The sequence below is a fragment of the Photinus pyralis genome, unplaced genomic scaffold, assembly GCF_008802855.1.
Source record: "Photinus pyralis isolate 1611_PpyrPB1 unplaced genomic scaffold, Ppyr1.3 Ppyr1.4_LG4, whole genome shotgun sequence".
NCBI lineage: Eukaryota > Metazoa > Arthropoda > Insecta > Coleoptera > Lampyridae > Photinus > Photinus pyralis.
Window position 1 is genome coordinate 34,776,871 of NW_022170511.1, and position 144,179 is coordinate 34,921,049.

The 144,179-nt window shown below is 34.5% G+C and overlaps 3 protein-coding genes and 2 long non-coding RNA genes across 5 annotated transcripts; 4 read left to right on the forward strand and 1 right to left on the reverse strand.

Moving 5' to 3' along the window:
* Positions 1–51,171: 51,171 nt before the first annotated feature.
* LOC116168844 lies at positions 51,172–119,141 on the forward strand. The gene is made up of 4 exons (XR_004144858.1): positions 51,172–51,351; positions 74,630–74,685; positions 115,951–116,201; positions 119,081–119,141. It is a non-coding gene; the product is annotated as an uncharacterized LOC116168844 (long non-coding RNA).
* On the reverse strand, positions 66,316–67,609 carry LOC116168842 (phenoloxidase-activating factor 1-like). The gene is made up of 4 exons (XM_031484831.1): positions 67,488–67,609; positions 67,219–67,441; positions 66,976–67,169; positions 66,316–66,927 (listed from the first exon to the last, which is right to left on the reverse strand). The coding sequence occupies exons 1-4, from the start codon at positions 67,537–67,539 to the stop codon at positions 66,536–66,538; spliced, it is 861 nt and encodes a 286-aa protein (XP_031340691.1). The 5' UTR covers positions 67,540–67,609; the 3' UTR covers positions 66,316–66,535.
* LOC116168843 lies at positions 110,430–110,930 on the forward strand. Its single transcript, XR_004144857.1, has 2 exons — positions 110,430–110,552; positions 110,600–110,930. It is a non-coding gene; the product is annotated as an uncharacterized LOC116168843 (long non-coding RNA).
* An 8,700-nt stretch (positions 119,142–127,841) lies between the features above and the next one.
* On the forward strand, positions 127,842–129,146 carry LOC116169103. The gene has a single exon (XM_031485131.1). It carries the CDS (start codon positions 127,842–127,844, stop codon positions 129,144–129,146), a length of 1,305 nt encoding a protein of 434 aa, XP_031340991.1.
* A 4,057-nt stretch (positions 129,147–133,203) lies between these two features.
* Positions 133,204–137,826, forward strand: LOC116170009. Its single transcript, XM_031486258.1, has 7 exons — positions 133,204–133,617; positions 133,671–133,838; positions 134,213–136,264; positions 136,860–136,970; positions 137,049–137,215; positions 137,274–137,429; positions 137,596–137,826. Exons 3-6 carry the CDS (start codon positions 134,236–134,238, stop codon positions 137,358–137,360), a joined length of 2,394 nt encoding a protein of 797 aa, XP_031342118.1. The 5' UTR covers positions 133,204–133,617; positions 133,671–133,838; positions 134,213–134,235; the 3' UTR covers positions 137,361–137,429; positions 137,596–137,826.
* Positions 137,827–144,179: the final 6,353 nt, after the last annotated feature.

Sequence of the window (144,179 nt, forward strand, 5' to 3'; positions counted from 1 at the left end):
TATGAAAGACAAAGCATCGTTTTTTTAATGTTTATTTTATTAATCAATGACTATGATACATATACGGTGATCGGGTTTGGCATATTGTTTTGTCATCAAAAGAAATGACCAAATGCGGGTTTTCAAAAATATCGGATGAATTTTACTTATAGTAAAAACAGAATTGTACTATATGAAATATATTTTCAAGAAAACAAGGCTACAGCTCTGTTTGCTGCGTTCCCAACGAAATTGGCCAATAATTGTTGTGTTATTTTGCATCAAGTCAATGCATTTTACAGTTTCCACGACGAAATGATTGAATAAATAAAAATCTTGCTCTACCAAGTTACCCTAAACGAAAGTATGACAGGAAGTGCGGAAAATTTAGTTCCTGTGTGTCTCAAAAAGTGGAAATGCGAAAGGGTTTTTTATCTTTTAGTATCTGTTCAAATATAATCACAAACAAATTCGAAATATTTCGGTTTTTCTGGCATATCTTCGAGAAGTAATCGGAATTTTATGGTTTTCTTTGAACCACGATAATAACTCTTTAATTGAGCATCTTTTCTCTGATTTGACCATCGTCGTATCTTCTGGTTTCGGAGATCCCCATGATAGATCCTTGGACAGTGTATACCGTAAAGGGATCCTAAAAGACTATAATGGAGCAAACATTTCTGTTTGCGGTTGAAAACGTCAAGTTAGCCCATCCTCCACTTTTTAAAAATTTGTCATGGCTTAACCGTGACTGGTTTAGCTTTAATTCAAGTGGTTCAATTAAGCGCACAACCAGATATACCAGATGGCATAGATACCAGCGACCTAATACAGTGAGTGGAGAGGAAGGGGGCAAAAGAACGGACCCGATCGAATACCATCACCTCTCCTCTTAATAATAAATATCTTCAACGTCACCGCATTTCCATTTGGATAACGGTCAGAAAAATAATACATAAACTACAATACATATAAAAGGGTTCCCAAAAACTATAATAAGTAGCGCAAAGATTTTTTTTACATAGTGATGAAATTATCGGACTTTTTTTAACGAAAAATCGTATGGAAAGTGGCACTTTTTTCACGATTTTTACTATGCGTTTCCATGGAGTTTAGTCCGATCTATGAACAATACCATCCATTTTTGAGTGACAGTAAATCGCGAATGTCAATAAAATTATTCAATTGTGGGTTATTATGCATCACTATGTAAAAAATGTCGTGTATAACACGCTTCGCCCTCATTAATCAAACTGCAAATTCATGAAAAAAAGTATCACTTTCAAAACTAGTTGTACAAATAACTAATGTTTACGGCGCATTTTAACGCAAAATGAACGGTATGATGTACTGCAAAAAATATGTTAAAAAGCGTAACTTTTGAAAACGTTAAGTTAGCCCCCATATTTATTAAAAGTGTTTATGGCTTAACCGTGTTGGCGCAAGCTTTAATTCAAGTGGCACAATTGGGCGGTAACCAGATGTATTTTCGGATTGATAAAAATCGATAAGCGCGCATGTGAGCGCATAACGAGCGCATTGCTTAGTACGATCATCAAATCTCTAAGTTGGGGGGCCAGATTAACCGGCCCCTTTTGATCCATGTAGTTGAATCACTCCATAAGTGACTTTTCATGTTCTTCTTTGCCAAGAGTATGATTAACAAACTTGCACTATCGAACTCCTATTGTAGCTGCAAGCAATTCAAGCCTGGGAATAGACAGTTTTAATTGGGGTTATTCGTGACTTTGCTGGTAACAGGTGAACGAAGACGTTATCCTCCTTCTGCATTCTAATAAATTTGACAGCTTCATAAGCATCTTTACTGGCAGCACAAAATACATATTGTAAATTGAACGATTGGCCCTCATCATTATACTAACTAATCCATCGAGGAATTCTGATCTGGAGTAAATAAAATAATTCGCCACGCAATTTAAGAAATTTATATTAGGTGTCTCCAAGGGTTTCCCCTTCTATTTCTTTGTCTCAACCAATATTTTCCTTCCAGATACTCTGAAGTAATCATTTGGGACAAACAGTATTGGGGAGCAAGGGAATCCTATGGGGTAAATAACAGTATGTAAACGTTTACTACTTACAGCACCTGCATCAATTTGCAACAATCTCGGTGTTGTCAAATTTCCTATTCCAATTAAACCCTAAAACTGCTCATGTATATTTGTTTTTAAATTTCCCACCTTTCGTTCTCCACCCGCATTACATTGCCTTGCGCATCTCATGTTCGATTTCAGTTTAAACATAAAAATACGCCTTTATTAATTTAGTTTCATCCACAATGTAATATACTCGTAGTTCTTATGTAAAAATCAGATGTGTTAATCTAAATCTATACCTATATATCTCAATGTAATTATCATAATTACCACTTCACTAATTAAATGTAATCATTGAATTAAAAAATGCGTGGCAAGGGATGCTAGTTTAATCCACACCTAATTAGATTTTTCCAGATGAAAGTCGAATATTTAACCCCACATCAAAGTTTAGTTCACATTCCATACACTGGAGCTTTGATCGAAGGGGAATTACTAAAATGGAAGGACCCTTTTTGAAAAAAAGTGGTTGGGTAATCGATATTAAAGAAAATTTTGAATAACAATCCTATGCTCGTGTTTATTTTGTCCTATACTACGACCTAAGATAATCCCAAAGCAAGATTTTATATTTAGATAAAAGAATGAAAAGCTGCTTATCGTTGTGTGTGACTATATCGCTTCCGAAAAACTTCTTATGGGTACAATTGCATGAAATTGTCGAAAGATAACAAATCGATTGTATTGTATGCACGTTCTATAAGAGTATTTTGCATAATACCCACAAAAGAAATACAGATAGAACGCAAGGTGCTTTACGGAAGCAGGCTTGCGAAAAAAAGTTCTTTGAATATAACGATCTCATTTACCACCTTTGAGATTTCTTGATCCAATCCCTCTTTATGCTTTCGAGATTTAAATTAGATAATAAAATATTCTTCTGTGGTTCAGAGCTCTGATTATTGAACATATTGTAAACAGCGAGGGGCGTGTAAGGTCTATGCAAATTTCTGTTTGTATTTGAAACAGCATTGATTTCGCAACTTTTTCCCTTTTCAATGAGAAATAAGCCATACTTTATACCGTAACGTAGGTAGTTAGTATTCCGCAAATATTAAATTACCACTTTGTTTGTTGTTTTGTAGGAAATCCAATAATTTCTTAAATTACATAGCGCACGTAATTGATAATCTTCATTAATTTCTGTGAGCGGATAAATGAATTTGAAAGTTGGTGTTCTTTGATTACCCAAAAGTTTAGGTTTTTTTTGGCTTGAATTAACGTTCCATTCTACGGCATTTTAACACAATTGTTTGGTATGCCATTTTTTTTAATTTCAGAGAGAACATGCGGAGAAAGTTAGTATAGAACCCTCGCCCTTTCTTAATTCTCTTTTCTTATACTGCAGTTATTGCGTAGAAGGATCAAATCAAAATACGACATACAATTATATTCTTCAGTTGCGTTCTTCTGCTACTCCAACATGTCCATACTCTTCATGTTCCTTATACATCCTTTGAAAAATATCGTGAAAATAACGCTAATGACGAATTTTGAATAAAAGGTCAATGCAAAGGAGAAGATTTTAAGATAATCTTCAAACACGGCATACATTAAAATGTTTGAACATCTTTTAAAAATGTAGTAATAAGATTTGACCAAGACAGGTTCATCGATGCGTTAAATTTATTTACTATATTTTCCTTGACATCCATGAAGCCTTCCTGCCGTGTTTGGTCTGTCTTTATCGTAATTTTACTCAGATTCTTGCATCCTGATGTTTTTAAAGTTGTATTTTTAACATTCCAATCTTGAGAAGCTTTTAGTTTTTTGCCGTTCCATTAAATTAAAACAAATTAAAAAAGTACGTAAACGATTTAGAAAAAGCGCCTTTCTACTTTGTAAAAATCTGGCCACAAATATGCAAATTAACGTTGCACATGTGCAATCCATTTTTGACGTGCTACTTCAATTTCAGTTTATAAGAAGAATACTACCCTAAAATTTTACAAGGACTGGTTCACAAATAACGAATGTGGATCTGAGCATGCAAACTAATTGTTTTACGTGTTTTTAGTCGGATGCGCAAAACAATTTTTTTGATCCGGCATTAGTCTTACCGAGATGCCTACATACAAAATTTCATTTAAGTAGTTTAACAAGTAAAAAAATTGGATTCCGCAAATACAAAAGTTATCGTGCCCTCGGGCAGTCAGACGGACAAACAGACGGATCGATTGACAAACGGGTGGACAGACAGACAGTAATACAATACAATCTCGAGGATTGTTAATGAAAGAGAGTGTTCCGTTGAGCACTCCCTGTGTATTGAATTAAATCAGTTACTATATTTTTGGTCAGTACAGAAAAAATATAAAGTAAGATCTCCTGTACACTGCCAAATGATGCAGTAGCTCCTGAGCGAGCTTTTTTGAAAACGTAATCTCCTGACTAAGTGTAATACGCAGGGTTTCTAGTATATAACTTTTGATTGAGAAGTCTGATCGAAAAAGTACGAATTGTTTTGGATTCTACGCACCAAAATTAATAAGAAAAAGTGTGTTCCCGAGAAATTTTGGTGCAGTCGATTTTTGGTAAAAAAGGAAGGTTTAACACTGCCTATTTTTGAGGCCCTCAAAAAAAATTGTCTCAGATCGACCCGGAAAAATTTTTTCTTATAGAATGTGGCCTGTAGAATCCATAATTTCAAACAGTTCCAAGATTGGGCTACTAGTTCAAAAGTTACAGCCCTTTGAATTTTCTTTCGAAATTGGTTTCTTTTCTAGTCTATAACTTTTTATTGAGGAGTCTGGTGGAAAAAGTACGAATTGTTTTGGATTCTACGCACCAAAATTAATAAGAAAAAGTGTTTTCCCGAGAAATTTTGGTGCAGTCGATTTTTGATAAAAAAGGAAGGTTGTCACTGCCTTTTTTTGAGGCTCTCAAAAAAAATTGTCTCAGATCGACCCGGAAAAAAAATTTTCTTATAGAATGTGGCCTGTAGAATCCATAATTTCAAACAGTTCCGAGATTGGGCTACTAGTTCAAAAGTTACAGCCCTTTGAATTTTCTTTCGAAATTGGTTTCTTTTCTAGTCTATAACTTTTGATTGAGAAGTCTGATCGAAAAAGTACGAATTGTTTTGGATTCTACACACCAAAATTAATATGAAAAAGTGTTTTCCCGAGAAATTTTGGTGTAGTCGATTTTTGGTAAAAAAGTAAGGTTATACACTGCCTTTTTTGAGGTCCTCAAAAAAAATTGTCTCAGATCGACCCGGAAAAAAATTTTTCTTATAGAATGTGGCCTGTAGAATCCATAATTTCAAACAGTTCCAAGATTGGGCTACTAGTTCAAAAGTTACAGCCTTTTGAATTTTCTTTCGAAATTGGTTTCTAGTCTATAACTTTTGATTGAGAAGTCTGATCGAAAAAGTACGAATTGTTTTGGATTCTACGCACCAAAATTAAGAAGAAAAAGTGTTTTCCCGAGAAATTTTGGTGCAGTCGATTTTTGGTAAAAAAGTAAAGTTATACACTGCCTTTTTTTGAGGCCCTCAAAAAAAATTGTCTCAGATCGACCCGGAAAAAAATTTTTCTTATAGAATGTGGCCTGTAGAATCTATAATTTCAAACAGTTCCAAGATTGGGCTACTAGTTCAAAAGTTACAGCCCTTTGAATTTTCTTTCGAAATTGGTTTCTAGTCTATAACTTTTTATTGAGGAGTCTTATCGAAAAAGTACGAATTGTTTTGGATTCTACACACCAAAATTAATAAGAAAAAGTGTTTTCCCGAGAAATTTTGGTGCAGTCGATTTTTGCTAAAAAAGTAAGGTTATACACTGCCTTTTTTTGAGGCCCTCAAAAAAAATTGTCTCAGATCGACCCGGGAAAAAATTTTCCTTATAGAATGTGGCCTGTAGAATCCATAATTTCAAACAGTTCCAAGATTGGGCTACTAGTTCAAAAGTTACAGCCCTTTGAATTTTCTTTAGAAATTGGTTTCTAGCCTGGTAATACATAACCGGACAAGTGGCTAAAGTCGAGTTTTATAAGAAATACCGAAAAATAATGACGGAAAACGTACACCGCAACCTTTAATGACGGAAATATATAATCGTCATTGATCAGGCGAATAGTCAAGTCCTTTTTTTAAAACTCGAGCTATTTTCCGAATGTAACGAAGTAGTAATTAAGTTCCGTTTTAGTAAAAAGAAATGCTTTTCTCGAAATAATCTTGAAACGCGTTCCTTACCGAAAGATTGAGATCCATTTGTAAATCTCTTTTCCGATAAGCAACAGCACTTCAGAAAAACACACATCGATTATTGAACGACACTCACTCAATAGGCGCCTTAACGCTGACTTTATTTCCATATTACGATTTATCGTTCTTAAATGAGTAGATTAAACACAATTGATCACTAAAACTAGAAAATTTAAGTTCTCCTAGTAAATACCGTTGTATTTGCTTTTAATTAACAAATGCCAAATTTCTATGCCTCTAAATCAATCCATCATCTTACCACTTCTATTACAAATTGCGTGTGTGTACAAATAGCGATTTCATCCAATATTGAATTAAGCAGTGTGCTTCCTAGATAAATCTAACTGCTATTTGCGCCTGCCTTATTTAGGCCTTTCGTCTGTGTAAAAACAGTAGGAGAGTATTCCACGCTATCCAACTTTGTTGTGTACCAAATGAAGAACGTGCTGTTCTCCCGAAAGTTTAGCTCAAGTCATTATACCCACCTAAGGACGCATTCGTATTACCGTGTAACCTCAACAATTATTTTCTCGAATCAAGTATAAAATTGCCAAGCGGAAATTTTCCAAATTACCGAAGCGAAAGGGAAATTTGAATATCAATTTCGCTTTAATTTTTGAAGTTTGTTTCACGTTTTAATTTCGCCCTCACGATATAATAGGATTCAGGAATAAATTGGACGAAAACAGAAGGATTTCAGTATGCACGCGCGCGCGGTAATTAATTATGCTCGCCTGCAGGAATGCCCAATAAAACACAAATTATTATACATAAAATGATGTCCGCAATTCTTTTTTGTTCTGTTAGTGGTTTAGCCATTTAATGGGATTAGTCAGGAATTTCTAACACGTTAAACAGAGCTGAAACTCGGTTCGTTTAAATTCATTTTGTTTGCTTCGTGTAGAAGTTTTTCCATTTTCATTAAGCGTGTGCAGTTTTTTACCATTTCTTTTTAGCGCCCGTTTGTTTTGGTAATTGGCAGTGTTGAGGACGAAATTAAGATGTGCATTTAAATGAGCATATTTTATTTCGGTACATTTGTCTATACTCCCGTTCCAATATGCAGTCTCAATTACAAGGGTTTCGAAGAGAAATGTACATCAGAATGCGGTTACGTGACTTACCTTTTGGAATATCGATCTAGTGTTAGGGTTGAGAAACTCATTTTGCCCCCCTTTCTTGAAATGAATTACTTAATCGCGCAATCCTTTCGAATAGAGCTGAATAATTCTTACACCACTGAATTATTCTTATTGGCAACTATCCCAATCGCGGAAGATGGGATAATACCTTGCGACCTGTTTCATGGACAAAACTGTAACGATGTTACAATAGAATCTAATGAAAGAGTTGGTTTTCTAGATCTTAAGGGAATCTAAAGTAAAAAGCAAAAATACAGTTTACATAAATTAGATTTCAAGAGCCAAGATTCGTTAAAAGTGTTTCAATGGTGTCCGACGTAATATTCCATTTCATCCAACGAATGAACTTTCTGTAACAAAAAAATTGAAAACAACTTTAGGATAAGAATAAATACTCATACTTTAGAAATTAATAGCCGTAAAGTCAAAAATTGCTGTAGCAGAAGGAAGTATAATTCAGCTTCCAGTGCTTTGGACATTACTTCTTTTGTTAATTTTGGTTGTCATAACTTAGGTGTATCAATTTTGAATCTCAAATCAAATAGTTTTACCCGTGTAAGGTCAGAAAATAATCACCTTCCCGCAGAGGAGACTGCGTTTCGTAAGAGGCGACTAAAAAACTGCGATATGGGAGGAGAAAATGTGGGATCGTAACGTTTTTGTATTTTTGGCATTTTTGTGTTATTGGTGGTATTTCTGCAAATAATTCGGGTCACTTGAACCGAGGATTTATATCTTTATCGCATTTTAAATGTCCCATATACATCACTTCCCTGTTTGTGATAAGACGACCCTAAAGTTGGAATGACTTTTTGTTGGTTTTTGGCAGTATCTATTGCAACTTTTGTAGTTTGCAGTGTGTTGGATGAATTCCTAGCGATGCAATTAGAAATTGAGTGTTAAATGAAGGATGCAGATTTGGAAAATGAGTATACAGTCCGCAAAAAATTTGAAATCGAGCATGATTCAACAATTTCAAGTAGGAGCCCATGTTAAATTGGATGATTTTCAAATGGATATATCGTGAAAACTAATCCCATGACATTATCACTTAACTTGCATTATTGCATAGAGCACACTTTCAACTTTCATTTAATTTAAATGTGATTGCCAAATGACGGGAAATAGAAATCATCACTTCAAATTTCAGAAAGGCAAAGGGAAATCTCTGCAGTAAGTAAAACCACCACAAAATGTAGAGTTTGGCAAAGAATTGGATAGCCGACGGCAAACAGTAACTCATTCTTATTTTGTACTGTTTTTAGTTCATAAAATCAAAACTTTGTTAAACGCAGGGAAGTTTCAACCCCTGATTACAACCAAGACGTTGCAAGGTATACATGGTTCACAATTCCTAATACTACGTAGTAATCTTGCATATTACACCTACCAGTTATACCTTGTTATTAAATATGTAAATTGAAATAGCAATTAACATCTAACTACACTAAATTAACTAGTAATAGGAATAAACATGGCTCATTAATCTAAAAAATTAGAAATAGCTTCTATAAACTAATACTATGTGCATTCAAAAATGCTGCAACCGACCTTTAGCTCTTATCCTTTCCAAAAACTGCACTTTAAACAGTTTTAGTAAACATCGCAGTCGCACATACGTTTCAATGTAATTTCGAATGCACCAAATAATAAAATTAGAAATTCCCTAGCAAATCGCAAGAGACTTTAAAATTCAGCTATTCCTTTCCAAGAATATGGACATTGAAATAAACATATTTATGACGTCATTATCGCAGGAGTACTTGCCTCAGTGAAGTACACAATGAATTGACAAGACTCCAGCATTGGCCGAATTGTTCCTGGTTTCATCTCGATATTGATCGGAGTATTTAATGAAAATAGAAATGCTGAATGGCAACCACGTATAAAATTCAAAACACAGACATTCAGCCAATGAACATCCTAAAGAGTAAATGGAGCAGCAATTTCAAAGAATCGTCCAGCGCTTATAGTATTTCCACCTATTGTTGGACTTTGTGAAAACTACAATATCTAAGTTTCAATATAATAATTATTATTTTAAAGAAAATAAAATCCGTACCTGTCAAATTGTGTGTAATGCACATTTCTCCTTTTAAATTAATGGAATGGCATAAGCTGCAGCCAATAAGTAACGCAAGTATCTGTGATTCTTTTTTATAAACACCTTTTTCAACAACTGTCAATGGAATGTCAAGCAATCCACATTTTTCCTTTTAGATTAATGAAATGTCTGAAGAAGCATTTCGGAAATTCAACAAACTGATCGAGAATATCTGCGCGTTTTTCTTATTAATGATTATTTCAAAATCTGTCCATTGAGCGTAAAATAATACAAATTTTTCCTCTAGACTAATGGATAAGAATCAGAATTCAGTCAAGTGAACGGAAATATGGTGAATCTTTTTTATTAATGATTTTTTCAAAAAACGTCAATTAGGTTCCTTCTCCTTTTAGAGTAATGATCTATCTGTGGACTTGTATGAATGTTTTTTTTTCAAAAACTGTTAATTGAGTGTACGGGCAGTATCACACATTTCTCCTTTTAGATTAGTGGAGTGGCATTTTGCTATTACGCGCAATGTACTTGAAACAAACGTTATTGGCCACCAGCGTGGTAAAATTAGTATTCGCTCTTTCTACCCGTTATCTGATCGAAAATGTGACCAGTGCTCTTCCCTCTCGGCTGTCTTGCGGTACCTACCTCCAACGTCTTTTTGGAAATTCTCGTCAATCTGTACAGTACGGATATCTTGGATCGCTTTTTAGATGCGAAGTTGTTTGTTAGAAACCGAAATAATATAGACGTCGGTCGTTTATTATTGATCCTTCAATACGATTCAATGGTATGGAACAGGAGTCATTGGATATTTTGATATGGTTAATTCCACCCAATAAATTTCTCTCAAATTTTATTTCTTCTACTTTATCTTTCACTCTACAAATAAACATCTTACGGCCGATTGCAGGAACGCGAATTATAATCAAAATCCTAGATTATTTGCCAAATCTGAGTTTAAACGAGAATTCTGACATTTGATTGGCTGCCTACTGAAATATAAAGCCAATCAAATGTCTTAATACCGGATTAAACAATAATCCTGGATTATTTTTTTTGTGCAACTGGCCGTTAGTGTCATTTACAGCAATTCGTTTTTCGAAATTAATGTGTTTATTGCACTCAGCCAGGAACAAACTTCTGGGTCCTGGGGAGGGGCTATACTCTTATGCGAATTTAAAAGGTGGACTCTGTACACAAAATCAAGTAAAGAGAAATACTCGTGTATCTAACTACAAAAGTCAACCACTCAGACTACACGGATTCGTATGCAAGAGTATTAGTCATTTTTGAAACAAGACTAATGCTAATGCAGAAGGCAGTTTGGTGAAAAGTAGAAAAAAAGTGAAAAGATATTCTATAAATTTCACTGGAGTGAAACCAAGTTTAAGGGTCAGTTATTATATAATTTCATTTGTCACAGTATAATCAACATTCGGTTGTAGGACAATTCGCACCCGGACATTTCGCACCCGGACAATGCGCACCCGGACATTTCGCACCAAGGAAAATTCGCACCAAAGATATTTCGCGCCCGGACGTTTCGCTCCCGGACAATTCGCACCGGAATAATTCGCACCAGAATTTCGCTCCCCTGAGAGGGTATTTTGTGTATGGTTGACTTTTCTTTTAACATAGAAAGTCGGCTGTGAAGTATTAAATTAGCTCAGGGCTTGAAATCTCCAATATTACTCACCAATATCACGTTTTATTACTTTGTGCATGTAATAGACGTATACCTACGTTTAAAATTTGGATACTTTCAATATTAAGGTATAATTTGGAATCGTGACGTCCATTTTGTGTTCAAACTCTAAATGGGATAATTTATTAATATTGAATAAAAGTTCTCTAAACCGTTCCCATATAATTTAATAAAACGAAGTGATACACTACATGTTTCGACCAACGGTCATCTTCAGGTGATCTACAAGATGGTAGACATAATTGAGGAGAGACTATAGCTATAAAACTTACAATAGATGGGAAACAATTAAAAACCCAAAAGGGCAGTAAAACTGGAAAGCCTGACGACCATATCCGTGGTTGGTTCCAGAGTAAAATTGAAATTTGAAGAGGTTGATAAACTAAATTTTTTGCAAGGGAGGGTCGAACCTAAAAACTAACATTAGACGACGGTATAAGCAACGATGAAACTTACGTATAAAAAAGTCAAAAGGTCAAAAGACGATTATCCTAACTAATAAAATACCCAATTAAAAAAATTAAAACCATCTGCACTTCCAAAATCAGTGCTCGGTTTAGCTAATCTTACCTTGCCATCGTTGACCCAGATCCTGGCATTGCATGTTAAACTAAGTGCCGATGGATCCTTCTTTGCTCTTCTCGCTCGACACAGCCATGATGAGCAGTTTTGGAGTTTAAGGTTCTTAGCAAAGAGGTACATGTATCCTTCGTAGATTATGTATCTCTTTCCCCTTTTCGTTGTACCGAACTCCATTGTTACGCGCCCGTATAGTTTGCACCGCCTAAATCTCATATCCATTATCAACTTTTTGTTACAAATCAAATTTCAACTTTTAGCCTCAGGGACAAGTCCATTTTTGATGATGTTTTCCTTGATTTTGGCATTTTAATGTGGCACTTAAATATTTATGTTGGTTAAACAATAGCCATACAATTTGTAGAGGAATAATTTTTTTAAATAGTATTTATGAGGCAAGAATTCATACGTACAATCCTATGGTACCTTTTTAAATGGAATGTACCATATCAAAGCAGTAGAGATATTAGGTCACTTTAATAGCATCCATATCACTCAAAATCTGGAATTTAGTACTTATTTATTGTAATCTCCGTATTAAACATGAGAACACTTGCTAAAGGTACCATGAATGAAAAAAAAAAAAACAAAAAAAAAGGTAAAAAGACACTCATCCGTGATGTAAATTGTCCATGCACTCATGTTCACAAGTAGACGGATGCTGCTAAACGCTGGTATCGGTCTATCTGCAAAACTGCCACCTGACATTTCTTAAACCTATTTACCCAGTTTTATTGGACCAATTCGCAATCAAGGTTTTTTTCATTTGGAAACCTTTTAGCACGTACAAATAATATTGCAATAGGAATATAAAGGTCTAAATAAAATTTTAACAATTATTATTTGTTAATAGCTGCAAGTTAAGTTTCCTAGTTCTCTAGCCCTCGATGTCGTCAATTTAAAGGACACATAACGAAATACGTATGTATTGTCTTAAAAGAATCTCAAGTAAATTATAATCATATTTGAACGTAAAACAAATAGATTCTTGAGTTTCCGTAAAATTAAAGAGATAAGAACTGTAAAGTAACGAAAAAAGCAAAAAATGTTGATAAATATCGTGAAAAAAATTGATCTTGCTATAAATTATATGGCTATTATTCAAATAATATACTGAAATTGTGAAGATCCATGACTCTCAATGGGGTGCTTAAGAAGCTTCGGAGAAATAACACCAAAATCTACCCATTTATTAGTTGAAATAACACCAAAATCTACCCATTTATTATTATAACAATTTTTATGGGGAGATTTTGGTGTTATTTCTCCGAAGCTAAATAATACACGGTGGTGCATTAGAAACCATACATAGCTATTTCTGTAAATTAAAATAATTTTCAAACGCTTTGGCACGTCAAATTGATCATGGAAGGAGTGTCTAAAATAAAACTTGCTCACTAATGTCTTTGTCTCGCATCGCTGACAGTGCAACACTTAAAATCTTAAATGATGCATCGTTGGCAAGGTCGCTCATCTCTGAATTCGGATATGTGATTTTTTTGGTTTAGTTGTTTCATTTCCAGCGCATTCGACGTTGCAGGTACAAGTTTTCTCTTTTTTATACCACTTGCAACTGCATAATTTTGACGCACGATCGCATTAGCTTCTATTACATAGTGATCGGCCCGACATCCTTCCAATGACATAAGCAACAGCGCGCCCTCAACTTACTTTTAAAATATTTCGAACATATCAAATCTAAAAAATTATAGTTTCACCAAATTCAGAGAAGGAAAGCCTTTCCAATGATGTCCTATCTTGCTTGTTGCGCAATTACCAATGCTAAGGGTTTTGCTTTAGTACTAGGTATGCCATACAAAAATTAAAAAGGAAGTATATAGGTACTTAATAATTACAAACATTTAAAAGAAAAAATCATCAATATCGACCTGTTCGTAAAACGTTTCAAGATTTTCAAAACCCTTACTGTTTTGATTATTAACAATCTCTTAAAAAATTGCCAGAATTTTTCCATGTATCTCTTCAAACTATAAAATAAATAACAGTAAGAAAATCAAAAAGAAACTTTTAAGTTCATTCACTACCATAGTTGTAGCAAAGATAACGCAAAAAAATAAGCAGTTAGTGTAATTTTACTCAGTCACCAATAATCAACATATAGCCATATGTGGTCAAAGAAACGTAAAACAGGTTCTAAGAAAACTTACCTTTTCTGAACACCACCACAACACTACCATCAGAAATAAAATTTTTTAAAATTAAAAAAAAAAGTATACACAAATTCAAAACCCGTGCTCAGATAAATTTTAAAATACCACTCTGTCAAACGTTCAAGAATGAAGATACTATACAGGCGTTAAAGTTCTAATTAGTTGTGGTCATACGTACTTAAACCTGATTTTTCGGACCTAATTACTTTTACCTTGTAATAAACCCTATTCATCTTCCAGAAATATAAGAAAGGATGTCATTACGATATTTCTCTTATCGTTTCTTTATGAAGTGCAATTTGTGTTATCGTGGTCTTTTCAAATTTACCTTTAATTATAATATTATCTTAATTACTTATCCACATTTAGTGCCATCTATGAAATGCATTGTTCTATTGTCATTTATACATACTCGTTTTGTCTAAAAGAAATTTAATTAATTTCCTTTGTCACCCTTTTCAACTAAAGAAATAAAGAACAATTTTTTATGTGTCTTCATTAAGAAATCTTTACGTAAGGGAGCGTTAAAATTACTTCCTTTTTCTATTTTCATCTTGATCTTATAATGTAAATATTTTTAACTTTAGACTTATCACTTTGTTTGTGTACGGTATTATATGTTGATTCTGTTTTAATATTAAGAGCGTCTCAAAAGTAGCGAATACTACACATAATATTGTAGATATACTATAACTAGGTATAACTATTTGGTATTTAATTACTCCACAAAAGACGTTTCAGTTACCTATTCTTATTTTCTCAAAACGAAAGCGCAGTAGATAAAAATTGTGTGTTCTTAAATTACAGGATTTAACTATATCAGACTCTTCATACACCTTAAAAAAACCAGCGTGATTATATTTAAGAAATGGAAATACTTAAAGAATCGCGATGTGTTGAAAATGAAAGACCAAATAACTATTATTTGGAACATTTTTCCATGAAGTAGATGCGTTCACCAAGATGTGCACTACTACATACAATCTGTAAAGGCAATGGTCTAGTAGCCTCTTAAAAATATTTTATTTTAAAAAACCAAAGATTTACCGAATTATCCGGGTGTGAATTATTCGAGTGCGAATGGTCCGGGTGCGAATTATCCGGGAGCGAAATGTCCAGGGTGCGAAATATTCTGGGAGCGAAATATCCTGGGAGCGAAATGTCCGGGTGCGAATTATCCGGGTGCGAATTATTCCGGTGCGAATTATCCGAGTGCGAATTGTCCGGCCGCGAATTGTCCGCACACGTCAACATTCAGGTGTTAAGTTAGCGCAATACAATTTCAAAGAATTAAGTTGTTTAGAGGTAGGTAAAGAGATGGTCCTTTCATAGTAGACTATAATCAATTTTGACAGGTAGATTTGTAGAAAATGAAATGTTAATGTAAAAAAGGAGAAGCATTCTTAAACAGCACTTACCATGTTCTGATTTTCGCCAATATACGTTTATATGGCCTTTTGGTGCTATTATTTTGCTGGTCAATGAACAGGAAAGAAACCCATTTGTTTTGACGTGTCCAAAAAATGGTGATCGCAATTGCCACCTAGCTCAAGCTCAATATATTGTTATAATTTCCTACCACTAAAATTAAAATACTTGAACCATGAACATTATTATCAATACATCAATAAATAGACCTATTTCAAAAATATGACGTCATTTACGTAATAAAATAACTTGAAAGGATCTTTTCATCCAATTTCGTGTAAATCCTCCAGACGCCAAGCTAATAAATGTATAGTTTCACATACTCACCAGGTGTCTGTATCATCAAAGTGAAGGGCTAATCCCAACCTGCAAGAGCCATTAGTTTCGGGTCGTTTCTTAACGTAATACACACATTTGAGACGAGACGCGTGTTTCCTTTATAAATATGTAATAAGCAATTAGATCTGTGTCCCATCTATTTGAGGTGAAATGTACCTCCTTTAATAAATGAAAACAGGTGCGTGCAACCGAAGCGTGCAATCTCTGTTTCAATTAAGCAGCTGCGAACGGTGAGTTGGTGACACATTTTGGTTGAGTCAAAAGCTGGGATTACAATTCTAATCTAAGAAAGTACGGGGGGAAAGTCCTTTTGTGTACACTTTTTTTTGCAATTATGAAAGTGAAAAACCGAACAAAAGTTTTTTAAAAACAAAGAGGGCTAGCCTGCCGAATGCTCAGTATTCAACACCCCAACACCTTAGATTCAATTTTTTGATAACCTTGTCCTTAATGAGATACAGAAACGCGAGTAAGGAATGTTAAATTCCCTTCTAACGGCAACTGCCTGCAATTTCTCCATCTTCGCTCTGCTTTAGTAAAAAATCACGTTGTCGGAAATTACATTTCTTGTCTGTTTAAATAATGCAATCTGTTAACGGAGACTTGTGCGACATCAAGGGTGCTAAGATTGAATCAAAATTTAATAACCACCTTGTAAAGCGGTAAAGCCGTTTATGCATACAGACTGCTTCATCTTCGTGATAATCTTATTAAAATTTATAGATTTCAAATTGCGGTCGGTTACAATATTTCTCGTTACCAACACGAAGAAAAAAGTGGAAATAATCACCTATTAAAATGCTTTTGAGGTGGAACACAATTATTAAACTTTATAATGCGTATTCTAAGACATGATTAAATTCGACGCGAAGAGGAAATTTAATTTTCCTTAATTCTCGTACTTATAATCTCAGAAGTTCATTTTCTTGTCCCCATGGGAATCGTGTTATCATTGCGTTAATGAACACCTCTGGCTTATGCTAAAAATCCATTTTAAGTTTTGACTAAGCCATGTAATAATAATTAGTGCGTCTACACTGTTGTTTTAATTACGCAATTCGGGCACCTCCTCAACAACTCGTTTATATGAGTTTCCACGATAGCATGGTTCTGCGCAAATCTGCTACAATCGAACACAAAATGCTGCTGAAGTGTAAGCACAAATTATGTTTAACTTTTTTGAGCATTGATGCCCAATGTTTGAGTTGGAATGGTTATTTCTCAAATAAACATGCCTTCACGTGACATTGATTTTACTAAATTGCCAATGTTTGTACTTTTCGCAGTTATTTTATTAATTGGCATTTCTTGTTCCTAACAAACCTCCAAATTGATTTTTACGTGAATGTAACGATTGTGAATGTGCTCAAAACAAGTTGAACAAGAAAGGCATTTTGTGACTACTAATTTCTTCTCGTTTACCCATTGCAAAAAAAATTGTTTGAAATCGTATATTGTAATGCTCACGATATCTATTTGTGATTTCTAATTGAAAAAAATTGCTAATATTTTAGGAAAGTACCAGGAACAATTTAAGAGTTTGCATTAAAGATATAGAATGTGCCTCTTAAGGGGAATTTAAAAAAAAATTCTTCCTAATTCTACCTTGGAGATTTCCAATTCCTTTGTGGAAGACCAGTAATGCTACCAAGTAGATTCCTAAACAAGAAAACGCCTAATAATATAATTCTATCAGGATATGTAATTCCTGTAGTCAAAGATTACAAATATCTTGGCATTATCCTCGACAGCAAACTTCTGTGGTCAAAACATGTCCAGTATGTAAAAAGCAAATGTGAAAGAGGTATCAATCTTCTCAAATGTATTACAAATAGAAGATGGGGTGCAGACCCCAAAGTCGCCTTGATGTTTTACAGGAGCTACGTACGATCTATATTGGATTACGGTTGCGTGCTTTACGGGGCTGCAAGCAAATGTCATTTACTAGGTGTCGACCGCATACAGTACAAATGCCTAAGGATTTGCCTTGGATCTATGAAATCCACTCCAACATCTGTTTTGCTTGCTGAAACTAAGGAAATTCCTTTGCAAAGTCGAAGAGATTCGTTATCTGCCAAATTTGTAATTAAATTAAGGTCTTACGAATCTAAATTAATCCAGCAACTATATGGGTTATTAATCGAAACTTTAACAAACAAGTATTGGAGAATAAAAACCTCCCCCCCATTAGTAGATGCTTTCCTGGCAACCAACAGTACTCCCAATATCTACCTAAGTAGCAAAAAAATGCCTGCTTACAACATGGATTATAGATCCTTGATATCAATTACCAAAATCATTACTCCCCAATACTCGGATTGCTCTATACTAAACAACATTATATTAAAATCCATATTGAGTGACTACTTGGAGAAAACAATATTATATACGGATGGGTCAAAACAGGAAGATGGCAGCACTGGATGTGCAGTATATATGCCTCACGCTAATCAGTCCTTGAAGATTAAACTTCCTTCAGTCTGTTCTATATTTACTGCAGAAGCTGTGGCAATTGATAGAGCGCTACATTGGTTGGAGGATAATAAAATACAAGAAGCAGTGATTGTATCAGACTCAAAATCAGTTTTAGAGGGTTTAAAAAATATTACGGAAAATCCAAAAAGATGTAGTCTATTATGTGATATAAAAAACAAAGTAGCAAGTAAAGATATCACATTTATTTGGACCAAAAGTCATACAGGTATACGGGGCAATGAGATGGTCGACCGTCTTGCAAAAGATTCCATTAGAACTGGAAAAACTGAAAACATTTCAACAGCATCTGATTTAATTAGGTGGCATCAGGCAAGCATTCAGGACAAGTGGCAACAGAAATGGGTGGAAAATTCCCATAGTTCTTATAACCAATACTTCCTCCTTCATCCTTCCTTACCAAAAGACATCCCACATATATTCACCTTCAACTTCTCCAAAAAGTCAGCTGCTACTATATCACGCTTAAAATGTAACCACGGTAGATTCCCAGTTCACCTCGCGAAGCTGCACATTATTCCATCTGCTGTGTGTTCATGCGATAATGCTTCTATATGCGACATGAATCATATCTTCTTTAAGTGCTCAAAAAATAATGATGAAATTGAACTACTTTACAATGGATTATTACTTAATAACGTTCAATTACCGGTTAATGTTGCTCACTTACTTTCCCTTAACCAAAAAATAATATTTGAGTTACTATGCAACTTCTTGTACAAAGTTGACCAGCTTATCAACTTAAACTTATATAAATAATACTATATATATAATTATATAATAATAATTATATAAACTTATATAATTTTGTGGCAAATGGATAACCTTCCATGCCATTTAAAAAAAAAAAAAAAAAAAGAAAAGAAGGCATCCTTTTGAGTTTTTCCGGTTGACCTCTTTGAAGATTTTTAAATTTTCTGTGTATGAAGGATAATTCATAGCTATCCACTGATGGTAAAAATTATGATTTGCCCATTGTCAGTCTAAGTGAAAGACTTGGATATGTTGGCCGAAGTGTATGTAAGAGACCTTGTAAAACTCATCTTGGAGAATGCAATGAAGAAATGTTTCCTCTCTCTATGTGCGCCTTGCATCTCAGTGCTCTTGGATCCCTAGGTGTGATCACGGATAAATGTGCAGCGATTTTGTATCCGAAGATGTGTTTGTTGCATGGCAGCGTAACCGTTCCTCTGATGGCGTCAATACAAGTGAAAATTATCTAGAAAAACTAGAGGTCACCTCCAATAGTTCAAAAATGATGTTCTTGTGAAAGCACGCTCCTCAGTGAACCATGTTGTAGAGCTTTAACCATATCACTGGAAGAGAGAAAGAAGAAAATCGTTGTTTTACTTCAGGGGATACGGATAAAAGTTCATGGTGAGAGGAAGACAAAAGAAGTTCCAGCATTATTAGATTCTGGATCTCAAATGGTGTTACGTAATGAAGAAACTAGCTACAGAAATCGGAATGTAGGTGGTGTGGCGATCACTGACCTCTGGAACCGAGAATCTCTTGGAATAAAAGATACGGTGGACACGGAAACAAGACAAGATCTATGAAAAACTCATTGTCTGGAAACTATTATTAGGAAAGAAGCCAGTGGAAGATATGAAGTACATTTACCGTGGCTTAATGATCATCTTCCGCTACCCACCAACCCTGCCACCAACAGATGTGCAGCTGAAAAAGGCTTAATATCATGTACTAACGTATTGAACAAATAAAAGTATGATCCTGTATTCAAAGCTTACTTGAATGATGGAATAATTGAAGAAGTACCAGAAGAACTAAACAATTTAGCGGATTATCCTCCTCATACAGCGGTGGTAAAATTGCCTCGGTACGTCCTGTCCTGTTTTCTATGTCAGTTCAAAGGTAAAATGTAATGCATTATTACTAAATGTTTGTTTAGAAAAAGGAACAAATACCAGGTGTTACGACAAGCATGCTGTTGGAGTGGTGTCAGATATTCAGAAGGCGTTCCTACAGATTAGTGTAAAGAATGAGGACCGCGATTACCTTAGATTCTTGTTGTGGAAGACCTTGAACTGCAAGGAAATTATTTACCTTCGTGACTGCTGTGTTGTTTTTTGTGCAACTTTAAATTATCACCCCAAAAACGAAAAATGTATCATATGACGACACAATTGCTCAAGAAATCGCTCTACGTAGATAATTGTGTCGTAAGTCTTCCTTCCATGGAAAGTGCAATTAAGTTTCAATGTGAATCACAGTATCTACGACAGAATGGTCAATTTTGACTTGCCTGGGTGGAAGTTTCAGTTCTCGGATTGTTGTGGAACACGAAATACGATTATTTGCACCTGGACATAAAAAAAGCACAGAAAATAATTCAAGAGGTGGCCATAAGAAAAAGTATTCTCTCACTTGCACACATGATTTACGATCCACTTGGATTTTGCAGCCCTTTTACTATCATCGCCACCATACAAAACACAACACAATACAAAAAACTGAAAACGGAAGAATGGATCGAAAAATCTAGAAAGAGGTTGGAAGAAAGCCTGCGAAAAATAGAATGAAAACATTAAAGCAAACTGAAAAGTATACAAAAATCAAAAAAGGAAGCGGCAGAGTTTATGTCTGTTCGGGACCACAAGAAAAAGCGCACAGACTGGTTCGATGGGGAATGCAGAAGAGCTATTAAAACGAGAACAAAGCCAGGATGGAGATCATGACTAGGACTACCCAATAAAATAAGAGAAGGTATGAAGACAGCAGAACAGAAACAAACAAGATATGCAGAGAAAAAAAGAGGAAGAGAATGGAAGAACATTAGAGGAAAGTTTCATCAATAAGGACATTAGAAATTTTTACCAAAAAGCAAAAGATGGTAAAATGAGCAAAGAGGCTAAACCTCTATACTGCAGAGATAAAGAAGGAAACCTGGTAGCAGACACAGAAGGAAGTCTTACCAGATGGGAGGAACACTTTAGAGAAATCCTATGGGACAACAATAAGGAAAAAGGAATAGCGGACCACGAACGAAAAGGAAGAGCAGATCAGGATGAAGGAAAATGACGCTACAAAACTCGAACAAAGTAAGTATTAAATGGAACTTCGAGTTAGACGGGGGGCTCCGACAGGGAGACCCGTTATAAACTGACATTTAATTTCGTAGGAAGATGCGAGTTCTACACAAACGGAACTCTATACAATCCTAGGCACCAAATAGCTGCTTTCGCCTACGATTTAGAGTTAGTAGCCAGAAGTAAGCACCAAGTAATAGAAATTGGAAAAACTTGCAAAGGGGTATGGTCTAGGAATCAACATGTAGAAGGCAAATGCAACAGGGGAAGAGAACAGATGTGCGTAGAAATTTACGATTTAGATGGGAGGACGTAAACTTTAATGAAATAGAAGGATTGGAGGACTTTACCTATTTAGGAGTGAAGTTATCCAACATGGTGGGATACTGGCCCACATGCTAGGAGAGGAAAGCGCAACAAGACGAGTCATGCAACATGGAGTGAAGAAAAAGAAGAAAAGAGGAAGGTCGAAAGGGAAGTGGATCGACGTGCTTGTAGCAGATTTAAAAGAAGTCGGAATCCGCCATTGGAAACAAGCAGCCATGGACAGGAGGAGGTGGGGGGAGATAACCCACTAAGCCCAGTGCCTTCTAGGCATGTACACCCTCATTGCCAGTTATGCAAATATTCGAGTGTTACAGGGATGTAAATTATTATTTACGAACGTTAAACACTGAAACATACACAGACAACTTGAGTTTGAAAAATCATGAAGAACAATTTGCAAGAAATGTTCCTCTTTCGGCACCCACACATTTCATTTTAGTTTGAGAGCTGTTCGTTTAACCCCTATCTCCTAATTTCACTTTAAATTACTTGATGAATTGGGATTCTTCTGTTTGGCGAGATGGAAGGAACCTATTCATTTTGTTAATTTTTTTATATTTAACGCATTCGTTTTGACCCTCTAATTCGATGATTTTTAGCGCATTTTTGAAAAAAAATCCGATCTTATATTCGTTATGACTGGCTGGCTGTCCGGCTGAAATCTCAGAAATTATAATAGCTGAAGACCTCAAATTTTCACTAAAAACTTTTTGCTCTAGTCTATTTTGATCATCAGAGTATGTAGCACTCTTCACCGTTAAAGCTTAACCTACTTACATGTTAATATAATTTTTTTTAACAGTAGCATTAGAAATGGTTCCAGTGTATTTAGCCAACAAAATCGATTGTGGCAGATAGCCGATTTATTTTAATCACGTTGATTTGGGTGTCAATCGCAAGAGGGAAAGTTGCAAAAGCGACGGTTTCATTAAAAAACAAACTCTTAACCGGAGGGTTGTCGGATTTTAGCATTTCATGAATAAATTTTGACAAATTGACGTTTCTTGGGGATTTTCCTTTCAGATGCAAATGGTATACAAATTGAATAGATTAATCAGGATGTGCTTATCAATGCAGGACGTGTAATTTATTTAGTGGCGTTTCTACCTGCAAAAAAAGAGAGGACGAAATCCGATTTACATGTCGTCCAAAAATAGAACGGGGAAGTATAACAAATGTGTTTATCAAAGTAAACCAGAGCAATTCGATATAGTGATTGCAATCTAACAAATCCCAGAGCTGCCGCACATAACTCTTTTAGTGGAGTTTTTGTTTTTGCTGGTCAATTAGCCAATTCGAATCGGTTGATGGAGTAGTTTTATCTTATTTATGACCCGCACGTTCAATTATTTAGCATGGGAGCTTGAAACAATTTACCCGCGCCAAGCTGTTCGGTGTCTCATTATTTAAACCTACAGAATGTTCTGCAGTAAATGGATTTTTCTTGCAAGCGCAATTTTCGAACGAAACTCATTGTAAGGCACAATAACTCAGTATCAATTGTTCATAGTAAACGTGGCTGGCACCGAAATGGCACTGTGTTGATTGCAATTTATGATTGACTTTTCTTGTACACTGTGGAGCTACGACTATTGCTAAATAATTATTTGTTCCCATAGCATAAAGTTCAAAAATGGTAATGGCCATATGAAGTATACATTCAGGGTAAAGTCCATATAAAATCCGTGTCCGAAAGTGCAAATAAGTCGTTTAACTCTGAAAAGGACTCACAAACCAACCTTGTATTAATATCACGAGCGAATATTAATCTTAAAAAAGCTTCGGTCGTAACCTGGTACCCAATATATAGCACGTATACTCAGATAATAATTTCAATTTTGATGAAAGCCTTTCCCACAAATACGTAAACTGTTAATTAATTGTATCCCGCGTTTTTAATTAAATTTTATAAATGTGGACGCTTTTTCCTTTTAAATGCAATATTAAATTAAAGTTCGTAACTCTGACATATCAGGCGGTTAATTGACGTTTTCGGTGTTTGGTGCAGCACGTTGCACATTTTTATTAACCCGAAATTCAATTAAAATACTGCCATTGGAGGGTTTGTTAAAATCTCGCCAGTGTTGTTTCATCTCGATTCTATAGGTATTTTAATATCCGTGTATGTATAAAATCACAATGTAGGAATATTGCCGCACCTTGGTAGTCTAGTTCGGCATTGATTTAGTGTGGTATTTGCTGAGAGCGGTGGTTGTGGTTTATTTATTTCAATTCCAGTAACCAATAAATTCTTCTTCTTCATTAAAACACAGACTCTTAACTGGAGGGTTGTCAGATTTTAGCATTTCATGAATAAATTGGGGATTTTTCTTTCAGATGGATGCAAAGGGTATACAAATTGATCAATTCCAGTAATCTATAAAATGATTGAAAATACTGAATCGGCTGTATTAATGAAATCTGTGACCATACTAATGAATTTTTATGCTAGGGTTACTTGATACAAAAAATTGTTACAAAAATAATGTCAAGTACATAATGCTTGGAAATAAATAGGTAGTGTTTACTTATACGCTACTCCTAAACGAAAAAAAATTACAAATCTTATTCATTTCGGCAGTTTATTTTTGGTCAATTAGGTACGAATTGACTTCTTTGTTTTTAGTGAAAGCGAGAATGAAGGGAACATAAACAGATAGTTTTCTTTTTGAAAGATTGAATTTTGATGACAATCTCGACCCTCCAGTTTAACCTATACTTAATAGTAGTTGAATCTGAATCATCATTCATTCATTCCCCTAATAGAATAATGAAGCTAGAGTATACCAGATAAAAATGAACGGATTGAGGATTTCGGACAGCGTAAAAGTCTGCCAACATCTATAAAGTTGCAATGAGAAAGTGTCATATTTCTTTGTTCCTGTTGAAGTGACGTAAAAAAATAATAACGAAATCCCAATATGTATTTCATATTTTTTCGAATAACCCGCATATTTTTTTAATCGTTTGAACGTGTTATTGACCCCTTAATTCTGAAACTTTTTGCCATTAAACTGGATTTGTAACTTTTACGGTTTCCGAGATCCGCATGCTGTTCGTTTTCAACTTGGACACAGGTATTCCTGCGAAAGCCGAGTTTCATCCAATAAATTAACTTTTCCCAATGCGAACAAAAACTTTGTCACATGCCTAATATACATAGTGTGCATCTTGATAAAGCCTGACGCCATAAATTAGAAACCCTTTCGATGAAAGCCGCGAATTTATGTGCATGTAGTAGAAATTGTTACAAAGCTCTGAACCCGTTTCACAAGTCTTTACTAATATTTAAGCATACGTTTCCAAGTTCGTGGTTTTATTTAATGCTGAATTTTGTATCAGTAATTAAAGACCATTATTGAGGTCCCAATTGATATAACGCTCCCAATTTTCCATGGTTATCTGAATCGGGGTTGGAAAATTGAGAGTTCAAAGTGTTGGTTCGGGTAGCTCAAGTCGCAGCAGGGTTCGATAGTAAAACCAGCACTTTGAATTCCCAAATTTTCAACCCCGATTCAAAGAGCCGTGGAAAATTGGGAGCGTTATATGGCGCCTGAGCAGGGACTACCGGGAAATGGTATTTGAGATAATCGGAAAGCTAACGAAAATAGTTTTCATCATCAGTACCTAATCATAATTGGATTCCTTACATATCGTCCCTCCTTCGGAAGCCGGAAACTTGGTGTCCTCTGTCCGACTCATTCCCAATGTGGCAGATTCTTTCCTTGTCATCTTGATACATTTTTATCTACGTTCCATTTATTTATTTAGGAAGCACCTTCCCTTAAAATTTCAGAAAAGAGCCACTCATGAATAAGAAAGGTAGACCTGCGCATGCGCAATCTATTTTTTCAATATGCGAACATAATAAATAATGACCCAAAGGATTAACCGTGATTTCCTACGGAGCCAATTTTATTTTTCTCTATGAATGCATTTAACCGTTTCTTCAATCACATTTTGGGTTCCTTTAATCCAAAATGATCGGTAAAGTAGAGCAAGTTTCATGTGTAAGTTTTGCCTAATCAAAACTTAAAATGCAACAAACGTATAAAAATCATTCGTCTTCATATAACAAACAAAATACCAAAAAAAGTAGCTCTTACGATCAAGATCTGAAGGCGATACAATTTTCGCGACCGACGGCCATACCCCCGTACAGGCGCACAAAGTGGCGACAATAGCTCTGCGTAAGCGCCATCCATTTTCTGACATACGTTTTAAATTTCCTTTTATATGAAGCATCATCTGTTAAAATTTCAGAAAAATTGGTGACAAACAAGTTTATTTTGCGCATGCGCATTTTATATACTGCTTAATTTAGTTTTATAGGTACCACCTCTGTTAAAATTTTCGAAAAATCCGTTTACAAAAAAAAAATAAAAAATCAGAGGAAATTTCAGTGTTACACAAATAGGAAGGCTAAATCTGCGCATAAGTAATCAATTTTTTGACATCTGCATTAATTTTCCATTTGTAAGATGCAACTTTTGTAAAAATCCGGCCATGTTAGCACTGCGCATGCACAACCTATTCTTTGACACGTCTTTATCAATTGGTTCTGTAAGAAACATCTTAGCGTTAGAATTTAGAAGCACAATAAATGGCAAAAGTGTAAAACTATGGCACATGAAAAAAATTTGATTTTTTACTAGGTACAACTTTTCCTTGCTTATGGTGCAAGTCTGGACGCCATAACAAACCAAATAGCTAAAAAGTAGAGAAATAGCTCTTAAGATAAAGATCTAGTAGCGACACAGCCGTAGGGACTGACGGACGGACAGACGGGTTGACACATAGCAAGGAGTTCGTATATAAATGCGGTTTTCGGCATAGTGTGCAGAAGAATAAAAAGGAAAAGTTTGTATAGGGTGTCCCATTAATAAATCTCAGCTCATATCCTTGGAACCGTAAATTGCACAGGTTTAGGATAAAGATTTCGTTAACAAAAAGTGCCAAGAGAAATCGCTGGAAATTATTTTCAAGTTTCTAGGTTTGTCGCTAGAGAGCGTACGATTTATGGTTAAGTAGAAAAAAACTTTTTTCCTAGAATATATTTAACAAACATTTCTAAAAAATCTTGTATCAATGTTGCATCATTTTAATGCAGCACGTATTGCTCTGGCTCAGGGGTCAGCAACCCTAATCCGCGGCTCTCCGCATTTATCTAAGAAAATTAGTTCATCTTTTTCGAGCCTACTCCGGTGTATAAATATGTAAGTAATTAATCAGTAGGTCCTTTTGTGAAAAGCATTTAATAACCTTAAAAATACGGAGTTCAACCACAGGCACACCACGTATAAAAATTGAAGAGAACACAAAAGGCAATCGAATAGAAAAATAAAATAATGATAGTTCCATTCGAAAGAGATAGTGGTGGCACTTTGAAGTTTGGAAATTTTACCATTTCTTTGTGAACACCCTGTATTACTAAATCCAACTTTCTCATTTTCAAAGTGCTGCCCTTTACTTGGATTAACGTTATTGATCAAATGTGGTTCTTAATTTCAAAATCAAGGTGGCCACCATTCATCAAAGTGAGGCTTGCTTATGGGCAATTATTCTGAAAATAATTAATGAGATGGCAACAAAAAAACCAAAAAGTGACGTTAACAAATGACATTGAAACAAGTAAAAATATACAGGATGTTCTATTAAAAAAAATTAGGAATTTATTGACACCGTATATTCATAAATAATTCCTGTAGTTGACATTTTGCATTTGCACAAAAGATTTTTTTTTGTATTTTTTCCAGGTATGAGCTAGGAAAGAAAGACGTACTGTTGCAGGACCCTGTATGAAAATGTTTAATAGCTCTTTAAAAACGGGGAATTTTTGTGTCTTTCATTTCAATAGGTTACCGGCCCCTGTGTAAAATGTCCGGGTGCGATCTATACGTATGCGAACTGTTTAAGGGCGAAATGTTGGGATACGAATTATCAGGGAGCAAATTATTTTGGTGCGACTTATTGGGGAGCGAATTGTCTGAGTGAACATTTCTTAGAAGAGGGGGCGAAATATGGGAGCGAAATGTCCGGGTGCGAATTGTTTGGGCGCGAATTATCTTCACACGATGCATTTCGTATTCAATGTACCTACAAAGTCAAGAAAGTGTAGGTATACAGATACGGTGAAAAAATTTTCAATCGTCGTTTTGTTATGTGGTAAAATTAAAGCGAAAAAGAGTCGAGATATATTTATCTTTGTTAGATTTCTCCATTCGAAATCAAATTTGGCCATTTACAAAATTATTGATACGCGTTTATCTGCAACTGACCGGTTTATGCGATAAGCTTGCTGATTTTATACAATTTAGTCAGTATCTCATAAAATGTGGTGCGCGCGGTGTGTAAGTTTATCCTACGTTCCGTATTCTTCGTAGTTCAAAACACCACCCCCAAAGTCAAGGGTAAGTTTTTACTTTAACAATTAACTAAATTGAAACACAACTGTCCACGAAATCGTAAAAGATCGGCTTCAATGCTAATCAATTAGATAGCCATAGCTTTTGAAAAATGTAGGATTTGGGTTTCGCTTTGGGTGTAATTCGACTTTTATACGCAACCCTAGAAGGTTAAAATGAAAAAACAAACACGGTTACTGTATGCCATCCAGAACTTTAAAAATGCTTGTACGACGGTCTTATACGAACACATGTTTGCTATCGTACAATAAATGAAACACCTGATTATAAATGAAGCGCGTGAATCATTACCTTCGGCATTTGTAAATGATAGTGAGCTCACATTTTTGATAAACGCTAGTTACAATACGTTCACTCTTCAAATTTTCAAACTTGTAATTTTTCATAGGTAAAAAGGTGGACTAGCGACTGAAGAGCTCAATCTGCCTAATGTGTTCAATTTTTATAAAAATAATATTTTGGCGTTCTTGTTTTTTTTACTTAAACCAAAGATAATAATATGTAGTATTATTTCTACTTAAACGTATAATGGATAAGAACAACAAAAATTTAAGGGTGGTTATTCTTGAAATATTGTAATTTATTCTAAATATACATATTCTAATCTTTAAATAACACTAGCAAAATTGATTTAGATACGCTTCATTGTTTTTGGAACAAAATTATTAAGGTTGGAGAATTAGCTCCTTGGCAAAACGGAACCGGGGAAGGAGACGGTAAAAATAGCAAAAATAATCTTAGTTAGTGTTTGCCCGATATAAAATAGATCTTTTCACGTTATAGGTAAGCATTCGCGGTTTTTATGATTTCGAATTCAAATTATTTCGCAATACAAAATACAAAATACTGCAACGTGCACATTTATGAACATCACTTCAGGTTATGACTCAAATTACATAGGTACTTACTTGCAAAAGTGTTACTTTTTTTGCTAACTGAAAAGAGTTTAAATAGAAACGCTCAGATCGCCGAAAAAAGGTTTCACTTTGGAAATGATTTCCGGTACTCAATGATTTTATTCTGCATTGGGGTAACTCTTCATTTCCGGCCAAACGGGACCGATTGGAACCAAATTTGATACACATAAAAGTATGAGCTGAATATCGTAGGTATAATCAAAGGTTTGGTTTTTAGAGTAAACGATGACGGTTTGGAAGTAAGCAGTATCTACCCGCGTGAAGTTAGCCCCCCCCCCCCACAACATAAAAATAATGAAACTTCGTTTGTACATTGATTGCACATTTAGGCATACTTCCATTTTTCGTTTGCACAATATTAAATTAATTGAACCCTATATACGTCATTTGTTTGCAATTTGTTTGCACATCTACGCACACCCCGATTTTTTGTTTGCGCATTTCCCTAAAAAAAGATTCTGAAAAAATAAAAATTGGGCTGCTACCTTTACGATTCTAGCTCTCCAATATTAAAATAATGGAGCGCTATATATTTCATTCGTTTTCACTTCGTTTGCCTATGTAAGTACAAGTTTTTCCTTTCCACTTTTTACTAAAAAATTAATTTCAGGGGGGCTAATTCATGATTTTAGACCCTAATTTGTATATTCTACTTTATTCGATTTCACCTCCCTAAAAACGGAATTAAGAAAATAAATCGGGCAGGGTACATTCACCCATTTTTATCAATCGTCACTAAATGAATTTGCACTGATAGATTTTACTTTGTCTATTTCGGAAACGGGGTGTTTGATTTCCGTTAGACGATTTGCAATATCACGTTTATTTCGTTAGCACATCGTCTTAAGTATTATTTTGGAAATTTATGAGGCGATCTTCATGACACTATTTAGCGCCATTTTTAGAGCATTTTTGCAAATATATTTGTAACTTTGGCCCGCTGGCCGGCTGACTGGCTGGGGGTAAATGCGGGCCAGTATAGAAGAACGCTTGTAGAAAGGCGAGTAGTGTACCTACCGGCGTCGTGTAATTAATAACTTTATGGATATGTAACACCCTATACATAAATCTCGCAAATCATAAGTCCAAAAGAATCAATGACTTACTAAATTGCGGAACAAAATAGACTACCCATTGCATCCTATATAATAATTAGATACAATGGGGATTTAAAAGTATGTATATCTGAGTGTCTGGCATGATCTCACAAATGAAACAAAATTCCCGAATTTTACTAACATTATTTTTAGTTATAGTAGGTATAGTTAGGTATTTTCGTTGGCTCGTATAAATCAAATGTTTTTTGCTATTGATCGGTAGAGCAAAAAAGATACTTCCCTGTTGGGTTTCTGAATAATGAAAAAGATGATACCAGACTTTAGTTTAGAATACGAGGCTTATAAGAACATGTGTTGCCGGTTGGGGGTTTATCAAAACCTAGCAAGTCTTTCAAAACGCATTGATTTGCATAAAAATTTGGGATATGTCCAACATTATGCTCCGATTTGTACTTTTAGAACTTTTCGAAAAAAATTATGATTGGATTTTTATTCGAAACTCGTTTATTTTTTATGATAGAAAGTTCATAAACAACCATTTTGTACTATATCTATATCTCATTTAATTTTTATCGTACTGAAAATCTACAATTTGATACATTTACTTATCTCCAGTCTCCAGTTGTTTTTGGAGTTATTTTGCAAAGACACAAAATTACAGAAATTCGTTTTTCACGTTTAGCTCCAATTAATTCAAAATTAAGCATATTCTAAAATGGTCAAACTTATTAACTTACCTATTAAGAATACATGACAAATTTTAGTTAGGGTGGTAAATTGTTTTTGGCAATTTTCTCGGTGAAAAAGTGCGGATCGGCCATATATTTTGAACATGTATACGTAACACGCTTAATTTTTATCTCGATTTTTATGCAAAAGTCTTTTTTACAAAAAAAGAAAGGTTTTTTAAATACTCTAAAAAAGATTCTTTTCGGTTTTCTCCAAAAATGCATAGTTTTCCCGTTATTTAACTTTGAAACTCTCCAATTCAGCGTTTGACGAATAAGAGCCAACCTTAATTAAGCCACAATTTTGTTCTCCGCAGTTTTTTTTAATAAAATGCACACTTTTCGCGCGTTTCGCTAATAGTTAATTAAAAACATTGATATTTTTTGTGAAAAATTGATACTTTCCGTCGCGAAACACTCGAAAAGTATTAACTTTACAAAAAAAATGTAGGTACCAAATTCTTGAGTTTCAAGCTCAAGCCAAATATTTCAAAAATGTTTTTGACAGTCTCCCATCCTTTATGTCCAATGTACCTACACTGCCAAAAGTAATATTAATTTGCTGATAATTGTGTGTGCCGCGTTATTATTAAACACTAAATTGTTCAAATTCCCACATAATTTGTATGTTATATCTTAAACAATATTATTAATTACGGTTTTATTAGTACATAATTGGTTTGTGTTGGATTCCTTCTTTCGTTTTGTGCATCCTTTTCTTAACATAGGACTCGCGCCTTTTCCCTTTGCGATCTTGACTTTCCGTTAAGCATGCAAAAATGGTTTAACGAACTTTTAAAGGAGTGCCCAAAGCCCAAACTCACGGCGCGTGTAAATCCTTTCCGTGTGCTCTTTTTTTTTTAAATAAAATATTCTGCAATTGTTTCCATTAGAACACTACTTTACTTTGTCGACATCGACAGTGCGACGTTGAAAGCACCAATTCTCGCCTATCACCGAATAGTCCAGTCATTTAAGGCAAATGAGAAAGAGAGACAATAAACTTGTATGAACCTTTATTTTAGCATTTTAAATGTTGTCTCAGAAATCCTATAAAATCTTGTCAGCGTCTTAAGGTATTGAAAGTCAAAGATTTTTTTAAATATCTCATTTCCTATAGTTTCAAAAAATTGTAGTAAGTAAATAATGTAATAATTGCATTATTATTTGACAAAAAAAGTTCAATGCTGTTGCTGCGCGCCAAAATCTTTTTTCACGTTATTTTTCGTTTCATTATGCCTAATATACATATCCAACATTGTAACAAAATCCGTCAAGCTGTTACCTCGGAAAATTGCCAGCGTACATACATACAGACGGACAAAATTTTATTCTAGTTGTTTAAAATTATCTAAAACATAGACATTTGATGAAATTTTAACATTTCCAAAAAATTGTGATCGCAATAGCCACCTATAGCGCGAGCTAGGAAGCTAAAAATGCATAGAACACCTATTTTACTTAGAATTAATTCTTCTTTCTACCCTTGTGATAAAATTATAATCAAGAATATTTATCCCCGAGGTTGACAGCGCCCTTTGGCATAATATAGATTTTGTTCCTTAGGCTACCTATTCCCTACCTACTTTCAAAATTGTAAGATAAACGATTCATTTTCGTTCCCTGGACGACGAATAATAGCATTGCACAAGTTTTGACTTTTTTTCCTAAAGCTTAAAAACGTCATTGTAATTTGTTCAATTTTAAAGGAGTTATGTGTGTGAGTTTTAAGATCAATTCAAACATATCGTCAATCGTTTTAAATCGACAACAAGTTTTCCTCAAAAATAAATTGGAAAGGTGACGAAAAACCGCTTTTATCACACTTAAGATTATTTTCGATTTTCGCTAATCTTAAGTAAAACAATGTAACATAATAACCCTCTTAGCGAAAAATTTGAGTGGTGACTTTCTTTCTTCTCTAAATCAGTGAAGTAAAAAAAAGGGTTCTATTTCAAAACTGTGGTTCCTGTTTATATTATTTAGAGCTCCATGGTTCTCTATTTGTAATTTTCTATTCGTTTGGATTCTTCTTTAGGAGCTTTTCGTGGACATCATTTTGGTTCTTTTCCCGACAGAATGCACTTATGGATAGGAACTGGTTAATCTACTTTCTTATGCGGATGTGTATTTTTCCTTATGCGTTAAGTTTTAATCTTTCTCTAAGAATAGATAAAAACTCATACCTACGTAATATTCATGATTGCTATCAATCCATTTTGTTTTTTTTTTTTGCGACAGAAGACTGCAACGATGGTGTAGCCACACAATCTTCATAAAATGATAAAATAACTATCCATCAACTCAAGTCGATTGCTTCAGTAAATTAGGTTCTGAATGCAAAATAATCACCATCCACCTACTGTCTTTAAAAAAAACGGAATTTACACAACTTTTCAAGGATCCAAAACATGTTCTGTGTAAAGTTTGAAGACTACAAATAATACCGTTAAATCTACTTTTTTCAATATATAATGTTGTCTGTGGTTCTATATAGGTATATATTAGCTACTAAAAGACTTGCGGTTTTGCTATACAAAAGTGGCGACTAAGCAGGTACGGCTTTTTTTGTCATTAACATTCCCATTTTGAATACACCTGATATTTTAAATGGATTGCATTATTTGTTTTCGAAATGAGAGAATCGAATATCACATGAATAATAACGTAAAAGTAAAAACACCACGCTCAACGATGTAATTAAGAATGTATAAGGGTGGATATAAATAAATTCGAGGCTAAGTGCCGAGATAAAATTTTTGAACGGTATGTCTCGCACAACAGCGATTTAACTACTAATAAAATTAATATTACTCCTAAATTACATTATACATTGTAATTTAGGTGATCCATAAATTTTAATCCAATTTATTTAGGTAATTTGAATAAAGTATTTGAACGGTAGCAAGTAATTCTATCCCATAATTACATTAAATTTCATATTGTTTAACTTTGTACTTACCTAAATGATTCCTTTCAGCAGTCGATCGCCTGGAAAATAGAAATAATGTAATTTATGCGATTATGAAAATATTACATCTACCATACAAAACTTTGCTCTTCTCATATAATCAGTTTGGTAACGTTAACTTTTATACAAACACAATACAGTGCGACACTAACAAAATAAACTTTCGTTATATATCGAGTTACTAAACTTTTTCTCTCCATAATACATTTAACCTTAAAAATGAAACTTCTTATTGTTGTGCAGAAAAACAATGCTGAGCCCTTAACGGCCTATGATGGCGGAATTTCCAAATAAATATACGCCGATCGTCGAGCTAAAGGACTTTATCTATTTTTTTTTAGTTATTTTACGTAGTTGTTTACGTCATATAGACACGGCCTTAAAGCAGTATGCGGTCCACAATTTTCTCTTTAAATGGCCTTTTGCAAGAGAAAATAGTATCAACATAAACAACATTTCCGTGCTTTACAGGCGTTTATAAAATGTTTTCAATGGAAGAGAAAGAAAATATAAGTTGATGGGGTTGATGGGGTTAACGACGATGTTTGCAAGTTTTTATTTAACTAAGATTATGAAACTGTATTTTGAACTAATTATTACTCTCGACTCGAATGAGCTGAAATTTGACACACACGTCTGGTCTTCGTGAATATAATTTTTGGATTTGTTGAAAAATCTTGGGAATACGTCCCTGCTTCCTTGAGATCTGTCATTTCCTTTACGGACTATTCTGTCAATGGCTCAAATCGACTGCTTCCGTCTTTAATGTTCTAAAATTTTGAAGTCATAGTTTCGTTACAGCAAAAGTTCTCGTAATTATTTATTAAGAAGTGGCTTAGCGGCTGTAACCTTACAAAGGCTGTCACGAATAATGAATTCATTTAAAAAATGAAAAGAATTAATGTTATTTATAACCATTTTAAATCATCCCTTTAACACATGTCGATTATTTATAGATCGACTGGTGTATTATGTTTATAACGTTATAAGAGGGATGAAAACTGAAAGTTCTGAGGAAATTGACACAATTACAACTTTCACCACTACCTTCTGCACAATAACTCTTCGTAAGCCTAAATTTAATGTTTAAACAAGTCAGAACAGATGTCGCAAACTTAACCTAATAAATTACATAACCGTATTGAATTATGTTGCTCTAAATACCATTGGATTCACTTTAAGCGAGGATATACGAAGATAAGCTTTGGTCAAATTACGTTAGATACATGCGGCCAAACCGATTAATCTTTGCTCAGTCAAGCCTGCCTTTACCCGTATTATGTGTTCTAGTCTGGTCTAGTTATGTCTCTTCAGATTCAATTTGACATACTCACAACGGCATTAATATCATACATTTAAACGTAATACATTAAGCCAGTCTTAATTAAGTTGCGTAATTTATTCCTCTCGTTTTTGTTCTGTAGGTAGGTACATTATATATCTGTAGACTTTGGATCAATTGCGAATAATTTAGAATAAGAGATTTTGGATTCGTGTTTATGCAATAAAGTGATCCTTTGTACGAAAAAGAAATCCAAACAAAAAGCCCTCAATCAAACAAAATTTTGATAAAAATCCTAATATTATAATTTGCGATTTATTACGTTGGAGTTGGCCTTTAATAAAATTCAAATGTATTTTTTTGCAACCAACTATAAATTCAAAAGAGCGTTTTTATTGAGTTATATTTTCATCGGATAAATTGTCTATTTTCCTTGCAGATGTCAAATTAGCTTTCGCTTTTAAATAAATTTCGCACGCTTTGAATTAAACGTTTCTAGCACGCGTGTGAATGGAAAATCGGATTAATGCTTTTTCTGCTCCAAATGATCAACGGTCAAAGGACCAAAATAATTAATGATCCTCCGGTGGCGTTAGTTAATAAACCGCGATCAATTTAGTATTATACTGCTTAATAATACTTTTTATGTGTGTGTGGAGCTGTGAATGTTTTTTTATTGCCGCAATTAAAGGTGGTGACATTTATTACCTGCACTTCGCTCTTTGTGATTTCTTGCAATTTCCCGTGGAATGCTACGTTATTTTTATTACGTATCTTTTTCTTTGAGACAACTTTATAGAAAACTTCCGTCTAGCGAAATTACTACCGTTTACTTCCAACCCCATACCTAAGGCTGATGAAATGAAATCATCTGTAAGATTTATATTTAAATTTTGCAACTAGAAATTAGACCGAGAGGTAACGGTAGATTTTCTGCGATTATTTATGTGATACATGCAATTTTCAAATCACAATCTCTACATTACAATTTTACAATTTAAAGCCTCATTCACTGAGTAATTTTCACGACTCAAATTTCCAGTCCAAGCCGAATGACTTTGGCCAAACTTGAAATGACAACCTACAGACAAGAGATCAGCTCTAAACTCCAAATATCGTACCTGGTACTGGGATAAAACTTCAAAGCACTTAAAAATTTATGTACTACACTGAGGTACTGTACAGTACGGTATTTGAAATACGATTTTTTTTTAAGTTTCAAATTTGAATAAATAACTTACATATCTTACATTTTTATTGATGAGTTTCAGTCAGATTTAATTTTCTAGCTCAATATGAAGAGTTTTAGGTTTAAATTTACAAAGTAATTTGAATACAAATTGAAATTTATTAATTTTGTCCCAGGTTATGGCTAACTGAGCACTCTTGCGGCGTAAACTATTTTTCTTTGTATGAAATTTCGCAGATTCAAAAATTCAAAGTGCTGATGTTGAGAAACTATTGAATACAAGTACACTCTGAATCTAAATTTATGCTACAGCTTCATACTTATGACGGTCCTGTGTAGTGTCTGACCTGCAGTTCGGAACTTTAAAAGTTTAAAAAAACTATTAATTCGCCTGTATCCACACATTGAATTTTCAGTTTAAACGTTTTAATGACAAATTCAACTTTTTCGCTTTAAACTTCGAATAGTTCAGAGTTCATAGTACCTACATGATCTGATTGGGAATTTGGACTGTTAGTTTTTGCAATTTTTCTTTGTTTAGGGGTGTTGCAACATAAGTTTGACGCGCAGTTTTCATGAGTATGTATAACGATTTTGGTGGGAATTTGAAACATGTACATTACACTTCTCTGACCGCCAGTGAAAGTTCTTTTTATTTCTAATTAAACTCTGAATAATTAAATCATGAAGTAATTTCGATATATCAAAGAGTAATATAGGAAAAATGTACACCATTAGGATCTCCGTAATTGTGAGAGATACAGGGTAGGTTAAATTTGACCAAAGTTCCTCCTTTTAGTGACTAAAAAATGCCATTGAAATTTTGGAAAATTTTTTGAAAATATCAAGGAAAAACTGAAAATGTCCAATTTCGTTTTCATTTTCCCTAGCTTAAAATGGTCGTTAGCACCTTCTATGAGTACTTTCTTCGGAGAATCTGAATCTATGATATCAGACCGGACGCTGTTGTTGAGAAATGTATGTAAACCATTTGATTTTGAAATTTGTAGTGTAAATTTATGCAGTATGACGAGTGACACGTTATTATTTTTTCTTTTTGTCCATTTCGTAAAAATGGAATATAGTGCCCACAAAAAATAATAGCCTGTTAGTTTCCTTTTCTCCCTGTAATTCTCATTTAGTTTTGGCGTTTTTAAAACCCCTGCAGGAAGTTTTCTTTTGTTTTTAGTTTAGGTTAGCGTTAATATTTGGTTTTATTAGGGATTTTCTTTGGGGTTGTTTTTATACCAGTAGCGTACTATTCGCTAGAATTCTTTTCATTTTTTGTGATTGTAAATTATATTGAAATTCACCTTTATTTTCCGTTTTTACCCTTCGTTTTTGTTTTCTCTCCATTAATCCTTTACTATCCCCTATAATTTTATGCCCTGCTTTCTACGTTTTGTGTCGATTTCTTTGTAGCGGCATCTATCTTTTATTTCCTATACTGATATTCCCGCCTTACGTTGATTTTCCCGCCTAGTGTCCGTTACTTTTTGATTTTTCCCCAAATTTGTCTTTGATTACGTGTTTCTTCGTTTTATTTTCCGGGGGCCATTCAATGACCGTTTCTAGTGCATAGATGAGGTGAGCGAAAGTTTCAATTTTTCCAAGTAAATTGGGATTTGTCCTCGTGTAATTGATATCGATAATAATAATAATATGTTTATTTTGATGCTGAATCTAACGAATGGTACAGGGTTCGCTCAGGAGCGACCTTCCACCCTACCAAATTAACCATTTCGGACATACATAATTATACATACAATTCAACTAAATGTTTATAAATAAGTAAACAAAGTAAAAGTTAAACTAAGTTGTGGCTAACAATAATTCATAATTACATACAATACAGTATTCGGGTTTATAGAGAAAAGAACATTTTGGTGTAAAACAACACATAACCATTAAAAAATTAAATTTGTATGCTTAATATAATGTTTTTAAATTTTTCAACTGGACAATCTAAGTATGGATGAATTATATTTAACATTGGAACTGCATTATATACAAAACTGCCCCTAAATTTGCTCCTGTTGTATTTTGGGATTGTAAATGTATCGATTCATAGATTTACGGCATGGTCCTCGGAACGTCTTATAAAATACTCTACGAGGTAATCAGGTATATTATGCTTCATTAATCTATCTATAAAGCTCGGATAAGTTATTAATTTGAGAGCCGCTCATATTTTGGAGATTTTTGATTTCCAAAAATGTTTCAACAATCTTTCAGTGTGCGTTCCAGTTTTATTCTGTGTAAGTATCCGTTTTGCGTTATTTTCTTCGTAAAGGTTTATGTGTTGTAAGAATCTATTGAAGTTATTAACTAATCGCACACCGATTTGCCTCTTCTTTAATGTTCTTTATGTTTTTGGTGCCCTTTAAGAGCCTTTTGTGTTCGTCCGTCCGGTGACCATCAATCATCTAAATCAATTCTGGACGACCACCACCAGCTTCAAGAAGAAACTAGAACTAGTCGTGTCATCGTGTTCGTTCTCCCTTTTAATTGTTCCTTGTGACACGTGTTACCTATTTCCCTACATTTTTGTTCTCATTTCTTCATCCTCTCAAGCGCTACATATATTTTGTAATGAAATTATCCCATAATATGTATAAAATTAATATTCATCAAATTCCAGTCAATTATTTGCATTTAGTTTCCCACTGTAGCAGTAGCTTTCTAAAGGGTTTGAATTTTTTTTCCGAATTTTCATTAGGAGTTAAATATTGAGAGGTGTACAGGGTAGTTAGATAGTGGTTTTTCGTAATTTGTTATTTGGCTTTCATTTCAATTCAGTAATTTTGCAAAAAAATTAAGCGCATTTTGTTTCTGTACAGAGAAGATAATTAAGATAAAAATTCATGCCAAAGACTTAGGTACGTCTGAAAAAATTTGTCGATTTGCAAATAAAATATAGATGAGAAGGCGTCAGGGAGAAGAAGAGCAAGATTAATTATTAATCGTTGAGCCACCAACCGAAAAAGCTATGTTTTGGTGTTGGACTGTGTAAATTTTCTTTACGTGTATGGTAAAAGATAAAGAATTCTTGACTTTTAGAGCGGATACACGAGACACTGCGGTGACGTTGGACATGCGTCTTTTTTTAGGTTATTATTACTTTTATGATTGTTTTTTTCAACTTTTTTTTAAATGCAAACTTTTACAAAAATGCGTATCCAAAAACCTCACCAGAGTCGTTTCGTTAGTATTTGACGCCTTCTAATGCCACCCAAATTCTGTTGACATACCTAATCGTTACATCCTGTACAGCAGAAATAATCTAAATATTTTATTGCTAGACTCTCTGCAAGATTCAAAAAATGCCATAAAAAATGTTGCGTCACATAAAATATGCCATTCACTAATTAGGTACACGAATATTCCTAAAAGACGTGTTTATTATACGTTACTTCGATCTCAATAAATCCACACTTATGAAAATCTTGTGTTAGTGCTAATAATGTAATTAAACAAGGGCTGTGAAGGTCGGTACAGTTGCCTCTATTTTTATATGAAGTTTTTTTGTTAGAAAACAACTTTCCGAAAACTTTCGAGTAAAATTACGATTTCGACTTTTAGCGTGAAACAGTTTTGAAAGCTGCCTTTTCATCCGCTTGCTATTAACTGTAGGGATTAATTGTAGGGATTTACTTTTTCGATATCTTTTGTATTAAGGCCCATATCTGAAACTTTTCTAAAACAAAAAGCTCGTTTGTAACGTTCAATTATTATTTACTTCAATTGTAGGTCATTTTCCTACTAGGTGCAAAAATGCATCCTAAAAAATGAAACTGAAATATACTTGCAACATTCATTTTTATGTCAATTGTATAGTAACCGATTTAAAATGCAAATTGGAGCAATAGAGTACTCGTATTGCTTAATGTTTCGGTTGTAAATATTACGATCGTGACATGTAAGAATTCATTTGTACAACAAAAGCTGAGAACATTTTGTATGAGCTCAAATTTTCTCTATTTCCCGCACAAAAGGGAAAATAAAAAAGGATTTTCCTTAATATTTGATTTTTCATTTTTAAGAGGTGTACTGCAATTTTGGTTTCGTTAAACAAATTTATAAAAATGTTGGTCATTAATGTCGACTTTGTTCTCTAACCGTAGCTTCATGCCATAAAAAAATAAATAATGTAACACAATAGCGGGCATTGATAGCGTTATAGTGGCATTTATAGCGAGCATTGTTACCCTTCACTAAACAAAACGGGCTCTATTTTTCGGTTTACACAAACGAACCCCCATATTTATAAAATGTTAACTAATCAAAAATGACTTCAATGCGACCTTAACGAATTTTTATGTTGCATACGTTTATTGAATTTCCATTTGCGTTCCCTATCTTTCCGAAATAAACAGTACGTTTAGCGTACCGTTAAATTTATCTGATTTGTATAACGTCACCGCGCAAATGACAATGGGGTTTATTAACAAATTTGCGGAAAGTTGCGCGAAAGTTTTAAATTGGGACCAATTTAATAATACACAGAGATGTATGAAACGTTCGCGTTTTAATTAAAATTGATTTTCCGTATAGTAATTTTCGGCCCTTTATGTAGCGGGAACGGTTTAATTCGGCTTGTTGCAAATTAAATCAAAAGTCGAAAAATTGAACGCGGCGGCGATTTCTTATTCTTTTCAGTATAATTCGAGCTTGGATATCCCACGGGAGACATAGAAAACCCCAACATGCTATTCTACAATTGGATGCACAAGATTTCAATCGGATGTTAGCACCCTCTATACACCTTTAATAAAAAAACCGTATCTTTCGTGCTTAAATAATTTTCAAGTGAGGAAGTTGAGTTTCGCTTTCAGCCATTGTGGCAAAAATGTTAGGTATACTTTTTAAAACAGGCAATACCGCATTAGTAACAGTCCATTCAACACCTAGCAATAAACAACCAACACGACATTAACATGGTTTTGTCGTCTATTTTTATGTGCTAGATTTCCAAAACCAACCGGTTGAAATATTTAAACTCCACATTTCGGACAGTATAATGACCATCCTGTATGTATACCTTGAGAACGGTTATAGTAACGAATGAATACGTAAAGTTATCAATACAAATAAATGCAGACGATGACATTGGTGCTCAAGCTGTGAGAGCGTATTAAAGCACGCAAAGGGAATTTTTAAATTGTATAAATTATAAATTAATATTTACCCTTCAGGGGATTTGTTTAATTAATAGTGTCTCTTCGCAAACGTAAGTTTCAATGAGCCAAATGTAATAATTCTGCACTTATTTGCATTTCAGTAATCAGTTCTACGTCCGCTAAATTTATTTGCAAATTATAGCAGCCGTCATTACCTATTGTAAGTGAGAATTATATATGTATAGTCCAGTCAAATTATCTTTAAAAGTTGTAGTTGAATAGAGGGTTATGGACCGGATAAACAGAATACTTACACGAAACAAAAATATTTGATGCGAGTTACAACCCCGGAAAAACCTGTGATTGTAACGTAGAATCAAGTTTTTTCCTTAAATAATCGAAACTTGACAATCTGAAAGGGTTGCACTTGTGGAATTTTCCATAATAATTACAAACAAACATGTTGAATGAACCACAATTCCAATCCTGACATTATACAGGGTGAACATTTTTTCTGGAACACTGAATATATTTCAAAACAAACTTTTCTTTGAGAGCAGGTTTTTATGTTAGGTATCCAAAATTATAAAAAGCCAATTTACGACTTTAAGATTGTGGTCAATGGCGTACTTCTGCATGATCAAAGGGATCTTATTTTTTTAAATGGCAACCACTAGTTTTCATTACATATTTTTTTGGGTATAGCAGCATAAAAAATATTATATTACATAATCAAATTTAAGAGATAAAATGGCTGTTTTAATTAATTTAATAGTTTCACTAGTTTGCGTTGAAAAAAATTCTTTTGTTGGTTATGTGAATACAATTGATTGTATCAAAGAATTTGAATAAATCTTCATGCTTCAATATGATTTATAGTGGCGTGCGTCAACAGAAGCGTCTACAGAACCAAGACGGTCACTTTTTTTTAATAGAAAAGAAAGTATTATTTTTCGTGGGATATTACTAAATAATGAACTTTTCCTTAATATGATTACATAAAAAAAACTTCCCAAACTAGTAAAATCATTAGATTAATTAACAAAGTATATTTAATATATATTTTTTATTTGAGTTTTTTATGCTGCTATATTCAAAAAGTGTTCTTTTTACGAATATGTAACGAAAACTAGAGTTGAATATGCCCCCTTTGACCTTGGAGAAGTACGCCACTGACCACAAATTTAAACTGCGTTTTGTGGGATGGTAGGTCTTATTACCGAAGTAAGATTAAAAATGCAGTAAAAACTGCCAGTTTTTACGAACCAGTGTTTACTAACTGGATTCAGTGGCGTAGTCAAAAAACTTCGGACCACCGTTTCTGAGATTTGACCCAAAATTGCTATTTTTTAAATGCAACACTCTGTATAATATTAACGTCAATTTTTAGTGCTTTCACTTTTAAAAAATAAAAATGGGCTTTTGCGCTCTTGATGTCTGTCTGTTTGTCTGTCTGAGTCAGAAAGGCTCCAGAACTACATACACCACTTACAGACTTAGTATTGGTGTCATTCGATCAGAAATTAGAAATCATTTCATTTTTGTATTCTCATTAAAATCGAAAAAACAAATTTGAAAGTGCACTCTTCGCCTCTTGCTCACATGCGGCTTAACGAATTCTTTTCATTAATTTTCCTTATTATACATTGATGTTTCACAGGCTATATTTTTAGCGCATTTTTGAAAAAAAATACGTTATTATATTCGTTATGGCTGGCTGGCTGGCTGTCCGGCTGAGATCTCAACAATTACAATAGGTAGAGACTTCAAATTTTCACTAAAAGCTCCTTGTTATAGTGTAGATGTGCAGGTTCTAGTTTATTTTGAGTTAGATGCATTTTTCTTATTTATCAGCGTTTTTTTCAGAAAGTTTAAGAGAATATGCTTGCTAAGAAAGGAATTAAACGTACATAAAAAATAGAATTTCACAAGAACATGTCTATACAGGGTGGGCTATTAGTGTGGGGGTTGAAGATTGTGGGTTTATTAACGCATACATTTAAAATTCATTGTTGGGCATGTTGAAGGACCCTTAAGGCTACAACCTAAAAATATTTTCAACGAAATTTCAATTGTTATACAGGGTGATTTATATGAAAGTAATCTCCCGTTTGTATTAGTGTATATTTCGATTCCTTGGTCAATTTTAGTGTGACTATGTATTACACATGATATCTAAAATGAGTCATTTAGCTGCAATCCGTGAGCTATGGCTATGCTTCGTCGTGTCAAAGAATCCTTTCTAAACTCATTGACAACTGTTTGGTACAGCGCGGAAGATATTTTGAAAATTTATTAAAATAATTGTTGTTTTCCTTTGTACGTTTATTTAAAATTTTTATTTTGGTATTTGGTAGTTTGGTTGGTGTTTTTTGAGTTTATTTTTTGTTTGTTTGGGGTAAATGTTTTAAAATTTGGATTGGTGTTTATAATTTTTCACGGCCTACTAATTACTGAGAGGCTTTGAAAATCGGTAAACACTGTGAATTATTAGAGATTGTTAAATTACAAAAAATATGTGCAAGATAAACACCGACATGCTTTATATCGCTAGAAAGGTAAGAAGGGGCACCTCTAAAAACCATTATGCCCAGAACAAGAGAGGGACAATAAATAAATAAATAAATAGTCAAATCCTGCATTTGATACAATAAAAAAACTTTGTAGTTTCATTTAAAAAAATCAAGTTACCTTTGATTGAAATTTTGAAAATTGAGGGAGTAATTTCTTTTAACACAAAAGAAGTTGAACTTTGAGCGTTCGCCGTATGTCACGTCGTTCTAAGTTTTGATATTCAATTTTTACTGAACCTCTACTTTTTGAAAATATCATTGAAAGTCGCACTAAAGTTGTTCAAGGAATCGAAATATGCAATAATATAAAGGGGGTTCCGTTAAAAAATGCAACTTTGATATAAATCACCTTGTATAACAATTGCAATTTTGTTGAAAATATTTTTAGGTTGTATAGCCTTAAGGGTCCTTCAACATGCCCCGACAATGAATTTTAAACATGTGCGTTCAAAAACCCACAATCTTCCACCCACACACTAATGGCCCACTCTGTATAAGTAATCGCGCGAAATTGGAGACTTTGAAAAAACTTTTTTCTACACACGAGCGCCCTAAATTATCCCTGTAAACTAAACTAAACTTTCAACGGTTGTTATAACTTTACATAATATGATTGGGAATGTAATAGGGGTTGCTAGGATTGTTTTGCATTTTGTACTAATCCCTCTAATCAGTATAAATGCGACGGTATTTACCATAAAGGTATCATAGTGAGGAAAATGTAGTTGAGGTTCACGTAAGCTACAAAGGTAAGATGCCTCGCTAGTCGCTATTATATCTTGTTGGTTTGCTGCGGGGAAAACAAGTGGGTATAGTAGAATCCCCATTTATTGCGAAAAAATGTTGAACTCATCACTATGGAATCAATGAAAATGAGAGAACGGGAGCGATACTGTACAAATACACCCATATCCCCAATACATTCGCATTACGTCTTTTATGAGAGCCACGAAGTCGACATCCACTAACTGGTATTCAAAGCGACTAACATTAGTAAATTGCTAAGCAAATGTGAAAATGTTCACTTTCAGTCTTACTGCTAAAGAACTATAATCTCCAAAAGAGATCTATGTAAATTTGTTCCATCCTATTACTTGGTTGATAGTGTTTCTCTAGTTACATCTTTCCGAGTGTTTCATGGTTTTACTTCGCTGTCGTATTATTCCATTATTTGCGTACTCGGGTCTTTATTTAACAGCCAAAGTTGACGTTTTAAACGCCGAAAGCCTATAACTGTTGTTCCGATTTCGAAATACGCGTCGATTATTGAAAATTCCTCTTTTTATCCTCGCTCGCATTAATTTGATTCTTCCTTTGTTTAAAACTTTTTGAAAGTTGAAGGGGTCGCTTAAGAACAAATAGGGGAAGTTCGTTTTCGAAGCACTTGTTTTGAATATTAAGTACGCAACTTACAACCTAATTGCGAGTAAGTGTAAATTTAAGCCATAGTAATTTAAAGTTCCAATGATACTCCCTGATAACTTGTGCTAATCGTGAACATTCAAATTCAACTGGTAAACTTTACAGGTTCCTCTTGATGGGGTCGGACGGCCGAATTAGAAGTTCCGTGCTCGGTGGAAAGAGTAAGTAGGAATATCTAATTCTAGGGAAGACGTGTGCTTTGTGTTCTAATAGCGGGGTAAGCGTCAAATTTCGAATTACGATTTTTCCGTTTTTTTGATTTCAAGTAAGCGTTTAACAGCGATACCGCCCCCGCAATGATGGAGTTTTAAGGAAGATAACGCGAACGCTTACGGCTGAACTATTCCGAAAGCAAATGCGATTAGGAAAATTGTGTTGGGAAATTCAAAGGAACGTATACTCTGATAGATTATCGCATGCAAGAGACTTCCATTTATTTAAGTGTTAAAGATATAAATTGTAGGCGCTTAATCACCAAGTCATTCCGCTCACAAAAACTGGTTGACAAGGCGTCGAGTCAATATAGACAGGCTTAAATGTTGAAACGCCAGGGAGGCGGTTAAATAACAAAAGAAAGTACACGAAGGCAGCGTTAATTTGAAATTACAAGTAGGGAAATCTTTGAAAAAATAGTCAATCTCTTTTAATTCTGCAAAGGTATTCGGGTCCATTAATCTTATAATACATTTGATTACAGCGAAAAAGTAAGGGCTTAAGAGAAAAGCTCTAGAGTTAATTATAAGTTAGTTCTCAAATAGAAAACAGTACGGCAAGCTTAATGGTAACGTATATCAACTATTTTTCACGTTCGGTTTTGGTTTAGAGGAATTTTCAAAGTAGTTTTCGGAACTTTCGGATCTTTTTTTAGTAAATTAATCTTCTTGGAGAACAGCAGAGTTTACCTACGTTAATAATAGCCATTACAGATATCTACAAATAAAAAAGGCGTATGTTTTTAATTCTAACTGAAATGGCTGAGAGCGCGGACTTTTTTGATGAAGGTACGATTTTTAGTAGGGGAATTGTTTGTCACTCAGCTCGTGTTCGGAAACCATACTTTTAACCCGGCTCAGATCCAATAGCACTGATTCAGTGATCCCTAAACGCGTAGAAATCTATTGGCGAAGGTTGGACATCGCTGTCTCTTTTCGTTTCCGAATTAGATAAGGGACAGGCGGGCAAAACCATCAAATAGGGGGAGTTTTGTTCCTTCGAAAAATTCCACTAAAAAGCTAATATTGCATTTGGGTAGCAGAGCTGTGATCATCGGCGACCAAACGGGAAAACAACGATAAGTACTAACATATCCTGTATATAAGTCTGCTGGAGGGCATCTCTGGGTATTTATAAACTTGTGTGTCATTTTTCAAAGATTTTTTAGTTGGGGTGCGAGTTTTGTTTAGTGTTTATCATTGGCCAGGAAATAAGTTGATATTTAGGGTCACACTTTTAAAAATCTAAAATAAAACGGAAACCATAACAGATAGGTATACGGAATGTAATACTAGATTGATGTAGAATTTTTTTCGACATTTGAAATTGCACAAAAATAAAGCATGTATAATTTGAAAAAATCAACTTTTTAAGGTTTGAAATTAATAACTTTGACCATTAGTTTTAAAACACCCTGTAGAAGGGCGATCAAAATTTAAATCATTGTCACGTAGAATCGTCAGTGCTGTCGATTTTTGAATTTTGAAAAATCTTGAATAACTTGAAAACCTTTGATGCTGGTTATACGGAAATATGGTACCTATCAAACGACGTAGATTTTTATGTAGATTTCGAAAATATAATAAAATGTAGGGTGTTTTATTTAAAATAAGAAAACTGCTATCGACATCCAGTAGAACCGGAAGTTCATTGCGTCAAAGATTTCAAGTAAACCCACATGCTTAAAAATTATTTATATCGGTGTGCGGCTACCGAGGCGTATCTTTATGAAAATCTAATAAAAACTAGTGACTGCTATTTAAAAATAATATGCCTCCATAGTCCATTGACAATGCAGAACCACAAATTAAGATACGTAGATTGATAGCAAATTTTTTTAAAATTTTGGATACCATAAAAATCCTCTTTAAAAAACATTCAATGTTCCAGACAAAATTTTCACCCCGTATAATTCATATTCATATATTCAATTGTATTTTGGATTTTTGATTTGGATAATTCGCTGAATGAGTGATTTACGCTTTTTAAATGATTTGTGTCAAAACACCCTAAGACCCGAAAGAAGTTTTTCTATACTTAAATTATTTAAAAATTACCTAAGAAATCCATTAAGCCAATCAAAATTTAGACATCTGACATTATTGAATCGTCACGAACTGCCTCTCTAGACTACACGTCCATCATTGAAGGATTTGGAAGTTAAAATAAGAAGGGCCAAGGTGTAGTTGTTTGTTGTTCTTAGTACATTTGCTTTTATTTTAAAAATGAAATTATAAAAATGTTTAAATGTTTTTTTAGGTCTTAAGGCGGCATCATATTGAAAAATTAAACCGCACGGCCCTGATTGGGGTGTTTTTATACGAGACGACGTCTAATTATGTTTTATTGAAAACGGTGTTGTTAAGAAAGTTTGAAATCCTAACATAAGTTTAGTGTCTAATGTTATTTTAACAGAATCAAAACGACTGAAGAATGTTTTGATACAGTGAGTTAGGCATAAGCTGAAAACCGCTATACTTCACGACTGAAGATGTTTGCAAAGAAGACAAATTTAGCATACTGCAGTTTTTGTGATACTTCTTGCAGGATTGCTCCAGGAAATACTGTATTGAACTCTGTCTGTAAAAGTTCCGCTTGATAAAAAAAAGAGTGACAGATGATTCCTTAATATGTTCGGTACTGTTCCTTGTCCCAGATCAGAACCCAAAGATATCCATTTGCCCCGACGATATTTCATCCCCTACCTACCAGAAAAAAAGCTAATCAGTACATTTGTGGACGATAAATCTCCTAAAACCCCCAAAAGATTAATAAAACTTTAGAGTTGCTTTTGGAATTCCAACAACCAGAAAACAAGATTCGAGTGTTTGGTTGAAGCTAATTAACAAACTATTGTTTTAGTTTAAAAATTTCTATTGTGCAATAGATTTTGGAATAACTTCATTCGGCAGTTCGTCCTCGGAAGTGCTGAAAAATTACGGGAACTCGTTAAGAAAATATTTGACATTTGAGACATTGTCAGTCTCAATGAAACACCCTGTACGTTATGCACCTAATTTTTTCGCTTAAAAAGGACCGTTATGACTGCGTTACAAGTGTTAAAGCTGGCCATTACAAAATTGCACATTCTCTTTGATTACTCGAAGTAAATTGAAATTTGTAGCCATTGCCATTATGATAATAGCTATAACTATCCCTTTGTAGCGGTTACAAATTTTTTTTATATGCCACCGAAGAGAAATTCGGGCATGAAATTTTTATACTAACCCCAAGGGGTTGAACGCAACGTCCATACAATACGCACGACATATATTTCACGTTAGATTGTTCAGAAATAAATATCACAATCTCCGAAAGGATTGAGAAGGGCTTGTGAAAGTACACTGTAAGAGCAATTAGTGGTGACAAATAGTCGAAAAGGGACACAAGAACATAAGCTACGAAGTTGTTAATAAACGAACACGGCGGAATTTTGAATAAAGTCTAATTGCGAAACCATCTAAGGCAAATTGTTCAACCACAAGTAATTAAATATCCTTCCATTTTATTTCCATTTATTGGTCCCAAGGAGAAATAAAACTTTATTCTCGCCTTTGATAAAGTTCCACGCCATTTTTAGGCTACGTAAAAATTTTCCTCTTGAAAATTAAACATGTCACACCAACAGCTTTGATAAAACAGTTTTTAAGTTTTATAATGTTTAAAAGAAGGATTTTAATTATACAAGTCACCGGCACACAAGGCTTTATACCAACTAAATTTCGCTCAAATTCGATGCGATAGAAAAAGATTTAAATGGATACCTACCATTTCAATTTGAATATTCCATCAAATCCTCCTTCGATAAGCAGTTATTTAACTTTATGCATCTTTTGCAAACGATATTCGTTTCTGTCTCCTTCATTTTCCCATATTTTCGATATGATGTACCTGTTAAAGCTCTGTCGTTCATTCTTATTTTTCAAGTAAGGAAGCTAGATACTGGATGTCACTTTGAATAGTTCTTTCCACGTTTCCTATTAGACGGCAAACACTAAAGCCGATAGTAAACTATGATGTCCAGGGTCTCCAGGGACATCATTGAGAGGGAGTCTTTTAATCTGCATTTACTTGCACCTAATCTAATCTTTTTCCTAGAGCGAACAGCTGACCACCAATGCGCATATATGGGAATTGCAAAGTGAGCTAGGAGTCAACCAACAGGAAGGCAGGATTTCCCCTTTGACATTTCTTTACTGACCATGTGCATCCCCCGAAATCGATTCCATTGATAACCAATCAAAAAACGTAATTTGCCTCCACTCAACGATAACCTAGGCGTAGATCTCAAGAATGACCGATAATCAATATCTCAGTCTCCGAAATCATAATCAATAAAATCGATTTAATTGAGGAATCGCGGGACCTTCCGTGTGTTTTTAGTTTAGACAACAACCCCGATGACCTTCAGTGCCGTTAGTTCAGGCAAGAACCCTAGTAAGTTTTGACAACAACCACGATGACATTTAGTGCGTTTAGACAACTATGACCTTGCGTGAGCTTAGACAACAAGCACGATGACCTTCAGTGACTTAGAATTTAAGCTTCCAGCCTTCTAAAACTTCGAACGAAAGACTACAAGTCTTTCATTTTTAAACTTCAAGTTGCAGACCCCAAGACAAGCTCCTAGTAATTCCAGAAATGCAATATTTAATGCTCAAACATCGATTTGATTCTATCCTAATATCAACGGTAAGCTTCAAATTTTGGTGGATTTCAGGTTTTACCTTTGAGTTTTAAACTGTAACATTCAAAGTCAATGGTTCGACATTACTTTTAAAGTTAACGTTGTATGGTGGCGAATTTTCCTACGGAAATCCTTCATGCTCGGACTTTATCTTGTGAATATTCCTTGGAAAGGTCTTTTAGGCGAATACATCTGGGCCTAACCTTCCTGGGTCGAATATACCGGAGATTACCGGGAAAAAACTAATAAGTTCGCTTGTAATTAAATGAATTTTCCATGAAGGGTGAATGTTTCCACGGAGTCAAATTTATCTTGAAGGTTACCATGCTTGGTATGGCCAATCCAAAGACCTTAGGACATTTTCCGGTAGTGAATATTGTGGATGCGGAGATTCACTCTTCTTACTTCGTTGGTTAACATTTTCTCTTGTAGTAGTCAAAGTGTCATTGAATATAGCATCAGTTTTCTGTTCTTCAGAGTTAAAATAAGGGTGAAGACTGAAATATTTTAATGGTTTTTGTAATTGCTTCCTTGAGAAGATCTACAAACTCATTTCATTCAACATTTTGGAGCTTAGGGGAGAATCTTTCATATATAATATAATATAATATAATATAATATAAAACCCCGCAGGGGGTTTGGTTTTCCAAACTTTGGGGTGTTGCGGCCCCACGGACCCGAGCAATTGGAGAGTTCCAATTCGGATCCTACCTACCCAGGACCACTTCCGCATCGTACCGTCCAGAATACCCCTTTCCTTGATGTTCGTTTTTTCCCAAAATCCGAAGGTGTTAACCGCGTCGATGGGGCGTATGACCCTGCGTTCTCTGTGATGTAGGTATATTATGCTCTGTATTCGTTCGGATGCCTCGGCACGATTATGAATTTAATAGTGGTCCGGTAGGACGCCGTTGGTGATAACCCTCTGATTATACACCCTACGCAGCAGGCGGTCGCTTTAAAATGTTCCTTTTTTGTTTACAGATAGTACGAAAAACAAATTCTACGGTCGGCAAGGGGCTTGGATCCGACCCCAACGGAACCGTTCGGATGACCGGTCCGCTGAGAGAATGGATGGTGATCGTTTTTGTACCACCAAGCCCGATGCAACCACTGGCGTGAAGACGGCGGAATCAATTCCTCGGTTCCTGGGAAAGTGTACCGAAGACGGTATGTACAATTTTGATAAAATGCATCAATTTTTAATTACGAACTCAATGTGCGGTTTAATTGGAGAAACTAGGTTAATTAGAAAAGATAAAGGTGGATTATTAGTACACACTAAAATAGAAACACAGACTGATTACTGATTAAATCTACATTATCAGGAATAGGAGTTACAGTTGAACCACATGGTCAACTAAATACATCAAAGGTTATTATATATTTTAAGAGCTTCTTAAAGTGTACAATAGAGGAAGTACTGGAAGAAATGAGGCATATTGTAATAACACAGGTTAGATGGCTGAAAACCAAAAAAGTCTCGCACTTATATTCAACACCTCAAATTTACCAACAGCTTTTTATAGTTTCAATACTATTTGACATGTTGCTGAAAAATGCAAGGTTGAGAAAAGATGCGGTTGTGGAAAATCTATGCATGATTCACCTTGTGAAGAACCCAAAAATTGTGTGAATTGTGAAGGTCCACACTCTGCTGGTTAAATGCGAACGCGCAATACAAAAAATTTGCGGGATACTGAGTGATTCACGCAGTTACCTAAAACTATTCAGACTCCCATTAAGATTTTAAATTGGAAAATTTGCATACTAACATAGTTTTTATATTATATCGAAGGAAAATATTATCATGATCGTTTCACTTCCGGTTTTGCCGGATGTGGGTAGCAACTTTCTTGCTTTATTATTTTCGAAATCTAGGTACATGGAAATCTACGTCGTTTAATATCAAATTCTCTCTACGCTATCCAGGATCAAAGCTTTTCCAGTTATTCAAGATTTTTCAAAATCGTTTGACTGTTTTTCTTTAGCGCCCTGTACCTATGACTCCTCTGACCTGAATTTCAAAAAATCTTCCAAAATCAATAATACTGACTTGATCCTACATGAGAATGATTTAAATATTTATTTTACAGAATGTTTAAAACTAACGGTCAATTTTAAAAACTTCAAACCTTAAAAAGTTGATTTTATCAAATGAAACCTGCTTTATTTTTTTGCACCTTCAAACGTTGAAAAAAATTCTACATCGATCAATTATTACATTCCCTATGATAGCATGCGATATGGCATTATTTGCACAGTTCGGGGGTTTAGAGGGAACTTACGACGTTTTATAGAATTTTTATTCGATCGGTGGTCTCAAGTACGTGTAGGAACTGTTCAGAGCTACAAAGTGCTTGAAAATGGCATCCCTCAGTATTAGTATTAGTAATTTGCACTTTATCTTGTTGGAAAAAGTGCGCTTATAAATAAATGTCACTAAATACTAAATATCATCGTAATAACTCAAGCGATTCTGCGAAATATTCACTAATTGATAGTTTTCTTATGCCAATTATTATTAATTCTTTATGCAGAATCGACCCTAAAGTATTCCCATATCACCCTGTATAAAACACGTTTATTACAACGGAATATGCTGCATGTTAGAAAGATGAACCTCGTATTAAAATAAAACATGGAAAGCTGAAGGTGATACTTTCTTTACAAAAAGTATACCTTCCGGTATCTTGAATGAAAGTGGTTGTATATGTTCACATTCAGGCAAGCACTTCTCAAGCAGTTCAGGTCATAATCACACATAAACGTCCTTTCGAGTATTCTAATAGTGTCTAAATTTCGGCATAAAGAATATCGTTAAGAGAAAGTAACAAAAGAAAATGTTCATAAAACTTAATAAACCCACATTTTCAGCAATAAAGAACATGAGATATTTGAAACCTATGGAATTTAATATCATTATACGTATAGATATCGCTAGAGAAAGCTTTAACATTTTTACGGCTTCTTTCAGGGTTTAATGATTTTTTAGTAATAGTATCGATAATCGCTTAGATTTCCACATTCTCCAGGTCGCTATCGCTTTCTTCTGCAGAAAATCGGACTATTTCTGAAATTGAATATCAATCAGTAGTTCTCTAAAAGATTTTCTTTATCATTATTATCAGAAAAATCCATAATCTTCCAAGTGTAGGTACTAAGAAAGAATAACAACATTAGCAACATCCACACAAAAGGTCAAACCCGGAATGTACGTTATATGAAACTTAAATCTGGTAAAACTTATGTTTAATTAAAGATAAAGGGCAAGAGTGGGTGTATAGGATAAATAAGACAATAACCTTTGGGGTTTGACGTTAAATGCGAAAAGATCTCATCTGTACCTAATTATTTTGGATATCCCATCGAAAGTTTTAAGCAAAGTAGATAACGCGATGCTCCATAAATCTTGTCAGAACTTCTGGGATTTTTAATCATAAAAAAGTTCTCAAAAGGCCAGAATTGTAGGTATTATATAACTTCTGTTACATTTAATTCAATTTGCCGAAAGTATACAGAGATGATATAAGATCAGAGTAATAGAAATACAAAAGTAAGACAACCACATTAAGTTTCGTGGTAAATGCGCGTAGAGAGCACTAAGGCGAGATTGAAATCTCATGCATCGAGTAGTACAATAGTCGGTTTGGTTATGGTATACCCCCCAGGAGACTGAATCCGAAATTATACTGAAAAGAACAAAGCATCGGCGGAAAAAGTTCAATTTTCCATTTTCCTCGTAAATATCTGCCTTTGATAACACAATACCGATTTTTAAATCTTCCCGGGGGGACCTGTCAAACGCACAGAGCACTAAGCGAGACACTTTAGTGGAGGGAGATTTTAATTACTGCCAAACTACAGCTAAATTAATCTCTTATACATTGCAGTTCTATAGTGCTGTACATTTGGGAATAACTCTTTGTTTTATTTAGTTTGAAAGAACAAAAGCCTTCCTTCCTTTCGATGTTGTTTCGTTATGTAATGGAATAGCCGTAGCAGTGGTTGAAACCCATTGTTCGTGGTAGACTTTTTTTTTAATAAAACGTCCAGAAGACTTCATGTTTCCTTTAAAATCCTCTCTTTACTACGACAGGAAAATGGTTTTTGGGATACGGGTAATTCTAACTAAACCATCAATTTCTAATGGAATGAGAATTACACCTTGTTCATTTCAGAAAGGGGCGGGCAAGTGCACAACACGAATTACATTGTACTAATAATAAAAGTTCTTACCTTTGTAATTGTCTCGCATTTAAATTAGAAGGAAATAATCTCAGTGTAAACGCGTCGAATATAATTTAAGCTATACGGTTCCACTCAGCAGAATCGAAAGTGCTCTTTAATTTGTGCAGGAAATGAAAGCCATACCGATGACAAATTTTGGTACGTATCGACACTTTCCAATCAATCAAGATTTTATTTGACGTGCTGTCGGTTTACATGACGTCGTCTACGCAATTTATTCTGTAAGTTGCTTGATAATAGTTACGCAATGCGTATCGGCTCGATAAGAAACGCTTCCTCTTTCTAATTCTCTTTAACATCAGATTTCATGTTGTCAAACATTTCAATCATTTTCAACAGAAGTACCAAAGCATTCGTCCCTTTGGATTAAAAATGGTTGCTATTCTTCGATATGCCTCGTTTCCTGAGCCTTTAATTTCCAGTTTACTTCCGAACGAGCGATAAGCATAGGTTGCTGAATCAAAAACGGGTTTAATCTTACGGAAAAACTTCCCACAATCAATTGGGTCTTTAATGTTGAGAAATCATGTCAACTAGACATGCTTGTAAGCTTTCCAATCTGTCTAATACTTGGGCCTTTAAAATGGGATTTATTTTCAACTCTTGACAACAGGTAGAAGTTCTTCATCCGACACCTCTTCATTTTAGCCCTAGCCTCCTAGATAAATTTATAGGGCGTTTGATGTATTAAAGCAAGCCACCTTGCACAATGATGCATTGGACCAAAACATTTTCAGAAGGAGAGCCCTCTCCCCCTCCGGCAGTGTACCACCCTTTCACTAAAATTTTTTGTGTAGAGCATAAAATTCTCTGCCGATTACGTGCACTAAATTTTGTTCTATCGCGATCTAACCAGTAAAACAGAACCTGAGTGATGAATATTTTTATATTCGACAAACAAACGCTTTTGAGAATGATTTGATTTCACCAAAACTCAAATTACTCAAAAAAATGTTCATCCAAAAGAGAAACGACGACAGAAATGTTTGGCTAAAAACATGCAAAAAGTTACCATCAAAATTCCTTGTAATATACTTCCTTTTTGCTGAACATCTTTTTGTCAAATGTAAAAATGCCAAAAATTAAGAAAATGCACCTTTAGGGGTGGCTCACCCTCCCCTGCCAGAGGGAGTCACCTGGCCCCCTTCTAAAAATGTTTGTTTTTGTCCATTATCATACAATTGGACAAAGTTGCTTGCTTTAATCCTCAAGCGCCCTATAATCCCATTTTTCGACTTGCAGGGCTGGAATTATTACTATTTATGTTTCTTCCTCCTATATCCGTGGGAAGTTTCTTTTCAAACGTAAGAATTGTTGACTAGGGAGGCTTTGGCAACATTTTAGGACCACAAAAGGGGCAAATTAAACACCTCATACGCATCTTTTAATTTCCATGATCTGTGAAATATGTACTTAAACTAAAAAAATAATAAAATAAACAATCAATAGGTATCAATTTTCCCAGTAAAATTTACACAATTAAAGGCCAATCGAAGGAAAAAATCTCGGAGTTTTCAGAATTGGTACAGTTGGTCCTTACTGTCTTAGTTTCAAGAAAATATAAAGTCCATAGGGCGGGGTGATGGGGGTGAGCTCGTGGGAGGTTTTTTTTAGTGTTTGGCTTGTATTTCAGTACCTGTTACTCGTAATGAAAAGTTCTAGAGGTAAAACAAAGCTAACAAAATTTACTACAAAGATAGTTTCATGCCTTTTTATACGTAAGACTAATACTTTCGGACTTGTAGGGCTGAGAAAGTACAGGCTTTTCAAAACAAATTTTGTACGTACTTATATGTAACACCCTGTGTAATATATAGATTTAAATATTCTATTTACGGTATTTTCAGAAATGTTCAGTATTTTGAAAATACGTTGATTCAGCTCAGAGCAATTCCTAGATACAAATCCTTCAAAGCTATAAAGCTATAAAGCCGTTTCAGAAGCGTCTATTTGAAACTCCCAGAAACACTTCAAAAACCTATGCCATATTCCATTCAATCATTCCAAGACGTGTCCAGATCTATTCTTATTCAAAGAGCTCATAATCCAATTGTTTTGAATATTTTTATGAAATTACACATTTAAGACTAAATCAAACTTTTATTATTATTCTATTTGGAAAAGTAGAAAGAAATGAAGCAAAGAGAATTCCCAACTTCTCCGTTGCAAAATAATTTCAATTTAATTCAATTTCAATTTAATTCGATTTCAATTTAATTCAATTTCAATTTAATTCTTTCCCTTTGGCATACGGTAGTACATAGGACGCGTCATAATTAAAAAACATTATCATACATAAAAATCATTACCTAGCATCGCACAAAAAGAAAAAGAAAAATACGAAAGCCAAATCAACAATATTCAAATTAATTAATTTGACAGCCAGATCTTCATTTATTTTAAGAAGTTATTTTAATTGCATATAATTAGGCGCTCTACAGAAGAGATTCGTCATTTAAAAGTAGCAATAGGGAAAAATAATACACTTAAATCTCTATGTCTACTTCTTAATGAATATCACTGTATACCAAATTTCATTTATGCTAGCCCTTTTGGGCTTTTGATTTATTTGGGGCTTGAGTGGGATGTTTACGCTGAGGTAGGAATTTCGAAAGCTATAGCTGGGCATTGCGTATTATATAGCTGAAGTTGTGCTAATTTTGAATGTCATCCAATTCGCTTCTTAACTAACACAGACATGTCAAAAGAGCCTTCTTTATTTTTTGGCCTACATTGCCAATTGACGAACTCTGACCTACAAAATTGAGAAAAAATCCATCTGTAAAATTTAATCGTAATCGGTCAATTCGTTGTCGTGATTTCGTATTAACGGAAAGACAGACGGAGCGACGGGCAGACTAGAATGTTTTACACATTCAAATAAAAACGAAAGTCGATCAGTTGCTGGACACCATTTGTGGCTGGTGCGATGAGTGCATGGATTGCATTGAATACTTTTCATCAATTTTTACAAACTTCTATTTCATTGGCGTATCCAACTGCTAGGGGTTGTTGTGATAGGACTAGGTTTGGAATAGTTATTTTTTATTACTAACCTTTATTTTTTAATTAATGTTGTCGTCTTCATCATTTCTGACAGTAGTTGAAGAGAACTGTAACTACTGTAACAGTAGATGAGCGTCTCTTTTTGAAGAAAGTGTAACTCCAATAGAATTGATATTTCTTTCGATCTTTTATAAGGGATCTCTCGGGTGCCTTGGTTCTATAACTTAATGACATAAACGAAATGTACGGCGGTGACTTATTATAAAGGCTGGTTACAATTAAATTAAGTAGGCCTTAGGGTTAGGTTTTCTAAATTTTTGGAGGATTTTGGCGTCAAAATTTGGGTTAGGTATATTACACAATGAAGGGGTCATATACTGCGATGTTAACATACCGAAATGTAATCGACCGAATCGGAATAAGGAAACGGATAAGCTCAGGGTTGGAAATTATTTAGAAGGACGGCAACTTTAGGGTCAAGTGATGCTACCAACGCTGTCTATTAGAGCCACCCTCTTCTTACTAAAGAAGTCATGCATGAATGTTTAATCTAAAAACGAAACACAAGCAATAACTCTCCTAAAGACCCACTTAAATCACTCGGTCGAAAGAAAGAACCGCCCGAGGTAACGATAAACGAAAGAAATCGGGATACAAAGAACACATCAAAGCGAGATGACTGACCGCAGCAATTTTCTCGCTAACAAAAGTATTAAAATTACAAAGAGAGTACTTGGGCGAGAAAACCAAAGTATTGTATTTGAATTTCGTGATGGCTCTCATTCCATTTGGAGTATTGCGAAGGGGGTTGTCTGTAATTTATAGTTTCTACGTAGGAAACAGGACGAATTGGTAATCAATCACAGTCTGCATTTTTTTCTCTGACTGATAACTAATGAAAGCTCACTGCCTTTCGTTAATAGAAAAGTGGAAGTATTTTAATAAAAGTTTAAGTGGGCGTAAGCTCACGCGTTATAATGTACTTCAGATTAATTAAGTTTCATAAATTAGCCGACTCGTTTCGCTTGGAATTTTCTCAAGTATTGGCAACAAAGTTTAGTGTTCATTAAAAATAATTTATTAAGGCATCAGCTGTTAGCACAAAGTTTTCGAAACTTTGGTTTTTTCTAGACGTACTGCTAACGTGGACATTTATTCCAATAATTGGAGTCGTTAAAGTTTGCTCAAGATTGAGGAACCAAAATCGCGTCCTAAGTAAATAGAGATACTTTTTTGGAGCGGAAATTTATAATTCCTTTCAAAATTAAAATTTGTAGGCATGCCTCTCTTGCTATTTACTTCATTAATATTCCAAAGCACGAATGCAAGTTTTTGTCCTCGCCCACTTTAGCGCGATCAAAACTTGGTCGGGCTCGCTCAACAAATATTAATTACGCTTCCATACCACGAAGTAAGTCATTTCCATTTTTTGCTTATCATGTATTAGAAAGATTTCCCTTTTTACACGATTGAAAGCATGCCAGAGCTGCCTACCTACCTTGACTGTTACGAACTCAAGTGTGTTAAGAATGCACATGGATTGTCCTCACTGTTTTTGTTTATGTTGGAATGATCAACAACAAACTAGGCCAATTATACAAACTCCGCGAACGGTCCAGAAGCAGAGCAAAGACTGAACGGAACGCGTTATAGAGCGACACCCTCGGCGCCGGGACGGAAGGCGTCACTACGCCGGTCCGTTGGTTATTATCTTAGATTTTTGGATACTCGATGTCACGTTTCAAGAGCAGGTTTAACGTTATTGTTTTTATCTTGATAAATATCCATTTTCGAGTTTCTAGCCGAATCTAATCTCGACAAATTCCCCTCGCTTTACTTAAAAGCAAAGCTACACGAGAATAAATTATAAAAAGGGCGTATAGTGCACCTTTCCGAACTTGTTTCTGTTGCAAAAACACCCCCGGGAGATCCACTTCGTAGAAAATGATTTCAACGCGTCCGTCGAAAAGTAAGGGTTCCGAAGTTTATCGAAATAGAGCAATTACTGGAAAATCTAATGCACGATGCACGTCGAGAAGATGCGTTTTCCTTTACACGAACGAGGACATTGAATGTAACATCAAATAACGAGGTCTTGTTGGGGAAGCTTCCAACTCTCATTAATCTCACTTAAAACTTTGTGTTACTAAACATATCCTGACCCGACGATCTTTACTTCTTAATTTCAAAGTCGGAGACCGGTCAATTCTTAGATGCCTGGAAAAAATTGGTATAAAAACGTCTTTCGTTGGTAGTCGCCAAGGCAACTCACTGGAATTAATTTTACTTCTACTTTAACAAAGATTGTATAGTGAAGTCGATTTTTGTAGGGTTTTTTTAGATAGCCTTAAAATCAGATTATGGAAATTTTCATTATACGTCCCTGCTAAGTTTTCGCTTTACATTAAATTTCGGTTTCCGAGATTTAAGCTTTGTACCTTTTTAATCACGTTGTTCGTACTTTCAATCTTTAAGAGTTATTGTCAATTTAAGATGCGAATGTCTTTAATGGCATCTTTTCGCTTAATTATTATTTATTTACTAAAAAGGGCTTCTTTGAACATTAATGAAAACACACGTGATTTTAAAAGTAGGGGTTAGTTTTTTCAAAGAATGATGTTTTATGTTCCATGTAGTATGTTGTTGGTCTGTGTGCTTGTACTCTCATTTCCGCGGTTAAACGGTTGAATCCATTGGAACAAAGTTTGATACACATATTCATAGACATTTTGGTGGTGTTCATAATTTTCGGTCACGTTAACAATGATTTACAATATATACAAGTTTACAATATTAAGCGTCATTTAGTAAATGATCTCAAAATATTACAAATATAACTCGTAGTCAGGGAAATTATCAATATCAAACCAGGTTTCCGCAGCTATAATGGTTAAATGACTTTTTAAATCTGGTTGTAATGGTGTTTTGAGCTCAGAAGAGCGTTTTTCTGCCTTTTCTGTAACAGATAACACAAGCAAACAAAAGGGATAGTGAATAGCGCAGCAAATAAATATTGCGATAGCAATGTCTAACGTCTGACACTAAGGTAACCCGTATACCAAAAACCGTAATTAATACTCAATAAGAACCAATAATTCGAATAACTTTACACTAGAAAAGGCAAAATTTTGATCGACAACGATTTGTCCATAGTTAAATACATAAACATGAAGTTAACTTTAATAAAAAAAAAACTTTACGATGCACAAATAACTAAATTTCTATACAACAGCAATGTAGTGTAATCAATTCAAAATGTGAACAAACTAAGTGAAATGAGCGAGGTAACGTAAGAAAAAAAAATCGTAACAAAATAAGTGTCTGTAACTTCAAAAAGTAATTTACAAAGTAACGGTAACTAAATACCTCGTATAACAAAAAATCTGAAAGATACAATATAATCAAACCAACATGAATGATCCTTCGTAGTGATAAGTAGCAAAATCGGGTCTCGACAGGCAACGAGAAGATGTATATCGAATTAGAAATATCGAAGCGAAAAGGTTTCGTAATAGGAGTCGTCGAAAATAAAAGTATTGCCTTTGAACTCTGGTCGTAAAGGCCGTGTGAATTCAGAAGGGTACTTTTCTACCTTATCTGTAACAGATAACAACACAAACAAAAAACAAGAGGGATAGTGAATAGTGCGGCACGTAAATATTGTGATAGCAATGTCCAACGTTTGACACCTTGGTACAAACCGTAATTATCAGTCAATGGAAAGCAATAATTTGAATGGGCTTTAACCAAGCAAAAGCAAAATTTTGATCGACATCGTACAATTCGGCGATACATAAAAGCATGAACGTCAAGAAAACTAGTTTACGATACAAAAACTATAATCCAATTGATTCGAAATGTAAATAACCTAACACGAACTTCTTTATAAAACACAAGTAACGTAAATAAAAATCGTAGATATCGGTTTCGGAATAAATTTTGTATCTTCAAATACTAATTCACAAAATACATGCAACTAAATGTTTTACATGTTTTACATAAGATAGCGATGGTAATTTTCCGATGGAACTTCCTTGTTTTGCAATAATGAGAAAATTCTACGTATTTTTCCCCAAAGGATTGCGATTTAGATAACAATAATCAGACAATAGCGAAAAAAAGAATAAGCCAGAAGTAATAAGCCTAAAAATCATTGTTCAAATTCAAAGTTAATAGGAATTTGTTGGTCGAAATAAGATAAAAATTTGGAATTTAAATAATCCCCGTTTGTTTTTTGAATTGGAATTTAGGTAGAAGGTCTGGTTTCTTTTAGGTTGAAAATGAAAATAAAATTTAAAAATTAAAACTTACTTAGGACAGATCAAGGTAAATTCCCACAAAATTCCGTGTAAAACGAGTAATTTTTGTAGGAGAAGAAGTGAAAAAATAGAGTCAATGTTAATAAAAAGTGAATTTTACTGCTACATTTTTTATATTCATATGGAAAAATATTGCGTTTGGAATTATTAAACATTATTAAGGACCGTGTTGCCAGGGTTCGGACCGTTGGACGTAGTGGTCCATTAAACAAACAGTTAGTACCGGTTGACAAGATTCCCTTACCTTTATGTCCTTGCGTAATTTCTCCCAAACAGCCAGGTAGATTATATTTTATGCTCCTACTTTTAGTTTCATAATATTAAATTAAAGAGGAACGCAAAAGTAATTAAAGTGGAAATGCCTCACAAATCTAAAGTAAATTAAGGTATTTGTATGTAACGAACGACACGGGAACCGAATGGAAAGGTAATATTTTAATAAATCTCACACGAAGGCTTCACAAGACACAGACATTGCAAGATACCGGTAGGGTAGGTGAGCTTTGAGGATTTCCAGGATCTATTCGGCTTTATAGTTGTATTTTCGAAACCGCAGCGTAGAGCTCAACTATCTAATAAAGTGCGAGGACCCGCTGAGCCTATAACTACTTCTATATTCTACACGACTACCCAACCAAATACGTTGTTAGGGTTAATTTAAAATTTAATTCGAATTGTGCAAATGAAGCTCGCCCTTCCCTTTTATAAACATTTGTCGTTTTTATAACACGTATTAGGTAAGTCGGTCATTATCAGAACGATTAAGATTTTATTTGCTAGATTAATTCGTCGTTTAGTTAAATTGCCTACAGTTTACATGTTTGTAACGTCTTAAAATAGATGTCTTAGAGAGGGAAATAGTCGTTTAGCTTCCACAAGGTAAATTGTGTAGAAACTTCCAAGTAAGGTTTCCGTTCGGGTAGTGAAAATTGCCGATATAAATTATTTACTAATGGTTATTAAACATTGCGGTTACCTATCACGATTTTAAAACGAATCCCCACAACATTATATAACGTGGATGTCATTAAAATCAATGTATTTCTTTGTGTGATCAATGTTGCGGAAGCTTTGATGGTTAAAGGAACTAAGCACAAAGATATTTATAATTATAATTAATGATGATCTGATTTCGTGTTATATTTCACTTAAATTCAAATTTTCGTCAAATAATGTTCGAAAATAATGTTCGGTTATCATCTGTAGTACTTCCGCATTTTTCTAATGTTTCATTATCTATTGTTTGGATGGATAAAAGGTACAAAGACACCCATCAAATCTTTTTAGCACGTAATTAAAATGGTTATATACTTCTGGGTACTTGGGACGCAACACTTCTGAAGAGGATTTGTTTGGGAAAGTCTGGAATTTCCAACAAAAGGCAATGGTCCAATGAACACGAATTTTGTACATGGAATTCTAAAAAGGGAGCGATCCATCCAAATTTCAAACCAAATAACGCGTGACAAAAAAAGTGCAGGCCGACGGACGGATGAAAAATCAGTCTACAACATCCATTTTTCCCGTTTTACGGTTAGCAAGCGATAAAAAATCGCATCATGTAGCTTTTTAAGCACATATTGATTAAAAAGCTAGGGCATTCAGCTTTAATAACTTTGTTATTTGAAGTAGGTACTTTTCGGATAAAAATCCGGCACAATAAAGTGATTAAGCCGGAGTAAGTATTTTAAAGCGCCGCTAAATTTCATTATTGATAATAACATTTGGGAATGGTTTTCCGCAGACTGAATAGAGTAGCGTCAGTCATTACGAGCTCGCATTATGGTAATAACAATAACGCTTGATGGCAAAACCAATTTATGATGCCAGTCTATTGTGTAAATATTCGAATGTGTAGCAACGAATATGTGTTGGGATTTGTTGGGTTGCGGATCGAATCGAATTCCAAAGTACGAGGGCCATCCGTTTAATGATTTAGTGAATCTATTAAGCCTCATACTCAATGGCCAAGATTATTTTGTAGCTTTTGAGGATTTAAGGTGGGCATTCAAAAAGTCGTGTGCTTATGAAACCTGAACACAAGAAGAATAAATCGGAGTGACACGTATGTACGAAATTTGGCAAACATTAATTTCAAATTTGTCTTGCGTAGTCCCTTTCGAACAAGGAAATCCATTTCTCCCATAAATTCAGAATTGGCATCTGACAAGCTCGATTTTAAAAATCGTCTTTTATCGTTATAACCAACCTAAATCGTGGCAATCGACGTAAGACCATTCTTTTTGTTGCACTTAGCGTGGCGTATCTTTTCCTCTAGAATTCGTTGTCCCAAACGTCGTATAATTAAGGCGTTAGAAATGTTTACGCGTCTGCACGTTAACCTCATTCTGCTTGATTGCGAGGTAAGAGGTTAGGTGTACTCGAAAAAGGGTTTTATTAAAACGCCTTTCATCCACTTTAATAGCTCTTAGAATCCTTGCTCAAGATATAGAAAATTTATTTATTAATTAGAAGCACTCGCTTCTGGAACCGTTGATTATAGGAAATTATGCCGCTTCACTCCCTTCATTTACATCTAAAAGGCATTTCCATAAAACTCAACGCAGGTTGCATAAAATATCTTTTTTTTTTAGAAATGGACGACTGTTATTCACCCAAAAAAAGAAAATTAATCCCTTCATTCCGCGCGTACATTTCTTTCTGCTGTAATCATTTATGGGATATACTTAAAGAGCATTTTTGACACTGCCTTCGGTATATATTTTTCTTCATTTTCGCGCAAAATACGCAATCTGTCCACTCAATTATATCTGCATCCAGGAATTTTATGGGGGACATTGGAAAGGATCTGTCGAATAAGCTAATTAATAACTTGCTTAAGTGCGTAACCGCTCCATAAAAGTTTGATTAGATAAGCAAAAGTTTTATAGCAAATCGAGGAGGTATAAAATTATTTTCCTTCTTTTTATTGACGTTTACTACTAGCGCTGCTGTTTAAGTAGATTTTCTGTCAAACCAACGTTAGCATTCTAGTTCCATCCCCGATTTTTATTTAAAAATTGTCTCATAGATATTCAACGTTGCTTTTAGAAGACACTTTTAGTTTATTTACAAAATTATGTAGATTTTCTTTTCAGGTTTATTTGAAATATACGTTAATCAAATAATTGTGGCTGTAACTTTCAACCGTGGACTGTGGGGTGGTGATTGTACCTCAAGGCTTCTCGCGTTAAAAGGAATACAATGCAAATACGTTTATTAATTACTAATTATGCATTATGCGGGTTACTCTGTAATTGGGCGCAAGCCGGTTGAGAGCCCAGAACAAGAGAGGCATAATAAATAACAAATAATAAAATGTTTTTCCAGCAATATGGCGAGTAGAAATCATTCCGCCATCCCCTCTACTTTTTATAACGTCACACGTGCTTCGCTGTGATTGGCTGCGCCATTTTGTTGCGGAAAATTTTAATTTTTAAATTTCTGTATGTCGGCCATTTCGTTGCTGTAAATTTGAAATTATGCAGGAGAATTTGTGCGGGAGATTTGAATTTTTGAATTTTCGGATGTCGGCCATTTTGTTGCGGTAAATTTGAATTTGCTTCTTCTTTACATGTTGGTAAAAGGAAAAATGATTTTTGATTATGATTACAAGGAAGTATAGCTAAGGAGGCGTTGTAGATAGTAAATTTCCCTCGGACTGCTTCTGTTGGTAACCTTACCTATAGCCCAGATGGGGCGCCTCGAAGGTATTGTGAAAGTTGTTATTCCATACACTCCTTTTTTAAATAAATAAGTTACCCGTTGTACTAGAACACCGTAGAGCGGTAGTTATAAGCAGAGCAATAGTCTATAGTGCAAAAACACTGCAAATTTATCATTAGGATGCCTGGAGAAATTACTCCAATCCGCTGTGACAGTTTTAAAATTGAACGATTGATTCAAATAGAAGCTACTCTCTATGTTGATGCTAAATCCTATAAGAAAAATGTCAAAAACCATATGGTTCACCTCTGATCTTAGCACTTATTTTATTATCAAGTCCGTGGTCGATATAAATCTAGTAAGAGTTGTAATAAAAATTGATGTTTGTAAAACTGCTGTCTTTATAAATGTGAAGATCTTCATTACTAAAATTATTGATCAATTTTTCGCCATTAGTATCGTGAGTTGTGCAGTTTCAATATGTATTATTGGTGTTGACGTCAACATAATCAAATTAAATATTCGTTGATGGGGACTGGAACTCGCCCAGAAAATTATAATTAAACCGGAAAATATTTCTACCAGATAGCGTACCGATCCATATTGATCTACACGAAATCAAAATTTGAAATCAAACAAAATTCTTCGGCATGCAGTGCGAATTATTTCACATCTGGCATAATTGAAAAGAGGGAATTTCCTAATGTTAACTCAATTTTATGCTTACAAGAAAATTTGCTTACATTCAAATTACAATGTAAAAATTTCACACACAAAAAAACTTAAAATATAAAGCTTAAAAATTCTTCAATGTTTTGTTTCGGAGAAATCATCATCAACTCTATTTTTTTATATGGTCCGTGAAAAAAGTACACATTATTGAGTGGCATTTTTTTAATCACGAATTCTTCGATATACGGGTACTCAAAAAACAAAAGTTGGAAACTGTTACTTTGTTAAATATTAGCGTACAAATCAATCATGTTCCAAAACCGATTTGGTAACCGGAAGAGCATAGTTTTAGTTTTACAAAAATCTAATAAGTTATCTGGTGGTTAGATCATTTATGAACAAAATTTGGCATCAATGGCTTACTTAGGATCAATGTGGTGCTAGGGGCGCAATTTTGCAACGATCCAATCTAGGTAAAAGGCTACTTTTGCATAAGCGGTTGGCGTTCTACTGCCGCACTTCCCTCCAAAGACAAGAATTCCCACTTGCTCCCACTGACTCCTTTCAGACACCATCAATGGAGCACCACCATCTCCCCCGCATGTAAACGTATGCTTCTCTTTAACGCAAAGGTAACTGGGCAAGACAGCGCTGTTGGGAAGGAATCGCGCACATCTCCGCGTGGGGACGAGGGTTGCCACAACCTTCTTTTTAATTTCAGTTTTGGTCACTCCGTCGCGAAGGGTTCCCCAACCTGTGGTTGTCAGTTCCCGTCCAGTGCTAAGTTCCCGACGATCTGATGATCTCGGCAAACAGATTGGACGAATATACTCTGTCAAAAAATGAGTCTTTGTCAAATTCAAATCAAGGGAAAAGTTACCTGAATACGTAACATCATTGGACAGTCGGAGTAGTGCGACGTTATGCTCGGCTGCACCGGCATAGTACGCCGGGTGAGCTATCTGTTCTTCTACTAAAAAGTATTGCGTAGGATCACTGCATTCTTCTCCAAATGTACCTTGGACGCAGTCTCTATCACTGGTTACATTGTAATCTCCAAGTCGCACACCAATACTACCCCAATTCACCAGTTAGAGACAACATTAACATATTGCATACTTACAGAATGGAAAATGGCGTACTTAGACAGTTTGCGGAAGTGAGCACGTACCTACGGCTTACAAGAGACCCACTACAGTCTACGGCATTGCTGTGGTTGTACACTAATTGCGCGGACCATGGAAATTCATCTAGAGAAATGGATGCATCGTTTCTATGGTAATCATCTGAATGTTGATATCCGCAAAACTGTCTACTAGCCAGTAAAGTATCTTGCAGAAGAGCGCCTGTTGATGGTAAAGTAGACGCATTACGTTTTGCTAGTTATTTTACCTGGTAGTTTTCCTGCAAGCACCAAGCATAGTACGCCAAGGTACTTGGCCATCTTTTTCTCGAACTAATTGTAACAAAATGCGTAGATTACAAATATATTTAAACGCTCTCACTGAAAAAACGGTTTACTTATGAAAGATACTTACTAAAATAAGATCTTGGTGGTAATGCCAGGAAAACCACACCAATGATGACGTAATTTATACAAATATAAAAAAAACGTTCGTCAAATATTATCTTCCTAATTCAGACATTTTTTAGTGTAGTAACAGCGTAGAACAAAAGAAATTGGTTATTTAAAAACCACACAATCCGTTGAGAGTGGCGTATTGGTATAACAAGTAACCTAGTAGTCCGTTCATTCGTCTACATCTGATACGTTTTCTACTTACTCATCTGCCTTTTAATTTGATAATTCGACAGTAGGATTTAAAAAAAAATCGTTTGCCCTTGTTTTCCTTTGGTGCATAATCCCTAGTTTTAAAAGATTTTGAAAATCTTGGACATCGAATAACAGTTTTGTTAAAAAAAATATTAAATTGTTGGTTTCTGAACCTATGTAATTTAAATTATAATTAGAATGATAGAGTGGGAGTGTTGTACTTGGCGTTTTTTTTAAATGTTTTTAGTTCTGGGTCGGAAATGTTTTTCTAACATGTCGGTTTTCTTCTCAAAATCGAAATTAGTATTACGGGACCCACTTTTTTTTACCGTGGGGACGATAACTTTCCAACTAAACGTCTTAGGATTTTAAAACTTGGTATACCGGGTGTTACGTTTGTCAAAATTTGTTAGTCGCTAACTTTGATAAGTGCAATCCATGATTCACACCAGAAATGCTATTCAACATGTCCAAACTTGTGCGGAATCATGTTTAGCAGCAAATGGTGGACATTTTGAACAGCTATTATTTGTTATAAATGAAGAATATAATTCTTTATTTCTTTCTCATTTTTTTGCAACCTCGTATCTTGAAAAATGTTTGTCTGATCGCAAAAGTGTAGTAGAGTTTTCTATTCCGTTTTGTTTCAGAATTAACCTCCATTGTCGGTGGGCTTGAATTTCCTCACCCTGCCTCTTAGTCAAAGGAATCATAAAGGTATACATAGCATTAGCAATTTATTAACGCTCCTCGATATCGTTTATAATTTTGTATTGCTGTCTGTCTGTCTGCTTTGAAAATAGGTACACATGTTTTAAGGATATAAGAAAGTTCGCTATTGCTTTTCAGCTACGTAGACTATTGGGCCAAACAGTTACAGCCCAAAAACTATTTCGAAGAGCGTTCGGTATGCAGTTGTGACGAATTTTTATTTAGTATAATTTTCAATTTATTTTATAATTAAATTACTTCAAATGAAAATATACTGAATAATAAATGTCACATTCTTTGCTTCATTCTAAGTCTCATCAGATATAATTACAACAAACTCAAAAAATTATCTATTGTTCAAAGAAAGTGGCACATTGTTAAAGGAGAGTCTTCCCAACACTATATAATAACGTTAAAAATGATTTTTCTTCATACATATGTACTGCTCTGTGTAGATTTACAACCATACTCCTGTTTTGTTAACCTTTGAGCTCATCAAATTATTTCTGGCATTACACAAAACAAATTGTAACCTTTTACCTACAGGGTAATTTTATTTTCAAGAGGATAATTCTCAAAATTTGAGGTGTTACTCATTCACCTTTTTATGGGTCCTATAAAAAGTTTTTGACCTTTCCATATGCGAGCTCGGTTCAGTAACAGTTTCCAACGCATTTTTGGAAATCGAATTGACCTTGCTTATTTTATTTATATTCCGATAAGCGCATTGCCTTGGCTCTTTCTCCCCCCTTGTAATATTTCCTTTGTACTTCTTCTTTCATAGGCCCTGAATCTTATTTGAGGCCGTATAATTTCTACTAAAATCAGTTAGAATTTCCCATTATTGTCACTATTATTCGAGTGCTTATAATTATTAATAAAAAGTGATCTAATGATAATAAGGGTGATCGATGGGAAGATGGCTTAACATTTGGGAGGGTAGTAGGTAAATCAAAAAGTTTGTTGGTTTCTGATATCATTTCCCCACTCGATTCTCCATTACTAATTAATTTTTTTATGTCAAAATACGAGGGGGAAATCACTAAGGCAATATTGTCAAAAGTTGGGGATGATATAAAGGCAGTATCAGTAAATATGGAGGATTACGAGGTAGTGCGGGTAAAAATAACCTCAATTCGAATAAAAAATCTTAGTTATAGTAAGAGGCGATGCGAGGTAATACTTAGGAAACATAACTCCTCTATGAGGAAATCTTTTTGCAAATTAACAGAGGTGGTTTGCCCCTTGTCATAATATTAGATCACGGTTCAACTGAGTAGTAGGCGGCAAAGTTTGGCATTTATCACTAGGATGTTACTTTTTCTTTGCTTCGGAGGGAAAAGTGTTGTTATGGAAACACAACAATTTAATTCTTTACTTAATAACAAGGTTGTTTACTGTTTACCAAAGAAACAGCAACTAACTGTTCACTCAACGGAAAACAAACTTGCCTACTTGACAAAGACGTTTGATTCATCGAATGCTAAATATTAAAATAAATTTGGTTAACTTTAGGGAAGTTTGAAGAAAAATGGATATTTTATTTAGAGAATCTCATGGCTTGCCTTCTAAACACAGGCGCGCCATGAAAAGTATAGTAATTCTCCTCTACAAAGACTATATTCCTTGTATACTCATTGCTTCTACATACAATAATTTACTTTTTTTTCATTGGATGTAAAACTTTGGAGGTTGAAATTTAACGAGTGGTTTCGTATGGAATGGTGTCACGAATTTGTCACAATTGGCTATTTGCATTATTAAAATTGGAATTCTGTTGTGTCCCAGAGTAACTACCTATTAAACTTCCTCTCTGCATTAAAATCGGTAGTAGTTTATTCATTTTGGATTCGTTTGTGAATTTATAATTCACTCATTACATTTATCTTTAAAAAATTGCTCTTTTGTGCTTTCGTATTTGCTTGTTTAGATCTTGTATTAATGCTTATGCCCCCTTTTGATAATACCTACTTCGTGTTTTAGGATCAAAATTTTTCGTCAAATTCTTAGTAACATTTCCACTTTTTAATCCAGTAATTCAAGAATCTTAATTAGGTTAATAAAACTATTCTCTTTGCAGAGCCGTGGACTAATCTCTAATTTTACATTTACATTTACATAATCATTTTCAATGGGCTTTTGTTCTTTAATGGTTTTTAGCGCTTGAATGTCTCAAGTTGGTGTGAACTTTCAAGAATTTTATTAGAGTGATCGAGTAAAGAAATCAATGCCGCGCCGCATACCGGTCATTTAGTCTCTTACAAATCTTGAGTTTGTGTAGATTGTGTAGGATTTATTAATAAGTATCTGTGATCGGTATCACAAAAAACACTAACCAATAAAAAATTTAGAAGGTAATTCGCGATTTGTGGGCGTGAAAGATTTACTCTAATTAAAAGAGGGAGATCATTCAGAGTTAAAAAGAATTAACAGATGAAGCAAGAAATGCAAGATTTTAATTAAAAGGGAAATTTTCGGTGTAAAACGTTGGAATTAGTGTGTTTCGTATCGAATTATAAGGGCGGTTCGTGGAATGTAAAATTTGCTGTGTAAAATTTTACGTCTATTTATCGGCCGGAGAAGTTACGTTTTTAATATGCACAAAAGAATTACCTATCTCGTGATAAAAGGAAGAGGAAATTTAAAATTAGTTAAGTAGTTGCAAACGTAAATAAATAAAGACTTCTTTCGCAGCTGAAAATAAATGCACCGACTGAACGAATTCCTTATTACACGATAAACGCACTTTTATTTCGTGGCCTATTAACAAAGTCTCGTGAGATACTAATTATATAGTACATGCACGTGGCGAAATTATAACTAAAACTGTGGATATTTTCAACAATAAATTTAGTTCAATCAGTTTCATTGTGGAAATCATCAATTTGGAGCAAGGATTTTCTCCAGTTATCTCCATTTCATTATCCCGCTGTAACTAGACGCTAAGTGCTTCAACCAACTCATTCCATGAACGAAAAGAGTTGTAGTGCAAAGTTAGTTCTGTTTACTTCTGTCGCTGTGAAAATAAATATTAAATGCGTTGAGAATCTAATGTAAAAAAAATGAATTTGTAGAAAACTTAACGTAGCTTTACCTAACCTAATTCTGGCATTTTACGTTAACCTTACTTTCAAAACTTAATTTGCGAGCACTTCTTCCCTTCATTATTCAGGAAACTATCGTACAATTATACTCGATTTTATTTTGCGGATTCCTGTGTACCATCACTTGATGGAAGCGAAGAAGTAGCAGTTTTAAAATTAAAATTATCTCCCAGTCGTCTAGTGCATTATCTATTTTGTAACGCCTTCCTAATCTTAGCTACAATTTATTGTATTTCCAGTACTCCCTCGGTTACATTGCTTTGTGTGAGGTCTTCTGCTTCTAACACTGAAAATTACCCTCAAACTCATTTAATTGTTCTATTTGGCCCCAAGTTACTTCTAATTTACTGCTGCGCTCCTGATTATCCTTAATTAAATTACTTAGCACCGATTATTATAATTCTTCCAGAAGATCAAACTAAAGAGTTTAAATACAGTACAAGTACATCCATAAAAATGCGATACAGCTGAATACCGAACGATCGTTTTTGGGCTTTTCAGCTCAATAATCTACGTAAAAAAACAATTAAGAACATATGTACAAATTTTCAAAGCGATCGGGGGTCTCTAAACAAAGTGATCGTGCACACGGGCGGACAGACGGACGGACAGACAGACAAACAGAAAGCAAAAAGAATACAAAATTATAAACGATCTTGAGGATCGTTTATAATTACCTTCCACAGTTTGTTCTTCACATAACTTACGCAAATAATTTATTTGCTGTATTTTGAGATTCATTTTCAATTGAGTCATTTATGTAAAATTCGACGCCTTTCACGTTTTCTTAATGCTTTTTTGTATATAGGGTGTCCAGGAAGTAGGGACGAATGCTATATAACTTCCAACATTTACTGAAAATGTAAATTTTGTGCAAAATATTAAGTAACATCTCCCATTTATGTACAAAAAATTATATATATATTATATTTTAATAATAATAATAAAGGTATCCATAGGCTTTTCCTGGTGCACAAGATATAAAATGTAAAAGATACACAGCATAGATAAAATTAAAAAAATTAGGAAAAGCCAATCTTGAGGGGCAGTTCGAAGTATTTTTGTTCTTCTACTGAACCTCGGTTGGAAAAGTAGAGAAACTTTTTGATTGAACCTGTCTTATCAGTTGAGGAGTGATCCCACCTTTATACCTCAGGTTTTACAGTATATGAGAAGGAATTACTTAGTTGGTTCCTGTCCATATGTAGCCATCACATAACTACTGAAAAAAAAAATCTCCTATCGGGACATTGAAACCGAAACTGTTTTTTACTGTTTTTATTGTACATATGAAGTTGTTCTTTTTCGATCTAATACCTGCTCAAACAAGAAAGACATATTAGTCTTAGTAGCAGCATTAAAGTTAAATTCAATGCAGCTAACGTATTTAATCTGAATGCTGCAGACCAAGTTTAGGTATGCATCAAGCAGAAGAATCTACATTATAAGGTATATAGTAATTAGATCAAGAAGCTTGTCGCAAGTTTGTGGCTACATAGAGAACGTTATCAGTTACCGGAGGGTAAACTAAGTTAAGTTCTAAGTTTTACTAAATTTAATCAGGACAAGAAAATAAATGAGAAAAAAAGCATATTTTAAATTAATTGTTGCGCTTCTTTTACGCCGACAAACTTCTAAATGAAGACTAAAATTCATTTAAAGTCTGAAAAGCAATCTCGCATCTCGGAATAACAAATGCAAATGAATGACGCTTTGCTTGTTTCTCACAAGTTTCTATTCATAATCAAGTTAAATGCGGTCTCTCTCATCTTTATGCTTCGTTGTTTCTCGATTAATTGCCTATCTATTTCACGAATGTGGTATGTATGAATCCGCGTTCGGAAAAGTCTCGCCTTATAAAATATTACACAAATAAATAGTAATTAAATTTTCTTGTACGGCATTCCTTATAGTGTTACAGAGGTCGCTGGTGGAGGTTAATGAGAATACTTTCCCAACTAGTTTCTTGCTTGAAATTGATTAACCGCGCAGATCCCGTACGGAATTATAATGCGCCGGATGCCGGATGTAATTAAAAGAGATAACTGGGAATAAGTAACCAAAAAAAGGATGGACGAAGGGGAACGCAATCGAACATTTCCCAATTCAAGTTAAAGAAGAAATTGTAGGAAACCAACGACCCGCATCTTAACTTTATTTAGGTTAGTTTCTAATAGCAAGTGGCGGTTTAATACCGTTTGGTCTCGAAACGAAGATCCGCCACGTTAAAGGAAATTTATTTCCCGTTATTTACAAATTTCTATTTCGCGAATTCCGAATCACACTAAAAATAATGTTCCCGTGTTTGCGTTGAATTAAAACAGATTTGTTAGCTCGGTTTAATACAATAGCGAAGTTATGTTATACATAGATCTGCATTTAAACCGAATTAGCTAATTTATTTTATAGTTTGAGGATTTGCTGCTATCTCTACTCAGTCGTTCTCGCATAAATAAATCTTGTAAACATTTTCCCATTCATTTTCCGCGTGTAGTTCGTTCCGAGATATTTTATTAACAAACCACGCGCGACGTTCAACGTCGAAAATGGATCGTTATTGCTGTGTTAAAAAGCCCAACTGCTGACCTAAAAAATCGCTGTTAATTAACCTATAGGACAATGCTACTTATTCTAGATATTGTTTTTTAATAAACGGACTACCAATCCATTTATAGTGCTCAGGCACTCTACGGCAACGGAATTCGAGAGGAAGATGGTTTTCATTTTTTTTCAAAGTACACTAGTTTTGTGTATTATCCGCAGAGAGTGCTACGTGTCGTAAGTAAACTACAAAAACAAGTTGTACCACCAGCTTTTAGGTTTTTAGTTCATATCGCTAGCAATCATTTTGGGAGGTGGTTGGTGTGGACCACATTTCTGTATACGTTTTTATCGCTGTCGTTGGAATGATATATGAGTTTTCTGAATGTCCTTATCTTTTCTAGGTCCTTTAAGACGGCGTGGGAGTGTGAAATGGCACTAATTGCGTGGGGAGTGTAAGGTGAGTTTATTAGTTTTCGTATCTCTCTAATTTTTGAAAAAAAATTGAAGAAACGTTAATAATAAATTTATTTGTGAGTGTTTAGCATTTGTCTAGTAGTTAGGCGCCATTTCAATATAAACTTCAACATATAATAAGGGAAGGTGATTGAATTGTTGTCGTATTACAGATAAAAACCGACGAAAAAAACGAACCTAAAACATTATACCGCGATCCCGTCGTCTATTTTTTTAACATAATTGGAAATAGTATCTGGAGTAACAAAAAATGCAATTCTCAATTTAAATAGAAGGAATTGATGTGGAAGCAACCAATCCAAGCTGCAATTTTACAGAATAACTGTTAGAGTACAAAACACACCTTGAAGCAGACTCACGGGTGTCATTTGCAGCTGGATTTTTTGCAAATAGAGTTGAGAGTTTCCTTTGCTTTTTAATGAAATTAGAAATTTCAACAAAAACAGTATTACGAAAAAAATGAATCAAATGCCGACGGCTGGCTTTATTCTTTTTTACCAAATCTTTATCTCTTTTGTAGTTTTTTGCCTACTTTAGAGATCTTCCTTTTATAATAATTGACTACAACATTGTCCTTTTCACCTTCCAGTAAAAAAACAACATTAAAATGCCATATAAATATACTGAAAAAAAGTCAAATACTACTTAAGACTGCATCTCCCTTTTACATTGAAGTTTCATTTACTACTCCGTACAACCTGGATAATCAATTTTACTTTCAAATAATGACTCATTTTTTATCTATAAATACCTAAACTTTTTTCTTGATTTCGACTACATAGGTACAGGTAAATACGTTTACACCCAAACTAAATTTTTATTCGTTATTAACATGACAAAATGGCTTTATGTAAGGTATTGAATTTGGTTAAATTCAATATAAAAATTATGGAATCCCTTTTGATTCTCGGCGGAATAAAACTAGGGATTGACACCAAACCAACAGGTTTTTTTTATTTGCAAAATACACTGAAAAAACAAAAAATTCTGAACTAGTTCCAAACCTGCATCATTCAAAGAATTTGCTTACATAGCGCTTTAAACATGTACTTGTTGTCTGTATGCAACATCAGAAATGTTAGGTGGTATGACTTTAAAAAAAGCTGTAATCCTATCTGTGTGGAGATGACGAATCTTGTTTCTATTCCAATCATCAAAATAACACTTGAAAACTAACAGGAGCAATATTTGTCTGGGCGAATGTTTAAAGAACCTTCATACCTTTTCACCTTATAATTTTATTTTTGCGTAATTCGGCGGGGAAAATCGGCAAAAAAATTTCAATAAAAATGCTCTTGTTACATTACCTCAATACGGAAGTCCCATGTCTGATTCAGCATATCGTTTCAAAATCTAACCGAATACAACCTTTACTACCGTAACGGTAACGTAACAAAGCAGTCACGTGGCATTTTTTAGTTTTTAAATTGAATTTTATTGTTATTTAAACCGTCTCTATCAACTAAAAGTGTCAAACAATTCCTTTAACGGCGCTTCCATAATATATTTAGTAAAATATTTATTAATTTTTGTAATATTTAAAACACATGACACTAAAAATATAAAGGTACATAGAGGCAATATCACACCATAATAATAGGGAATATGCATGTAATTTTTTAAATTTGTTAATCGCTTTTTTACATCGTTCTAACATAGTAAAAAGAGTAAACACTGTTAGAACAATTCAATTTAACTTGTAAAATAATATTTAAAACGTTGACTTTATTCGATGTGTTTAAACGCCGCCACATTTTCAGCGGGCCTTGGATGACGTCACAAGCCACGACCAGTATTTGTTTATTTTTACTTGTTGATTTATTTAAACAGATTTTCAGTTGTAATAGCTATTCAGACCATGGAAAAACTAAAAAACCATTTTATGGGTATTGTCTTGTACAAAAGTGCAAAAACACTATTAGAAATATTCCCGATAAAGTGTATTTTGCAGTTCCAAGAGGACGACTCCCAGAGCGTTCTCAATTTTTTTACAAGCAGTGAACCCTAAAAGAACCTTTTTCAACAATTGTGCCGTTGATTCTTGCAAATCGACGGACTATGCAATTTTTTTTCAAAATCCGATGAATTTTCTTAGTTAACAAATGGAATAATTTCTAAAATAGGTACCAAAAGAAATGTAAATCTATAATAGGCGAATGGAAAGCTCTCGGAACGACCTACATTTAAAAAAATACGCCCAAATCCGAGTTCACGACAAATCAGCTTTTGTTTTCGACACAACAAAAAATGATTTTGCAAGTCAGGTCGCATCGAACGATTCTTAAAGGCGCGTTTTCCTCGAAGCGGCTGGCATTAGCGTCCGCGACTCAGGAAAACGCACTTTTAAAATGTGAGCTTTTTTATGCTTTTATTTTACCAATGACTTTTATTAATCAGAGCGCAAAGGGCCTATTATAGAGTTACCTTCCTTGTTATATTTCGGGAGTTCTATTCCATTTGTTAGTTAACTAAAAAAAATTCCACAGTCCATCAATTCGTTTTGTAAATTTGTTTATTTAATTATGCAATAACTATCAAATCTGCGGTGATAGGGGTTTGATATATTGTTTTGTTATCAAAAGAAGTGACCAAATACGGATTTTCAAAAAGATCGGGCGAATTTTACTTAGTAATAACTAATTGATCTTCGGGATTGCTTTTTTATATTTTTCCATAAAAAAACAATAACATTTGAAAATGAACGTTTCATACCCACTGTATCTTATAGAAAATTCAATTCTAAACCAATTCATTTCTCTTCATTTTTTCCCTTAGAGTAATAGTTAACGAGATAATTGAAGTCAAATGCGAAAAGAAACGACATCTTGCCATTTTTTCTTCGTTTTTTACATTCCGGGAGTTTTCGGCTAGGGGGACTATGATTTTCGGATTCAGCGGATCTTTTTACATAGAAGACACTTGATTTAAAATGACAACACCCAGCCCAATCTGCCCAAACTGTAATTTGACTGCACTAAGTACTTATGAATATTGTCACAACAAATGCGATCGCGTGGCATTTGACGTCACTTTCATTCGTCCAATAGTGAAGCGTTTCGTAACTTTGAATTTCGTTCGCTTATTTTGCACTTTTGAATTAACATTTTTAGCAATTAAAAACAAACTAAATAAGAAACTAATGGTTTAAGTATAATGTCAGGACAATAAATATTTGCTGGAGAAAGAAACAAGTAAATTTAAACCACATGCATATTCCCTATTATATTAAACTCACAATTCCCTTATATTTCTACGAAGGTTTTTAATACTTTCATCTCAAGTACCTCTAAGATAGGTTCATAAACACATGCTACTGTCACTACAAAAGTATGAAGACCCGTTTCAGGGCTAATCGTCCTTGCTCTGAAGTTCACGTCTCTCCTCAAAGTTTTTTTACATTGAAAAGTTCCTATGGTTCAATGGTAGAGCGTTGGGCTATAAATCCGGAGGTCGGGTGTTCGAACCTGGGTTGAGGTGAATTTTTCATCTGTGGCAGAGGTGGGTATTAATACCTTAGACCAGTTTCGAGCATTCTGTCGGCTACTCCGAATTAGGTTTTCCTTAGGTAAATACTGGAGTAGGACAAGAGAGGGATAATAAATAAATAAATAAATGTCAGCTGTCAAAGCCATCAAAACATTTTTGCAAAGGAAACTGATTTTAGTTTGTATAATTGTACAGAAATTTAGAAAGTATGCAGAAACTTAGAAAGCGGCAGATTAAAAGAATTTTTTTGCACGATTGGGGCGTTTTTTACATCTTACAAGATGTGACAGGAGGGTTGTAACTCATACTTACCGTCAGATATAATTCGTACTCAAATTCTTAAGCAAAATTTATTTTCAAAACAACTCCTTATTGGGAAAAAAACCATGCACAATTAACAATTAACAGAGTAGAAACTTTATATTTTGTTTTTAAAGAGGCAATGCCGAGAATTTTGTTATGATCAGGTATTTTGTTGTATAAGTAGGGTAACATGTATGAGAATGATCCTAATGATATCTTATCGTGTGTTCAGGGGTGGAGATCTCTGCGAAATGCAATTTTATTGTTGATACAATTTCATGATCTTCGTGATGCTTGTTAGCGCCTCCGCTCAGATAAAGTGCAATTTTAACTTCTTGTACATTAAAAATCCATTTTTTAATTAAAGTTATAATTGGATTTTTGGTTACTTCATTATGCAATTTTGGGGAAGAATTGACACTTGAATTACTCTCTTTAAAATTACTGGAAACTGGGTCGTGTGAGTTAACTTTCCTTTCTTTCAATTAACTAAGTTTTGTAACTAATGGGTATCCTCTTCAAGGGATTACACCAATGTTAATTTTCTTTGTATTGAAATTAAAAAGAAAGTGATTAATCAATACTTAGCATCCTACTGCATGATCGAATTCGAATCGAATCGATCGAATACAAGTACGAGTATTTTGGCTCCTCAAGCGATCATTACTTCAATGCCCGAGTAGAGCTCGGATTCCTTATGGTTTCGGAACAGAGCTCCTATCTTATTTATTTCTTCATCAAAAGTAAGAGGGGTACGATTATTTCATGGGATACCTATAATTTGACGTAATCGATCACGAAATAAGTAGGGATGTTAAGTTTTATTTTGTAACAAGTTGATTGGTAATTATTGTTGAATGTTTGGGAATTTCATCAATGTGTTTTTACCGTTTTATTTGAATAGGTACCGTATACTTTGGAAGTAAACTTGCGGTTCATCTTCAAAGTTGAGCTTTGAGTTCTTATATATCCAGACAAATCGCCGCCTATGTAAGGACCCATAAGACCATCCTACTTTTCTTCTTAGCCACCTTTCTAACAATACATGTTGCCTCCCGTAATTTACTGCTATAGAGGCTAGAGAGTTCTTTTGGAAATCTGTCTGTCAACTAGGTCGTTCAAAATTAAACATGACTATAACCATTGAAAAATTATAGTCTAAGGTAAATTAAGTTAATTAGGACCCATAAGACCATCCTACTTTTCTTCTTAGCCACCTTTCTAACAATACATGTTGCCTCCCGTAATTTACTGCTATAGAGGCTAGAGAGTTCTTTTGGAAATCTGTCTGTCAACTAGGTCGTTCAAAATTAAACATGACTATAACCATTGAAAAATTATAGTCTAAGGTAAATTAAGTTAATTAGTGTCATTACACTTGATAATCAAAATGGTATTGAAATTAATTTTCAAATCGCTTAGTGCCTATACACTGCACGTTACAGGAAAATCTGGGTTAAGCACAGCTTAAAGTTGATTGCAGCCACGGTTGCGAGAACCATTGTCATTTAAAATTCGACTAGGATTTATTTATAACTTACTTTTCTTCTTAGCCACCTTTCTAACAATACATGTTGCCTCCCGTAATTTACTGCTATAGAGGCTAGAGAGTTCTTTTGGAAATCTGTCTGTCAACTAGGTCGTTCAAAATTAAACATGACTATAACCATTGAAAAATTATAGTCTAAGGTAAATTAAGTTAATTAGTGTCATTACACTTGATAATCAAAATGGTATTGAAATTAATTTTCAAATCGCTTAGTGCCTATACACTGCACGTTACAGGAAAATCTGGGTTAAGCACAGCTTAAAGTTGATTGCAGCCACGGTTGCGAGAACCATTGTCATTTAAAATTCGACTAGGATTTATTTATAACTTACATGCGACTTTTAGATTTATTGGGTGGTATATAATCGGCTGTTATAATTCAATTGCATACGCAGCCAACCCGGCCTAGATTCTACATCCACAATTCCATTGCAAAGGAAAATAATTTTAAATTAGGTCATGATTTGCTTAATCAATTTCATTCAAGTCATTGCGTATACAAATTAATCAGAAACATAAGCCGTCTATTAACCACACATCAAATACTTTAATCAATATACAACGGAATGTCTTCGGATTATGACAGTAGGGGGAAATTTTCCCTTGCACCCGCAACGCACTAAAATGCCTGACCGATGTAAATGTATTTTTTACAATCTCTCATGCACACATTTTTCTCATAGAGAGCAAAAATCGACACCTGACGAAGATCAAAAGAAATTAATAACGCTACATTTACTTTTAAAAAGTTTCAAAATTGATCGCAAACAGGGCGGGATTGTAATTTTGGAGTAACTTGCAGTGCGTTGTGGTTACTCTCCCCGTACAATAAATGATTAAATCGTTTGACTGGTAATTGAAGGATTTTCCTAAGTCACGAATGTGGTATTAAAAACTGCACCTTGAGGAACCCCATCTTCTAAGGTTATGATATTCAATGTTTTTCTATTGGTTGAAACTTTTGCCATTCGATTGTTTACAAAGTTTGGATAGATGCCAAGATATTCCCTGATACGTTTTATTCTCTAAGTGTAGTAGTGTAGTAGTAGTAGTAGATAACGAAGTTTACTTGTCATGCCTTCGTATTTCGTAGTGCCTTTTATATGATCTACACCATTTTTGGATAGTATGGCGAGACCAAGCGAGACCAAACGAGACTAGTCGGTGCGGCCGGTAAAGTTTGTTGTTTTATAGAAACGATTTGTGTGCGTTTACCCAAAATGAGTGCGTCTGAATACTTTACCCATCGAATATTGAAAAAGCCCTAAATACGAGCTTAATTGGTATTTGCCACGTAACTTGTTCGTTAATTAAGTTCATTCCTCTGTGCGAAACGACAAATCGATGAGGGAACATAAAAAGACTTTTCGAGAGATATTCACACTTTTGTTCCAACAAATAATGGTTTATAAATCACACGGATTCTATATTTCACTAGTTCACAACGAGCAGTAAACTGAAGGCTTTAACTTTTCAATTTAGGAATTTTCGTTCAAAAACGGAAATAAAAATGTAAATCAAAGTAATGAATTCGAATATATATTTTTTACACTCTTAAAATTCTTCGTAGATTCCATTGGCCCGATCGTGACGAGGCCCCGTCAGCTTATGCCACACAAACAAGTTTTTGCTCAAACATTGACTCAACGTGACTGTAACAGAAAAGCCCTTTCTAGATATATTAGAAACCAACGGAGGACAAAAGGGCGGCTTGACGTGTATTTGGTAATTGATTTACAGGTTAGATTGGAAAATATTGAAATCATGCATTAAATTACATCCGGCTTTAATTAGTGGAACGAACACTACTGCGCTTTGCACGCCAGCTACGTAGGTAATCAGCTAAAAACGCATTTTTTTGGTATTATTTCACCTGTAATTGAACGCTCTGGATGAACAAAACGACATCAATTTGTCTATCGAGCATGTACTTATTTTGATTAATTAACCCAAATCAGTTTAGATATCTTACACACTGCCGCATTTTGTAATAGGCAGTTAATTAAATCCATCTGAACGACAAAATCAACGGGCTGTAACAGAATGTCACCATTTATACAAATAACATTTCCGATATCGAAATAACTTGCTAAATTTAGCAAGTATTCGTCAAATAAATTATAAATTATCCACTATTTGTTTTAGCCTAACAATTGAGCTTCTCTCTGACAAGCAGTGAATTTAATATCGTTCTTTTTCCATTTATTACGCAGTGTTATAGCGTTTCGCATGAAACGGATGAAATTAAAAATTTATATTTTTTTATCTGTATATCTTTAAAATGGCCCGAGCATTTTAATTACAGTCATTTATTTTGAAGGAATTTATGAAATGTTTCTCTAGCTGCTTTGTACTGTTTAAATTAATTTCGTACTCACATTCGCCCTCTTTATTATTAATTTTTTGTTTTCTTTGGGTGTTTTCATTTTTAAACGTGTAAATATTTTCGGTGTTTTTACGGAAGTATGCGTTACTAACTTCGCTTCGGTGGTCCATTTATTTTATTAGGTTGCGTTTATTATGAGCTTTCAGTCTTTAGATGATTCTGTCTTCCATAATTCCATTATTTTAACGTTTACTGTAAACTCTCTGGATTGGGGTTGATTTTCTGTTACCGCATGAACGTGATGTGAAATATGAAATAAATCACAACATTTCACTGATAGACCTAGAATGTATACATACACCCTGTATGAGGCCCGAGACTCACATGGGAAGAGGTTTCTGAACCAATGCTTTGCAAAATTATTTTTCACGTCATTGCTTGATGCAAAATTTGGTGCAGAATCTTTCATGTTGTGTACCTCTCAAATTAATTTCTTATTCGCCTTAAGAATGGAACCGTCATGTCCAAAATGAAGATAAATCTTTCGATAAATCACGTGTTTTAATTATTTGAGTACAGTTTATAACTTTTTATTTTGTCAAATGATAGGCCCCTTCCCCTATAATGGTCACGTTATCTCCGAATACCGAGTTACGCCAGGTAGTTGCCTCATCGTGAGTTTGCAAAAGTAGGGTAGATCCGTATGCAATATTAGCTACATTCCACTGAAGCTGCTCTTTTTCTAAAACGTTCCAAACGCTTTTACAATTTTCGGAATAGTTCGATATTTTCTAAATTTCTGAACATTTCTCAAATTTTCCTTGTAAATATGATACATATTGAGGGTATAGATTTGTTTGTAGGTTGTCGAAATGTAGATAGCTCATTTGTTCGATAAAAAATCATTTGCATTGCAGTAATAAAATTTTTTGCACGATCGGTTATTGTCGGCTACTTACTAATTCATTTTCAAAGCGGTAAGGTGCACTTACCAACCTAGAGCGGTAAGTGTATCATAGCAACGTGCTTAGCAACCAAGTGACAGTTATAGTAACATGCGACAAGTAGGATATGTGTCAAAAATCAAATTATTCTTTATTAATGTAGAAGTTAAATGTACAATTTGTCAAGTTACAAAAATTAGTTCGGGAATTAGACAGGCAATTGGAAAACACGGTGTTTACAGATTCTTCACAGTCAGCAGTCGATAGAGGATTTGAATTAGTACGGTATGAAATAGCAGGTTCTGTTGATGGCAACAAAGATGATGAAGGGTTCCCTGGAGGTCCACATAAAATCTTCTGAGCGGTTTCAATCTTGTTAGTTAATGACTCATTGACATAACTTTCAGCAACATTACTGCTCTTCCATCCACCGTGCCTTTTTAATCCAATGATATCTATTCCTGCATCCGCTAGCAAGGTAGCGGATGATCTACGGAAAGAATGTCCAGTGTATTTCTTCGGGTTTGGTAATTTCAAGTAGCTAGCGATTTTAAAAGGCCAAGTACCAATTTGATTTCTTCCAATAACTTGCCTTGCACATTTTCCTTTGCGGTACGATACAAATAGTTTTGGAGACTGCATATTCTTCGGTCTGAGAGCTATATATTTACGGTAAATTTCCATATAATTGACAAATTCATCATTGATAATGGAAAACGTCCTCTGTGTATAGTTTTTTGTGGTTAATAATTTAACGGTAATATACAGGGTGATTCCTATAGCAATCCTAAGTACACTCATCTAATTGTAATATTATACAATTCATCTCGTCTGCACGCTCCTGCCATGCCATAAGATACATGCCTGGGTTTAAACATATTAATGTTAAAATTAATGACTGGAGTCTGTCAAAACCACCTACACGCTCCCAAACGGTGGCAGGTAAATATAGGACCCTGTATGTTCCGCAATCAAGTACATCATTAATTGTAATATTATACAATTCATCTCGTCTGCACGCTCCTGCCATGCCAAAGATCATGCCTAGCTGTATACATATTAATGTTAAAATTAATGACTGGAGTCTGTACACTACTTACCTTTATCACCAAGTACGTGTCATCGGGTGCTTCCGTAAGAAATTTATGGAAATTGCTTTAGAAAAAACGCTAGATTTTTTGGCCGATACCCAACGTTCTTTCTTTTCAAAAATGCTATCAGCGTACTGTATTTTGAAATATCAACACCCCTTCTTAGAAAAATCATACTTTTCAACATGGAATAATCACACCATAAGCTTGATGGCGATTTGAATCCTTCACTACGTTGAACAAAATATGCTAACACAATTTTTTCACTTATGTCAGTTTGACATTTACTTTCACACCATTTAAGGAAAGAATCATATGCGGCTTCATATCTACTTTTAGATTTTTCGGGAATAATCGACGCGCAGCCAATACTCCATGCAGTTTCTATTTCGGAATCTTCTGAATCATTCATGTTCACTGTCTCAACCAAACCACGTTTCGCGTACATGTTATTTTGTTTTCAAAAACAGAAACGTAACTATAGCAACCCACAAAAAATTACTGAACCCATTGTGATGCTACCACATTGATACATTCGAATTTAGTTTATATCAATTATAAATTGATCGTGCAAAAAATAGCGTAAGCACCACGGCCAGTAGGTGCTTAACCGATTTCGGATAATTAATTATTATCCTCAACCGGTAAAGTACACCTACTGACCTTAATACTTAATATACTATTAAACCGTATTGGAAACGAGTCCGATTTTTCTGCACCATTCACGTTTCCATAGCTCTTTTGTTCTCTTAATTCTTTAGTTTAAATTAAAAAAATTCCGCCATCGACTACTTCATCTTTTTACATTTCGTCAACCTCCTCTGCTTCCTCAGTTTTCACGACTTCATTGGATTCACGGTTGCATTCTTCCTGCCCTACATATCCAGCTTTATCTACTCGAATTTTTCTTGCGATCCATTGACTTTATCTGGCCCTTAGGAGCACTTGACTTCCTGGCCTTTTTGAACACCTTCGATAACTTTGTTTGCTTTTGAAGCAACATCGAATACAAAGCTTTCTAGCTTTTTTCGTGTCTGATATTTCCGGAAGAATCGACACGTCCAAGTTATCCTGTTATTACTCTTTTTTTCCATTTCTTCAACATTTTCACATTTCGCAGTTATTCTGCGCCCAATTTTCAATAGAGTATTTTATTTTTATTAATGCACACTCCACCATTTTAGGTACGGTTTAATGATGGAACTCCAAATGGAACAATTTCTTTCACTTATTCACCAACCTGAGATTTAAAGTTTACGTATATCCTGAAGGAAAGTGAAAAAAAACCCTTACACGAACAGAACAAAATATAGACATAAATAAGGATGGTTATGTAATAAATGCAAAACATTTGTTCAAATGGGCGGTATCATGAGAAAGATGAAAACTTGGATGAGACGGAAAATAATTAAGAATTCAAAGCCTTAAAAACTACCTCGACTTAAGAGATTTGCTGAAAGTTTATACCAACGTTAGCGATTACTTTTATCCCTAAAATATTGTTGTTCCACGAAAAAGTTGGGAGACCATAAAAATTGACCGTAAAATTAAACTAATTTAATTTCGCCGTGGACGATATTTTTTGCGAGGGAAATAAAAAGTTGAGCAAAGTAGTGCTAGCCGAAAAATCGCGGGGAATTATAAAAGGCAGTCGGGTCAGAAAAGGCAATATAGTGGCGCACATTGGCTTCAATAGCTTTAGAAGTTGGGATTGGTCATTGGGAGGCGATATTACACGAATATGCTAATGTTTTCGCTTGAGAGTAGGGTTGATTGCTGCATTTACATAGTTAACAGAACGGCGCCCTCAGACGGGTTGTATAACATGCACTTGATTGGCGTTTCTTTTTTAAATTCGCTCAATCTGTCACAATTGTAAAAAACGGTTGTAAAGCTTAGGCCGAACTTTAATTGAGACTTGGTACATAAATAATCTCGGAGAAAAGGCTGCCTCGTGTTAAAGTAGTGCTGTATTTCAATATGCAGACATTCATTTTGAATATTGATCAGATTATGCTAAACAGAAGCCTTCTGGTATAATTTCTTAAAACTCGGTTCGAATATTACACAAACTGTAATCGGTTCTGAGAGTTTACGTGCGTGTACGTATTATGTGAAATCGCAAAGCATTCGGCTCCTGCTCGAAATTCCAGAATGCAGCACTTTTATATTTTTTCTCCGAATTGGTAATATTAAATTGAGTTTGCTCAATAGACTTTTCTCGTGCCTTCATTTCTGATTATTGCGTTAGCATTCTGAATCTTTGAATATTTTAAATTGCTTTAAATCAATATTTCGCAATCCATTTTCTTAAACTACAAGAGGGATTGCCTCAACTGTTATTAGCTTTGATGCGTCGGTTATTAAAATCCACTTTGCCGTATATTTTACTACGCGCGTTGTATATGGTAATCCATTAATTAGTCGTACATCGGGGATGGTGATAATAATGACATTGATTCATAACGCTTTCCGTAAAGTTTTGTGAATATTAGTTAATTATGTCAAACTAGGGCAAAACTTCAGTTAAATTTTTTTTTAAGAATCTTCTCATTTGTTTGAAGCGACCCCTTCTATCGAATGAAGAAGTTTTCATTAGATTAACGATATTCCTTCGCTACCATTGCAGTCATTTGTCATTTAGGAATTAAATTTGAAACACAATATTGTAACTTGAAAACGACTTTTTGGAAAAGATTAATATTTTCCGTAAAACCGAAGCAAAGGATGCTAGACATGGAAAAGAAGTAACTAAAGTGCAACTACATGCGATGTATGCATAACCTTAAGTTTTGATGGTAACCAGTTTTATTAAGGGTGTCAGTCCTTATACCACTATAAATACGTCTTAATTGACTCCTTTGAGTTCTTTTGGCAACACCATTCATTTATTAAAACTTTGGCTAATTATGTAAATCAAAAAAAGAATGAAGTCAACCTTTCAATAAGCCTAAAAACGTTTATTATACCACGGTTAGTAAGTTCGGTATATGGACACGGACATTTGCATTGGACAAAACGACGAGGAATGCGAGGGGGATGCCGTGGTGAAAACTGAGACAGGAATAGAAATTGTCCTGATAGTACAGTGACCAATAGCCAGGGAAGACTAGGACGGCCCAAAGGGAAGGAGCGAGCAAGTTGTGCCCCGGAGACCGTCGTCTAGGTCGCATCATTGAACGACCAACATGCGCGACGCACGGGACCTGTGGATGATGGATGGACGCCCCAAAGAACTGGAACTGGAAAATTGACGAGAGAGGCCCAATCTGGGAAGATATGGTTCAGTTTTAAAGGCGTCGGTGGGCCTCGTAGAAGTTAGAAGATGGTCTTCTTAAGAGAGTTCTAGAAAATGAGATTGGCACGACCACAAATGTACAGTTAGTGATACCGGAGAGCAGAAAGTCTGAAGTACTACAGCAGATACACGATGGTATATGGGGAGGATATCTGGGAGTGACGAAAACCCTGGTTAAGGTGCGGGAACGATTCTTCTGGGTGAATTGCAAACAAATGTGAAGGATTAGTGCAAAAAATGTTCAGTTTGTGTCATAAGCAACGAACCGGTAGGAAAGAAACCTGTGTCGATTATTGGACATTCGCAAGACTGCGCTATACCCACAGTCAGACTGAATGGTATGATATTTTACCTTCAACCTTCACTTTAAAAATTCAAAATCAAACTTTCCTTGCTTTTGACTAGCACGCGGATATCGGTAATGGCCCGATGGGAAAATATCAACCCGGAAAATTTTAGCTGACATCTGGTAGCTGCGATGCCCATTTTTGCGAGATTTTTTAAATCGAAATAATCCTTCTTTAGTTTCTGAGTAAAATTGCACGCCCACAAATGATGGAGTAATTTAAAATTGCTACATCTAAATTTTCTATTGGTTAGCGCTTTCTTTTAAAACCAATCCCGAGCGGTCGCTAATTACTTAAAAAACAAATAGGTCAGTATTTTTCAAGGTAGCTTTGCGTTATACTGATCTAAGGACTGTAGCGTTCTACAGCTGTAAAGAACGATGTAATTTGAGCCCTCACCCCGACTCGCCTGATTAGACAATTAAAACAATCAGGAAGCACTGAGACTTGAATGCTGTAGAAAAGACTGACCTCATCTCGAGCACGGTTGAAAATTGGATCAGTGATATTCCAACACAGACTTTTTCCGACTATCTAAACCTCGACACCCTACAATTTCCAATAATATTCAAAACCCCAAACGAATCTACCCTTAAATTCAACATCTATTACATCTAAATCGAAATTTCTGGAAAAAAATAACAAAACTTTAATCCAAACTGGCCTCTACCGTTACACAATTTCTTAGCAACAATGCTAAAAGGAATGGAACTAAGGGAAAATGTTTTGAGTACGGCCGTCTAGTTTAAAAGTGGTTGTGCAATTTGCATGTCCACATTTTTGAGGATTGTTTAAAATCAAAAAGGGTATGTTCAAAACCCTATGTCTTTTAAGTTTATTTTTCTTGGAATTTTGGGGACATGTGAGGACGTAAGGGTGTCTCAATTATAATTTTCTTTCCCTAATAAATCATTCGTCGGAAGTTACAAAAAAAAATGCTCCAACAGGAAACCTTTATTGAAGGGTGATCAAACTAATTTTCCCTAATGGCGATCGAAAACTGCATATTGGATAGCGTGGGTTGAAAAAAACTCATTTTTTTATTTCGAAGTTGTAATAGCACGCAAAAGTTGCGAATTATATAGCAAAAAGAAAAGTAGGCCCTAAAGATTGACAAAATATGAAAAAAACCTAATTTTTGCGATAATTTTTGAATTTGAATTTTGCACCAAGTAACAGTTTGTAACATTTACTCGTACAAATAGAAGCTAAAAATATGGTGTTTGATATCTTGCGGTCGTGGACAGGACCCAGGAGTTTTTTTTAAATATCTTTATTGTATCTTTTTAACCTACCGATCCAAAAACCTATTTTCCAAAAAGCAATAATTTTGATCTGTATATTTAGTAATTCCATTACTTATTAAATTATCTCCGCAGGGGGTTTAAGTTTCCAAACTTTGGGGAGTTGCGACCCCACGCACCTGAGCAATTGGAGAGAGCCTAATCCAGCCACCCTCCAATTAATATCTACCGAAAACCACTTCCGGATCCAGAATACCATGCGTCCCTGATGTTCCTTCCATCTTCACCGAAATCCCAAGGTGTTAACTGTGCCGATGGGACGTATGACCCAGCGTTACTCAGTCCCTAACGGTTTGTCTTTGTTGTAATTTATGTTTGTAATTGACCAGGTGACCCAGGACGACCATGAATCCAGTAGTACCTATTACATACGGGGTGATTTTTTTCCGATGTTTAGTATAGGGATCTCTTAAACTGGAAGAGATGCAAGGTCGCTTAAATGAGCAAAGAATTGCACAATTTTATGTAGAGTAATTTTCCCTTTTAAAATTCCTTGTAGGTATGCAACAGGTTCCCAGACGCTTTTGGATTCGTTCAGATCGCTTCTCTGTTTCAGTACCTAGTTTTTGTGCTTAAGAGTCAACAACAGCCTTTAAAAGGTTTTATGAGTCTTTCAGACCTTGTAAGTCTCCCAAGAGCCTCCAATAGTCTTTAGGATTATTTTAGAGCTTTTAAAATCTGCCTAAATGTATAACAGGTTTTATGAACCTTTGAGAGCTTTCAGAAATATTTAAATGTCTTTAATAATCCTTTGGCTTTTTGGGAAAGTACGTGTATTAGAAAGGATTTTCAAGCTTCTTTTACGAAGTTTAGTAGTCTTTAAGAGATTGTAAAGCCTTCATCCATTCCAAATTGGTTCATTAAGGTATTTATTGTTTTAGAGGCCTTTAGACCCTTTAAGAGTTTTTAAGAGGCTTGTTATACAAAAATATCTGAACAGTACGAGTCTAATGTTGAACATTGGGTGTGAGATATTCCGATTCCAGGTCCTTGAGGCCGCTGAAAGCACGTTTGATTTCCTAAAGATATTTATTTATTTATTTATTTATTTACCCTCTCTTGTTTTGGGTCCTCAACAGGCTTGCGCCCAATTACAGTGAGTGACCCGCATAATGCTTTTTAGAGGTGGCTCTGCAGGAGGTCTTAAGTTGTTCTATACTACTCCGGTATTTACCTTACGAATTAGGAAAACTGCAGGAAAACCTAATTCGGAGTAGCCGGCAGAATGCTCGAAACTGGTCTAAGGTAATTTCCATCTCTGCCACAGATGAAAAATTCACTTCAACCCAGGTTCGAACACCCGATCTCCGGATTTATAACTCAACGCTCTACCATTGAGCCATAATGCCGACATACAGGGTTACAAGTATCTAAGCGACTAGAGTCACAAAATTAGCACAGGAGCCACAACAGATGTAAAGATGGAACGATGCGGTTTTAACTCGGTTTTTATGTATATGCCCTTTATGATCTAATGTTCCATGAACTATTAAAGACGCGTCATACTAAAAAATACATTCGGTTTTCATACATGCGTGACTACTTTTTACTGAAAAATCATATGAAAGAATTATTACAGTTAGTTCTTACCCACCAAATTTCAAGGAATCCAATTTTGTGGCCAGACTTACAGTTGTATCAGTTGAAATTTATGATTCTTTACTTTCATGTCGAAAAAACCCACATAAACAGTTTGTTTTCCAATTTCCAATTCAAGTTGTAATTTCGAGTTCCAATTTAATGCAGAAAAACTCGACTTTATTGGACGATATTCAAGATATCGATTTAAATAGTTTAGGAATTAAATAATTACAGATTTGATTACATACTTTGAAATGAATACGTGTTTATTTCGTTGTCTTCATCCTCTCTGCACTGAAGTACTAATGACAATTTATCACAAACTGGTAAAAGCAACAAATAATAATAATGTAATAATGAATTCCTTAATTCTGTTACCTTTGCATTAGAATATAACAACAAACAACAAGTTTCATAACTGGTCATAATTTTGCTTTTTCAAAACAAACAACGTAAACGAAACTTCCGTGGACAAACGTTTACCTACACTTCATCTAAGGAATCCTAAAAATTGAGATAAATTGGTACAAGGACCGGCGCCCTTTTTCATTATATCAAAGAAACTTTTACGGAAGTATCGCACGCACAACGCGAAATAGTAACATATTTGCCATTCCCCTAAAAAAAATAGGTACGACATGTGTACTTTATCGGATACATTTGTAGAAATAAAGGAAAGACGATAATACCATTAAGGGCTGTCGGATACTTACACAACTAAATAATGAAATTAGTCGTGTAGTTCTTTAACAAAGAGCTGCGCTTGAAAAGGATCTCAATAAAAGCGTTGCTTCTTTTCATGTTTACATCTTGCACTTTGATAATACAAACCTTCAACGCTTTTCGTTATATTTTACCTTTTTCAGTAATTTATTAAATACCCCTACGTCATCGTGAATATTTAATCAACTCCTTTGTGCCACGTGAATAGCGCTGGTAATTGAAACGATCTCATGTCATGAATTTACATGTGATCATGTTTAGAACGTAGGTACCTATGTCTGTACGTCCAACGAAAATTATGATGGAAATTGTAACAAATTTAACCCGCAACTGCTGATTTACTTAAAGTAACACGCCTCCCATTATTTTAAAACTTTCTCCCGTTGCCGATTTTCAGTGAAACATGATACCAGCCTGCTAAAAGGGCTAACAAAATCTTTTAAAATAAATAATAATTACATTAATTTTTCTCAGTACTCTCTAACTTTTTTCTACAAAAACTGTACAACTGACGAATACGCTCAAATACGGCACTGTCATACACCAAAACAATAAGCGGTTACCAAGATACCAAGAGAAAAAATCCACCACCAAACAAGCAACGTTGTCCCTTCTATTTCAAAAGAAATTCCCTTTCCGTTCCACTTTCGATTGAGTTTTCGAATAAATTAAACACATGTGTTTTCTTATCGGCGAAAAGGAATCTGCGATAGCACGTGCCTATCTTGAAACTAATTAGCCCACGCCGTAGCGATAACGCTCTTATCGCAATAACCGAATATAACACTTTTACAAAAGAATAAATTCAATAAAGTCGGATTAATTGGCTGTTTAGAATACACGTGCACTTTGCAATAGCTAATTTGTTTAAATATAGGTTTTTCACAAAAGTAAATTCAATATTAATATCCAACAATAAACAACAACAGTAAATAAAGCATTGATACTATCACCCACACAGTCTTCTCGAATTATAAACCCAGAATTGTACTCGAGAAAGTGCAAGTTTTACCTTTTAGGTTAAAGATATAAGTTACTATGGAAAGGAAAGAGGATCAACTGTTAATTGCAAGATTAAACGATGAGTTTAACATGACAGACGACAAAGAATCTGACGATATTCTGTGTCTCTACGGATTTTGTCGTAATGGAGATCTGTTGCAGGGACTATTGAGATCATTCACAACTGGGCCCTCTTAAAAAATCCTCTTAACGTAGTCGATAAGTATTATTCCCATCGGCAAGTTTTTTTCCGTTTTCATTTACAATGGATTTTTACTTCAACACATACACGGCGAATGAATATAGCAGCGCTCCCTATATTACTGAAAAATAATACCAAAGCACCTCCTTTAAAAACAAAGATATGCACATAGAAAAAGGATATTAAAAAAGAGGCCAGAAAATATGATAAACGCGATTTCTACTTATCTCGAACGAAAATTGTCCAACGCATCTGCTTCGCAAATACCGAAATCTCGAATATATTATTTTTAACACCAAATCGTAGCCCTTTTATAAAATATTTAAGGTAAAGTATTTTCTCCTCTCCTCTCCATTTTTTATATACATACGCTTTTAAATCAAAATATGAAATATGGGGGAGAAAAGAAGAGGTAATAAATATGTCAACAGACCCTTTCTTTTCAAGATCTCTGTTTTAAAAGCACACTTAGGACCGCAATCTTGCCTGAGAACAGTGGCGGAAGGATTACTCAATCCCTGATTTTTAAAAGCGCTGAAAAGCTTATACCGCCGCTCCTGCGAGTGTCTAATTTAAGCTCAGATTTAGTGCTATATGTTTTTTGTGAAATATCCATCTTTGTATATAATAAATAATTTCTCTTTTATAACAAGAAAACAATGAAAGTGAGTATTCAAGTTTTGTATGACTGAGACTAAAATTTATTTGCTTCCGCTGTTTTCAAATATACGTGGTGCGCGGAAGTAGATCTGTTTCTCTCAAAAAGTGTATTAAAATTTATCATTTCAAAACTTTCAACGGTTTCCAGGTAGCTTTTACGGATATTAATTATGTTGAAGCATACGCGTTCTGAGTAGGAAATATAAGAAAATTTAAAATCGTACAAAGAAAAATGACTAAAAATTTCCGGTTTTCATTGTAAGGTTGTGGTTTATGAACTCTTACCTTTTATTAAAATTATTCTTCACACTCCTATTTCGAGATGTATATAGAAAACCAGGACAATCCTCAAATTTTCGACAATACCTGCTATTATTGCCGTAGAGCGACTTCCCCTTTTAACAAGCGGGACATTATTAACAGTAATGATGTCTGTGAGAATACGAACCGTCTGATAATACCTCTTTGTATTTTTGTGGGCACGAAATAAAATCAGACATTCTAAGATTCACAACATTCTGTCACTTACGACATAAAGCCGGAATCCCACAATATTTCGACTTGAACTGAGAAATTTCGATTTTAGGTACCTAAAAAAATGTGTACTCGAACTGTAGAATTTAGTTTTATCTCAAAGATAGCGACTTAAACTGTGAAATTCTGATGATACCTCAAAAATTCCGAATTTTTTTACTTTATCTTAAAAATTTGGACTTTTACTTCAAAAATGCCACAGAAAAACCAGATCATTTCCTGCCTAACAATGTAAATTTGAAGTTACACAGGGGTATTTTTACTTTATTTCAAAATTTTACAAGAGAAATGAACATTTCTGGGTCAATGTTCAAAATTTTGACTTAAGTCTAGAAACTATCCCAAAAATTTGTAACCTACATCCCTGCCTACATCTAAAACTTGAAAATTTCGACTTTATCGCAAAGTTATACTTGGAAGTAGGTACTAGCTTTATTTCCAAAATTCCATTTTTTTTAAATAGAGACAAAATAAACTGTGGGTTTAAGCATTTTGGAAATAGGACAAACACAAAGAAACCGAGTAAGGCTTTATTAGAGAATGTTTTTTCCTTCAGAGTTGAATTTTTGATATTCCAAGCGAAATTATTCTTTTATGTTTGGGGCTGTAAGTTGCGGACCGGTCAACGACGCCAGAATTTTGATTTACCTAATCAAAAATTTGAAATAGTGACATAAACGATACAATTTAAGAATACAAGCTTCGAAAAATATACTAAAATAGCTATACATATTGCATACAACAACAAAACGAGTAAAATAATTTTTTTAAATGTGTACTTTATCTTAAAAATTGAAGCGTACACTTTAGAGCTTAAAACCTGGAAGTTTCGGACATTTATTTATTTATTTTATTTATTTGCCTTTATTTTTAATTCTTTTCAAATTTGGGAACCGATGTTGACTCGCGAAATCGAAACGGAAGTTTCCGTCATTTTAAATCGCAAAATAACTAATAGATAGCGCCAAAGCGAGATCTACTACGGCTCTAAAAGAATCCATGCCGTCGAGAGGGCGAAAAAAAAGTAGACGGTCAAACCGATCAATTTACGATGCCGGCGAAGGCTTCTGATGTAGTAAACGTGGGCGAGGTGAGGCGGCGCAGCCACCGAAACCGAACGTATGTCAATACCAAGAGCGGGACCTCTGAGCGAGGTTTGGCGGCGAATCGAGCTTATCTCAAAGACTCCGCCGTAAACGCAAAAATTCTTACTTAACACCCCAGAAATTTTCATAGTAGGAAAATAAATTTCCATTTAAAGAAATCCTCGAGAGGATGACACTCAAAAAATAAAATATATGGTGAGCTGCGCCCAGAAAGTCAAGCGTAGTAAAGTGGAAGTTATAATTGTGTAAGGTAATTATTTAAATCTACCAAGAAGATCGAACTATCAGACGTTAATGTAGTGTTCAAAGATTAAATTACAAACCTTCAGCAATTCTCGGGTGATCAGTTTTAAGGAGACGTTGGCCCTTTACGTAGCAACTGAGAAATCATCCTTGTATCCCGTAAAACAAATCAAAGCATAGCTTAATTTAATTTGTGGAAGTGCCATTGGAAATAATGGATTTGTTTTTCATGTATTTCAGATTCGTTATTTCCGTTAATGGTTTATAAGTATTGAAAGGGAATAACAGGAAAAAAATGAAGGAAAGGGAAACGTTTTATGTCTTTTTGGAGAAAATTGATGGTTATTGTAATTGTATTACATTTGAAAGGCAACTAGTATAAATAACGATCAAGTTTCGGACCAAACTAAGTTAGAAGGGAGGTTTCATCCTTCTTTGGTCGTGTCACTTAAGTATTCAGGGCTTGAACTTCAACCTTATTGATTTATTAAAGGGAAGGCACATTTGCCCTAATTCGTCGTGTGTAATTGCTAAAGTAGGATTGGGAATTCTCTTTTATCCTTTTTTGTGTGTCATTTTAAAGTTAAATTACACGGTTCAAGACTGAGATTAATGGAGGCTAGTATAATTTTGCTCTTTGCATTTTCCTTTATTGATCAATTGGATGCGCAATTAATACAATAACAAAATACTGTTGTGGGATACTTACTCCTTGTAACGTGTCATAATTGCAAGCTTTTTAAATTTTTTTTCTAAATCCAGAAATAACCATTCGCTAATGCCTGAGAAATATCAGAATTTATAATTATTTTCAAAGCCTCTTTTATCAAACTCTCTTTAAAATCTTCTCATTAAGTCTTAAGGCCCCTAAGAATTTCTTCCTTAGAAATCATAAAATATCCTTGGAAATTTTAGGGATCTTAAAAATAAGTTCTATAAAAACCTAAATTGACATTTTCTTAGAATAATAATAATGCATCCTCTGCAAAGATCCGTTTAAGAATCTCTTTCACAACACCTACAAAATCCTTTTTTAAAAAATTGCGTAAAAATTTCTATAAATATAATTACTCGCAAAGGTCACCTCAATATTTTTAAAGAGACTTCTTGAAAATCTCTCTGGGAATCTCATTAATCGTTCTTGCAGAAACCTAGAAATTTATGTAGAAATTCCATTAGTTATGTTTTCAAGAATTTGTTTAGGAACTTATTTGAAAAATTTTTTGAAAATATTTTGTTTTAAAAAGCCTTCAGAAGGTTCTTTTAGTAATCTCAAAAATGTCCACATTAAACCTCTTAAATTTTCCTCGAGATTCTTCACAACAGTCTTCTCTAGGTGAAAATAGTTTCAGGAGTTTTCTTTGGGAACCTTTTAAGAAACTTACTTGGAGGTAGCTGCGTTAATATTTCTAAGCATCTTCTGGACAACATTCTCTTAAGAAACCTCCTACAAGTCATCCGAAAAGTTTTTCAAATCATATATAAAATTATAATTGACAAATTTCTCGTAGCTCGCTAAATAACAGAGCTATTGTGGTGACCCCCTTTTCTCGAACGCACTGTATACTTGCAGACTTTGGTATTAGGTGCTCGTCAATTGTCAATTGGCAATTGTTTGTAAATATTTCAAGACTTACATATTGGGACCTTTTTATCCAGTACGCTACGTTCTTGCACAGTTTCTATGTAGGGTGTTAGAAGGGCGCATGTAAAAAAATTGGGTCATAGAGGGGATCAAGACAAGCACTTTTTTCAAATTAACCGAGGGTCCAACGTGTTTCGTTTGGGAGCCACCCCCAAAGAAGTGGTGAAATTTGAATTTCTTCTTTAATTTTTTTCTCAGCAACCATAACAGTTACAAAGATGGGTGGCACGTCTTTGAATAGGTTTTCGGGTATGCCCTATCCGATTTTGCAACATTTTCAAAATTCCTACCACGAAAGGACGCACCCCTACTTGGGGGCGCGAAAATAAACTCTGATTTCTACGGAATTTGGTATCTGGGGGTGTTTTAACATGAAAATGTCGAATCTGGAATTAGTTTATGAAAATTCGAAAAAATAGTTCCACTGAAATTCTTGGTCGGCCAACGAAAATGGAGAGAATTTCACGAAATTTGTTGTGTACATAGGTACTTGATGAGTTAAAAAACAAAATTGTCGAACAGTTTTTTAATATAACTTTTCAAAAAAAAGTTATACTCATTTGAAGATTGGGCCTTCGGGTTACAAAGTGCCCCCGTCTTCTAGTAGGTAGTAGGTAGGTAGGTCTAATTTCGGATGTAGTTAATTGAAAATGTGGCAAATAGCAAAAAAATAACGATTTAAGTCAATAGACCATTTTCGCAAGTAGGTATATTGTAAAAATTCGAGATTGCTTTATTTGTAAAAAACGGCAGTACATTTTAATAACATTTTGAGAAAAAGTTAAGTTGGGGTCTTAGGAAGGTTAAGGATTTCTATAGGAATCTTCTCAACAGTCTCAATCTTATCGTCTGAGGAAATTGACCCAGGAGTCTCTTTAAGAATTTACTTCGTTTATATTTCTAAGGATCTCCTGAGAAACCTTTTTAAATTTTCTCTTAAGAAGCCTTTCAGATATTATGAATCAATCAAGCAAGTTTCTCTAAAAATCTCTTGATGATTTATAACATTCCCTTAGCAATCGATCTGAGACAATTTTTTTTGCGAGCCTCAAAAAAAGGCAGGGTATAACCTTCCTTTTTTACCAAAAATCGACTGCACCAAAATTTCTCGGGAAAACACTTTATCTTATTAATGTTGGTGCGAAGAATCCAAAACAATTCGTACTTTTTCGATCAGATTTCTCAATCAAAAGTTATAGACTAGAAACCAAGTTCGAAAGAAAATTTAAACGGCTGTAACTTTTGAACTAGTAGCCCAATCTTGGAACTGTGTGAAATTATGGATTCTACAGGCCACATTCTATAAGAAAATTTTTTTCCGGGTCGATCTGAGACAATTTTTTTGCGAGCCTCAAAAAAAGGCAGTGTATTACCTTACTTTTTTACCAAAAATCGACTGCAGCAAAATTTCTCGAGAAAACACGTTATCTTATTAATTTTGGTACGAAGAATCCAAAACAATTCGTACTTTTTCGATCAGATTTCTCAATCAAAAGTTATAGACTAGAAACCAAGTTCGAAAGAAAATTTAAAGGGCTGTAACTTTTGAACTAGTAGCCCAATCTTGGAACTGTTTGAAATTATGGATTCTACAGGCCACATTCTATAAGAAAATTTTTTTTCCGGGTCGATCTGAGACAATTTTTTTTGCGAGCCTCAAAAAAAGGCAGTGTATTACCTTCCTTTTTTGCCAAAAATCGACTGCACCAAAATTTCTCGGGAAAACACTTTATCTTATTAATTTTGGTACGAAGAATCCAAAACAATTCGTACTTTTTCGATCAGACTTCTCAATCAAAAGTTATAGACTAGAAACCAAGTTCGAAAGAAAATTTAAAGGGCTGTAACTTTTGAACTAGTAGCCCAATCTTGGAACTGTTTGAAATTATGGATTCTACAGGCCACATTCTATAAGAAAATTTTTTTTCCGGGTCGATCTGAGACAATTTTTTTTGCGAGCCTCAAAAAAAGGCAGTGTATAACCTTCCTTTTTTACCAAAAATCGACTGCACCAAAATTTCTCGGGAAAACACTTTATCTTATTAATTTTGGTGCGAAGAATCCAAAACAATTCGTACTTTTTCGATCAGATTTCTCAATCAAAAGTTATAGACTAGAAACCAAGTTCGAAAGAAAATTTAAAGGGCTGTAACTTTTGAACTAGTAGCCCAATCTTGGAACTGTTTGAAATTATGGATTCTACAGGCCACATTCTATAAGAAAATTTTTTTTCCGTGTCGATCTGAGACAATTTTTTTTGCGAGCCACAAAAAAAGGCAGTGTATTACCTTCCTTTTTTGCCAAAAATCGACTGCACCAAAATTTCTCGGGAAAACACTTTATCTTATTAATTTTGGTACGAAGAATCCAAAACAATTCGTACTTTTTCGATCAGACTTCTCAATCAAAAGTTATAGAACCAAGTTCGAAAGAAAATTTAAAGGGCTGTAACTTTTGAACTAGTAGCCCAATCTTGGAACTGTTTGAAATTATGGATTCTACAGGCCATATTCTATGAGAAAATTTTTTTTCCGGGTCGATCTGAGACAATTTTTTTGCGAGCCTCAAAAAAGGCAGTGTATGACCTTCCTTATTCACCAAAAATCGACTGCACCAAAATTTCTCGGGAAAACACTTTATCTTATTAATTTTGGTGCGGAGAATCCAAAACAATTCGTACTTTTTCGATCAGACTTCTCAATCAAAAGTTATAGACTAGAAACCAATTTCGAAAGAAAATTCAAAGGGCTGTAACTTTTGAACTAGTAGCCCAATCTTGGAACTGTTTGAAATTATGGATTCTACAGGCCACATTCTATAAGAAAATTTTTTTTCCGGGTCGATCTGAGACAATTTTTTTGCGAGCCTCAAAAAAAGGCCGTGTAATAACCTTCCTTTTTTACCAAAAATTCAATTTTGGTGCGAAGAATCCAAAACAATTTTTTCCCGGCGATCTTTGTGTGTCAATTTGAGATCCAGCTAAAGTTAAATTTTCACTGTTTAATGTTGGATAATTTCAATTCAAAATTTGACTTGTGTTTTCTAGGGAATTTACGGATTTTGATGAAAGCCTTCATAATTTTTGAAACTTATAAAAGGTTTTTAAGGTCAATGTTACGATTTTTGTTTGTGTTGGAACCTAGTCATGTCCTGAGAGGTAAAAGAAAAAATAACATATTGGTGTCTGTTGGGTGGTATTTTAAAATTAAAACTTAATTAAAATATTTCATATTGGCTCTCCGAAATTCAACATTAAATAGCGCACATTTATAGAAATTGAGTTAGAATCTGTGGAAAGTAGAAACTCAACATCGATATATACGTGAACTCATTGGAGCTTGTTCGTAAAATAAAACGACCGCTTTCGTAGAACTAGAATGCCATATACTATGTTGGAATTGGCATTAATTGAGTGAGTAAAATTCTGTACATATCCTACCCTTTTGCTGACAGCTGTACTCCTAAATTAATAAATGATTGAAAGCCATTGACCATTTGCTGCTGAAGTTGATATATAACTCGTAACTACTAGATACTTGTACAACGCTCTCGATTTGTTACCGCCCTTTCTCTTTAATATTGCAAAACAATACGTAACCCGAAGCTAAATCCAGGTAAATCGAAGTTATAAGTCCGAATTAGAATTGATCGGATGTGGTGCTTATCTCAAGCTGAAAACTTTTCACGCCCTCGGGCAAAAGCTTTACTATACTAATTCCCTTCAAACTGGCAAATGCTATAATTGTATAAATCTATAGGCTAAACGATATTCAAATAAATTACTATTTACTGCTAGACCAACAGCCAGCAGAAATTTTAGTGAGTCTTCCGCAGTAAATTAACTGAATTATAAACAAATAGCCATTATTGGTGATCATTTTATCCACCTATTATCATTACGTGTAGGCTAACACTTTAAATATGTATGTTAAGTGAATTCGAAGTACCTGTAGATCGATGATAATGTACGGATAACGAGTTCGTTTATGTCCAACATTGTGAAAACTTGTGTATTTTTCATAAGAACCTGTCTGGTTTTTCACAGTTCATTTCTAATTGGATGCCACACATAATTTTAGACAAAAACGATTATAATTAAAATTGTTGGAAAGTATATTCGTTATCTCTGGAACAATTCCAGGAGAGGCAAATCGCAAGCGCATTGAAAATCTCTAAGTCTAGCAGTATTTATAGGTATTTTATTGAACGTTTCAAATATGTGGTCTATTATGTTGTACGCGTGCTAGTGACATTTATAGCAAGAATCTACAGGAGTTTGCTGATCCGATCACAACTGCAAACGATTTGTAAAAAAGTAGTTCATATATAAAAAAGTACATTATGGAATATACAGAAGCTGCTCTTTTTTCGGTGAAATTCGAAATTTTATAGACGGTTTGCGTTATAAGATGTCGAACCGAGTTGACGTTCGAGCAACTATTTGCGATCTTATAAGAAGCGTTTTGTGCAAGCTCTGCAATTTATGAATATAAATTGTACATCATAAAGTATTCCGAAAAGCTATAATTTATCGGGAGACATTTCGATAAACAGGATCAAGGATTTAAAGTGAACAATGATATAACATCCTTTGTATATGCGGTATCCTTATACGCAGCATAAACTTCAATTTTAAAATTTCAAACCAAACCTTTGATCTTTTGATTTATGACTTTATATTATAAAAATTTGAAACTTCAATTTCTCCCGAACTGTATTTCCACATGACGAATTTACCGATATGCAAACACCGCGTAAAATAACTTTTTTATGAAACTGAAATTTTCCTTTAGAAAAACACTGCGAAAATGTACAAGCTCGTTCCCTAATAACTCTTATTTTTCTTTGTTAGAAATACTTTTAACAGCCAAAATAAATGGAATAGTTCCGCACGTTTTCGAAAGTGCTGTATTAAGCAAGGTTACTAACAACTGCTGTTTAAACCTCTGCATGGAATCTGTATATTAAAATATTCGCGTACAATATAAGCTTATGAATTGCATTTTAAGTTTGCGTTCTGAACATTTTTACTACCTTCCACAACGTAACTTTTAATAATGAGGGTATATACGACCGTATAACATCAATCCGTTTTCACAATAAATTAGGGCGTAATTTTTCTTTTTTTTCCATTTTTTCACGAACACCAGAAAATGTACGTATTATGTGGAAATAGAACATACACACTTTTGCTTCTTAATCTACTAATGGTTGATAATAATTACATATTAGATATACCATAAGATTCATCATTAGTAGGAATGTTAACTATTTGCCACTTGTGCAAAAATTGCTGCAATTTTAATGCGTTCAGTTAATCCTGAATCCTCGGGGATCCTTAAACTGTCGGTTGTAGTGATATGAAATCAAATTTTTTATAGTAATTGTACATCCCATATAACATCATAACGAGAAGTTACGTTGTATAGTATTTTAGGTAGTGTAGTGTACTTAACCCCCAGATTCTACGCTAACTTCACCCTACAAAAACGGAAATAAAATCAACCCGGCAACGTTTAAAAATGGCCACCCGAATGTAACGATTAATTTTTTCCATTACGAAGCATTATTATTGTTTACGGTTCACTGCTTGTCGAGGAACCCCCGTAACATTTGATTCGATGTGATAGATGACTCCACTTGGGTTTGTATCGATTTGCACTTATCTCGTTATTGAGGATTTGAATGGGAATTTTTACACGTAAAAATTGCTAACTCTTGCTTATCTTGAGGATTTTTTTTTCATACATCGGATATCTGATGGTTGAGCCAATGTAATTTAATTATTGTTCATCGTTATTCGTATTAATTGGTTTCTACGCCCTCTTATTAATTTAGAAGTATGAGCGTTTGGGAATTTAAGATAATAATAATAAGGCACTGTTAGCTTTCGGTTTAACCGATTGCCGTTTCCTATGGAACGCCGTTGTATCTTTTAATAACTGAACACCCGGACTAAAAAAATTGACTATAATTGACGCAATGGTACTAAAATTTATAGAAATTTACTTTGTGTTAACAACAATTGCCTAGTTGAAATTAATAATTGCATATCTTCCAATAACAACTCGCAATAATTTCCTCTTTTACAATTTCAAATAACGGTTTTTGTGCGAAATTTAAAAATTCCAAGTAGAAATTAGTAATTTGTGCAATAGAATTAAAAATATCAAGTCGCACATATTGGTGAATGAATTAAAAATATCAAGGCGATATTTTTAAATCACATATAGCAAATTGACCTGCCATCTAGCGACAGTAAGTTTAATAATCGGAACAGAATTCAAAATCTCCATTTCGCGTAATTGTACATTTTTTTTGACAATATTATTCGCACAATGTATTTATGAACGATATGGGTAATAAAATAAGCACTTGAAAGTAGATTTTCGCGGTAATTACATCAAACGTGATTAGTTGGGTTGAGGTTCGCTCCTCACTTTTGACATCACTCGATAGATGGCGCCACAATTTTTTATATGTCATGACATATAAGTAAATCGAATTACCAATATCACAGAGTTGATATTAAAATTTAAATTGTGCGTTCCAAAGTTACGAGTTTGAAATAGAGAATTGAATTTTTTATTTCAACTTGAAATTGAAAATTATTACAAAGCCTGAAGGTGATATTAAAGATTATTTAATAATATCAAATCGATAATTTTTGAACATTAAAATTTTCAACACGTTATTTCTAAATCGTGATATGTGAATAAGACTGCCGATTTGAAATTGTTAAATATGCCATTTCAATAACGGTTTTTGAAATTTCGCACAAAAACCGTTATTTGAAATTGTAAAAGAGGAAATTATTGCGAGTTGATATTGGAAGATATGCAATTATTAATTTCAACTAGGCAATTGTTGTTAACACAAAGTAAATTTCTCTAAATTTTAGTACCATTGCGTCAATTATAGTTAATTTTTTTAGTCCGGGTGTTCAGTTATTACAAGATACAACGGCGTTCCATAGTTTCCAGTATACGTAAGTCAACATTTAATAGTGTTGGACCCTGAGATTCAATTTTTCTTTAGTTAAGAAAAATATATTATAAAGGAAGGAGAGGGTTTGTTACAAGGTTTAATTTATGTAATTTTGAGCTAGCTAGGGTATTTTTGTACTGAATTAAAGATGCTATTCAAACGATGTTACACCTGTATTCAAAAGCCGGGGAACTGTATTGAAAGATAAAATGTTGTTGTTGCTCTAGTCTAGTTTCATGCCTAGTCCGCGAATATAATGACAACCCTTCGTATCACTCAGCTGTTTTCACCGAGTCTACCAATTGAATAATACAAAATTATAAATTCCTGTACATATTAAAGGACAAGGAGGATTTGACAGTAACTCAATTATTAAAATTTCTTTCTATTTGTGACTCAGACTGTGTATGGATACTTATCGACCCACCTGTATAACTAACTCAATAAACTAAGGTACTAATAAAGCCCAAAATTAACACATTTTTATTGAAATAAAAAAATAAGCATGAAAACTCTTATCTAGGTTGTAATTTCGGGCTCGATTAATAACAAAACCAATCATTTACAGATCAAACAACATTTTTTACATTAAACAATTAGGCTGAAGGAAAAACTGGCACTCAGGACCAGAATAACACAACAAAAATTTAATTCAAGCAAAACCTAATTACCTTAAAGTGTCAATAATTCAAAATCTCCGGTCATAACTGCGATTATCAAACAAACAGACGCACAAACAGACACTGCAATTGCACTCAAACTTTTTTATTTAAATGACACTGACTTCGTTGTAATTAAAATATAGTATTGACCCTTTAACTGATAACTTGAAAATGTTTTAACCAATTAAACTTTTTCGTAATCGGGAAAATGCGCTTCCGCTTAAACCTACTTAAGGTAGGTACAATTTGTATCATTCGGTTAACTTTCTTCTAAAACATGATCACTGGCAAAACGGCCTGTTTGAAAATAAAAACTCAAATACGGCTACACCGACTTACGTCATCTACGTCAGCCACCACCAAACAAACACTTGACCTACAAAAAGCCTCGTTTAACGTCCCGTTCGCTTATTAAAAACCTTTTTCCTGTCTTCACTGCGTTCCTCCCTTCTTAACAAAATAATGCGCGTCTTTGAACAAATGAAACGGTACCTGTGATTTCTAAAACAAAATTTAATTAGCGTATACAGCGATAACAGTTCTCATCGCAGACCGGAGATAAAGTTTTACCAACGATTTGAAGACGCATAACTTCTTTGGACAAACCGTGGTATACTTTTAACCGTGATTAAACCTAATCTAATTAGATATAACTATGTTATTAGTGCTTTCTCCCTCGGGAAAGAATAACCCTACCGCATAGGTCACTGCGTGCCATAAGAGGCGCTTGCCGTAACCACCGCCGATTAGAAGGTAGACTTTTCTGGGGGTTTAAGTGTGTTTGTTGGCCCTACGACGCCTTGATGAGTAGGATGTGAAGGGTGCTTTCTCGACTTGACATATTTTTTATCGAATGGGAATTTTATTTCGTTGGAAGGATACGATTGAACCAAAAACCACAATCAGCGATGGGTGCTTTCTGAACAAGTGTCGATGGGGCACGTTAGTTATTGTCAATTTTTTCTTCAGACCATCTTTTGAAGTAAACTGATTTTCCAACTTTTGCAATATATGTACTCGTATAATATATGTACAAACTTGCGATACTTTCAAGTAGCAAATTCCCGACCGTCACTCTGTTCCTGACATTTGTTTTGCCTCGATTCGATGAAGTCAAACGTCACTTTGATATTTACCTGTCCCGGAAATATATAGAGAAAAATTACAATCTCCTAGGGAAACTTTTGATACCGAAGGTTTTCCCTTCTTAATAAATCACGGTTCATCAACAGTGAATGAATTTACAGAATACAGAATACATTATGTTTACAGAAACGTTGGTAATGGAGGATTTGGAAATAACTTTCTCGTCTTATTTTTATCAAGCATCGCCCGGTATGAAAACGATGCTCAATCAATACTCAGCGGCTAAAAAATTAGATGCATTACGTAATCTAAATTTCATCACTAATACACAGGTACGCTATACTTTATTTAAAGATATTACGTATGATCTCTACTAATTAATTTTATTTCTACGTATAACGAAATTAAGCTTACTTTGGCACGCTCGCAAGCCATTTAAAACACCCCTTTTCAGAATCGCATTAAATTAAAGTAAGATTAAATCGAGGATTAAATGGATGCGTGAGCTACATTCATACCCGTGTAATTATTAAAATTGCTGACAGTTTTGGAAAGTGTGCAGTGTCTACTTGTTTTCCAGCCAGTAGTAAATACGGCATTAAAACACATGTATTTTTTATTCATGGAAGCATCTCGGAGTAACGATCTCCGTTTCGGGAGGGGCACAGATGGGGCGCGATTTAGAGGCATTTTCACTTTAAAAATATAGGGAAAGAGAATTTTATTTTGAAGTTTCGGTTGGGCCAAGTATGTATTAATATACTTCTGTGGACGTAAATGGCATGATGTTCTGTTTGCGACTGTCTCCCCTTAAGGCTCGACATCATTCATGCAAAAGAAGTCGGAAAGTCACAATTTAAATTGTGTGTTTATGAAATCCTTCGACTGAAAATGGAAATATAAAGTAGAAGATAACTGCAAGTGGCAGCTCTTAATAATATGAAGCTTCTGAAATAATTTCGTAGCCAGACGTGAAATAAAGTTGGCGTGCTTTCAGCCGGTGTCAACTCTAACGCAAAAGTAGCCGTCACATGCTTACAAATGAATCTGCTAAGTGGTAGTGTGAGATTCCATCTCATATTTTTAAGCAGATCACCGGAGTACGCGCGAGCGGTATTTGGTACATTTATCAAATTCCAGCCCGCTTTTGAGCCCAAATTTCACTACCTTTCATAGGTCATACTATCTTTTCCCCTTCTGTATACTTTTTCAATCCATTTATTTAAAAACGTCGCCGAATTTGCACAATTTGCTAAATAATTTGGACAATCCAGTTGACAAGCAATAAAGATCTTTTAAAGATATTTAATTAAAAGGACGATTATTTGGGTTTGCTCTTTTCTTGTTTTATGAGCACGTTCCCCAAACGTGAGTTGGATAATTTATAACGGCGGCGTCGGGAAGAGTTAAGCCATCGAATTACTACGAGACGTTTCCCTAAAATTTTATTCAACTGCATTTTATTGTAAACACGACCAAACGTCTGTCATCCGATGGAATTGTCACGACCAAAAGAACCCGGTCTCCGGTTAGCGCATTGTGAATTAAAATCTTGATGGGAAAATGGTGTTATCTGTCAAACTATTGATTCATGAGTTCGGTTTTATTACCGAAAACCACGTTTCGCACCATCATTACTAAGTTTCTTACGCGTTATTAGCTACGGCAACATATTTTTAGGCTGAGAAAGTAATTAGAACCGCATGCGCACATGAAAAGATAAGGTTGGAGAATAGATGCAGCGGAGGAAAACATTTCTAATTAACCACGGGGGAGAAAGTAAATTAATCAAACGTTTATTAACGAACCTAGAAGCTGTTTTAGGCGATTTTGTCTTGCTGTGCTAGTTTAATTGTTTCTGGGCCGTTTGTTTTGTTGCATTACGACCTGTACACTGTACTAAATTTTTTGCCTCGTTAAAACCCATGCATCTGTGGTTACGGTTGTAAAACGAAGTAAAGCGTTTGAGAACAACATTACGTGTCCGTCTCGTGACTGGCAAATAAAATAAAACAAACGCGAATTTCATAACGAGCTTGTTCTTCTTTGCTTATTACTTTGCTTTTATGTTTTTCATGTCAAATGAAACGTTAGTGTTTACTCATTTTCAAGATTTCTAAATTTTCGGTACAAAAGAACCATTTGCTTGTTATGTCGTCAGTCTTTAGTTTCACCTAGAACCGAATATTGGTTTTTCAAACCACGAAGAATAAAAAATGGGAAAGGATTCCCATATTTACTTAAAATGGCAAGTAAAAAATGTGCGCAATAAGTTTTTGTTGCGTTAACTTTGGGCAAAAGTAACAAAATTACCAACAAAAGCAGCAAAAGGGAAAAGGTGATCATGTGGTCAGAGAAATTTTGGTGCAGTCGATTTTTGGTAAAAAATGAAAGTTGTACACTGCATTTTTTTGAGACCCTCAAAAAAAATTGGCTCAGATCGACCCGGAAAATTTTTCTTATAGAAAATGGCCTGTGGAATCCAGAATTTCAAACAGTTCCAAGATTGGGCTACTAGTTCAAAAGTTACAGCCCTTTGAATTTTCTTTCGAAATTGGTTTCTTTTCTAGTCTATAACTTTTGATTGAGAAGTCTGATCGAAAAAGTACGAATTGTTTTGGATGACCAAAATTCCCGAGAAATAGTCGATTTTTGGTAAAAAAGGAAGGTTATACACTGCAAAAAAAAAATTAGATCGACCCGGAAAAAAATTTTCTTATAGAATGTGGCCTGTAGAATCCATAATTTCAAACAGTTCCAAGATTGGGCTTCCCGAGAAATTGGTTTCTAGGATTGAGAAGTCTGATCGAAAAAGTACGAATTGTTTTGGATTCTATGCACCAAAATTAATAAGAAAAAGTGTTTTCCCGAGAAATTTTGGTGCAGTCGATTTTTGGTAAAAAATGAAGGTTGTACACTGCCTTTTTTTGAGACCCTCAAAAAAAATTGTCGCAGATCGACCCGGAAAAAAAACCTTACCTGTAAAGCACAAAAAGTCTTCTAAAGTGCCTCAAAAATCATAGTACATTTTTAACGAAAAAAGTTTAACAATTATTTAAAAAATAATTCGCCGTTAAGTGTTAATGCCAACAGGTTTCCGCAGAAAACAACGGAGCTATAATCGTTAAATGAATAGCAAACAAAGGTAGTACCAATTCGATTGTATCGAAAACCAGTATGTAATCAAGGAGTCGTCGAAAATAAAAAAAAATTCCTTTTGAACTACAGATCGCAGAGGCCTTTTCGAGCTCAATAAGGGTGCTTTCTGCCAATCTGTAGCAGACAACAACACAAACAAAAAATAAGACGGATAGTGAACAGCGCGGCACATAAAATATTGCGAAAGCAATTTTAACGTCCTACACTCGGCAATTAATAATTCAACTTACGTTAAACTAACCAAAAGCAAAATTTTCACTTGACCACGGATTGCTCGTACAATCGGTGATTATAAGAGGTTACTGGTAACAATATACAAGGTTCTGGAGACATTCCTTTGGAGAGGTGATAGAGTAAGAGGTAAGGAGCAGATTTAACCACAGTATGGGTTATATAAAACTCACTAAGTTTTGAGATATGTCGTGCGTGTATACGCAATAGAGGTTCCCATTTAAACAAGACTTGTAGAAATTAGATGTTAACGTTCTTATTCTTTTATTGCCATTTTTTCTTTAAATGTTTGTTGTAAGATTTGCACCTTGCTAGATAGCTGTTACAATAAGCAAGTTTTTTAAATTATTTGTACCTAAACTGCATTGATGTTTATTTGAAAATAATCTTCAAGAGTTTTCGCAAATTAAGTTTTTCTTTGAAATTTTCACACGATCGAAATGCTTTTGTACTTATTTTATTCAAAACGAAAGACCATATGGTTGGATATGTACTCCAGCAAAAAAGTTCCAAAAAATGAAACTATATTTCTTGAAAATTACAATTACATTTTTAAGAAAAACGAAAAATTGAAATACCTCGGAACCTATTAGGTTTTGTATTGTACATGTTAAATTTGCTCCTTATATCTTATACTATCAGATCCCCAAAGGAATGTTTCCAATTACAAGTATCCCATATATGAATTTTATTAATTTATTTTTTATTTTTATTTTTTAATTTTATGAAAGCATAAATGTGATTTTAAGTTCAACACAACTACTTAATGATACACAAGTAACTAAATTTCTGTTCAACAGCAACGCACTCTAACCATTTCAAAATGTAAATCAGATAACATGAACAAATTCTTTGGAGTAAAACAAATTGTGGTAGATACACAGCTCTGTCCTCAGTGTCCAATGTTGGTAGAATGAAGCAGAATTTCGTGCTTGAATTGACGATATTGACAGTGGGATTTTCCTAATGAATTTTCCTTGCGCAATATTGAGAAAATCCAAAATTCTGTAGACAGACTGCGAGATGCGAAATTCCTATCTTCTATTGACCTCAAAAGTGCATACTGAAACTGCGTAGATTTATCGGTTTCCAGGACTTTAATTTGTAGTTTTTTCTCTCTATCTCTTCCATTTTCGTGGGCCACCCTGTGTATAACGTGTAGGACACATCAAATCGTCTCATACATTTTAACCTTGGACTTAATCGCCACTTGAAGTTTTTTATGACACACGATTTTTCGCAAGTAAAATGGAAATAAAACTAGGCCAAAAAGAAGCAGATCGCATTACGTAAAAGATGAAGTTCGCCTTTGTTTTGCTAGGATTTTTGAGTTACCAAATTCTCTCGCTATCGGCACGAGCACCTTGGGCCTCAGTGTCAGGTAAGCCAAACAATCGTCGGACTAATACTTTAACCAGCTTCTTTCAGAAAGATGCAATGTAGGATTTCCTATTTGTATTCCATTTGGCCCTTCCCCGGTTCAATTCTGTTTATACGTTGAAAATAAATCGTCCTGGGCTAATAAAATGGTCGGATTCTGTGTATATTTCGCCTTCAACAGTTTCATCTTTAGCGACTACGTTAAACTGGGCTGCATTGAAATAGGGACGGATATTGGGATTAATTTAACATTTGACTTCGAGAGAACATTTAACTTGATTGGATTTAAATAGAAGATTTGTTCAAGGTTTGCGCATTTCTAGTTAGAAATGTTTTTCACATTGGTTTAAATCGGTTTATTATATGTGTTAGTAGAATATCTAAGCGTATCTCTATGTACAATGAGCGCTATTAGGGGGGCCTCGATAAACTGTAACGCACTCATGTATGCAAATATCTGCGTAATTTATTATCTAAGAGTACACCCTGGATATAGGGAAAGGGATGTTTATCTGTGGTGTATTATTCTGATTAGCGCTTGAGAAACTCAACAACCTTAATGACGAAAACGCGCTCTCTGATGAACAGCAAGCGGTTGAGGGTGAATATAAAATTTACGTTTACATATATTTGAAAAGCTAATGAAAATACTCTTGCTGGGTAATACTCGGTTAAAAAGGAAGATTCAAATACACTAAACTAGACTAAACAGTTCCTTAAAGCACGGTTACAGCAGAATAAATAGTCAGAAGTAATGAACCCTTTCTCTTATCAAATAATCCTTTACTTTGTAACGAAACAATACAAATTACTAAGTTTCTATCTTGAGATCACCGTTTTTTGGACATGTCAAAATTTCATCAAATCTGTTTTAGATCATTTTTTGCGCGATCGGTCATTTCTGACTATTTACCATGGGTGTTTCCATGACAGTACGTAGAATTTACCAGTTGCTATGATTACGACGACGCCAAAATTACTTACCGATCTAAAAACAGAACAGCAAAAATACTTACCGACGCCTTTTTAAAAATCAACAGTCTTACATTACATTTAATCTTTAATTATTGTTAGGTACATTAAACGTACAATTTGTGCTGTTGTTTCCTATAGCAAGACGATCATAAAGTCATAAAGGAAGTGCAAAGCTAGCAAACTACATCAGACACATGCACAATTTTATGAAATTATCAATTTCAATTTTGACAAATAAACTGGTTACCTAGTGACGTACACCATACCACTTCGATCATTTCGATTTATTCTGCTCGTTAATTTCTTAGTGCATATTTATATTGGTTGCATAATTTTAATTTCGATCGCGCAAAAAATTTTATAAGCACGTCGAACGTTAAGGGTTACCGTTCTCAGACAATAACAACAACAATTGTCTTCGAACGGTAAAAATCCCTTACCGTTCTCCATGCTTAATATACTATTAAGCAAATTTAATGAATGATTTTTGTCTGTCTGTATGTGTATGTACGTACATACGATGGCAATTTTCTGAAACTGATTTTGTTCAAATTTTGGATATGTGTATTACGTGTACGGAAACAAAATATACCAGACCTGATTGCTAATTGCAACATTTGAGTAAATTTAGATTTGTAAGGAAGTTCGGAGTTTTCAACTAAAGTTTAGCGATCGTTTTTTCTACGGCATTTGAATTCTACAGCGTGTTGAACTTTTAACTGCTTTAGGAAGTCTGGCTCCTAGAATTTCGGTGGTAATTGGTTTTGAGGGCTAAAACCGCAGGATAAGTCATTCTGTGTTGTGGGAACGCAACGTTGCAAATTTAATTGTACCTGGGGGTGTAAATCATTACCCTCGCTCTCATGTAATTCGTGGAGCAGGAACTAAGTAAACGAGTGAATGATTAAAGATTGCCGTTTTCAGTAATAAGAAACATTTTTGTAGGTGTTAATTGGTTAAGAAGAAATTAAGTAACGTATAACTCCCAATTTTCCACTACAGCTGGAAAAGGGGGGGGGGGGGGAATTGAAGGCTCAAAGTGCTGGTTCGGGTAGCTCAAGTCGAAGCAGGATTCTGTGGTTAAACAAGTTAAAAACGGAAACTGTTGAATACATATTTACGATAAAAGTTAAGGTATTCGAATTTAATTATTTTGACAAAATTTACTATGTTTTAAAACCCTGTTCTTATATGTAATTTGTTCTTGTTCTATTATTTTCATTTAATAACAATTTAAATTGGTACGACACAGTTGACTGTACGCACTTCCCTGCATTGATCACGTGTTCCGCCACTTCTGATGACTTTTGACTTTTAACTCGAAAAAACTGTCTGATTAATGTCCCCATCTATCAGATGCTAGGATTCGTAGCAGCTTCATAGTTGTGTTCGCTGATTAACACTAAAAAAATATAACTTTGGAGATATTATGATGTCAAGGGTTGACAGAAGAGTAAAATGATTATTTATATTATACAGAGCTTAATAATCACTCGTGACAGTGTTTTTGAAATCGATTCTGCTATTAGTCCTTATTTATTTTAGAACAAGACAATTTTCTAAATCAGAAGCGCTCAATGCGTCGATTGAATCTGAATATGCGTTGCTAATAATTAATGGTTACGGTTCCTACAGTAAAATTTTTAATGCGAGTTTACCTTTCATGTGTTCTTGGATTTTGACGTAATCGCTTGTAACCCAGAACGCGCAAAATAGTTATCAACTAAGACGTTAAAGAGTTGTTCCTTTGTTGAGGATCGAATATCGTTATTAAATCTCCATGACCCGTTGACCCATTTCACAGAAAAATGTCTGTCCGTTATCACCACGGCTCTAAGGTTACCACACACGTAAGATTTGTAGGCATAATAAAACGTATCCGGTATTTAAAATTGAATTTGAATAGTGTCCTTAAACTGATACCATAAATTAAAACCCTAAAAGAAACCAAAGGTAATTTCTCTCCTTGATAACCTAAGATTTACATACTTCTTAAATAAGAGGGCTAATCGTAAGTGAAGCAACAATTTAATTATCGATCGAAATTGCAGTAGGTACATAAATATTAGCCGAACCAGAAAGGTACACTCTAAGTGAAATTCCAACTAAAAATCACTTCAGAGTCCCCAAGTTATGAATCTAATCGCAAGAGATCAATACATGTGGATGACAGAGATTAAAATTCCACGCGTTCTAACTCACACTCCAGCTTCATTTTCATGTCTACTTTATCTCAAGCAAGTTTAGTTTCCATGACAGAGGCAAACCAGACTACTTTTCCTGCCGCCTGCCACTTTACCGGCCGACAGACTTCCTTGTCCTCCTTTCTTAAATTATAAATTGAACACAAGGTGACCATTCTGCAATTAATGAAAGTGTGTTACAATAACTACGCAACTTAACTAAAAATTAACATAAGAAATGCGCAGGAAGCAAGAACCAAAATTAAAAATGTTAAATGAGGCAGTGCATTTACATAATTGTGACAGAAAAAATTTAAATATTTGAAGGAAAAGACTTAATGAGAGAGAAAATGGTTAATTTAAGTGATTATAAGCTTCAAATCTGGGACTGGTAATCTAATTAGATTACAATTAGGAACAATGAGCCCAATTTAAAGTTACTATCTGAACCGTAAGGGTGAAATTTGCAATTTAGCGTAATAACTTTGTTTGAAGTAACACCGTAAGCAATACACCTGTATTACTCCACCATACGGCGACTGACAAACAAAAGAAATACATTTCAGGTCTGCGAATATACACTCTCTTTGAAATAAGAAAAAAAAAGCTTCTGGCACCAACATTCAATTTTCCAACAAATTTCATTTGGAAGTCAAAGTTGTGTTTACCACCTTGTTTGCTTTAAGGCATTCGTTTTCATAAAAACAAAAACGAGTCCTCACGTTGTTTCGGGGGGTGTTAAATCTAATTCATTTTATGTTCACCAATCCTGCTTGTTTTAAAAGAAATTGTAATTTCGCAAACTTTTGATTGCACGTTTACAAAGTAGTAGAAGAAGCTAAGCAATTAACGAGCGGTTAACGGAACACAACTTTTTTAATAAGGGCGTTTAATTATTCCAATGACTAAAAAATGCATTGAAGGAAAGCTGTAAAAGTAATTAAATATGCTCCGGAGTAAATTAACGGCACGACCTACTTACGAAGCTTTTATGCGATTTCCGAAATTGTGTGAACTTTATTCGAGGGTTTTGAAAACTCATCTCGATGCTGTTAGTTATTTATCGAATTTGTACAATATTAATAGGATTCTATTGACGAAGCACGTTTTAAATGAAATCGCGTTGTATTGACACGCATTTGCGAAATGGATAAGGGTTGAAGGCGGACGCCATCGCACGGCGAAAACTGAAACTTCGCATTTCCTCATGACGCTGCGAAAAGAAAAGCTCATGGAAAACGTACAGTTCTAGGAAGCGTTGATGCAATCAAAAATTTGTACTCGGACAGGGATCTATGTGTTTCTCAGAATGAAAATTTCTGTACGAAAGTTACTCCCCGTTCTCGATTAGGGAGAAAACTGGAATGCGAAAGGACACCAATTTTCATGGAATCAACGTTAATTTCGTGCAGATGGCATCCGCAACAAGATTGAAAGTACATTTTCAAATTGAATTTCAACTGAATTCTAAACTATTTTCTTTACACAAAGGCGAAAAAAGATGAGTGTACTTACAGGATTATAATCTTTATGATTAAATACTACCTGAAAACCGATGTAAATTTGCACTCATTTGTGTTTATTTCTAACGTATGTACAATCGTAATTTCCAACTTCAATCCCGACTAATTTTCCCTTCAATATGTTTTATAACCGTCAAACCCCTTTACAATGACTTGTGTTTGTACAAAAATAAATGTGCTTCGATAATTTTATAAGGAATGGACTGTATATGAAATGTAATTGCTTACGATGCCTGTATTGAAAGGGATTAAAGAATATCGACACGAATTATCAACGTGTTTATTGATTAAAAAATACATATAAAATAAATTGATTCTAAATCTTGGTCTGGCGATCGATACTGCACATGGATTGTTGTTCTTTCGCCCAATAAACAAACGAAGGCTTTTGTGGTAGCTACAGTGGAAATTACGGCTGGTTACACGACAGCTCGACGAAATTCATAGTGTGGTTCGGGGAAAATGACGTGCTGCTTCTTAACAAACACGTTCACTATTATTGATGGTTGTACGGCGACATCTTGATTCTTCTCGTTCGATTGTTGCTCGATGAATGCTCAAATGTAGGCTTAATTCTAACTTCGGCCGGTCTTGCACCATAAGTAACAAGTGGGAATATATACAGGGGAAATAGTTATATAATGGCGTGCTATGATAATTTCTTGGAAAGAACTTCAAAGGAATAATTGAAAGGATAATCATTTTAGTTTTTTTTCAGTCTGCTGCCACTGCCCTAAACACGCTCACCCAGTCTGCGATCTGGCCCGACGACACAGCCGATTGATCAGATCATGGTGGGTTAGCAATGAACCATGTTGTCTTTAGTACGGATCGAGGTATGGATTTTCACTTGGAGCCGTCATTCGCCGGGTCCAGCCTGGCGTTACACGCTCCCTTGACCGCTGGACCACTCAAGCCCATGACAACGCCCAACACAGAGGAGGAAACAGGTCTATAGTTTCATAAAACGTAAGTGTATTTCAGAATTAAAAAGCTTGCTGTGACGTTCTGTTTGAAATTTTATCGTCGTGTAGGAACCATCCTCTCAGCTGAGGGTAGCTGGGTTGTAATATGAACCTTTTGTTAGAATTTATTTATGCGGTATGCAGAGCTGCAAAACTCTTCCATGCCCCCCTCTGACGCCTCCTAATATCCTTCTTATATAGTCTTAGGTTTACCTCATAGGTCTCCCAATCTATATAGGCGATAGCTTTGCTCTTCTTTGGGAAATAGGGGTCATTTTTCCTCCCTTACTAAAGTGCGGGTGGTAAAAATCAAAATTTTATTTTACGTCAACTTTCAAAATTGGTATACTGTTGTTTTTCATAAGAAATTCTCCTTATGCCTGCTTGCACCGACAAATTTAAGCGGAGCTTAGCTTAAGCGTCCCTTAAAATCCATGGCAACGATTATTGAGACAATGGTTGCCATGGATTTTAAGCTACGCTTAAGCTAAGCTCCGCTTAAAGTTGTCGGTGCAAAGGAGCATTATGTGATAGTTTTGTCGGTCTGTCTGTTCCTCCAAAACGAAAATACAGGGCGATGTCAAACCTTCGCCAGTCGATCTTATGAATCCAAGACGCAGTGCTATTAAATATGATCTGGATTAAAAGTCGTGTATCCGAATGAGAGCTGAGTGTCAAAAAATACCTACCCCTACTGAAAATTGTTTTATTGCGACATGCTCCAATACTGGGAGCTCTGTGGCAGACTGTCCGAACTATAACTGAGTTTATATACAATAATATATACGTTACTTTGGATTAAAAGAGAGGGTCAACATTATGTTATGACGTACCCTTGCTAATTTTGGTGAGTTACTGATTTGCATTCATGACTGAGATGAGAAACAATTAGTGTTTTGTAATTATGAAATGCAATAGTTCTTTTGTAAAATCATATAATGAATTAGAGAAAATAAAATTGTGATAGGCAACCTCTTTGGATATCCTATTACGTACTTCAGAACTAGATTATTGGATGCTCTATTTAATAAAAACACTTTAGGGAAAATGAATTTTCTAGTCGATTCTAATCCGGATTACTTTCTGGAAGCTTCTTTTCTGTGCAAGTAGTAGACAGTGTAATTCTGTCCCTTCAGAGAATGCCTTATTGCATTTTATTAAATTGATTGAACACTGTCAAAGATAAAAATGCAATTAATAACCCTTTCAGGAAGTGTATGTACTTTCCGCGTTATAATTGGGTATCAATTTGGATTTTCGCTTAAGCCTCGGTAAATCGTATGCAGTTATGATTTACCTGTTGAGCGTCTGAACCGGTGCGCTATTTACCAATTTATTGGTAAACACGCGTTCTCTCATTGTATCCAAACTAGATCGGCGTAAAGAATTTACAGGTTAATCCTCCCCAACAGCAGGAACGAAAAATCGACGTCGTCTATTGTCACTAGAAGAGATGTGAAAATCACACATGGTTTCGAATTAATAGAACATTTTGATATTGAATTTATGGCATTGTTTCGTTCACTACCCACCGAACATATTTTATACAACATCCATTAGCCAGAATTCGTATATCCCACGCATATTTTTCAATTATGTTCAGTTTTTAATACAAATTTTAGAGAAATTTATAATTAGGTTTGAATTTCATAAAGTGGAATGGATTGATTATTTTTAATTGCTGTTAATCATATTCGTATATCGTATAGAAAAACTGAATTCTAGTTTATTATCGCTGATACTACCACCAGTAGAGATACATTATAATTGATTACACTGTATTGGGCACGAAACGTATTTTTGGAAACATCACGAATCTAAATGCGTTGAGGGATCGTTTGCGTTTAAATTTCTTTCATTCGTTTCTCCTTCTTTCCGCCTTTGATTTGCACAATTTGACATGGTTCTTTATAAAAGTTGATCATTCTTCTCGGGAAAATTTTAAGAAGAAATCATTTCATAACTTTATGACGATTTGTCGTTATCGATGGTTAACATTTTCCTCTTTCGTTCGTCAGCTGTGACAGAGTGCCCTTAATTTTTAATTAAACAGCAAAACGCATGGGATTTTAACTGCCGCCACCCATACGTATTAATATTTGGCGATTAATTCGGTTCATTGGGGGATTCCGCATCAATTTGTGAATAGAATTTCATCCCTTCGACCCAGTTACTATTCTCCATTGTAAGTACGCCATTTGCATTTAATCTGCTTGACGTATATCTTCTTTAGGTTCGGGATGATATTTAATACGATTTTTTATCGACGATTGTTGCACGTTCATCTATAATTAGCCCTCTATTTAAAGAGGTATGTACATTTCAAGGTTATCAACGAACAAGGTTACCTTTGATTTTTTTCTAGGGTTTTTTAAATTTTAGTTCTAATTTTGGATTCAAGTTTTAATTTCTAGTTTTAAGGTCACGTTCAAAGATATTTTAATTTATAGTTAAGGACCAGTTCCAATGGTGTATAATTCCGGATACGTTTTACATATGCATGTGGGTAACCTTGAAGTAAAGTCACCATCTATGCACAAACGAACAACAACGTTTGACGGCCTTTCCATTTATTTATTTATTTATTTATTGTCCATCTTATGTTCAATAACTATTTTTGCCCCTTCGGGGTTATATGCTCTCACTTTTAATTAACTTGTTACCTTCAGTATTTGTATTTATTATCTTGCGACATCTTTAAAGTTATGATCGAGTTTTTTCACGGGTTATTGTAGACGGTCACTTCCTTCCGAAGCGTTGTCTACGAGGTTGGCTAAATAACTGAATCTTATAGAAGCTTACCACGAATAAGGCGAGGCCCTTCAAGCATTGCTCAGTTTTTTACATTCCGAGCTCTGCGACTAAGGAGTTTTCTGTTTGCAGATTTTATGGGAATCCGGGAACTGAGCTCACTTCTCTGGATGACATCTTCTTTTAAATAAAGGTAAGCCTTTCTTATGTTTTACTTATATTTGGCCATATATGTACGAATTTGTATTCGGAATATTATTTTATTTGTGATTCATGTGTTAAAATTCAGTAATCAATTCAATCGATTATTCCTGATTGGGGGTTAATCACACTGAGAGATTTCAATTGTAAAGTCAAGATTTCTAAGATCATTTTACCCAGAACGAACTATCGCTATAGAAGATTCTCAAGCTCTCATTTTGTGTTTTACCCTGCGCTAGTTGGCCGTTTATGCGGCGGGTTTGTCCATTTGCTAAAACTCCGTCCTGACGGACGTTGTTAAAACAGCAATACAGAAAAACAGTATGTTAAACGCGTAAGAAAGAGTGAGTTCTCCAGTTCGTCTAAATGTTAGTCCGTTAAAAATTTTGAGTTTGTATGTTCACTTGTAGAACAATATATTATTAATAAAGCACGAATGTTGCAAAGATAAATAAGTAGGTATGTCTAGAAATGAATACACGAAGGATTAGCGTACCTGCTTGCAAGTAACAATTAATTTCCGACAAAGCTCCATGATTAAATATGAGAATTATATAGATAGATGAATTATTTGCTAGTGTTTGTGAGCTTTTTGCGCGTACTTCTTGTTTCAATCTGGACGATTACTCTCTAAACCATTAACTATAAAGGTCACAGAGCACCAAACAAATCGGATTAAAGTTAAACAATAAATCGTTCCCGAAATACCATTTTAAATCCAATGAGGTAAACAAAACTTATTTGTTGGCAATGTTGTTACGAATAATTTCAGTTGCCTGCGAAACAAGCGGGGCGTTAAGTTAGAAAAGGATATATTCTATCCCTAAACCACCTCGCAAGAAACCAATTCTCCTTTCTACTCCGTTAGATAGATAACAAGAATGTTAATTAATTTAAAACTCCTGGGATATAACTAACTTTTGTTAAAAGATAAAACCTTGGTTATATGCAACGTTGTAGAATTAAAAACGATTATCGTGCGCTAATCGAATTATACTTTCATAACATTAGTATTATTTTTATTAAAGAGAGACGAGGACGGGTTAATACCGTTGTACAAAATTTAATTATGAACGCAAGCCGTCATCCTGTAACATATGTCAGATTAGTCGTCGGTTTGTTAATTTTCTACCATGCAGATAAATGCGAAACATTTTATTCGAGCTTTGGAGCTTTTTCTTTAATTTCACTTTTAAAATTAAAAGGTTAGGCAAAGACGATAGTAATTACTGGTACGTTTTAGGAATACTCTCGATCACTGAGAAGTAAAAGTCATTGTCAAATACTCTTCCCCTTAAATTTATTTCCTGTTCCACTAACACTAGGAGCAGCTATTCTCGATTACCGCGTTTTCCCATATTTATTAACGGTGTGTATTTTTTAATGCATTTCCATAATTCGAGATAGAAGCATTCAGCCACCGTAGTGAGTTCTGCTTTGAAACGTTTTATTTGCTATGCCGAGCCACTGCGTGGATTAGTCCGAAATCCCATTTTTGTATTTTATAAAATTCAAATGGTCGCGGTAAAGCAACAGCTCATAACTTCTCATTGAGTTAACGATTCGGATGCGATATTAGATACTTTTAATGTAGAAATCCCTAATGAACATTGTGCTCTATTCCTGCACAATATATTTCCTTTCATCTTAATAGACTCTAGAGAGTTTTAACACACTAACTGAAAGTTTTCAATTAAACATTACTAAATTACACAGTTGGCAACTGTCGAGACACTACCTAAGCATTCTAGTCCTTATTTATGATCTCTAGGTATAATCCTTTATTTTTTCTTCTTTTGTAATAGCCATCTATCATCGTACCTTTGGAGTATCTTTCTCACACAACTGTTTACTGTATAATACTGTCAGATGGAGTAATTTCCTTGTCTAATTGATCTTTAGGTTTGAAAGAAAGAATTTTTTCCCTATACCATGGTACTGCACATCTATTTCTTTTCTCTCGTGACAATTATTAGAAATTCCTACTCCCCAGGTAATTAAAATTGTACTTGCTTTTTCTCCTTTTGTTGTTTGGCTACAAATAAGGATGGTTTGATGAATCTTTTTCTTTTCGTCGTGTGGTTGATGAATTACTTTGAAACTTACCATTTCGGTAGTTTTGCTTCCATCAGCTCGCTCAGGTAAAAAATGGTATAAAATTACGAAAGAGTTCGTTCCGGATTCACCGATATCTTATTGAAATCAAAATTTGGAAAACTGATAACCACTCTTCAAAAATCGACAACCTAAATCTAATTAAAGTAAAATAAACCTACTGGTCTACTAGATAGAAGAAATACCTATTCTGACATTTAAAATGAAAGAAATCTAAACCTTTCAAAATGATGCACACACAAAAATTAATTAATTTAGTTCCCTAGTATTTCGCAATCAAAATGTAAGTAAACAGAAATGTACATCTTTAATTGTTGCAATGGTATCAAGTCGCTGACCTCAGGTAGATGGAATTTCGTAACGCCTCCTGTCTAATTTCCACAGATTTGCTTTCAAGAAGATTTTGCATAGCAATTTCGAATCCCTGTTTCCTCGATTTCAGCTGGATGCCTTCTTGGTAGACATTCTCCAAAATGTAATGTTGGTTCTCTCTTCCTTCGGTATTCATTTGTTAGAAGCTTGTATCCTTTACCTTTTGATGTTTCCCTGCTCGAAATAACACTGCGTGTATCGTGAGAGTTGGAAATCGGACAAACTCGTCAGATCTTTTGCCCCCATGGGCATTACAGCTTTCATGAGATGTACAGTAAATTATTTACCCATTTTAACAAAAGTGCCATTTAAAAAATTATTTAATACTCTCGTGAGTGCTACACAAATGGAATTGAGTCTTTGAGTTTAATTATCAATGAGAGGGCAAAGTGGAAGAACAGAATCAGGTGAATTCTCGCCTGTGCCTGAACTTTGACCCATTTAGTTACCTTTAGCATTTTCAGTTTAAATTTTAGTTTCTAAGATCTTTGGTTGAATTTTTTGTTTCGAATGTGGTTTGTTTTAATTTTGTTATTGTTTTGTCTGAGGGTTAACTAAATAAAACTATTATTATTATTATTTTACGGAACACATCTCTTCGGCAACAAGCATTGATATTTGTTTGTAGGATAAAGTAAATCATCTGCATTAGACCTGTGGCCATTTAGAACCTGGTCTTGACCAATCTGGAAACAATACTTAAATGGCACATTTACAAAATACGAAATATAAATCTACAAAATTTAACTATATAAGTAAAATACCTGAAAATGACTGCCCTCACAATAGACTAATAGCTATGTAAAAGTGAGTTTTAAAAAAATTATAATTTTTCAAACGGAGTGATGCACACTTGAAGGGTGGTTTTTGGACCTGTAAACAAAATCAAATCAGGAAACAAGAATTCCGGCAAAAATTACACCTCTCATAATAAACGGATTGTTATGTTTAGGTGAGTGTTCTTAAAAAATGTAATTTTTGAAATGGAAAAGAACTACACTTTTATGTGCATTCAGAGGGTAGCTTGTGGGCCTTGTCGCCAAGAAACATAGACCAAAAAAGGGGGTGTGAAATAATTCTCGGAAAGCTGAAAATGGTTTTAAACTCTATATTTGGATGTAAACAGGGTCTTTCTATCTCGGTTTACCACTAGCCGTAACCATCGGTGGGGTCTAGAATAATTTACAAGCTCACAATGTTTTATCTGTGCCCTGTGGTGATAGTTGACCAGGACAGGTGAGCTGGTTGGTAACGTTTGTTTTTAAAGCATCGATATATCGATCCTAAAAATCGCTATTTTTATTCTAAATTGCTTACTTGCTCCTTTTTTTTAAATAAAATTGGTATCTTTACAAGTGACGACTGTAAAAGAAAAATGTATCTTAACTCTTATGGCAAGTATAGTAACAAAAGAAGGGATAGGAAGCACGTTTTGTTGAAGGATAAAATTTCTGTAACTGTTCATGAACAATTATAAAATAAAAATGCATATTGGAATTACAATAATAAAATAAAAATAAAGATGTTCTGAATGCTGCAACAAGCAATTTTGATTTAGACAAAGTAAAATTGAACGACCGACGACAATAGCAAACAGCCATTTTAATAATACATTTTATTTATAATTTAGAAACCTATTTGTGCTACGGTGAACAAAATTTTTGATGTCAGCGAAATTTTATTGAGAAGTATATACCATTATATCTAACAAAATTTAAGCGCGCCCTGTATTTTCCGGTGTTTTGGGAACATTTTTCAAATAGTCAAAAAACCATCTTCCTCAATATAATTTTCTACAGAAAAATTGAACCTATTGGTTCCAGTGATAACTATTGATAATTTTTACATTTTTTACCTACTGCAAATGTCACTATAGTAGTGTGATATTTAGTATTTTTAATTCAACGAACTATGATTCCTTGGGTTGCACCCATTCTAAAATGGCGTTTTTCTATAAAATAATTTACTTTTAGGCGCAACCTTATAACTCTTATAACATTGTTCAGGCCTTGTTAGTGAACAGGCGGTGAAAAAAGGCACTATTTCTTGTTTGTAGCAGTAAGAGCGCCTATATTGTTAAATGGCAACATTTTTGCTAATTCACAATCTTTTTCCGACTGTACTAAAACAGATTTGTTGCCACTGTTGCATTTTAATACCACACGCGACTTTTATACGGTATTATTGCATTTATACATATTTTTAATCTTCTGGGGAAGGCGCCACTTTTCTTATTTTTTCTACTGTGATAATTGCGACATTCTAAACTGAAACATCACTATGATTGAACGGTCATAATGAGTCACCAGCCACGTCAGCTAATTCAACATAAATTTGTTTTGTTGTAGTTAGCGATAGCAAAACGTTGACCATGAAAACAATTTTAATTTTATAAAAACTTTGTTATTGTTTTAATATTGTAACCAAAATAACACAATATAACTATTTTTCTTGTATTCCCTATGGACAAATATTTACGTATAAATTTCGAAATCGAATAGTAATTTTGCGTTCATTTTCACCCAACTTTGGATCAACGTATACAGTTTAATTGCTTCTTTTAATTATTTGGTAATTATCCCCATCAAAATTAATAGCGCGAATACAAAATTGAGATAAAGATAATAGCGCGTAATGTAAAAAGTGAAGTAGTCACAGAGATCATAAATCAAAGCCAATTTAAGAAATTGCACTAAATGATTCATTCGCCGCACTTGATGTTCACTGGAGGATCTTAAATAATGCATAATTTGAAAATTACGGGAATGAAAAGCCATATTTTCGTTCAATCAATTTCATTCATCTCCAGCTCCCAAGTTTTTGCGCTTTTTCCCCTTCATGAATAATGGCGGCGACGTAATACGGAAGATATACGTTTGATTTTGTTATTAAACGTGTCTAATTCGAACGATTGTTAATGTGCCGACATACGGCAATTGTAATAATTATTCATGGGATTCTAATAAATTATTTTCCACGTCACGTGTATTGTATAAGACGGGGTAAGTCCGAGATTGTGGGGAATTATTAGGGGTGGAGAGCACATTATTCACCGTACCCTGCGAATGACAGTGGCAGGATGACACGATATCGAAAGCTTCTTATGCTTTCAAGATATTTATTAGACTCGTTCAGATGGAATCTATTGTAATGGACAAAATCACACAACTTTAATGGCAGCAAAAAAGCGGGCGAGCGATTTCGCTTCTCCGCGTTTTATTTAGATAATAATTGAAGACATTTTAATACGCAATAGTATAATTCGATGAAAACCGCAAATAGACATTTGGGAAAAGTGTCACGAACCAGAATTCGATAACAAATAAAATATAGTTCGAACGTGTCGACCTCTGCTATAACTCATGTATATACAGGACTACGTGCGAAATATGGGTACTTAAGCCCATTTCAAATTGCCTATTCTGATTTTTACTCGATTCCTATTTTCGTTTAACATTTGTTTCTTTCCTGTTACATTTTCTAGAGGATATTAAAACATTTTTCTTTTTATCTTGAAAGATATATGGGCGATGTGGAAAAATATCAATTGATTCGTTGGCGGTAAGCATTTCGTGCATTTACGACTAAATATTCAATAATCACCCTCGTAATCACCGTAACTTTTACATCAAGAGGGTGCATTTATAACTTGCCCACTTCCATCACTACTTGTATAAACTGGTATCCCTCCTTATGAGAAGAAATAAGTATAAATAAATTGTGCACAACTCTTTTGCAGATGAAGATGATTTTTTTAAACCGAAATAGCTTAGTAAATGGTTCGGTTTTAAGGTAGTAGCATGCTATATTTGTCGATGTTTACTTTCTTGGTAGATGATTGATGGGGAAGAGGATACTTACACACAAACATTAAAGGCCGGCTGGCATACATTCAAAATCTACGCTATATAATGCAAGAAGAATCAAGCCTCTAGAGAAATTCTCCGAAGTATTGCATTTTCCCATTGTAGGTATCTTCCTCCAATATTTTCGAGATATTTACTATTTAGTTTTTACCTCACCTGTGCGCCTTTTGAGAGAGTAGGTACTCTTCTCCGACACTCGATTCTGTAGATATTTGCACTGAAAGTTTTGACATCACCAATAGGTATGTCTTGTCCTGACATTCCACTTGCCGCTTATGACTACCTTCTTCTGACGTACATGATTCAAAGACGTACATGATTATGATACTCGACACCGGGAACGCCTGCGACTGGATAAGCCAACTCACTCGTTCTACAAGGAGTCACCAGAATATAAATCGGCTAGCTACTATAACGCTCTTCCCGAATCTGTAAAATCGGCTGCGACGTATTCACAATTCAAGAAAAGGGCCAAGGATTTTCTTACGTCAGGTGTCTTTTACAGCCGAGCTGTTAGGTATTACCGTCAAATAATAATTTTTTAGAGCCCTATTGATACGTTGACTTGTAAATAACTATTATAAATAAAGTTTTTATTAATAAACCGACTTGACTTGACTTCTGACACACGATAATTTTTGCCTTTGAGAGCCGTTTTCGAGATATTCGCTCTTAAAGTTTTGACAGCACCAATGGATATATTTTTTCCAGGCGTCCCAATCGTCCTTCGTGAGTCTTTTCCGACAATCCGTTCTTGAGATATAAGGAATTATATCCGATCACGATAAGAGGTGAGGAGAAGGACTACGGTTGACACCTTTCATTAGAGTACCATGAAGGATAAAACCAGTCCCCCCAAACCCCACTTTGGTGAAGGATCAGGAAGAAGGGCGGCAGTTGGTAGAAAACCCCCTTTTAGTTGGGACCTTTAATTAGAATACCATGAATTGTAGTTTGTACAAACCAATACTTCTGAAAAAGATCACAAAAATTGGAAGTGCTCATACTTCCTCTCATGTAACTCGGAACATAGAAGTACAAAAAAATGTGAATTGTGTTGTTTACCTTTTATGCGATGAACCGGTACGGAGTTATTTTGAAAAAAAAACGATATTTTGTACCTTTCATCAAATATAGCGGCACGAACCGTCCTCTCCCGAGGTCTTTATTTCAAGGCCCAAACCTCACCAACATGTTTAAAAAAATACCACATCAAAAATCCCTACTAACTGGACTATATTATTAAGGTCGGTAGGTGCTTCTCCACCTTTTATAGGGCAAAAATCTCTACTGACTACTTACTATTATTAAGGTCGGTAACTTTTCTAGTTTCGGTGGCATCTTCGAATTCCTTTACAAATTGATCCATAGCGAACAAACATAAATAAAACAGAACTATTTCTGTCAGGGTAAAGTAAATCAAATTACTAGAAACTAGAACTTAGCCCTTTCGGCCCCTGTAGTATTACAACAAGCATCATTTTAGTACCGATTGATATAATATGACTTAAAAAGCAAAAAACCTAACACAACACAAAAGAATAAAAATGAAACAGGGTCGCTCAACCACTGTATAGTGTGGGTCTCAGTAATTTCGATTGTTACTTTCATAGACCACCGACGATGTTGTTATTAAGTTCTGCAAAGATAAACTAAAACTTGATATCCAGTACAACGATATTGATTGCTCCCATAGAATCCCTGGTCCAGAGAATCAACCTCGTCCCATAATAGTCAAGTTTGTAAGGAGAACTATCAAGTCGCATGTGTTTGGAAATAAGAAGCTTCTTAAAGGTAGTAAGATAGTCATTAGGGAAGATCTAACCAAGCATCGGCGTCTATTGTTAAATGATGTCAAGTTGAAGTTTAATTTAAATAATAATCAGGTATGGACCAACAATTGTAAAATTTTTGCTAATGTTAAAGGCAAAATCGTAAAGTTCGAACATTATAAGGACTTGGAACAATTTAAAGTGAGCCTTCCCTCTAAATAACACGTGTATCCGATATTGCATACTAACATGATAGGTAATTTATTTTATTTACTCTCTTATCTCCGTAATGCATTTGATATTTTTGTCTACATATTTTTGAATTATTAGGTACGTCAAAAGTAATCTCTTTTGCACGTTTCCTTTGTTATGTTATCTTAGGTTCTTATTAATTTCTTTTCATTTATCATTCTTATAATTAATTAATAGGTAATTAAGAAATGTTTTTTTGCTGTTCTGGTTTACTTATATACCCGGCATTTTGATAAATAGTTTAATTATTTATATTTTTGTTTTTTGTTTTTTTTTTGTTATGCGACACTTTAACATGGATTGGTTTCTTTTTCCATGGGTGTTCTTAAATTAGCACATATCAATGCGCGATCACTCACAAACAATTTTGATGAATTTCAAGATCACGTTATGCATAACAATTATGATGTAGTTGCAGTTTCAGAAACTTGGTTGCAAAATACTCTTGATACAGATGCTATTAACTTATCTAATTATAATTTTTTTAGGAAGGATCGAGGAAGTAGAGGAGGTGGAGTCGGAATTTATATTAAGTCTTACTTCAACTGTTCCGTTATTGCTATGGAAAATTCTGATAGTTATGAACAACTTTCGATAAAAGTTTTAGACAAACATAAGGTAGTGTATGTTGTTGGGGTGGTTTATAGACCTCCTCATGGTAATCTAAGCGATTTTTTGGATAATTTCGAAGAAGCACTTAGTACTATTATTTCAATTCACGAAAAAGTTTTCTGTTTGGGTGATTTTAACATAGATCTCTTAAAACATGATGATAATATGGTTATAAAGTATCGTTCTATGTTGGACGTATTTGGTTTATCTCAAATTATCGAATGTCCTACACGTATAGCTAAGGATTTTTTCTCATTAATCGATCACATCCTTGTCTCTGAACATAAGTCAATCTTGAGCAGCGATACTGTAAGCTCCAATAATTTCTCTGATCATGATTATGTTGTTTGCAATGCAGAATTGGACTATTGTCAAATTCATACGTCTATTTTTAGCTTTAGGAATTTAAAAGATTATGTGGGGGTAGCTGCTTCATTTGAAGATGCCTTAATGGAAGTAGCGTGGAGTGATATTTATACATTACCTGATGTTAACCACAAGGTTGCTTTTCTATCACGTAACTTGCTTTCCCTTTTTGATGATTTCTTTCCCATTATAACGGTTACATCCCGTAAACCCAAAGCACCTTGGCTCACCGACAATATCAAATTGATGATGAAACTTCGTGATAATGCTTATCGCCGGTTTAAAAAAACGAAAAAGAATGGCCATTGGGAGTATTATAAATCTTTAAGAAACCTTGTAACATTCTCCATCAAACAGGAAAAGAAAGCTTATTTAAATTTCAAGCTATCCAATGGCGATAAATCATCTCTCTGGCGAGCCGTCAAAGACTTGGACATCTATAAAAAACATAATGCTAAACTACCTAACGAGTTAAACAAACCCGATGAAATTAATAGATTTTTTAATCAATCCATTTCTAATAGCTCTATTGCCACACAGAGCCAACATTTAAATTGCTATAATACTATACATCATAGCGTTAACGATAAATTTAAATTCCATTCTGTGAGGAAACATATACTTAGTTATGAAAATTATTAACAATATTAAATCTAAATCGTTTGGCTCCGATAATATCAATATTGAGATGATCCAGCTTTGTTGTCCTTTTATAATACCATTTATAACGCATATTATAAATGAATGCCTCTACACTAATACGTTTCCTTCACAATGGAAAGTGGCTTATGTCAAACCTATTCCTAAAATTAATAATCCTTCATGCTATAAAGACTTGAGACCGATTAGTATACTGTGCACTTTGTCGAAAATATTGGAGAAGGTTATGAAAGATCAAATAAATGAACACATTCTTAAATATAATCTTTTAACACCTTACCAATCTGGGTTTCGAAAAAATTATAGTTGCACCACAGCATTACTTAGTATTACCGACGATATCATTAAAGCTACAGATGCAGGATATCTCAGTTTTGGTATTAGTAGATTTTTCTAAGGCATTTGATACTATAAATCATAAGCTTCTTTTATCAATACTGAATCATTACGGTTTCGATGTGTCTGCGGTACAACTTATTACCTCTTACCTTGAAAGTAGGCAGCATTGTGTGCTTATGGATAACATTAAATCTTCTTTACTTGATGTACATAGTGGAGTCCCACAAGGCTCCATTTTGGGGCCACTTTTATATGTCATATATTCAAATAATATCTGCAGGGACTTTAAAAGCTGTAAATTTCATCAGTATGCTGATGATACGCAGGTATATTGTTCATTCCCACCGTCTGATACATCTGATGCAATAAAATTAATAAATAAAGAACTTGAAGTGCTTGTCCGAACTGCTACAAACCATAATTTATTTATTAATGCAAAAAAGTCCACTGTGCTGCTTTTTGGACGAGATAAAGCTAGAATCCAGAACTTGGATCTCATTAGGATTAAAGTGCAAGGATCGGTATTGAAAGTGTCGCACGATGCAAGAAATCTTGGAGTTTTAATGGACTCTAACTTTAAGTATGTTAGCCATATTAATAATTGTTTGCGCAAGGCATATTCTACTCTAAAGCGTTTATATCCGAATAGACATCTTTTATCTACTAAAACCAAAATAACCCTAACAGATACCCTTGTTTTGTCACATTTTAATTATTGTGATGTTTTGTTTCATGCATGCATTGACACAGCTACTGCCACCCGTATACAAAGAGTGCAGAATTCTTGTTTGAGATTTATTTATGGCATTGGGCGCAGAGATCACATTTCACATAAGATGATCGAGGTGGGATGGCTTAATATGTCTCAGCGTAGAATGTTGCATTCTCTAGTTCTTTACCATAAGGTTATTATCACCCAAACACCAAGTTACCTAGCTGATCGTTTAGAATATAGAACTAGCTTACATAATCTAAATTTGCGCCATAGAAGGTCTACTAAATATCCCTTTCCATCACACTGCTTACTTTGAAAAATCGTTCACATATAATATATGTAAGCTGTATAACATGATTCCGTCCCCTCTTAAAAATCTTCAACCTCTCGGCTTCAAAAATAAAATCAGACAATATCTGAAACTGGAGCTACCTAAATGAACTGGTGTGTCTTAAGATTTTAGTACTTATACTTGTATTTTTATTTTGTTTGCTTTCCTCTCTTTGTATTCAAGTATTAATTTGTTCCTGAGTGCTAGCGTAATTTACAATTTATATTTTATTTTCCTATAACGAGTTGGGGTTACATGGAAGAACAGGGTTGTCAAAACACTGAATGTAGTCCCATTTCCCGTATACATTATGTGTTACTCATTTATATATATTTTATACTTATTTGGTTTTGGTATTACGTGGAAATAAATGTCATTATTATTATTATTATTATTATTATTATTATATGTAAACTTTTCAACGCGGCTTAGATGTTTCCTTTACTTTTTTGGATTTCTTTTAATATTATGTACCGAATTTTGTGGTTGATTTTTCGTTTTTTTTTCGATAAGTATGCAGTGATATTTATTAAGAAGTAGACATAGGAATTTATGTGTTTTTTTAAAAGGCAAAATCTCTACTGAAGGGCGCCTAATTATATGCACCCAAAATATCTTTTTTTATCTAAAAGTAGACATAGGGAAAAACAATACACGTAAATCCCTATGTCTACTTCTTAATAAATAGCACTGTATATGTTCCAATTTTCATTTTCTTTCTCCTTTGCTTTCAATTTTAATTTTATTTGAGGCAGATTTTTCGTTTCTTATCTATTCTCATCTAATGGATGTTATTCACTTTCAATTATTCTTTTATATCCTCTCTAATTTGGCTGATGGCTCATTGCCATTTTTTTCAGAACGTCATTTCAGTTAATTTAATTCTTCATCCTCTTAATCAAAACTTGAGTTTTGCGTCTGCCTTTTGGGAACCCGTTTGCTCATAATTGACTTATCTTATCCTACTACACTTGCTCGCTAAATTATCCCCAAAGACTATACATAGTGACAATCTAAAACCTACGAGTACAATAAGCTATATCTCACAAAGAACGGGAAAAGATAATTCATCCCCATCAATAATTGTATAGACCCATTCTACCACAACCAAAAGAAATTAAAAAGCTAACCTCTACTTGTGGTACTTGTTCATTGAAAAGCCCATAAAATGATATCTAATGGTATAAGTAATAATTGTACAATGTCGTATCAATATAATTACCAAATTAAACATTTAACAATTTTAAAAACAAACAAACCCTATACCTGTGATAAATGTTGAAAAACTCTAAAAGGCAATAATGCCTTATATTTGTTTTGAAAGTTTAATTTTTCGTTTTTGCATAACTATTATTTATTCAATAGCATAACATTTTATAGGATTTTCAATAATGTATCACAAACAGTTTGTTTTTTGTAACTAAAAAAATGTTAAATAAACTTAAATACACTTTTGAATATGTCGTCTCAAGAAACAATTTGTTGCTAAAACAGCTATTCGGCACTACGGGGTACCAAAACCAATCATCTCTCTCTTGCAAAAGCCTCCAACTCTTCATCAAGAAAGAATTATTGACGTACTGCATGGTACGATGATTTTTTGTTTGAATTTGAACTGAAGTGGGACAATTTTTCAAGATATTTTCTTATAACGCCCTTAATTATAAAGATAAGGTACAAACTATGGTTAAAACATCTACATAGAAATTTCAGAATTCTTAAAAATATAAGCAACTTTGAAGTTCTATATCTTTTTTAATAAACATTTCCCAAATATGTAGTTGTGTAGAATTTTATGGTCTATAATTTCTGATAATATTTTTTTCTAAAGTGAACCATTAAAAAGATATGATTGAAAAACTAAGAAACCAAGCAAATTTCAGGGGTTTTGGGGGTGGTACGAGGGAAGCACAAGGAGTGCGAGGTCAAAAACCTAGATGACATTCAAAAGAAATTGGAACTCCTCATTTTTCAAGTTAAAACTCTCTATTCCCTGGACTATACTACAAGTGATTCAAATGTACTTCTGCAAAACTCGTGAGTAACATGATATTCCAGTCAAAATGTCCCCCTAATTAGAATAGTTTTACTTCCCTTTGACTGGTCGTGTCAAAAACAAGACATAATTAATTAAACGACGTAAAGCTGTTCGCGAATATGCAACTTAAACGGTTCCTAATTATTCTCGTCATAATAATTTTTAGTGAACCACGCAAAAATTAACATAATCTTGGAATATAGATCTTGTCGCTCTTATATAATTTTTCGAAATTACCATTTTTATGCACGGAATGTTGCATAATTACTTCAGTGGAGTGGGGTTAATCCTCTTTGGCATGCACTAGATCAGGATTTACTGAATCCTGGTGGAATAACATGGAACAGCATTTTGTTTTCGCAATTTCGACACTTTGTCAAATACAACAACTGCTAACCCTAGTGGAAATGCAAATTGGCTAGAACTTGGTGGAACATTGGCCCAATATTTGAGTATAGGGCCAATATTTGCAATGCCATGCCGATATTGTATACAGACGAAAATGCAATATTGCCGGGGTATTGTAATCTATATTGGCGCTATTTCGTTTTACCATTGGAAAGCAATATTGGAGTAGTCAATGTTGGGGCTATATTGTATTACAATAGTTAACCAATTTGTCGACCACCTTTTATTAATAATAATGTGTATATAATATGACGATTTACATGTAATGCGTTTCGAAACAAATTTTATGTTTTATTTACTAAAAAACCAACGAATTATTTCCAAAATGCCGGGTTCGTATAGGTTTGATTTTTTGGATGTAACTTTTCCTGCCGCAATGGCAACTCCGCACGCATCAATCGAGCGCTATAGTTGGCAACCGCGCGAGTAACAACTTCAGTGTGATTATTCTTGAGACTCACTTCATGTTGGACCGGCGACTTGCGTTTATTTTACGTTTAAAACGTGGTGTACTTTTGTGTTTTAGTTGTGTGATTCATAATAAATCGACTAATAAATTGAATTTAAGGTTTTATTTTGGTTGATTTATATAGCGGACGAGATTACAATCTTCTAACGCCATGTAAGTTTAGTTTCCATAAATATTCATAACCTAGAAACTTGCTTTCATTTTAGATCCAAGTGATATCGCCGCTGTTAATAATTGGTATAGCATTCCATTGAAAACATTCACGCACCAGGAAATTTGTTCAGATCACCAACACTGTTGCCGACTTGGTGTTCGATTCACTGGCCCATCGCTGTCATCGACATCAATTGGTCTCTGGGCTACTGAGCAGCGATGTGAGTATTCTTTGATCATATTCATGTCCATTGTCTGCATGCACATGGTATAGCCAAGGAAGGGAAAGCTTGCGTACGAAAAAAATTGCGCAATTTTTCTCGAAATACTTTAATCGTTCTACTCGTGCACGGAATATCAATTATTTTCATGTAGTTAGCAGGATATTTTCCCCGATCAATTTCGCATGAAGCAGTATTACTTTAAAACTCTCAAGTTTCAATGTATGTAAATGTTTACATACAACCGTAGATTCACAATCGATTCCGATAGAAACATTACGTATGTTGTGTTCCGTTTGTAGTCGGACAAGTCCAGACCAGAATAACGTAATGAGATATTCAAAGGTTTGTTCACAATTCTGGATTTGTTTTAGACGTTGATACAAAATTTAACGGAATGGCATCCAGTAACAGATCCAAAAAATGTATGCGAATTGCAAGACAGACTAGGAGAGATATGATGAAAATTTCAATGAATGAAAACGGTACTTATAATTCCGATAACTCTGAACTCTCTGATATCGAAATGTCATCTGGTTCTACCAATGATTCAGATGGGTGTAACGAGCCAAGTACCTTTGAGTACTACTGTACAAACGACAATGCAAGTGATCCAGAAAGTCACGATTTAATAAATAGTAAAGTTGCGAGTAATGAGAATCCCGAAGAAGTAGATCCTTATGCAGATCCAAATTCATTATCCAATAAATTGAGAACTTGGGCTATACGTGCTCATGTATCTCACTCTCAAATCAATATGCTACTTCCAATTTTGAAGGAATATCACCCTGATTTACCACTATCTTCAAAAACACTTCTTAAGGTTGTTAAAAACTATAACATAGTTGATATGCTAAGTGCAAAAGATGACGCTGGTGAATATGTTTACTTCGGAATTACACAAAACTTGAAGTACGAGTTCCGTCGAGGGCTTCACCATATATTACAAAAATACGATAAGACACAAATTGATTTGATTTGTAACATTGACGGTGCGAAAATCCATGTCAGCACATTGCTGAATTTTTGGCCAATTCTGGGAATGATATATATCAAAGGTATCAAGTTCTCGCCCTTTCCTATTGCTATATATAATGGCAAGGGCAAACCAAAGCATGTAACAGAGTATCTTAAAGATTTTGTTGATGAAATCAACCACATGCACACTTATGGTTTCAGTTACGGAGGTAAAAAGTATGAAATACGCCTGAAAGCTATTATTTGCGATGCACCTGCCAGAGCATTTATCAAGTGTATAAAGGGCCATGGAGGATTTTTTGGTTGTGAGAAATGTACTCAACGTGGGTTTCGAATCAATAATAAAGTGATATTCCCAGAAATAGATAATGTAATATTACGAAATGACAATTCATTCATCCGAGAATGTAGGTCTCGCGTGACAGAACATGTTACTGGTCTTTCACCTCTCTTAGACGTGAGTTATTTCGGATTAGTTTCTGGATTTCCCCTAGATTATATGCACATGGCATGTTTGGGTGTCATGAAGCGTGTGCTAGGCCATTGGCTCCAAGGAGCGGCAGAACATCGATTAGCACCTTCTAAAAGGCAAATAGCTTCAAGGCGCATTCTGGATGTGGCAGAACATACACCATGTGAGTTTGATCGTAAACCACGTTCTCTCACAGAAGTTGATTATTGGAAAGCTAAAGAGTTCAGAACGTTTATGAACTATTATGGTCCATATATCATGGAAGATTTAATTTCGAATAAACAATTCAAGCATTTCTTACTCCTTCACATTTCTATGAGGATATTATGCTCAGGAAACTACAGAGATGGTTTAGGAGAAATTGCGAAAGAAAAAATGAAGCAATTCTCTGCTCGGGTTCAGTATATTTATGGCGAAGATGCTATAATTTATAATATGCATTCTATTTTCCACATGGCCAAAGAAGCTGTAGATGGACATTACAGTCTGGACGAAATGAGTTGTTTCCCTTTTGAAAGCTACTTAGGTAAATTGGTGAAAATGATAAGAACGCCAAACAAGCCATTGGCTCAAGTGTGCGTGAGATTAGCTGAGCAGTCCAATTTTCTTGAAGAGTATCCTTTAAATAGATGTAATACAGTAAATGAGAATAAAACTATACTCAACCATCATCATGGCTATAAAATTAACATTACAAGTGACAAGGATTCATTCATATTATTGAAGAATAAAAGGGTTATGAAGGTTGTGGAATTAATAGAAACCAATAATATTTTGACAATCAAGGGAAGAATATTTGGGAGGCAATATGAAGCATATACCGAACCAGTTTCATCAAAGGTGATCAATGTATACAAAGTACAAGAACTGAACAATTTCTTGTTCGAAGAACCTGTCGGGAATATAGAATGCAAATGTTTTGTTATCCCCATGGACAATCATTTCCTTGTAATGGGAATGTTGCATAACGAACTGTGTGAGTATATTATAGATGCTTCCATAAATCTGTTTTAAAACTAGATTTCGTGCCATTTAGAAAGTCTCCTTTTTGACATAAAGCACACTCCTTTAAGTTTATTTACAATTTTTATTGTGTCATGCATATAATCGATTTTTTTTTCAGAGAATGTCTTGGGACGTGGTTTATTGGTCTGATGGCGGATGTGATTACGTTCCTTCAAGTTGGGCTCTCGATGACACAAAGAGAATTGCTCTTATTGATGCATGCCAACCTCCAAAGACAAGCTATGAATACAGTGAATGTGATGCCCGGTTCATAAAAACTGCCACCAATTTAGTGCTTGTTAAAAAAATAACGCAACAAGCATTATACACTTCGAACATCGACACTGATGATGCAGATGAAAGAGAAAGTGACGATGAACAGGAATGCGAGGTTCATAGTGGCAGTAACAATAGCAATAAATCGGATTATGAAGAATTTGAACCATTAAAACTCAAGAACACTGCCCATAATAAAAGGTTTGAACATGCCAAAAACACCCCCTTTTTAAAAAGTAATATGTCTGGTAATATTTCTGCTGCGAAAAAGAAACTGGGAACTTATTCAGGTAGTGTACGTGGAACAGAAGAGACATGCTTGACATCAACCCCCAGGAAGAGTAAGCAGGTCATAACCCCAAAACATAAACATGAGGAAACGCAACACACACCATCTCTCGGTAGGACATGTAACGCTCCATCTGATATGAATACTAAAATAATCAAAGAGCTCCATACATTGAAGTATGAAATTACAGAACTCCGCAAGGAAAACTTTCGGATGCTCACCATTCTGGAAAAACATTTTGGAGCGATGTCCGTAACAGCGGAGGCAGTGAGTAAATTTACGTTGCCAGTTCAAACTGATGAGGATTTGGTGACACTGGATGACAGTCTGAATTCTGAGCAAATCAGAGCTGAGATGGTAATATAATTATTATCAAACACTATATAAAATGATTCTCTGATCACATTCTTTCTAGATACTTCAAATGTCCCTGGTTGGAGGTGACCATCTACGTCAGATGGTTAGCAACATTCTGAAATTTTTTCGAAAGAAATGGCACTGAAGTTTTCTTGTTATGGGCGACAATCCAAGCGGTCATTCATCAAACTCAAGCTGTCATCTGCTTTAACAGGTACGGTACTTTTTAGTGCTCTAATAGCTTATTAATCTTTTGTTAGATTGACACGTGGGACGTGGGTATTTTGTGCTATAGTTTATAAATGTAGTAGTCTCCTAAAATTAATCTTTACATATGTTGTGAGGTGAACATTTTCTTAAACATTTACGTTCCTTTACAGATGCAGTTCGTCGCAAATTTCCCAATGTGACTGACAAAGAAATCAACAAACACATTGGAAACTGCCTTGCTACGTCAGGTGACCGCGAAGGAGGACGAAAAGACAGAACAAAAATAACTGACAAGGTTGACGCGGGTGCATTAAATGCACAGGAATTATAGTCTTTTTATTTTTATATAGCTCCACTCATGTAAGAATCTTTTTTTTTATGCAATAAATAAATTTCATCTACTTTCTGTTTTTATTGGACATAAAATTATTGGCGAGAGATAGTAAGTCTATTTGGAGACAATATTGCATGCAAGTGAGACTGCATTGTCTGTGCCAATACTGACTGCCGATTGGGGAACCATTCAGAGCCAATATTGTATACAAATTATTTTGTATATTTAACCAATATTGCTTTGCAATATTGTCCACAAATTGGAAAATGTTCACAATTCCATCTTGGACCAATATTGGTTTTCAATTGCTCGCAATATTACGCAATGTCTAGCCAACCTAGGTCCAATATTGCATTTCCACTAGGGGGTAACCCACTTCTGACGCCTCCACAATCATATAAATACGCCAGTTTAGTGAATTTCGCTAAAATCCCTCGCCAAATATTCTCAAATTTTTGAAGCACTTCTCATAGCTGGAATTCCTATTTTCCCATCGGAAAAAAACAAATTCCGAGTACGTGTGCGCGTGTACAGGATCTTTTCAACGACACCAGTTTGAAAACAATCGGACCAAAATTGTAGAAGGAAAAAACTGAAAAATCACTACGTTAGTATAACACACTCGGGGATGGCGCCCAGATGTCGCCTACCCCACATCATGTAGCCCGGTCCCTAAAGTTATTAATTATACGGCCCCGGTAGGTAACGTACACTTCTCGTCTTTCTACCGGGTGATTCATTAGAACTGATGACAGTTTGAATGTCCCGCAAAACAAAAAATTTTAAAGGTTGGTAATAATAGATTATCATTTGCCTAATTCCAGTGGTGTATGTAAAATCACTCTCCAAGGAGTATTAATTTATTTTTAATTTACAAATAAGTCGTTATTTAAATTGTTATTAAATCAATCAGAATAATTACGTCGATTTTCATAATCAAGAGCGTGCAGTTGCTGTAGAACAGAAACCCGGTACGGGTGTATGTATACGTAGATCTTTATGCAAAATTCGTTGGCATGTTGCATAAGACACTCCTGTAATTCGAAAATAAAGTTAATAGGTATAATAGGTATTCATTTTACGTATACCACTTACCAGCTTGGGCACTTAACTGACGGACTGATTTTCTGGAACTCGCTTCCAATCTTTGTCTTCGATCACTTCATCGTTTCTTAGTAATGGATGACCTGTTTTTTCTTCTTTGCAAATGCAATTCTTATTTTCAAATCTATCAACGATTCGTTTTTTATGATTGGCAAAAGCTTTATAAGAAATAATAACATCGGGATACTCTTCCTTCCATAAACTGCTCTCGACAGGACTGGAGGATCCTCAAGAAGGGGATTTTTAACCTACAAATGCACATTAGTCTAATTTAACCGTTATTTAATTACTTACTTCAACAAATTCTTGAATTTACAGCGTACGTTTTGGAAAGAACTGTTTGATAATACAGATTGGAAAAGTAAATTAAAAACAACAACAAATTAACGAAATAACGACGGCACTGGTGACTAATAAGAATTAGTAAAATAACTAAAAATATATCATCGCCAATTCTATCCCGTAAAAAACACTAGAATTGTACGCGCGAAATTCAAACTGACATCAGTTCTAATGATTCACCCGGTACAAGCGTTCTTCTAGGGATGCGCATGTGCTGCGAGCCAGCCAGCCAGGCAGCCGGGGTCGGCCAAACTGAGATTAAAAGCTACCTTTTTACAATTACATTTGCAAAAATGCGCCGAAAATTGGAAAAGATTGTTATTTTTCATATTCATATGAAGCTCTATTATGAGACCTAAATGTTTATAATACTTTAAACTGTAAAGAAATAAAGTGTCTCTTCAAACACAGAAATAATAGGTTCTTTTGTATTTTTTCCTGTAGAATTGAATGCTGTAATCAGTATTTGACAAATTTCAAACAAATTATGAACATTTACTAGAAAATTCAGTGTTACTTAAGTCTTGGAGTTTTTTTCGTTTTTTGAACTTCTTCTTCAATAGGGTCTGTAATTTTTTATTTCATCAACAAGTATAGATAAAAGCGAAGAAAATGACATCAAATAGAACTCCCTACGATAAATCTCTGAAGGACAAGGTTCATTTGAAAAAAAATGTTTTTTCCGAAAAACCTCTTAATTTTTCATATTGGAAAAAATTGTTATTTGAATCATAAAAAAGTATATTTCAACCAAGTCTAGTTAAAAGTGTTTCTCGCGATTTTTTCAGTTACTTTGAAGTTATGTGAGAAAGTAACTGGAAAAAGTTATAGAGTTTTTCACAATCTACAACTTTTCCATTCAACACTTTTGTCTCTAGTCTCAACTTTTGCCGGAAATTGCCGTAATACGATTGTCACCCCTTTTCACCCTCCCCAACAACTTAGTTCCACTCCTCTGCTCACGTATTTATTTTTTTTGTATTTGTTGTAAACCATTTTAACATATGCATTTGACAAAGCTTCAATAACAATTTTTTTTTTACTAAAACATGGTTAATTTGCCTGGACTAAAAATACACGTTATTAAATGGGGAGTGAGGCACACGAAATAAATAACTGGGAAATACATTTGTTCTCACTTAAAATCAATTTGGTCGATTGGACATAACATTTAACACATGTTTCCATTCTACGTAAAATTTCATTCATTAAAAATTATTTTAACAAACTACTATGAAATATTTACAGAACAACGTGGTTTCTACCATACTTCCATGAGCTCCGTATAAGCAATCAATGATCGGTGGTGTTCTGCGTGTTAAATTCTACCTTTTGCTTCCTACTGTGTTGAAGATGTCGAATGTTCTCTTTGGAAAACGGTCGGAGGGCGACTAACCCCTTTTTGGTGAAAATGTAAATCTTACACAGCCTTGAAACGACGAGTTTTCAACGAGAAATGCTGCTTCATTGCGATTGATCTTATATCGGTCCGATAGTATTAACATAAGAACGTTGCGCCCATTAAGGATAATAAGATGCGAATCTCGCGTTTTAGTCGCGTATTCTCAATTCACGAACGGTACTGAACGGAACATAATTCCCTCTCGCTAAGATTATATTATGAATGTACATATGTCCATACTTTTGACTTATTGTCAAAATTTGATTACACGACTCATTTCTGGTAAAGAAAAAATCATTTTAGTGAAATCGAGGATAGGTAAAGTTGGCCGCGCCAATTTGATTTTTACAATATCCTGTTTTCTTTAGGGAATAAAATCGCAAACAATCCGGCTGGCTCTTCTTTCTCAAACGGGTGATAATGGATACGTTACCCACCCGAATTCCCCAAAGTAAAAGTTTAATCCTTTTATATGGGAATTTGAAATCTCAGTGTATAATGATTCAAATATACTACTATCCTATTTATACAATGCCAGGAATGTGGATCTCGAATCATTTTCCTCCTAATGTATTGGGATCCCGTGTTCGAATTCAGGAACCTTGTGATTCCAATCTAGGATTCAAATTACCAACCCAACTTCCATGAGCAAAGGAAATTCTTGACTATCGATTTAAAACATTTATCAGAGTGGTTTATCCATTTGCTTGATGAGTAGTTCCATGGAAACCGTATAAATATGAGACAATAGTTGTGAAATGAACCATTCTGGTTCATACGGTTATCTTTAAATGAAGATACTCACGGCCGACTAGCTTCCTAGATCTAAAAAAGTAAATTAGAATGCAAACGATCAAAATTACACAAAATAAGAATTTTAGATAGCGCAGTCAACGCCTCCGGCGAACTGAAATGAATCACGTTCTCCAACTTTTTTTTCGTACACACGGTACAAAAATTCGATTTTAAGTCGAAATTAATTACACATCGCTGTAACTTTTTTAATAGTCTAATAGGATTCTGCCAAAGGATAATAATTAAGCTGTAAGATTTTACAGAAGCTTTAAGAAAATTAATAGAATACCTATAAATCAGCATCCTCATCGTGTGTGTGCAGAAGCATTAATTGTACAGAAATAACTATTATTACGTATATACATTTTTGTAAAAGTCAAGGTTTCCTTAAGATCTCTTTGAGCATCTGTTGCGCCGCTTTTGTTTTACTTCATCAATTGAATTAACAACGATTCTCAAGGATTGTGATAAAAAACAATTATCGCAATAAACTACTAAACCTTCGAAATGCTAATAGACGCATTAAAAAAATATCGCTAATAAAGACGTGAACGTGAAGAACTTATTGTTAACCATTTATAATCGTGACCGAAGAGCTCCGCAAGTATTTTTACCTAGGTACGAACATGGGCTAATTTGAAAATAAAAATAGTAGCTTCAACAAAGAGCCCTAAAAAATACGTTAATGAGAAATTAACTCTTTGTTACCTTATATAATGCAGAACATAAACAGCTTTTAGAAAAGCACCTGTCGCGTATGATTAATGACAAAAGTAGGATGGTGATGATGATGAAGTCCGCTGTCAAATTTGATACGGCATTTTTTTAAAAGCTGTCCTGCCCTTTTCCTATTTATTTCAAAACTTCAATAAACACATGCCTAATTTGGTAGTTATTCCATTCGGTTTTTCTGAGGATTACTCGGTCACGGGTATGTAACCATCTTAATCTTTTGAGGATATCTTAAAAGACAAAGAACAAGTAGTCAGTAAATATCACGGACCATGATTTTATTATGAATTTAGACGGTCAAGGTTCCCAAAGTGCACATACGTAGCAAGTTGGAGGAATTGAAAATCTCATCATTTGCTCTTGTAAAGTTAATATCTTCTTGCATGGAATCTAGAGTAATCTCGAAGGACTATGAACAAATCAGGTGTAGAAAGTACACGAAATTCTTCAATGTGCGAAAAAGGTCATTTTAGAATTGGCAGTAGTAAAAAGTTCTATGGAAGAATCTTCTAAAGTAGTAACGAAGAACAAAGGCAGTGATTTATGACTACGGGCTTTTAGATTAAAGCCGCTGGGTTGGTAGTAAAATTTACGGTTCAATTTAAAACAAGTAAAAAGTGTTATCGTAAACGATTCACGTAAAGCAAAGCGCATTTTAATCATGTATTATTTCGTACTTATAGGCTTATATTATAATATACACTGTGTCCAAGATAAGGATGTCTGTATCATGGGGATCTCGGAAATCATGGGGTCAAATTAGGGGAAAGTTGCGTAATTAATATTATCATGCGGTAAAGAAAATTTCAATTACTTCCGAAGATATACCAGAAAAATCGAAATTTGTCGTTTTCGTTTTTATTTTTAGCGCAAAAATAAAAAACAAGTTAAACAGTAATCGTAAACGATTTACAAAAAGGAAAATCAAACGCCAGTTTCAAAGTTTGGTTTTGCGCATGCGCAGTGCCAACTTTTTTATTTATGGAAGAATTTAAACGAAATTTGATACATAGGTGCTTGGAATAAAGGAAAATCTACCACCAGTTTCAAAATTTTATTTTGCGCATGCGCAGTTCCAACTTTCTTATTTAGAAAAACATTGAAATGAAATTCCTCTTATAAACTGAAATTGAAGTAGCACGTCAAAAATGGATTGCACATTTCCAACGCTATCTTTCATATTTGTGGCCGGATTTTTACGATTTTAACAATAGTTGCATCTTACAAATGGGAAATGAATGCAAGTGGAAATGCACTTTTTGTAAATCGCTTACGATTAGGTACATTTTAACTTGTTTTCTTTCTCCTTGCCACCACGATACTTGAGCTCTATAAGAGCTTTGTAATACAACGTTTCACATAACCACTTAATTTTTTTTATATGGCCAGTAAAAAAGTACATAGTTGGAAACTGTTGGTTTCAACGGGATGGTGACCCGCGCACAACGCTCTAATCGAGCGAAAAATTTTTCAGGAATTTATCAGTAATCGATGCGACCGCTTTGAAGGTTAAAAATTCAGATATTACTAACCGATTGCGAGTAAAATATAAAACATGACATGTCACTGATAAGTAAAGAATTCCTGCGGCTGCCCCTGTAAACCATATTATCTAAAGCGTTATTTGTAACGTTATTAGCAAAATCAATGTATCTATATACTTTATCGGAATTTCAAGCTTCTACTACATGATTGACGTAGATACGTGTGTGTCAAAATAGTCTTACCATAATGAGAATAAAAGGATTAACAATTATTCATTCATGAATTCGCAATAGGCACATTAAGATGCGATGCAACCGATTAGCTCAATCAAATAATAAAAGTATAATATTTTGATAACTATTGACGTGGAACAAAATAATTATAGCAGTGAAGAATCTTCATTACCCAACTCTTTTGTAGGTGCATTAAAATTGGGATTGACATTTAATTGATTTTGCAATGCGAGTGTAGTTGCTTGTGCTTATATTTAAGACCATATTGGCAACTTCCTCTTTACATATCAATTCACTATGGAAAGTAGGTCGCTAAGTACGATTTGG

Excerpts from the sequence above, each read along its gene's own strand:
- LOC116168842 (XM_031484831.1), bottom strand. The coding sequence starts at position 67,539 with ATGGCCAAGTACCTTGGCGTACTATGCTTGGTGCTTGCAGGAAAACTA. Across the intron at positions 67,442-67,487 it reads GCTTGCAGGAAAACTACCAG|GCGCTCTTCTGCAAGATACT; the intron begins GTAAAATAACTA and ends TACCATCAACAG. Across the intron at positions 67,170-67,218 it reads AGTACGCCATTTTCCATTCT|TATTGGTGTGCGACTTGGAG; the intron begins GTAAGTATGCAA and ends GAATTGGGGTAG.
- LOC116169103 (XM_031485131.1), top strand. The coding sequence starts at position 127,842 with ATGGGTGTTCTTAAATTAGCACATATCAATGCGCGATCACTCACAAAC.
- LOC116170009 (XM_031486258.1), top strand. The coding sequence starts at position 134,236 with ATGGCATCCAGTAACAGATCCAAAAAATGTATGCGAATTGCAAGACAG. Across the intron at positions 136,971-137,048 it reads GCAACACACACCATCTCTCG|AACTCCGCAAGGAAAACTTT; the intron begins GTAGGACATGTA and ends ATGAAATTACAG. Across the intron at positions 137,216-137,273 it reads AGCAAATCAGAGCTGAGATG|ATACTTCAAATGTCCCTGGT; the intron begins GTAATATAATTA and ends CATTCTTTCTAG.